Raw genomic sequence first — 137,319 nt, 5'->3', positions numbered from 1 at the left:
CTGCCAAAGAGAGAACTGGGCATCACCTGGCGCTCAGCTCTGTATTGTAAATATACGTTAATAAAAGTAGTTATAAACATGAAACCAGTTGTATACAATTGCATTTCTTCCTACTTGAAAACTTTTCTGAAGTAGTTAGTCTCAAAATTTTTCAACTCCTGAGATATTTTCGCAATGGACAAAGTGGAGAGGAACATCTTTCATGTATTTATACGTCTTATCATAAACACACATACAAAAACTGGACAATACTTGTAGTGTTTATGTCTAAAATAAGGTGTGATATATACGTCTAACAAAAAAGAGTTATATTAAGTGGTGTGCTGATGGTGTATCTGATTACGTATATCTGACCCTCTTGTAAACAATCTGTCTACTAGCAAGAAAGCAATACCAGTAAACCCAAACCGATTAAAACTTGTGTGCGATAATGACAAATTAGATGTAAGTGCACTCACAAGGGAACCTCCCCATCGCACCCCCCTCAGATTTAGTTATAGGTTGGCACAGTGGATAGGCCTTGAAAAACTGAACACAGATCAACTGAGAAAACAGGAAGAAGTTGTGTGGAACTATGAAAAAATAAGCAAAATATACAAACTGAGCAGTCCATGCGCAAGATAGGTAACATAATGGACATTCCGAGATAAGGAGCGCCGTGGTCCCTTGGTTAGCATGAGCAGCTGCGGAACGAGAGGTCCTTGGTTCAAGTCTCCTCTCAAGCGAAAAATTTTTCTTTATTTTAGCAAAGTTATGATCTATCCATTCGTTCATTGACGTCTCTGTTCACTGTAATAAGTTTAGTGTCCGTGTTTTGCGGCCGCACCGCAAAACCGTGCGATTAGTAGACGAAAGGACGTGCCTCTCCAATGGGAACCGAAAACTTTTGATCGCAAGGTCATAGGTCAACCGATTCCTCCACAGGAAAACACGTCTATACGACACTGGTGACGGCATGTGCATCATATGACAGAAATATGTTGTCGACCCACCTAACTTGTACACTTGGCGAATGGGTAAAAAGATTCTTCTACATTGCCCGATTTAGGTTTTCTTGTGGATGTGATAATTACTCCCAAAAAAGTGATGAAAACATAAGAGTTTGTCACATAAACTGCAACAAATAAATCCAAAAGTCTCACACTCACACACTTTTCCCTGTGCTCTGTTTTTTATGTTTTCAAATTTTTCCGTGTGTAGACCGTCAAATCCTGTATATGTCCAAGCAAATCTGGTCCTGGAATTTTGGAGAGCGAAGTTGATTATGTGTGAGTGCTTGAACTTCGATAATTGTCTGAAAATAAAAAATTAAACTTTTTGCTCGAAGGAAGACTTGAACTAGGGACCTCTCGTTCCGCAGCTTCTTATGCTAACCACGGGACCACGGCGCCCCTTTTCTCAGAATGTCCATGATGTTGCCTATCTTGCGCATGGACTACTCAGTTTGGATATTTTGCCTATTTTTTCATAGTTCCACACAACTTCTTCCTGTCTTCTCAATTGATCTGTGTTCAGTTTTTCAAGGCCTATCCACTGTGCCAACTTATAACTAAATCTGAGGGGGGTGCGATGGGGAGGTTCCCTTGTCAGATCTACTCGATCTTGCTACTGCCATGTAAATCTGAATAAGTACAGATGTGGTCCCTGTGCGAAAATCCATAAGCTGTGTGAAATAAATTTCTTACCTCGTATTGATGTCAGCTCGGATAACGCTTTGTTCTGCTCTCAGCACTACTAAACTAACTAAAGTTGCAGGAGCCAAAATTTAAGATTTTTGACTGAGACACATTTAGAATTTGTTTATATAAAAGCGACTTGGAACTGGGAGGCAGAACATGACTGAGCAGAATTACTGTGATATCTTACTTCAAAATCTTACTGTATTGTGAAACTGACTTGCAAATTGTTAAGCCATATCATAAAAATTACATTTACACAATAAATGATCTTTACAAAAAATACAATAAAAAACTTGGGTTTACATATAAAGCTGGTCTTATTCAAATTCATTCTACAGCAAAAACGCATAAATACGTGCATATTGATTACCTTATTGCAGATCGATGTAATAACTGTAGAAAGATTCTTCATCAAAATTTCGTAATAATATTTGTAGCATTTTCTTAATTTTACTTCAAATCTTATTTCTTCCATAAATCATTAATAAACAACAATGAAATTATTACACTGAGTATTTAATACCAAATGACTGCCCACTCCGGAGCATCGCAACATACACTGCCAGTTTCTGACGCATTACTCCTGCTACTCCAGAGCGACGACTGCCCACCACTGCGCGATCTAACATAAGCTCTCTGTTACACATACTCTGCCCCAGCGATAGTTTCCCCACAGCGTTCTTACACACATACATCTTTGTAATCGATATATCGCTTATGCTCTTGTATAATACATTAAAATTTACAATTTTCATTATATATACCTATTTCACACTTAACTCCATTTCTTATATCGGTACGGTAGAATGAGTGATAATATGGCGGAAAATGAATACTGGTTAAATGATAGATGAAACTATCAATAAAAATTCGTTTTGGTGTGTGCTGCCGCCCCCCCCCCCCCCCACTGTAAAATAAAAATGTAGCATTTCTTAAAGTATCTTCTTTTGAATAAAAACATAAACACCTCTCTTACAAGTGGCTATATACAGGCAAAACTAATAAATAGCCACAAGTTGTTACTGCATAACAACCATATTTGAAGAACATTGGTTCCGAGCTTTTAACTCGTTACATTTAATATTTACAAACCACCACACAAGTTCTAGTCTACATTTCCATAACCGTGCAGTATTACATTTCAATTTTTCTATTATATGAGATAGGCATTTTGAATATCTCTATGAACATTAATTACTATTTGGTTCACTTCACACATGCAATATAAAATATTTTATAAGTAATTCTGTAAAAAGTTGTGTGTATGTGTTAACCACCCACAAGGTAACCATTGCTGAATCCTCAGAGATGGAGAAAACATGGAAGACGATTCAGCCTATTATGTAGGAGCATTACGCTTACAGCTGTCCGAGGCGGTGCAGAAGGACCCTGCACTGCTGCAGGCTGTGTTCGAAGGGGGCGGATACCGGGCTGTGCAACGGTAGGTCACCAGGATGAATCATCACTCTCACAGGATAGCAGAGCTACAGAGAGAGCCAAGTCAACATGTACCTCGCATCACATGACAACGGATCTAAAACTTTCTGGCAGATGAAAACAGTGTGCCGAAGTGGGACTGTGATGTGTGACCCTCGCTTTCTGTAGGCACATAGTCTGCTGAGAGAGCTACTCAGGCGCGACCCAAGATTTGCTCACAGTTTTGCTTCTCCCAGGTCCACTCTCCCACTTTTACAACTTCAGTGAAGTTCTCCAGCATACCTTGCTGGACCAGCGTTACTGGAAGAAAGAATGTTGCCGACATGGCTTTGCCCAGCCTAGGAAATTTACATTGTGTAGCAAAGTGTGCGCTGATGTGAAACTTCGTTTCTTCCAGCTGCAAAGCATTCAGGAGAGCTTCTGTGATGTTTGGAAATTAGGAGAGAAGAAGTTTTCCGTTAGGGTAGGTCATGAGTCGCATCTAGATATCTAAGTCTGTAAGAGCTTTCATCACTAAAAGTCAAGGGTTCCGGGTTCGATTCCCTGTCTGACTCGCAGTTTCCCTCTGCCAGTAAGTTTCAGGGGGGCATACACTCCACATACTCGCCAGTTGCCTAGAAATTCCTTCTGCATTACTGTAGCTCTGACAATTAATCTTGATGCATCATTCACATATATTAAAAATGAGTTAATAAAAAGAACTGACGAACAATGGTGTTATAAAACACAATTTTATGGTCTATGTACACAGAAAACTTTATTTAGATAGGAGTAATTTTAGGTGAAGAATAGAGTTTTTTATTGACATGATAATTGGCATATACCTCGTAGCTATAAACCACACATTCCCGCTTTTATGCTACAAATTATTTGTATTAGCTGTCTTTATATATAAATAAGAAAATTAGTTTTCAAAGTATCAGTATTTTGGAAAGAAGAGCTTACTTTTTACTTATACTGTTTCAGTGTTATTAACCTATCCTAGCATACTTCCAGTTTATTGGTGGAAAACACTCATCTATCTGCTCTAAGAATGAAGGGCTGTTTTAAAATACTCTTTGCACAGGTGTTGGGCAAAACATAGGAAAACTCGAGAAATGCATGCTTGAACACAAGTGCAGGTGCTTGCAAAACCTGCACGTTGTTTTGTTGTATTTGGGCACGGCCGACATCTGTGCAATGTCTTCAATACATTTTAAGTGTCAGTCATGTGGACATTCACAATAATAAATGTGATGTGGTGTTATGGCCCTCAACTACGTACCCTCCGACGCAGAGTTGAAATATTAAAAGTTTTGGCTGGTTTCGTTATCTAGGGGCTGGGATACGTAGTTGCCACATTACAAGCCAAATACTGATGAGTCTACAGTATACAGAATGAATATACACATGAATCGAATGGTCGAAGGTTCCTGTTGTTGTTGTTGTGGTCTTCAGTCCTGAGACTGGTTTGATGCAGCTCTCCATGCTACTCTGTCCTGCGCAAGCTTCTTCATCTCCCAGTACCTACTGCAACCTACATCCTTCTGAATCTGCTTAGTGTATTCATCTCTTGGTCTCCCTCTACGATTTTTACCCTCCACGCTGCCCTCCAATGCTAAATTTGTGATCCCTTGATGCCTCAAAACATGTCCTACCAACCGATCCCTTCTTCTAGTCAAGTTGTGCCACAAACTTCTCCCCAATCCTATTCAATACTTCCTCATTAGTTACGTGATCTACCCACCTTATCTTCAGCATTCTTCTGTAGCACCACATTTCGAAAGCTTCTATTCTCTTCTTGTCCACACTATATATCGTCCATGTTTCACTTCCATACATGGCTACACTCCATACAAATATTTTCAGAAACGACTTCCTGACACTTAAATCTATACTTGATGTTAACAAATTTCTCTTCTTCAGAAACGATTTCCTTGCCATTGCCAGTCTACATTTTATATCCTCTCTACTTCGACCATCATCAGTTATTTTACTCCCTAAATAGCAAAATTCCTTTACTACTTTAAGTGTCTCATTTCCTAATCTAATTCCCTCAGCATCACCCGATTTAATTTGACTACATTCCATTATCCTTGTTTTGCTTTTGTTGATGTTCATCTTATATCCTCCTTTCAAGACACTGTCCATTCCATTCAACTGCTCTTCCAAGTCCTTTGCTGTCTGACAGAATTACAATGTAATCGGCGAACCTCAAAGTTTTTACTTGTTCTCCATGAATTTTAATACCTACTCCGAATTTTTCTTTTGTTTCCTTTACTGCTTGCTCAATATACAGATTGAATAACATCGGGGACAGGCTACAACCCTGTCTCACTCCTTTCCCAACCACTGCTTCCCTTTCATGCCCCTCGACTCTTATAACTGCCATCTGGTTTCTGTACAAATTGTAAATAGCCTTTCTCTCCCTGTATTTTACCCCTGCCACCTTCAGAATTTGAAAGAGAGTATTCCAGTTAACATTGTCAAAAGCTTTCTCTAAGTCTACAAATGCTAGAAACGTAGGTTTGCCTTTTCTTAATCTTTCTTCTAAGATAAGTCGTAAGGTTAGTATTGCCTCACGTGTTCCAACATTTCTACGGAATCCAAACTGATCTTCCCCGAGGTCCGCTTCTACCAGTTTTTTCCATTCGTCTGTAAAGAATTCGCGTTAGTATTTTGCAGCTGTGACTTATTAAACTGACAGTTCGGTAATTTTCACATCTGTCAACACCTGCTTTCTTTGGGATTAGAATTATTATATTCTTCTTGAAGTCTGAGGGTATTTCGCCTGTCTCATACATCTTGCTCACCAGATGGTAGAGTTTTGTCAGGACTGGCTCTCCCAAGGCCATCAGTAGTTCTAATGGAATGTTGTCTATTCCCGGGGCCTTGTTTCGACTCAGGTCTTTCAGTGCTCTGTCAAATTCTTCACGCAGTATCTTATCTCCCATTTCGTCTTCATCTACAACCTCTTCCATTTCCATAATATTGTCCTCAAGTACATCGCCCTTGTATAAACCCTCTATATACTCCTTCCACCTTTCTGCCTTCCCTTCTTTGCTTAGAACTGCGTTGCCATCTGAGCTCTTGATATTCATACAAGTGGTTCTCTTCTCTCCAAAGCTCTCTTTAATTTTCCTGTAGGCAGTATCTATCTTACCCCTAGTGAGACAAGCCTCTACATCCTTACATTTGTCCTCTAGCCATCCCTGCTTAGCCATTTTGCACTTCCTGTCGATCTCATTTTTGAGACGTTTGTATTCCTTTTTGCCTGCTTAATTTACTGCATTTTTATATTTTCTCCTTTCATCAATTAAATTCAATATTTCTTCTGTTACCCAAGGATTTCTATTAGCCCTCGTCTTTTTACCTACTTGATCGTCTGCTGCCTTCACTACTTCATCCCTCAGAGCTACCCATTCTTCTTCTACTGTATTTCTTTCCCCCATTCCTGTCAATTGTTCCCTTATGCTCTCCCTCAAACACTGTACAACCTCTGGTTTAGTCAGTTTATCCAGGTCCCATCTCCTTAAAGTCCCACCTTTTTGCAGTTTCTTCAGTTTCAATCTGCAGTTCATAACCAATAGATTGTGGTCAGAAACCACATCTGCCCCTGGAAATGTCTTACAATTTAAAACCTGGTTCCTAAATCTCTGTCTTACCATTATCCTATCACTCGGCAATTGGGAATGTAACGTAGAAATTTATAAATGAAAGATTGATATGAGAAAAATCTTAACGACTTTAAATGATGAGTACGATAGTAGAAGTACTTTTGAGAATGTGGTATATTTCTGCAAAACACATATTGGTGTCGATGGTCCAGAAATTAAATAAAATATAAGTTGAATAACAGGTAAACAATAGATTCCTACTGCACGTAATTAGTTATGTACAGCAACATAGCTTGCAAGACATTCACTTCTAAACGTACACTACGTCTTCACTGTAGAAGCCATGGAAATCTCACAAGAGCACAGGTCGGCGCTCCAAAGTATTCCTGTCTGTCGCGACCACGTGAAAACTGCTCCATACTCAAGTCTTTCCCTCGACCGTGCGTCCGTCGGACCGTTCTGTCGAGAACTCTCCCCGTGCCCTGTGTGACAGTCCATTGCGCTGCACTGTTTTGAACTCTGTGTCCTCTCTCGAAAACGATGTTCCTCCCCAACCTCCATACGTCTCTCTTAGTAACGATCGCTGTGATTGGCTAGAGTGCTCCCTCCATGTCAGTAAGCCAACGTATCCACACAAACATTATGAAACACATTCGACATACTGGATTTACATTTAAATAACTTGAAATTAAATAAATATTCCTGTGGCTGGACCATAAACACGCTCTAACACACATTATTAAATACATAAACAAATCAAATAAACATATATCAAAGGAATAGCAAGCAAAAGTAGGCCAGTAACGTAATGTCTCTGTGTTTCTAAAATACAGTAAATAATTGACCAATTTCTTCATGAATAGCATATATGGGATATAAACAGAGACATAGATGAATAAATATATTTACAAGCATGCTGCTACCGTTTTTTCGTGTAACTGTGGAGTACTTACGGCCTGACGCGATCGATAGTAATCGGCCACTTTGTCCTCCAATAACTTATGTACAATTCAAGTTATATGTCTGTAATTTATACCAATTTAGGTTTACACTAATAGCTTTCTAAAGACATGTTGATCGTCGAAATCGGATGAACAGTTCAGACTTTGGAAATCGTCGTGCAAATAATGGTAATGTGTATGTTTCTTTTTGAGGTATCATGGTTCATCTGGCTAATATTAATTTCTATCATCATCATCATCAGCCAATTCAATCATTAGATGATGTGGCCTCTTCGAGTCGTGGATTCAGGTAGGCTTTCAGAAGTCTTCTCCAAGTGGGACGGTCTTGGGCAGTTCTCTGCCAGGTGTTACCAGCGATCTTCTTGATGCCTTTGTCCCATCTGTCTGGTGGTCTTCCTCTAGGCCTTCGGTGCTCTCTCGGACTCCACTCCAGTACTAGCTTCGTCCATCTGTCGTCTGTTCTTCTTGCAACGTGGCCAGCCCACTGCCATTTCAAGGAACCTACTGTCTCTAAGATGTCATTAACCTTCGTCACAGACCGGATGTCATCTGCCCTTTTCCTGTCCTTTCTTGTATAGCTCAGCATTGATCTCTCCATGGCTCTCTGTGCTGTCCTGAGTTTCCCTTTTGTGAATGAGTTCAGTGTCCATGTCTCGCAGCCATACGTCATCACAGGAAGAATGCATTGATCAAATACTGCTTTCTTCAGATTTACTGGCATTTTTGATCTGAATACTTTTGAATTCTTCCCAAATGCTTGCCAGCCAAGCTTGATGCGTCGATGGATTTCTGGTCTTATGTCTCCCTTCATATTTATAATCTGGCCAAGGTAGACATATTCACTGACCTCTTCTAGTAGACTGTCCTTGACTTTCACATCTCCAGCTGGGACCCATTTGTTGGATATTACTTTTGTTTTGGAAAGGTTAATAACCTTCGAGTTATTAATTTCTATATGAACTGTGAAATGTCTGCCATTAAGATTCCACAAAGTCCGCCATCTTTGGCACTCCCGGCGTGTCTCCTCTCATTGATACAGTGTCACCATGGAATTCCCAGCCCCGCGGCCGATAGACCCCAGCTAACATTCGGCACCACATGGCCGCCAGAATGTTTGCAGGGCGCGACAACTCGCCCGTTACCTCACAGTCGTGGCCAGGACAGTGTTGTGTGCAGTTGTGTGTGCATCATGTCAGAGCCAAGTGACTTCGAACGTCGGCCAATCATCTGTTCTCGTATGGTGGGTACTTCCGTAACCGATGTAGCAGAAGGCTTTCGTATTTCAAGAGGCACCCTGTCAAAGATTAATCGCACACGGGGAAAGGGGTAACACGTGATCCGCTACGTCATAATGCAGACGAAAGTGTGTGTTGAGTGACCGTGACAGAAGGTCACTGAACAGGATTGTGGCGAAAAATAAGAGGACGCCAGCGGCAAGATTCACCGCTGAACTGGATGTCACATTCGTGAACCCTGTCAGTGCCAAAATAACACCATGCCAGCTCCAGAAACAGGGAACTGCAGGGCGACGTGGTATTCCAAAACCACTGACCAGTGATGCAATTTCGCATAACTGGAAAATGTCGTGCCGAAGCCATAAAACCTGGACTGTGATGCAATGGAAGAAAGTCATTTGGTCGCACGAGTCTTCTTTCACACTCGACATAAAAGTTTTCTGGGTTTGGTACCGCGTACGTACTGCTGCTGGAGGAAAACCAACGCTTCGGCCACGATTGCAGCGGCTTTCTTCTGGGTCTAAAGGTGCGTTCTAGCTATGCGGTGTCCTTTATATTTTGTTGTTAGTGTTCACTGCGCATGCCATTACGTCATAATTTTAAAAAGGTAGTTGTTTCATTGGTCACATAAGGAAGAAGGAGAAGGAACTTTATTTTAATCAGGGTGCGATTTGTGCTTCTACCAGTGGGGGGGGATGTCTTAGGGGGTTAGTAGAATTATATATGTTACCAACTTGGGCCGTCGCGTTACACATGGTTAAACAGCTATTTATAAATAGATGTTAATGCCGAAACTCACTATTGACGCGTATGCACTATCAGAAAAGCCATCCCTTGTTATATCTTTAAAAGTATATTACAGGTAAAGCTTATTTACAAAATCATCTACATACGGATACAGATATACGAGGGGAATTCAAAACGTTGAGGCACATTTGTGAAAAGTTGTACTTATTCTGGTGATAGGAAACTGAAACATATTAATAGTGTTAATAGTAAAACTCATTAAAAACTTTCAGTGTTCGGCTCTACAAATTTACATTACATGTAAAGTTTTACTCCAGTGCGTGGGAAATAAACATCCCAGGTTGGGATACATAAACTAAAACCAGAGGAGGGGATGGTCTGATGCAGAGGGGGGGGGGGGGGGGAATCCCCCCTATCCCCCCCTGCAAATCGCACACTGATTTTAATAGGTTATTGCGGTGGAGGGAGAACGTGATCTCTGTTGTCTATTGGCTCTTGTGTTATGTGCCACGATTGGTGGCCACCGTCGAATAAGACGTTTGCTGCTGTTTACCAGCTGCTGGACGTCGGCCGCGCGGCGGCAGTTACTCGCCGGTAATGGTCGCGCCTCGAGTTGACAGTGCGGTCTGTTGGGCTCTGATTGCCGGCAGCCAAGATGGGGCAACCCTGAGTCCATCCTCCCTGTTCATGTTGTTAGGGTGTTTAAATATATGATGGCCTCTCTGATTTTGCGTTTCGTCATAATTGGCTGCTTGGCCAACACACAGGCTTCGCTGAATTTTATTTCTTCTCCGCAGTCTTGGTGATGTTCTGCCACTGCGGATTTGTTGTGTTGCCCTAGACGAATACAACGCTCGTGTTCCCGAATGCGGGTTGCTATTGGCCTACCAGTCTCGCCGATGTATGCCTCTGCACATTCGCATTCCACCTTGTAAACGCCTGCAGTGTGTAATGCATCCACCTTGTCCTTGTTGGAACCTGGCACGTCCTGGATCCTACGACCACTATAGAAGACAGGCTGCACCCCAACGCGGCGAAGGTGTTTGCCTATTCGGTGAGCAACGTTTTTTTACAAAGGGTAAGCGTACTGTTGGCTGCAGTTTGTCTATTTCCTGCTTGTCTTTCATGCTTGTGTTCGTCGACAAGGCTGTGTTTATCGACTTATGGCTGTAGCCATTGGCTAGAAACGTTGTGCGTAACCTTTTAAGCTCAGGTGTGATGTTTTGAGCATCACTTAGGCGCTGGGCACGGATTACCAAAGAGCGGATGACAAAATTCTGCTGTGTTGGCTTGCGATATACTCTGTGCTCCCCAGTTATTTACATTATGACGCGGTACCAAACCCAGAAAACTTTAATGTCGACTGACTCTGGCCGCGGAAGCCTACGCAATTATATTCTTTCACACTGTTCCACAAGCTGGTCGAGTTTACGTCCGAAGAGTGAAACATGGCGGGGGTTCGGTCGTGATTTGAGCAGCCAATGCCAAGAGCGTCACGGTTACTCCAGAGAATTGTATGACCATTTTGGCTGATACGAGCCATCGTATGGTACAGGGTATCCAGAAAAGGACTCCCTGATTTCAAAATTAAATATCTCGAAAACAAAGATCGATAGAGGAATGCAGTAAACGGTATGTTTATTGTGAAAGCTGAAAGAAGTTTATACAGCAGTTTGAAATAATAGTTACAAAAGCTGCTAACAGATGGCGCTGTAATCGCCATACGTAATGCCTAGTATAAATAGTGATCCGAAGCCCAGAGCGATCAATTCCACTATTGAAACGTGAAAGGAGGTTAGCGTACCGAAGGAAGAGTTAAAAACCATGTACTTCATTGAACAACGCGTTTTTCTGGTGCTAGTGTACCACAGGTTAGAAGAGAGTCCTACGGCAACAAGGCGAAGTTTTCAAGTGCGATTTAATGTTCCAAAAGGACCCGATGCGAAAACCATTCGTACGCTCTTCGCAAAATTTCAACGAACAGGCAGCGTAACTGATGATCTAGTGGGGCATGTTGGCCGCAATCAAACCGCAGTTACGCCTGAAAATATCGCCACAGTTTCTGGAATTATTCAGCGAAATCCAATGTCATCCGTCCGTAAAATTGCATCTGAGACTGGTTTGAAGCGTTCCAGCACGCAGAAAATACTGAGAAAGAGCCTACACATGTTTCCATTCAAAATTCAAACGCACCAGGCCATACCCGTACGAGCTGTGCAACAGAGGGTTGCCTTTGCTAATCAGATGCTCACAATGATTGATAGTGAAGGATTTGATGTTGGCTGCATCTGGTTTACAGATGAAGCACACTTCCACCTGCATGGATACGTGAATAAGAAGAACTGGCGATTTTGGGGTTCCGAACAGACATATCGCTGTGAAGCGAAACCCCTGTATTCTCCTAAAGTTACTGTGTGGGCTGCAGTATGCAGCAGAGGCATTATTGGCCCTTTTTTCATTCGAGAAACGGTCACTGGTGCTTGTTACGTTGCAATTTTGGAACAATTTGTCGCCACACAGCAAGCGTTAGAGGATCGACCAGGTACTGAATGGTTTATGCAAGATGGAGCCCGACCACATCGGACCGTACAAGTGTTTCGCTTTCTTGAGGAATACTTCGGGAATCGAGTCATTGCTTTGGAATATCCCAAATTTACTGGTGCAGGCGTGGATTGGCCTCCATATTCGCCGGATTTGACTCCCTGTGACTTTTTTTGTGGGGCACAGTGAAAGACATGGTCTACCCGAAGCATCCCGCCACTCTGGACGAGCTTCAATCGGCGATCTCTGTGGCATGTGAATCCATTTCGGTTGAGACAGTACGACATGTGATGCCGAATTTCATTCTTCGTTTGCACCACCTCTGTGGTGCCAATGGTGAACACTTTGAAAACATTGTGATGTGATTGTTTGCAACGATTGTTTTCATACGATTATTTCACTTATGTATTCTGATATGAGCTGTACAGCGTACAGCGCCATCTGTTAGCAGCTTTAGTAACTATTATTTCAAAGTGCTGTATAAACTTCTTACAGCTTTCACAATAAACGTACCGTTTACTGCATTCCTCTATCGATCTTTATTTTCGAGATATTTAATTTTGAAATCAGGGAGTCCTTTTCTGGACGCCCTGTACAACGTTTGTTCCCCAGTAACGATGCTGCGTTTGCAAGACGACTGGGCACCTAATCACACAGTGCTCATCGTCCAGGACTGGTCCTGTGAGCAAGAGCATGAACTGTCACATGTCCCTGGCCACGACATCACCAGACCTCAGTATTGTTGAGCATTCGTGGTCTACTTTGGAGAGAAGGCTGCGTGATCGCTATGTAGCTCCATCATAATTACCAGAAAAAAAAATGGCTCTGAGCACTATGGGACTTAACTACAGTGGTCATCAGTCCCCTAGAACTTAGAACTACTTAAACCTAACTAACCTAAGGACATCACACACATCCATGCCCGAGGCAGGATTCGACCTGCGACCGTAGCGGTCGCTCGGTTCCAGACTGTAGCGCCTAGAACCGCACGGCCACTCCGGACGGCCAAGCAGTGAGCGATACACAAAAAGAGTTCTAAAAATTTTTGCGGTAATCATCTCTCTACCCTTGAAAACGATATAAGCAATCTAATGCGATGGTATAGTCCAAGACACGTCAAGAAAGGAGAATATACTACATAAATTTATTTATTTTGTGTTCTTCTTTTAATTTGTAACAAGAAAAATTTTATTTTGTTCATAAATAATGACAGCCAAAAGAGGTACATTTTAAATCCTACACCCATGGGAAAAATCCCAAGGCCAAAAAATAATTAATGTAGACTAACGAAATTTCCAGAGTACGGTTTTCAAAAATCAAAACTGTTCAAATGCGTGTGAAATCTTATGGGACTTGACTGCTAAGGTCATCAGTCCCTAAGCTTACACACTACTTAACCTAAATTATCCTAAGGACAAATACACACACCCATGCCCGAGTGAGGACTCTAACCTCCGCCGGGACCAGCCGCACAGTCCATGACTGCAGCGCCTGAGACCGCTCGGCTAATCCCGCGCGGCTGTACAGTTTTCTAGATAAAATATTTAGGTGATTAACGTTGCAACACCACAGGTAAATGTAAGCGCTAGATAAGCCACTGTAAACGTGAAATGTCGGCACATCAACAACAGGTGTAACGAGCAGAATGTTGATTGTAACATGCAAATGTTTATGCATTGTGTACTACAGGTGACGGATGTTAGGCTGCCGCCGGAGATTCGAGTGCTCCCTTGGGCATGGGTGTGTGTGTTGTCATTAGCGTAATTTAGTATAAGTTAGAGGAGAAAGACTAATTGAGTTCTGTAACAAGTTTCTGCTAGTAATAGCGAATACCCTGTTCAAGAATCACAAGAGGAGGAAATATACTTGGAAAAGGCCGGGAGATACGGGAAGATTTCAATTAGATTACATCATGGTCAGACAGAGATTCCGAAATCAGATACTGGATTGTAAGGCGTACCCAGGAGCAGATATAGACTCAGATCACAATATAGTAGTGATGAAGAGTAGGCTAAAGTTCAAGACATTAGTCAGGAAGAATCAATACGCAAAGAATTGGGATACGGAAGTACTAAGGAATGACGAGATACGTTTGAAGTTCTCTAACGCTATAGATACAGCAATAAGGAATAGCGCAGTAGGCAGTACAGTTGAAGAGGAATGGACATCTCTAAAAAGGGCCATCACAGAAGTTGGGAAGGAAAACATAGGTACAAAGAAGGTAGCTGCGAAGAAACCATGGGTAACACAAGAAATACTTCAGTTGATTGATGAAAGGAGGAAGTACAAACGTGTTCCGGGAAAATCAGGAATACAGAAGTACAAGTCGCTGAGGAATGAAATAAATAGGAAGTGCAGGGAAGCTAAAACGAAATGGCTGCAGGAAAAATGTGAAGACATCGAAAAAGATATGATTGTCGGAAGGACAGACTCAGCATACAGGAAAGTCAAAACAACCTGCAGTGACATTAAAAGCAACGGTGGTAACATTAAGAGTGCAATGGGATCCAGTATCAGAATCGGAATTTAAAAGAGCTTTGGAGGACTTATGATCAAATAAGGCTGAAGGGATAGATAACATTCCATCAGAATTTCTAAAATCATTGGGGGAAGTGGCAACAAAACGGCTATTCACGTTGGTGTGTAGAATATATGAGTCTGGCGATATACCATCTGACTTTCGGAAAAGCATCATCCACACAATTCCGAAGACGGCAAGAGCTGACAAGTGCGAGAATTATCGCACAGTCAGCTTAACAGCTCATGCATCGAAGGTGCTTACAAGAATAATATACAGAAGAATGGAAAAGAAAATTGAGAATGCGCTAGGTGGCGATCAGTTTGGCTTTAGGAAAAGTAAAGGGACGAGAGAGGCAATTCTGACGTTACGGCTAATAATGGAAGCAAGGCTAAAGAAAAATCAAGACACTTTCATAGGATTTGTCGACCTGGAAAAAGCGTTCGACAATATTAAATGGTGCAAGCTGTTCGAGATTCTGAAAAAAGTAGGGGTAAGCTATAGGGAGAGACGGGTCATATACAATATGTACAACAACCAAGAGGGAATAATAAGAGTGGACGATCAAGAACGAAGTGCTCGTATTAAGAAGGGTGTAAGACAAGGCTGTAGCCTTTCGCCCCTACTCTTCAATCTGTACATCGAGGAAGCAATGATGGAAATAAAAGAAAGGTTCAGGAGTGGAATTAAAATACAAGGTGAAAGGATATCAATGATACGATTCGCTGATGACATTGCTATCCTGAGTGAAAGTGAAGAAGAATTAAATGATCTGCTGAAGGGAATGAACAGTCTAATGAGTACACAGTATGGTTTGAGAGTAAATCGGAGAAAGACGAAGGTAATGACAAGTAGTAGAAATGAGAGCAGCGAGAAACTTAACATTAGGATTGATGGTCACGAAGTTAAGGAATTCTGCTACCTAGGCAGTAAAATAACCAATGACGGACGGAGCAAGGAGGACATCAAAAGCAGACTCGCTATGGCAAAAAAGGCATTTCTGGCCAAGAGAAGTCTACTAATATCAAATACCGGCCTTAATTTGAGGAAGAAATTTCTGAGGATGTACGTCTGGAGTACAGCATTGTATGGTAGTGAAACATGGACTGTGGGAAAACCGGAACAGAAGAGAATCGAAGCATTTGAGATGTGGTGCTATAGACGAATGTTGAAAATTAGGTGGACTGATAAAGTAAGGAATGAGGAGGTTCAACGCAGAATCGGAGAGGAAAGCAATATGTGGAAAACACTGATAAGGAGAAGGGACAGGATGATAGGACATCTGCTAAGACATGAGGGAATGACTTCCATGGTACTAGAGGGAGCTGTAGAGGGCAAAAACTGTAGAGGAAGACAGGGATTGGAATACGTCAAGCAAATAATTGAGGACGTAGGTTGCAAGTGCTACTCTGAGATGAAGAGGTTAGCACAGGAAAGGAATTCATGGCGGGCCGCATCAAACCAGTCAGTAGACTGATGACCAAAAAAAAAAAAAAAAATGTTGTGTGTAACCTTAGGGACCGATGACGTCAGCAGTTTGGTCCCATAGGATCTTACTACAAATTTCCAAAATTTCCGGATGTCAGTTTGTAGGCTGATTTTCCATGCCTGCTGCACCTGGTCTGTGAATACAGAGACAGTTAATGCTGTTTGTGTGTATGCATTTTGTTGTACAGGTGCCGGGTGTCAATTTGTGGGATGAAGTTCCATGCCTGTTACACGCGATCGGTCCATATAGCTATGGTTACCACCGGTGTGGATCACGCTAGAGTTGTCGTCCAATGAAGTCCCGTACATGCCCGAATGGAGACAGATCTGGTGATCGAGCAGGCCAAGGCAACTTGCCGACACTCTGTAGAGCGTGTTGGGTTACAACAGCGGTATGTGGGCGAGCGTTATCCTATTGGAAAACAAACCCTGCAGTGCTGTTCACACACGCACCATCTAAGGCGTTTTCTAGATCAACAAATCCTATGGTGTGCCTTGATTTTTTTTTCTTCTCTTGCTTCCATTATCAGGTGCAACGTCAAAACTGCCTGGCTAGTGCGTTCACCTTTCGTAAAGCCGAACTTAGCATCTAGTTTTTCATTCATGCTGTTAACTTGATTGTGCGATAGTTCATATCTCCCCTTGCTATCTTCGGGACTGCGTGGACGATATTTTTTCGGAAATTTTCTCGTGATTTGCAGAATTTATTTACATTGGTTGACTGTTCCGTCGATTCTTGGTAGAGTATTTTATATATTACGAATGGAAACACACACAATACTGGTGTAATATTCTACGATATTTATTATTTACTTAACAAATCGGCTTTCGCCTTTTATGCCATCATGAGGTACAAAGATAAGCATGTGGTGCACAGAAATGTTGTTGCATCGAAGATTATAAACCAGTACATCTACAGAATATCTCCATTACCAAAGATTAAAATGTTAATGTTAGGATTAGGAATAAAACAAGAGTGGTTATTTCAGGTATAAATGCGACGTAAGGTTGTTTAACTTATGTAAAATATGTGACACATTACTGGTAACTAATGAACTATACACAAATTACAACATTTGTTCATAGAAGACAATAGATTGAACAATGAACTTTGGTGACATGTTCCAATTGTGTGGCTGAACAAAATAATCTTGTCTTTAGCAAGTCCTAAATAACAAACAGATAACATATACTAGTTAGATTAAGCAGGTAAGTGAAGCAGCTGTGATTATACAAAGCAAAATGTTTAACACAATAAGAGAAATTATTGTAAAGGAAATAAAGGAAAATGGGACACGTGAGTAAGAGGGATGATTTACAACATGGGCTGGATGGTATTATGAGCAGTAATGCTGTTAGAAGTGGCGAGTAAGGGAACAGTTATAAGCTTGGGATGATGGATGTAAAGTACCCTTCTTACTCCCATGCTCCGATTTCCTTTCTTGTCGTTACTATATTTTCTCTTGTTATGTTAAAGATTTCTTTGTAATACTGTTGCTTTACTTACCTGCTTAATCTCACTAGTACATCTTATCTGTTTGTAATTTAAGACCTGTTTAAAAAAGATTATTTTGTTCAGCCACACATTGGAAACATGTCACCGAAGTTCATTGTTTAATTTATTTTCCTTTATGAACAACTGTTGTAATATTTGTATAGTTCATTAGTTACCTGTAATGTGCCACATATTTTATCTTAGATAATTTTACACCGGATTTACACCTGAAATGACCCTAATTTAAAATCTTTGATGTAACAAAATTGCGACGCAAAATCCTGCAACGCCGACGCTTTCGCAATTATGGTCGGCTGTTGAGGCAGCATATCTCGGTATTTCTGCAGGGGACTTAACAACGACTTGTTGAGTCCATGCTGTACTACGCCGGCCAAGAAGAGGTTCGACACGTTATTAGGGGGTATCGCAAGACTTTGGTTCCTCGGTGTATATTGACATGAAACGACTGTTGACATAGCTGCCTTCTGCGTTATGACTACAAAGATATTTTGGGAGCTTGTAAAAATTTAAGAGGCAGTTTATTATAAGCGTGATTACTCAAAAAAATGTAGAATGGCCGTTTTCGTGGGACTCTTTACTTTTAGGTGACGTAATTGTTGCAAGAACGATCGTCTATACCCATCCTGCTTAAAATACACTATTGGCCATTAAAATTGCTACACAAAGAACAAATGCAGATGATAAACGGGTATTCATTGGACAAATATATTATACTAGAACTGACATGTGATTACATTTTCACGCAATTTGAGTGCATAGATCCTGAGAAATCAGTACCGAGAACAACCACCTCTGGCCGTAATAACAGCCTTGATATGCCCGGGCATTGAGTCAAACAGAGCTTGGGATGGCGTGTACAGTTACAGCTGCCCACGCACGATACCACACTTCATCAAGAGTAGTGACTGGCGTAGTGTGACGAGCCAGTTGCTCGGACACCATCCACCAGACGTTTTCAATTTCTGAGAGATCTGGAGAGTGTGCTGTATCGATAAAGGCCCGTACAGAACCTGCAACATGCGGTCGTGCATTATCCTGCTGAAATGTAGGGTTTCGCAGGGATCGAATGAAGCGTAGAGCCACGGGTCGTAACACATCTGAAATGTAACGTCCACTGTTCAAAGTGCCGTCAATGCGAAAAAGAGGTGACCGAGACGTGTAACCAATGGCACCCCATACCATCACGCCGGGTGATACGCCAGTATGGCGATGACGAATACACGCTTCCAATGTGCGTTCACCGCGATGTCGCCAAACACGGATGCGACGATCATGATGCTGTAAATAGAACCTGGATTCATCCGAAAAATGACTTTTTGCCATTCGTGCACCCAGGTTCGTCGCTGAGTACACCATCACAGGCGGTCCTGTCTGTGCTGCAGCGTCAAGGGTAACCGCAGCCACGGTCTCCGAGCTGATAGTCTATGCTGCTGCAAACGTCGAACTTTTCGAGGAGATGGTTGTAGTCTTGCAAACGTCCCCATCTGTTGACTCAGGGATCGAGACGTGTTTGCACGATCCGTTACAGCCATACGGATAAGATGCCTGTCATCTCGACTGCTAGTGATACGAAACCGTTGGGATCCAGCTCGGTGTTCCGTATTACCCTCCTGAACCCACCGATTCCATATTCTGCTAACAGTCATTGGATCTCGACCAACGCGAGCACGCAGCAATGTCGCGATACGATAAACAGCAATCGCGATAGGCTACAATTCGACCTTTATCAAAGTCGGAAACGTGATGGTACGCATTTCTCCTCCTTACACGTGGCATCACAACAACGTTTCACCGGGCAACGCCGGTCAACTGCTGTTTGTGTATGAGAAATCGGTTGGAAAGTTTCGTCCTGTCAGCACGTTGTAGGTGTCGCCACCGGCGCCAACCTTGTGTGAATTCTCTGAAAAGCTAATCATTTACATATCACAGCATCTTCTTCCTGTCGGTTAAATTTCGCGTCTGTAGAATGTCATCTTCGTGGTGTAGCAGTTTTAATGGCCAGTAGTGTATAAGCGCGATTACTAAAAAAAGTAGAATGGCCGCTTTCGTGGGACTCTTTACATTTAGGTGACGTAATTTCCGCAAGAACGATCATCTATACCCATCCTCCTTAAAATAAAAGGGAACGACAGCTGTGCCAGTACAACGAGATAATGCTAGGCGAGAGAGAGAGAAAGAGAGAGAGAAAGATGGAGGGTAGGAGAGGGGGAGGGAGGGAGGGAGAGAGGATTCTGTAGAGTCACGAGAAGTTTGTTTGTGACTGTGAAGAGATATCGGCCCTGGCCTTTTACTTGATAAAGCGTGTAGCGGCTCTCACAGTGTTTACCAGATGGTCCACAGTCTGTTGGCGGACGTGCGCGTGTCAACAGCCGGCGGTAGCGGGGAAGGCTCCTGACAGCTGCCACTGCCTCGCCGCTCACTGCCGGGTCGCGGGTTCGAAGCACACGCGAGTCGCGTAAGTCTGTCTCTTTCATCAGCAGAGCGGACCTGGTTACACAGACAATATTGCGGAGGGTGACCGGGGGTATTTTCTGAGAGTTTCGCATTAGGCCACTCGTGGTCTCCGCTAGCTCGGTACAGTATAACTACGTTCCGTTTGAGTTCTTCGTCCCACTTGTTTTTTGTATTTACACTGATCATGTTGGACGACATTTAGCCCAGAGTTTTGCAGCAACTCTGTGTGGCATGGACTGAAGTCCCTGCAGAAACACTGAACCATGCTGTCTCAACAGCCGTCCATAACTGCTAAAAAGCGTTGCTGGTACAGGATTCTGTGGGCGAACTGACCTCTCTATTACGTCCCATAAATGTTCCATAGGATTCTGGTCAGTCGATCTTGGTGGCCAAATGATTTGCTCTAATTGTCCAGAATGTTCTTCAAATCAATCACGAACAACTGTGACCCAGTGACACACCGCACTGTCACCCATAAAAATTTCATAGTTGTTTGGGAACATGAAGTCCACGAATGGCTGCAAATGGTCTACAAGTAGTCAATGATGGCTTCAGCTAAACAAGATAACCAAGCCCATTCCATGTAAACATAGCCCACACCATTATGGAACCACCACCAGCTTGCACAGTGGCTTGTTGACAACCTGGCTCCGTGGTTCCGTGGGGTCTACGCCACATTCGAACCCTGCCATGAGCTAATACCGGGGCCCATCTGACCAGGCCACCGTTTTCCAGCCGTCTAGGGTTCAACCGAAATGGTCACGAGGCCAGGAGAGGCGCTGCAGGCGATGTTGTGCTGTTAGCAAAGCTACTCGCTTAGCTCGTCTGCTGCCACAGCCCATTAATGTGAAATTTCGCCTCACTAAGTATACGTTCCTCGTACGTCCCACATCGATTTCTGCAGTTATTTCGAGCAGCGTTGCTTGTCTGTCAGCACTGACAACTCTACGCAAGCGTTGCTGCTCTCGGTCGTTAAGTGAAGGCCGACAACAACTGCGTTATGCGCGGTAAAAGCTGACCTCTGAAATGTGCTGTTCTCGACTCACTCTTGACGCTGTGTGTCTCGGATTATTGAATTCCCTGACGATTTCCGAAATGGAATGTCCCACGCATCTAGTTCCAACTACCATTCCGCATTCAAATTCTGTTAATTTTCGTCTTGCGGCCGTAACCACATCGGTGATCTTTTCACGAGAATCACCAGAGTGCAAATGAGACCTCCGCTAATGCACTGCCAACTTATACCTCTACTACCGCCATCTGTGAATGAGAAAATCGCCATTTCGCGACTTCTGTCAATGTATATTGCACTGAAAATGCCTGCAACAGCGGCACACATCTCAATGGTGTGCGTTGTGCGTCTTGTCTCGAAACAATCTTTTCGTATCCGCTCACGGTTCTTGGATGTTGAGAACAGCAAAGCTCACAATACTGTTCGCCCCGCCCTCAGGCTCGCGTCCAGAACTGCTCGGTTCTGTACCAACGTTAATTGTCCGGAAACAGTGACACACAGCAGTGTGGGCAAATTTACTGCTCATCAGCTGGCCGATTTTCACGTCGCTTGTGGGTTCACTGAATGCAGCGCGAGAGCAGCAACAAGCGTCATACTGCTGTCGTGTGTTGTATATTTTGCGGAATTCGTATTATAGAACTTTTGACTGTTGCGAAGGTATTTTCAAAGAACCCAAGGTAATTGGGGCAGCAAAGCGAATGAATCGTAATTACGTTATTACTCTGTAACGAGCCATCTGACAACACGGCTGTCTTATACCAAAATACTCAGAAAATACCACTGTATATATATGTGTATATATATATATATATATATATATATATATATATATATATATATATATATATATATATATATATGCTGTTGTTGTTTCTGCTGTTTTTGTCTTCAGTCAGAAGACTGGTCTGATGCAGCTCTTCATGACACTCTGTCCTCTGCAAGCCTCTTCGTCGTCGAATAATTACTGCAACTTCTGAATCTGCTTACTGTGTTCGTCTCTTGGTCTCCCTTGTAATGGTACTTGAGTGACGTAACCATTACGGCAGCCCACCTGAACCTCTTGATACCAGCAATATTCTACTGTGTTTCTGTAAAGTAGTTAACATGTTTCCGAGACAACATTCAGATTTGATTTAGAGATACTTTGATACATCGATATGTTTATGTTACAATGATATTATTCTTATGTGTATTCTTTCTTTTGTCAGTATGATCTTTGACGTACTTGTAACTCTTGATTTTTGGGCGCGTAAGCAGTTGTTAGAGTCGGACCTTGAGAAGGTCAAGTCTTGGACGTCATGTTGGAAAGACGCATAACGTAGTCAGTTTATAAAATGTGAACTTTAACAGTGAGGAAGATGTTTTCAAGTATGTTTTGTATTTTGAAGTGATGTTTTGTGTGTTACGCGATATTGCAACAAAAGCAATAAAAAAGAAGTGTAACTTAAATTCGGAGTGCTGATTATTTTTTACATCACCATTGTGCTAACTTTCAAAGGTCTAATCTTCAAGAATGGTTTGTGAAACTCATCTATAAAACTTTTGAATACAGCAGAATAAAACCTAGGCCTCCGAGCTTGGAATCATCACCACCTAGATTTTCGACGATTGAGCCATGATTTTTCAACGAGACCAGCGTGGGAAACGCGAAAAGATGAGTGCCTAGTTTATTCATTATTACATGAAATGACTTTATTAACTGTGCTCTAATGACACCTTCCACATAATAACTTTGTTGTTGCCCGAAAATGCAGTATTTAGCAGCGTGAGCAACACCACAATCGTTATTAAATGCTGACCTTTGTTGTGGTACGGTTGTTACACCCTCTACGATCTTTTGTTTCCACATTTTCTGGAGGATGTGGAGGGGGGCATGTCGGTGTGAAAAAGTTTCTTAAATGACTGAAGTTATACGTGAAGTTTGTTGGAAATTGCTAATGCGCTCATTGTCAAATACTGGATGAATCAAGTTCGGGAATATAAGCGCCTTCACTGAGGCTGCCTCAAGACGAACTCACAATGTTTAACTGTAACACGTATATTATTGGGCTAAATTTTTAATATACGATTTTACCTCCTAATGACTAGATTACGACAGCTTCTTAAATTTTTAAAATCTGTCTATAATCAAGCGAAATATTGGAAATATAATTTTTGCTGCCATTCGAAGGTGTTAGGGCAGTGGTTACACCGGTTCCCGTGAGATCACCGAAGTTAAGCGCTGTCGGTCGTGGTCGGCACTTGGATGGCTGACCACCCAGGCCGCCATGTGCTGTTGTCATTTCTCGGGGTGCACTCAGCCTCGTGATGCCAATTGAGGAGCTACTCGACCGAATAGTAGCGTGTGCTGGCCCCACGCCCCTGCTATCCACATCCTCCACTGAGGATGACACGGCGGTCGGATGGTCCCGGTAGGCCACTCGTGGCCTGAAGACGGATTGTTGGAAGGTGTTAAGTAGGCAGCCGGCAACTGGTATCGGGTTCCGGTATAGCAGTTTACTAATACAGATAGCAACACAAATGTTCAATCTGTAGAAGCTGAAATAACTGCCTGGTGCAGCAGCTCGAGCTTGCATGGACTCGAGAAGTCGTTGCAAGCCCCCTGCAGAAATATTCACTCATGCTACCTCTATAGCCGTCCGTAACTGCGATTTTGGCGCTGCAGGATCTTCTGCACGAACTGAGCTCTCGATTATGTGCCATAAATGTTCCATGGGACTCATGTCGGGCCATCTGGGTGGCCAAAACAGTCACTCTAATCGTCCACTTCAGCCGCCCACTTCCCTCCAATACTAAACTGGTGAACTCTTCATGTCTCAGAACGTGTCCTGTCAACCAATCCCCTCTCTAGTCAAGTCGTGCCACAGATTTCTTTTCTCTTCTATTCTCGGGATACCAATTCGATTCTACACAGAGTACGCGAAAGAACTTGCCCACCTTCTAACAGCCGTGTACCGCAAGTCCCATGTACCACAAGTCTCTAGAGGAACGGAAGGTTCCAAATGACTGGAAAAGAGCACAGGTAGTCCCAGTCTTCAAGAAGGGTCGTCGAGCAGATGCGCAAAACTATAGGCCTATATCTCTGACATCGATCTGTTGTAGAATTTTAGAACATGTTTTTTCGCTCGTGTATCATGTCATTTCTGGAAACTCACAATCTACTCTGTAGGAATCAACATGGATTCCGGAAACAGCGATAGTGTGAGACCCAACTCGCTTTATTTGTTCATGAGACCCAGAAAATATTAGATACAGGCTTCCAGGTAGATGCCATTTTCCTTGACTTCCGGAAGGCGTTCGATACAGTTCCGCACTGTCGCCTGATAAACAAAGTAAGAGCGTACGGAATATCAGACCAGCTGTGTGCCTGGATTGAAGAGTTTTTAGCAAACAGAACACAGCATGTTGTTCTCAATGGAGAGACGTCTACAGAGGTTAAAGTAACCTCTGGCGTGCGACAAGGGAGTGTTATGGAACCATTGCTTTTCACAATATACTCGTATATAAATGGCCTAGTAGATAGTGTCGCAAGTTCCGTGCGGCTTTTCGCGGATGATGCTGTAGTACACAGAGAAGTTGCAGCATTAGAAAATGCAGGAAGATCTGCAGCGGATAGGCACTTGGTGCAGGGAGTGGCAACTGACCCTTAACATAAACAAATGTAATGCACTGCGAATACATAGAAAGAAGGATCCTTTATTGTATGATTATATGATAGTGGAACAAACACTGGTAGCAGTTACTTCTGTAATATATCTGGGAGTATGCGTACGGAACGATTTGAAGTGGAATGATCATATAAAATTAATTGTTGCTAAGGCGGGTACCAGGTTGAGATTCATTGGGAGAGTCCTTAGAAAATGTAGTTCATCAACAAAGGAGGTGGCTTACAAAACACTCGTTCGACCTACACTTGAGTATTGCTCATCAGTGTGGGATCCGTACCAGATCGGGTTGACGGAGGAGATAGAAGATCCAAATAAGAGCGGCGCGTTTCGTCACAGGGCTATTTGGTAAGCGTGATAGCGTTACAGAGATGTTTAGCAAACTCAAGTGGCAGACTCTGCAAGAGAGGCGCTCTGCATCGCGGTGTAGCTTGCTGTCCAGGTTTCGAGAGGGTGCGTTTCTGGATGAGGTATCAAATATATTGCTTCCCCCTATTTATACCTCCCGAGGAGATCACGAATGTAAAATTAGAGAGAATCGAGCGCGCACAGAGGCTTTCCGGCAGTCGTTCTTCCCGCGAACCATATGCGACTGGAACAGAAAAGGGAGGTAATAACAGTGGCACGTAAAGTGCCCTCCGCCACACACCGTTGGGTGGCTTGCGGAGTATAAATGTAGATACAGTTGTAGATGTAGATTCTATTTGGTACCTCCTCATTAGTTACATGATCTACCCATCTAATCTTCAGCATTCTTCTGTACCACAACATTTCAAAAGCCTTTATTCTTTTCTTGTCCAAAATGTTTGTCGTCCATGTTTCAATACCATACTTGGCTACATTCCATACAAACAATTTCAGAAAAGATTTCTTGATACTTAAATCTGTATTCGACAGTAACAAATTTCTCTTCTTTAGAAACGCTTTCCTTTTCATTACCAGTCTACAATTTATATCCTCTCTACTTAGGCCGTCAGCAGTTACTTTGCTGCCCCAAATAACAAAACTCATCTACTACTTTGTGTCGTTTCCTAATCTAATTCCCTCAGCATCACCTGACTTAATTCAGCTACATTCCATTATCCTTGTTTCGCTTTTCTTGATGCTCATCCGATATCCTCCTTTCAAGGCACTGTTTATCCCACTGAACTCCTCTTCCAAGTCCTTTGGTGTCTCTGACACAGTAGCAATGACATCGTCAAATCCTCAGAGTTTTTATTTCTCCTCCCTGAACTTTCATACTCCAAATTTTTCTTTGGTATCCTTTCTTGCTTGTTCAATGTACAGATAGAACAACGTCGGGAATAGGCTACAACCCTGTCTCACTCCCTTCTCAACAACTGCTTCTTTTTCATGCCCATCGACTCTTATAAATGCCGTGTCGTTCTGTATAAGTTGTAAGCAGCCTTTCAGTCCCTGCAGTTTATCCCTCCTACCTTGAAACACTGCGAGATCTACCAGTTTCGTGTCGGCCTGCTCCGATGGATCCTGTTTCACGAAGACGGCCATCAAGACTTCGAAATGTGACGCGATTTGATAACCTCGTACTCTGCAAATCGTTCTGCATTACAGCTGCCTTGATGCTCGACCGTCACACTTTGCATTCCCATAAATGAGATGCATGTCAGGTAAATCGGTTAGAGTGTAATCGGCCATCAAGAACTTACAAATATCAGCAGAAACATTCTTGTAAACATAACATAAACAAAAATAATGTAATTGTTTATACAAGGACGTGGTCAAGGCTAACGGTTATGAAAACTTACCTCCACTAGGAATATGATGAAATTGTGTTGCAAATCAGATTCCACCGTCAACGTGTTGCATACGAAGCAGTCGAAACAACCGTGAATGTTAACCTTCAGGAAGTTAAGGATAAAAACCTTTACGGACACCTCATGCGGGAGCGATGTGCCTGTTACATGTAGATCACATACGAACAGTGTATACATACACGGTGTTTTTTTTAACTTGGAACAAATAAACATTTCGAAAAATAAGCATCGCACAAAAAAAAAAAAAATTACAGATGAAAAGCTACTTTCACTGGGACGTCCGGCTGTCCTAAAACTGAGCGCCCCCCCCCCCCCCCTCCTCCCCATGTAGGGATCAACTTTCTATTAGGAACTCTCCATTTTTATTGCAATTTCGGATTCTGCGCCAAAAATACCTAGGTTTTACGAAAGACATTTTTCCATTCGCGGTAATAGCGCTGTAATCGTAAAAATTAATTTTTTTCCGGTTTTTGCAATTACGAATCGACTTAGCTCTTCTAATTTATATTTTCGAAAAAAATGTAAACTTTCATGTTCTGACCAGTTGATATTATCCTAATGAATTTAAATTAGCTTTACAAATTTGTTTTTGTAGGAAAATTTTACGCTCAGACGTTTAAAAGCCTCCCAAATACGCTACATTATCATGCTGTAGTTTCCCGTTCCTTTGTGCGTTGATTTTGGCAAGACTCCAGATCAGGGTGCTTCAGTTCCATGAGTCCCCTCGAATCTCTCCACTGGGCCAACAGGTTCCGGTGTCTTCTTCCGTCTTCTCTCCGTTTCGCGCGGATTAGCGCGCCGTCTACGACGAATGAAAAGAAAATTGTTTCAGATAAAACCTAGGTAATTTTTGGCGTAGAATCCGAATCTGCAACAAAAAAATGGGGATTGGTTCCCACTGGAAAATAAAAATCTGAGGAGAAGAGATATGCGAGGAACATCAGCGACGTATCCGACTAAAGCAACCAAGGAACAGCTGTCACTCGAATATAATCACAAAATGAAGTAGAATGACTTCAGCATCGCGGTGCAAACGCCAAGTTTGGCGGGCCGAGATGCTACAAAAATGTGTGGTAAGTCCCCATGGGACCAGACTGCTGAGGTCACCGGTCCCTAAGCTTACACACTACTTAATGTAACTTAAACTAATTTACGCTAAGGACAATACCGCACTAGACAGCGCGGCTACTCCGCCTGTGTGCAACATGACGCGTCTTCATAACGGTAAGTAGCAGTCTATCTTCCTTTATGGCGATACATGCCGGGGTCTCTGCCGAAAAAAAGCGTTAAAATAACGTTTCAAGACGTTTCAATTTCGAAAAAACACCCCCTGGAAGGTCACAGTAACAGAATCTCTTTTTTTTGAAAAAATCAAGCATATATATATATATATATATATATATATATATATTCTTAGTCCGTCCGAACTTTCAGTAGAGTATCATGAAAAATTTATATATATTTCTGCATGGTGTCTGTTCTAAGTCGCGTCTCCCTATCGCTTTCGCGCAATGACGCTCTGAGCGTGTTTTTTAGGGAATTGACTAGTTTGAACATGGGACCTGTTGCTGGTAAGGAGACGCCAGACCACACATGACATGCAGAGTTCAGAAGAGTTCAGTGAGACAAGCGATAATATAATGAAATACTTAATGATTTCAGCCGCGTGGGATTAGCCGAGCGGTCTAGGGCGCTGCAGTCATGGACTATGCGGCTGGTCCCGGCGGAGGTTCGAGTCCTCCCTTGGGTGTGTGTCCTTAGGATAATTTAGGTTAAATAGTGTGTAAGCTTAGGGATTGATGACTTTAGCAGTTAAGTCCCATAAGATTTCACACACACACACTTAATGATTTCAGCGTCAGCTCCACTGCACTCCCTGTAAGAGAATCTTAATACTAACTAAATTTAGTGGAAGGGGTTCAAAGCTTTCCTATTTTTAGTTAGCTGGTAAAATAAGGTCGAAAAAGGAGTTAAGTTTACCATTGGAAATTTTATTCCACTCACAAAACATTGTTTATAAATTGCACTATTGATAAAAGGAAATATGTTAATACAGGATGATAAAAACCAACTTCGTTCAACAAAAATGTGAACGAATATTCCCTGAATGAGTTTCCAAGTTCTATAATGGATCAAAGGATGACCTATGCCATATCACATCTATAATCTAGGTTTAAATTAAGTATCATAAAAGAGAAAACTATCAAAAATGGTCTACAGTGACCCTCAGTTATCTTTAATTAGTTATTTAACTTGTCGTAAATTACAGTGGCTGATGTGGCGTCTCAATAACTATATAACAGAAAAATAATCGCGTTTCACATTTTAACTTCAAGTAGCAAATGTGAATACCACGAAGTTTAATTGACGATCGACACTGCTATTACGTAAAAAGGGGATGTAACAGATGAGACTTCTGCAGTTCTGACTGAAGCCTTATGCGCTCTTATGCGGCATCTTGTGTGTTCATTACCTTGTCGGTGCTTAGGCAGCATCAGGGGCGGCTGGCAGCGCAGCTCCACACACCTCGCCGTCTCGGTAGCATCTCTCTCGAACTTATCCTTACTACTGTTTACCGAAGTTGGTTTAAGAAAGAGGTATCTGGCTGTGTTTTCAACTGACCAATCAGCGTCTCAATGTTAACCTTAAGCTCTACCTACAAAAATTCTGTCTATCCAATGAGAAACGTTATACTTTTCGTGGTGGGGCAATGTTTTTAATGTTTCCTACGTAACAGAGACGCATATAGTCTCACGCTAAAACTTGCAGCTGGCGTGGCCCTTTTAGTATTATCGTAAGATCTGTACTGTTCTTATGGAGGGCTCTATCTTTTAACATGGGCTGGGGGGTGGTCTTGGCGGTCGGCCGGCGTTGTGGGTGTCCGTCCCTTATCGTAGGGCCTTCTAGCCTACACGGCTCTGCTCTCGGCTTCTGTTCTCGTTTCTCCCTCGGAACTGCGTCTGTTTCACGGTGGGAAGGAATGACACGCATTTAGGCATTCTTGTGTTAGTCTGTGGTATTCCATTTGCTCACTCATTGATTGTATTGATTTGCTTAATTTAATGTCAGGATTTATTCGGAGCTATGTGACCTATTGCCGGATTTGCTATCATGTCAGGGTTTTCATGGAAGGTGTTGGACTTGCCTGACACCTTTATATATATAAAGTCTGTATACATATGAATATTTATTAGAGTATCGTGTAATAATTTAAAGGCTATCGGTCACTAACTTTTGGAAATTTTGGCTAACAATGTTTTCGTACATTGATATTTTTTAATCTATAACCCACAGGCTTTCTTTTAAAACCGATTGTGAGAAAGAAAATGGTGTGCTGTGAAAATGTGCTGGTTCGTATTCTTTCTCACAGTGAGTTTTAACTACAAAAGAAACGAATTTAAACGATTAGACTAACTGTTTCTCCCACTACATTTTTTTCGTTATATATAATTTTACACAAAACTGGTGTAGAAAACAATGTGCTCTTTCGTTTTGCTCCTTGCAGTCTGCTTGAAAAGCAAAGATGAAAGTTGCATTAATGGAGCTTATGATTGGAATATTATTACGGAATCTGAATCGTTCGGAACCTTGTAATCCTATCCACTCGCAGATCAAAACTATGAGGAATACTACCACTGAAACCTCTATCCACACAGATCCAGCAGCTGGAAAGGTCTTTATCGTACTCTTTGTTCCAATGATCCCAACGAATTTACCCATTCATTTTAAGCGACTACAGTACTGAATCAAGGTCTCGTTTGCAATACCAAGGAACAAGACTCAAGGTCGGAGAGAGTGGGTAAGAGGAGATGGACAGAGAGGAGGAGGAGGATATGGGGAGGGAGAGAGAAAGAGAGAGAGGAAGAGGGAGAGAGAGGAGGAGGAGGAGGAGGTAGACGCAGAGAAGAGAAACAGGAGGAGGAGATGATGGATAGAGAGAGGGGGCAGAGCTGAATGGACAGATAGAGGGGGAGAAGGAATTTGGAAGTTCGTCCAGCTAACAACAAGCTTAGGGTCCGCTGCTTGTGTCGCATGAATTGTATGGCGTGCAGAGGCTATTTTGCTTGTATTTAAACGAATTTTTATGTTGTTCACAAACTGCAACAAATAAGCTTTTCACGCTAATTAAGGCAATAGAAGCGCGATCTTTTCGAAATGTACTTCTGACCAAAAAGAGATTCTGGTAGCTAGAGTGCAAAGTTTTTGTTAATCATGTTTTTTACGCTCTTGTGGAGACATTTCCACAACAAGTGAAATACTTCCAAAAGAACTTTTATCCCCGTTTCACTCCCACAGGGATTCAATTTCAAAAAACAGTGAAACACATAATTTTTTTTACTTGTAGTTGTGATGCCAAATTTAAATTTTCATAATTTAGCTTTACAAATGCTTTCATAATAAAATATTTTCATAAAAAATCTCATCCCCTATTTCACCCACGTGGGGGCTCAGTTTCCAAAAACCACTCAAACACGTATTTTTTTGGTTGCAACAGAGAAGTCAAATACCAGCGTTCACAGATGTAGCTTTTAAAACACATTAGTAGTTCTATAATAATGATTTATTAAAAAGAAAGAGCTTTCACCTATCATTTCACTCGCATAACATTAAATTTCCAAAAATGCTGCAACGCGTATTTCTTTATTTCTGACCGAGAAACCAAATACCAATTTTCGTAGGTCTAGCTTTAAAATCGTCTCAGTAGCGAGCTTTTTTTAAAAAACGCTTCATTCCCTGTTTCACGCCCTCAGGATTGAAATTCCGAAAAATCGCTTCTTAAAGCATCTATCCTTAGCGGTCTAGGCTGGGCGATGATAAAAATGTTCAAATGTGTGTGAAATCGTATGGGACTTAACTGCTGTGGTCATCAGTCCCTAAGCTTACACACTACTTAACCTAAATTATCCTAAGGACAAACACACACACCCATGCCCGAGAGAGGACTCGAACCTCCGCCGGGACCAGCCGCACAGCGGCTATGATCAGGCAGTGAGTCAGTCAATCAGGATATTGCCTTTTATGTACGGAAAAGAGGAACATTGCGAAGCCATGTCGGGTTCACTAGCGTCCGTGTAATCTTCATTTTGCACCTTATGTGGCAGAACAAAAGGTAGCTTTCCCCACGCGTTTTACGGCAGATCACAGAGTACGGACCGGGATACAAGGCGGGATCCACCTCGGGTCGCCTGTACACGGACTGGAACCCGGCACTTTGTGAGCACAGAGACAGTAATCTGAGCGGCGGCTCACATCGCCCGTTTTGTCAGTTTGTTATCGCAAAAATACAGCAGCCACGGTCGTGACCCGTCTTGCGTAAGACGGACGGGCAGATAAAAGGCTCGGCCTCTCCCAATGGCGGCGCTTCAGTAGCTGGGCGTGCCGAGTCAGGCAAAGAGAAAAACATACAGAGTCCGAACCCGACACCTCCGCAATACACGCGCGTGATCATAAAAATCCGGGAGGGTGGAACGGTCCCACGGGACTGGAAATGTGCTTCGATGCACGCACTGCTTAGAAAAGGCCGTAAGGCAGACACGAACAAATACACTGAGGCGACAAAAGGCGTGGTATAACGATAAGCACGTTTACAAATGGTGGTGGTATCGCGTACGTAAGGTGTAAAAGGGCAGTGGGTTGGTGGACCTGTCATTTGTACTCGGGTGATTCGTGTGAAAAGGTTTCCGACGCGGTTACGACTGCACGACGCGAATTACGTTACTGGCCATTAAAATTGTTACACCAAGATGAAATGCAGATGATAAACGGGTATTCATTGGACAAATATATTATACTAGAACTGACATGTGATTACATTTTCACGCAATTTGGGTGCATAGATCCTGAGAAATCAGTACCCAGAACAACCACCTCTGGCCGTAATTACGGCTTTGATACGCCCGGGCATCCAGTCAAAGAGAGCTTGGATGGCGTGTACAGATACAGCTGCCCATCCAACTTCAACACGATACCACTGTTCAACAAGAGTAGTGACTGGCGTATTGTGACGAGCCAGTTGCTCGGCCACCATTGACCAGACGTTTTCAATTGGTGAGAGATCTGAAGAATGTGCTGGCCAGGGCAGCAGTCTAACATTTTCTGTATCCAGAAAGGCCCGTACAGGACCCGCAACATGCGGTCATGCATTATCCTGCTGAAATCTTGGGTTTCGCAGGGATCGAATGAAGAGTAGAGCGACGGGTCGTAACACATCTGAATTGTAACGTCCAGTGTTCAAACTGCCGTCTACGCGAACAAGAGGTGACCGAGACGTGTAACCAATGGCACCCCATACCGTCACACCGGGTGATACGCCAGTATGGCGATGACTAATACATGCTTCCAATGTGCGTTCACTGCGATGTCGCGAAACACGGATGCGACCATCATGATGCTGTAAACAGAACCTGGATTCATCCGAAAAATGGCGTTTTGCCATTCGTGCACCCAGGTTCGTCGTTGAGTACACCATCGCAGGCGTTCCTGTCTGTGATGCAGGTCAAGGGTAACCGCAGCCACGGTATCCGAGCTGATGGTCCATGCTGCTGCAAACGTCGTCGAACTGTTCGTGCAGGTGGTTGTCGTCTTGCAAACGTCCCCATCTGTTGACTCGGGGATCGAGACGTGGCCGCACGATTCTTTACAGCCATGCGGATAAGATGCCTGTCATCTCGACTGCTAGTGATACGAAGCCGTCGGGATCCAGCACGGCGTTCCGTATTACCCTCCTGAACCCACCGATTCCATATTCTGCTAACAGTCATTGGATCTCGACCAACGTGAGCAGCAATGTCGCGATACGATAAACCGCAATCGCGATAGGCTACAATCCGACCTTTATCAAAGTCGGAAACGTGATGGTACGCATTTCTCCTCCTTACACGAGGCATCACAACAACGTTTCACCAGGCAACGCCAGTCAACTGCTGTTTGTGTATGAGAAATCGGTTGGAAACTTTCCTCATGTCAGCACGTTGTAGGTGTCACCACCGGCGCCAACCTTGTGTAAATGCTCTCAAAAGCTAATCATTTGCATATCACAGCATCTTCTTCCTGTCGGTTAAATTTCGCGTCTGTAGCACGTCATCTTCGTGGTGCTGCAATTTTAATGGCCAGTAGTGTAACAGATTTTGCACGGGGAACGGTAGTTGCAGCTGGACGCACGGGACATACCATTCGGAAATCGTTTGGGGATTCAGTACCTGAGATCCAGAGCGTCAAGAATCTGCCGAGAATACCAAATTTCAAGTGTTATCTCTCACCACGGACAACGCAGTGTCGACGGCCTTCACTTAACGACCGAGAGCAGCGTCGTTCGCGTAGAGTTGTCAGTGCTAACAGACGGCGAAGCTGCCCGAAATAATCGCAGGAGCCAATGTGAGGCGACGACGAACGTATCCTTTAGGACAGTGCGGCAAAATATGGAGTTAATGGGCTGTGGCAACAGACGACAAATGCGAGTGCCTTCGCTCACAGTACGGCATCGCCTACGGCCAACACGGACTCAGACGAAGGCCTCGGCGCTTTTTGCTGACGTCACGTCAGCTAGGCACGGCGAACGCCAGGTCTGTTGCAGGCAGAAACGCCTGGGCGTGCTTGTCACTATAAGTCTCTTATTTTTGAACAAACTGTTTGGTATTGTTTTGGATTCTGCAGTTTTATTTAGAAGAAAGATTTTCTTACTATCGTAAAACTACAAATGAAGGTCATAGTTCTGTATTACTGAATCCTGTCGAAACAAACCTAGATCAATATGAGCAGAAGCTTAGCCCCATAGCAAGCTTCGAAAATTTTACATTCAAGTAACTATATTTACTTGATCTATTTTGTTATCGAAACTTACCCCAACCCCCTTATAATTAACTCGTTTCTTTTATTTATTTATTTATTTTCGTTTGACATCGTCACTGGAAATGTGAATTAATTTAGATGTCTAAATGTCCATCTGTTGCCAGTCATAAGATTACAGTCGTTTTCAACGAAAGGAATTATAAACAGGAAACAAAATCGCTTCATACATGGAAAATACTGCTGAGCTTAAACTTTTTTTAAACATGCACGTTAGAAAAGATAAATATTCCCCTCTTGCAACTGAAAGGAGCAACTTTATAAGATAAAAAATTTTATTTGATAAAACAAGTATCTCTCTTTTGCCTCTTCTTATGTCCCCCACCCGCTCCCCCAACGTGTACAATCGCAAGATATTTCATTAACATCCAGTGCTCCTCACCCCATAGTCAACCAAGATACCTAAAGAAGAGCACCAATATGTTCATAGTTTCTTGTAAAAGCAACCCAGTACAAACCTAACATCCTCAGATTTACAAATAAGGTTAAGAAGCACGAGTTCTGTTGCTGCTGGACCATGAAGATGTTTTTGTATGTCAATCCTTAAAACAGGAAGTTCAGGGGTACACTATTTGTTAAGAAGTGTAATGAATTGCACAATTAATTGATTGTAGAAATCTCTCAGAACAATGTGTATTGGTCAACTACCGCCAATAGTTTCATATTTTCCTGTGTCAGAGAGGGAGACACCACCATTACGAGTATGCCTGCAACAGACCTGGCGTTCGCCGTGCCTAGCTGACGTGACGTCACGAACAAGCGCCGAGGCCTTCCTTTGAGTCGGTGTTGCTACGGCGCCTCTCCTCTACTCGTGACCATGTCAGTTGGATCCTAAACTACTGGAAAACCATGCGCTGGTCAGATGAGTCCCAGTTTCCGTCGGCAAGAGCTGCTGGTAAGGTTCGAGTGTGGGGCAGACCCCACGAAGCCATGGACCCAACTCGTCAACAAGGCACTGTGTAAGCTGGTGGTGGCTCCATAATGGTGTGGGATGTGCTTAAATGGACTGGACTGGATCCGATGGTCCAACTGAGCTGATCATTAACTGAAAATGATTATATTCGGATAAGGTTCAACTGTGGGGCAGACCCCACAAAGCCATGGACCCAACTCGTCAACAAGGCACTGTGTAAGCTGCTGGTGGCTCCATAATGGTGTGGGATGCGCTTAAATGGACTGGACTGGATCCGATAGTCCAACTGAGCTGATCATTGACTGGAAATGATTATATTCGGATAAGGTTCGACTGTGGGGCAGACCCCACAAAGCCAAGGACCCGTCAACAAGGCACTGTGTAAGCTGGTGGTGGCTCCATAATGGTGTGGGATGTGCTTAAATGGATTGGACTGGATCCGCTGGTCCAACTGAGCTGATCATTAACTGAAAATGATTATATTCGGATAAGGTTCAACTGTGGGGCAGACCCCACAAAGCCATGGACCCAACTCGTCAACAAGGCACTGTGTAAGCTGGTGGTGGCTCCATAATGGTGTGGCATGTGCTGAAATGGACTGGACTGGATCCGCTGGTCCAACTGAGCTGATCATTGACTGGATATGATTATATTCGGATACTTGGTAACCATTATCAGCCGTTCATGGACTTCATGTGCCCAAACAACGACGAGACTTTTATGGACGACAATGCGCCATGTCACCGGGCCACAGGTCTTTGTGATTGATTTGAAGAACATTCTGGACAGTCATTTGACAACCCAGATCTCCCGACCAGAATCCCGTCGAACATATGTATGGACGTAATCGAGAGGTCAGTTCGTGAAAAACATCCAGTGCTGGCAACAATTCCGCAATTATGGACTCCTACAGAGGCAGCATGGCTCAATATTTCCGCAGGGGACTTTCAACGACTTGTTGAGTCCATTCCACATCCAGTTGCTCCACTACGCCGGGCAAGAGGGGGTCGGACACGATATTAGGAGGTGTCCCAAAATGATTTTCACCACCTCATTGCACAGGTGCTTATGCCTTATGCTGCTCATATACAAAGCTGAAAGACGATTCCATTTCTACCTTTGCTGTATTATGATAATAGTAATATATTTTGATATTGTTGTTGTTGTGGTCTTCAGTCCAGAGACTGGTTTGATGCAGCTCTCCATGCTACTCTATCCTGTGCAAGCTTCTTCATCTCCCAGTACCTACTGCAACCTACATCCTTCTGAATCTGCTTAGTATATTCATCTGTTGGTCTCCCTCTGCGATTTTTACCCTCCACGCTGACCTCCAATACTAAATTGGTGATCCCTTGATGCCTCAGAACATGTCCTACCAACTGATCCCTTCTTCTAGTCAAGTTGTGCCACAAATTTCTCTTCTCTCCAATTCTATTCAATACCTCCTCATTAGTTATGCGATCTACACACCTAATCTTCAGCATTCTTCTGTAGCACCACATTTCGAAAGCTTCTATTCTCTTCTTGTCCAAACTATTTTTCGTCCATGTTTCGCTTCCATACATGGCTACACTCCATACAAATACTTTCAGAAACAACTTCCTGACACTTAAATCTATACTCGATGCTAACAAATTCTCCTCTTCAGAAACGCTTTCCTTGCCATTGCCAATCTACATTTTATATCCTCTCTACTTCGACCATCATCAGTTATTTTGCTCCCCAAATATCAAAACTCATTTACTACTTTCAGCGTCTCATTTCCTAATCTAATTCCCGCAGCACCACCCGATTTAATTCGACTACATTCCTTTACCCTCGTTTTGCTTTTGTTGATGTTCATCTTATATCCTCCTTTCAAGACACTGTCCATTCCGTTCAGCTGCTCTTCCAGGTCCTTTGCTGTCTCTGACAGAATTACAATGTCATCGACGAACCTCAAAGTTTTTATTTCTTCTCCATGTATTTTAATTACTACTCCGAATTTATCTTTTGTAGCCTTTACTGCTTGCTGAATATACAGACTGAATAACATTCGAGATAGGCTACAACCCTGTCTCACTCCCTCCCCAACCACTGCTTCCCTTTCATGCCCATCGACTCTTATAACTGCCATCTGGTCCCTGTACAAATTGTAAATAGCCTTTCGCTTCCTGTATTTTACGCCTGCCACCTTCAGTATTTGAAAGAGAGTATTCCAGTCAACATTGTCAAAGGCTTTCTCTAAGTCTACAATTTCTAGAAACGTAGGTTTGCCTTTCCTTAATCTTTCTTTTAAGATAAGTCGTAGGGTCAGTACTGCCTCACGTGTTCCAATAGTTCTACGGAATCCAAACTGATCTTCCCCGAGGTCGGCTTCTACCAGTTTTTCCATTCGTCTGTAAAGAATTCGCGTTAGTGTTTTGCAGCTGTGACTTATTAAGCTGATAGTTCGGTAATTTTCACATCTGTCAACACCTGCTTTCTTTGGGATTGGAATTATTATATTCTTCTTGAAGTCTGAGGGTATTTCGCCTGTCTCGTACATGTTGCTCACTAGATGGTGGAGTTTTGTCAGGACTGGCTCTCCCAAGGCTGTCAGTAGTTCTAGTGGAATGTTATCTACTCCCGGGGCCTTGTTTCGACTCAGGTCTTTCAGTGCTCTGTCAAGCTCTTCACGCAGTATCATATCTCCCATTTCATCTTCATCTACATTGTCTTCCATTTCTATAATATTGTCCTTTAGAACATCGCCCTTGTATAGACCCTCTACATATTCCTTCCACTTTTTTGCTTTTCCTTCTTTGCTTAGAACTGGGTTTCCATCTGAACTCTTGATATTCATGTAAGTGGTTTTCTCCAAAGGTCTCTTTAATTTTCCTGTTGGCAGTATCTATCTTACCCCTAGTGAGATAAGCCTCTACATCCTTACATTTGTCCTCTAGCCATCCCTGCTTAGCCATTTTCCACTTCCTGTCGATCTCATTTTTGAGACGTTTGTATTCTTTTTTGCCTGCTTCATTTACTGCGTTTTTATATTTTCTCCTTTCATCAATTAAATTGAATATCTCTTCTGTTACCCAAGGATTTCTATTAGCCCTCGTCTTTTTATCTACTTGATCCTCTGCTACCTTCACTATTTCGTCTCTCAAAGCTACCCATTCTTCTTCTGCTGTATTTCTTTCCCCCATTCTTGTCAGTCGTTCCCTAATGCCTTCCCTGAAGGTCTCTACAACGTCTGGTTCTTCCAATTTATCTAGGTTGCGTCTCCTCAAATTCCCACTTTTCGCAGTATCTTCAGTTTTAATCTGCTGTTCATAACCAATAGATTGTGGTCTGCCCCTGGAAACGTCTTGCAATTTAAAACCTGGTTCCTAAATCTCTGTCTGACCATTATATAATCTATCTGATACCTTCTAGTATCTCCAGGCTTCTTCCATGTCTGATATTGTCAGCTGATTTTGGTTCTCTATCTCTACGATATGTTTAGCATACCTTCGTAATTTTACACAGCCACTCTGTTGCCTGCGTATATACAGTGTACATCTTCACACATATTACATCAAAAATTATGAGGGACCTGTAGCTTTTCGGTGAAATAGCAGTTAAAACACGTTATTTCACGGAAAAGTATTTACATCTGTGTCCACATGGCTGCTCTGCAAATCGAATTTAGCTGCCTAATTCCAGACTAATTTCAGACTCTTGAAGAGCGGTCGGGAAAAATCAGTACGAAATCTTTTCGTCCAAGCTCTGACTTCTCTTATTTTACAACGATGATCATTTCTCCGTTGGGGTTGCCGTCAACAAAATATTTTCGCATCCAGAGGGGAAAGCTGGCGATTTAAATTTCAGGAAACATCTCGCCGCAACGAAAAATGCCTTTGTTCTACTGACTGGCACCACAAGTCTCGTATCACATATCAGCCCTGTTTCACGACAATGCAATACGAGCTGCTCTTCTCTGATGTTTTTCGACGCTCGTCGTCAACTCTGCCTGATACAGATCCCACACTGTGCAGCACTACTGCAGAAGAGGACGGATAAGCGTAGTATAGGCAGTCCTTATAGTAGTCTCATTGCATCTTCTTAGTGATGTAGCAGTAAAATGGAGTTTTTGGTTTACTTTGTTCATTCCAATTTAAGTTATCGGTAATTGCATTACTTTGTTCATTCCAATTTAAGTTATCGGTAATTGCAATTCCTTGGTGTTTTTATTATTATTATTTTATTATTATTTATTTTATGGCCTTCATTGGACCACTGTAGTCAAAAATACAAAGTTCTAAACAAGTTGTTACACATGGATACAATTTGGTTCGACAATAACTTAATATATTTAGGTAATATAATTATTAGAGGCTATTCTTATATGAAAGGTGTTTTGCTCTTCTGTCTGCCCAATATTTCTTCATTCTTTCAGATATTTTCTTTCTTTCTTCATCTGAGACAACTCTTCCTGTACTCCTTTTATTGATTTTCTTTTGTAGTCTGGTTTGCGGGTCTTGCAGTATTCTGGTTTTCTCTGTCTTGTTTTTTAGGTCATCTACTGTAATTTGAAGTTCTTTTATATCTTCCTTAATTTCTGTGATCCATTTAATGTCGCTCTTGCTATTCCACAATTTTTGTATTATTTTTTTACTAATTCTGTTTTCTGGAGTTCTCATCAGATGTCCAAAGAATGAGATGCGTTTCTTCCTGATTGTGCTCATGACTGGTTCTATTTTCTTATATACTGTTTCATTTGATGCTATTCTCCAATGTCCATTTATTTTATTCTGTTTATTTATGCATGTCCTAATTATTCTTCTTTCTATTTTTAGTATTCTGTCAATTTCTGCTGTATTAGTTGTTTTGAAGATAGTTTCAGCTGCATACGTTATTTCTGGTTGTGTAACTGTTTTATAGTGTTTTAATTTTGCATCTATAGATAGGCTTTTTTCTGTTGTATGTAGTTTTGGTAATGTAATTTGCATAGTTCAGTTTTTTTATTCTATTTTGCCATGATGGCTTCTCATTTAGATTGTATGTTATTATTTCGCCTAAATATTTAAATTTATCAACAATTTTGATTTCCTGTTCTCCTATTGTAATTTTGTTTACTTGAAATAACGCTAAATATCGCCTCACTATCAAAACTGATACGTTCCTCGTACGTGTCACGTTGGTTTCTGCGGTTATTTCACACAGGGTTGCTTGTCTGTTAGCACAGACAACTCTATGCAAACGCCGCTGCTCTCTTTCTTTAAGCGAAGCCTGTCGGCCACTGCATTGTCCATAGTGAGAGATAATGCGTGAAATTTTGTATTATCGGCACAGTCTTGACACTGTGGATCTCGCAGTATTCAATTCTCTAACGATTTCCGAAATGAAATGTGCCATGTATCTAGCTCCAACAACCATTCCTTCCTCAAAGTGTGTTAATTGCCGTCGTCTGGTCATAATCAAGCTGGATACCTATTCACATGAATCATCTGTGTACAAGTGACTGCTCCACCAGTGAAGTGTCATTTCATACCTTGTCTACGAGATATTACCGCCATCTGTGTATGTCTGTATAGCTATCTCATGACTTCCGTCACCACAGTGTCTCTACATTTTTGTGTTTGTAGATTAAAAGTAGTATTTCTGTAAATACACACATCAAAAACAGTTTTGCATCGGCTCAGTTCCCAGAACTCCTGAAGACAAACGTTGATTTCGGATACTGAATCACAGACACAGTCCCTTTGACCAGAGATGTCACTAAACCCGCCCAGAGATGTAAACAACCATGCATGAGCAGCGCCTATTAGACGGAGCGGGTCCGACAGCCGATCAGTTCCAGGTATTCCACCAGGAAGGAGGTACCCGGCTCGTGTTGTCTGTAGTTCAACCATGCCTAGACGGTCAATACCGCGGTTCGATCGTGACTGCATTGTTACTTTGTGCCAGGAAGAGCTCTCAACAAGGAAGCGTCAAGATGTCTCGGAGTGAACCAAAGCGATGTTGTTCGGACATGGAGGAGATACAGAGAGACAGGAAGTGTCGATGACATGCCTCGCTCAGGCCACCCAAGGGCTACTGCTGCAGTGGATGACCGCTACCTACGGATTATGGCTCGGAGGAACCCTGACAGCGATGCCACCATGTTGAATAATGCTTTTCGTGCAGCCACAGGACGTCGTGTTATGACTCAAACTGTGCGCAAAAAAGTGGTCCAACTAAAACATTCATATTTCTTTACGTAGTAGGCGAATGTGTAATAAAAAATGGGGGTTGCTATTTAAAAAAAAAACGCAGCTGATATCCGTTTGACCTATGGCAGCGCCATCTAGCGGGCCAACCATAGCACCATCTGGTTTCCCCCTTCAAGATAGACAAGTTTCGTTCTTTGTAGTTTTGTGTTTGACGCTTATGTACTGAGCTATTTGGCCCGAGCGCGATCAATGGACCACCCTGTATAGCCTTTAAAAAATAATTCCGGTTTTTTTCTGGTAACGTGCGTAGTGGTCAAGTGCTAGAGAACCTAATGTTACGAAATACTGATCAGCGGGTAACAGCGAAGCACCAAAACACTCCGGAGAAGATAGCAACAGCGCACGTGCCGCAAATAATGCAAGGGTAATCTCTATGGAGATAAAAAGCCAGATACGCGAGCAATTAAAATGCACCAGCCGAGAAACAACACACAGAGATAACGCGAGCCGCTCAGATGGCTGCAACTAGACAGCTCGAAGGGTAAATTGAAGTTGCGGCACGTTCGTCGGCCGCCTCTTGATCGGCGTGGCCACACCTGATCATTGCCGCCGCCGAGTAACGCACACCGCCAGATGGGGTCGTGGCCGCTCAACACGGCCTCGGCTGGGGTCTTCCTCAACTCTGCGCACTCCATAGTCAGCTGGTTCCCCTCACGGGACGCACGCTGGCTCTACAGTGCAATGCTGGCCAGCGTGGTGGATGTCTCTGGCCTGGTTCTGTGAGGCTGTCTCCCCACTAGGCCAGCCTTCCTGGGTTGGGGGGGGGGGGGGAGGGGAGGGGGGAGCAGCGGGTAATAAAGGGGGGCACCAGCTTTCATTGAAAGAGTTCTGTTTCGTATTATATAAGAAAAAGACTTCTGAGAAACAAATTGCTAGCGTCTGATTCTCATTTCCATTAAAAGTCGCCAGTAATACACTGAAGCGCCAAAGAAACTTGTATAGGCATGCGTACTCAAATACAAGGATATGTAAACAGGTAGAACGGCGCTGCGGTCGGCAACTCCTATATAAGACAACAAGTGTCTTGTGCAGGGTTAGTGCTGCTATAGTGGCAGGTTATCAAGATTTAAATGAGACTGAATGAGGTTTTATAGTCGGCGTACGAGCGATGGGACACAGCATCTCCGAGGTAGCGATGAAGTGGGGATTTTCCCGTACGACCATTTCCTGTGTGTACCGTGAATATCAGGAATCCGGTAAAACACCAGATCTCTGACATAGCTGTGGGCAAAAAGATCCTCCAGAAACGGGACCAACGACGACTGAAGAGAATCATTCAGACAGAAGTGCAACCCTTCTACAGATTGCTGCAGATTTCTATGCTGGGCCATTAACAAGTGTCAGCGTGCGAACTTTTCAACGAAACTCATCGGTATGTGCTTTCAGAGCCGAAGGCCCACTCGTGTACCCTTGACGACTGCACGACACAAAGTTTTCGACTGACTGGAAACATGTTGCCTGGTCGGACGAGTATAGTTTCAAATTGTATTGAGCGGATGGACGTGTACGGGTGTGGAGCCAACCTCAAGAATCCCTGGGCCCTGCATGTCAGCAGGGGAATGTAGAAGCTGTTGGAGGCTCTGTAATGGGGCGGGATATGTGCTGTTGGAGTGATATGGGACCCCTGGTACTTCTAGATACGACTCTGACAGGTGACACGTGCTTAAGCATCCTGTCTGTTCACCTGCATCCATTCATGTCCATTGTGCATTCCGACGGACTTGGTCAATTCCAGCAGGGTAATGTGAACCCCACACGTCAAGAATTTGTACAGAGTGGCTCCAGGAACATTCTTCTAAATACCTCCTATGGCCGCCAAACTCCCCAGACTTGAACATTATTGAGCATATCTAGAATGCCTTGCAACGTGCTGTTCAGAAGAGATATCCACCCCCTCGGACTCTTACGGATTTATGGAGAGTCCTGTAGGATGCATGGTATCAGTTTCCTCCAGCACTAATTCAGACATTAGTCGTGTTGTGGCGTTTCTGCGTGCTCCGAGGCCCCTACGCGATGTTACGCAGGTGTACCAGTGTCTTTGGCTCTTCAGCGTATTTCATCATCCAGTTACAGTCATCGATCGCCTGCAGTATTAGTTACTTACTGAACATTTAACAACCCTTAATGACATTAAATGAACACTTTGCACAGAGGCATTAATGAAGACGAAAGATCAGTCTTGATTGCTGCTGGAAAGGGATCTTTTAAAGATCCAACCAAGACTGGATTTGCTTTCTTTTCAACATCAAACACACACATCACACAAATTGTGCAAATTTCAGAACATTTCCGACTTTTGAATCGTATGAATTCTACTCTTTTTAGTTTCTTCTCGGATGTTCAGTTTCAACGCAACAGCTTTTAAATTCACATTTAAATATTGACTATCGTTCTATTCTCAATTGTATGTCGTGATCTTTCACACCTTAAAACATTAAGAAGGAATTAGAACCAATATAGATGGAAGTAATTTGTGAACTAATTTGTAAAAAAAAAAGTCTAGTGAAATACACATCTTTGCTGTGTTACAATAACTGCGTATACAGCTGTCGTTATTTATAAACTAGTTGTAATTGTTAACTTTCACCACTTTTAACTAATGGAAATGTATGATTCGTCTAATAATTTTTGCCCTGATTTGATCGGAGACCCTCTTTAATTGATGCTATTGTTGTAACTGATCGTTGCAGTAATTAGAGAGAAATATACGGATTTCCGGGCTCATTTTCGTGCCAAGTATGAGAAAGGAAAGGATATTGGGGGGGGGGGGGCGCTTGGAGGGGAGGAGGGGGAGGAAAACAACTTATGTTTCAGAAGGGGGACGCGATGGAAAAAAATTGAGAATCCCTGCAATAAGCTACAGCACCCTATGACTTCTCTTACCAGCATGGGCGCCGCAGAAATTTCTCCAAGAGGTTACCAAATTCTGGTACTGTAATATCTTATGTGGCCAATTCGGTGAGTTTTGAAATCATGTCATGCTCCAGGAACTAAATTTATCAATAATTACACAAAACTTACTGTACCTCAAACAGTTGATAGTTATACAGTTAATATTTTTAAAATCGATAACTTCCATAACCAAACAGTAAGCATGTTCATTTGTACATGCAAAGTACATTTTTTTGTGTTTTCAATATGATTGTAACAGCACCATCTTGATTCAACGATTTAAAATTTCATCCTCATGCTATTAAATCTAGTGTATCCAATGGGCTGTGAAATAATGCTAGAAGACATTTATAAAAATATTATTTGCGGCCTCATAGTGCGACCTCAAACTAAAATTAAAAATCTGAAACTGTTAAAAGTGAGAACAATTTAGAAAACGCTGTTAGGTAAAACAAAAATAAGCGACGTTAATACTCCTCGAAGTGGAGGAACACATTGTAAACTTTCAGACAGGGGCTTATTAGAGTTAACGTATCTACAGAACTTTCTTTGCTTACAAAAGACATCTGACGAAGTTAATGGATTTATTTCATCACTTCCACACTTCCTATTTTTTGATGTTGTCTAGCATAACTCAAATTAAAGAAAATGTGTTTTGAAAATTGGCTGGAATACGTTGAGTGTATCCTAGGGTCTGTGAGCAATAAAAATGTCTTTTGATAAAGACACAAGGGTGAACTTTTGAATCTGATTGAAAAGTCCCGAAGGGGAAAGCTATTCCTACCTGTGAGCTTCCATGTAACATTTACCTCAGTTAAAGTGTTTGCGAAATGATGTAGTTCTATTGAAGGAACAGCAAACAACTGTTGAACTCATGAAAAGGCAAAGTCTTGGAAAAATTAATATCTGTAACCCATTGATATACGTTTCTTTTGCAAAACGTCAATTCTCTAAGTTCTCTTGTTTCAATTAAACAATTCAAGTAAATTCTAGCCATTTATATTAAGCTGGATGTGATGCGTTTGGTGTTGCAATGATCGAGCACCAAATGTGCTTATCCTTAGTTATTTTACTATTCATAAAAATCTAGCTTACATCTCAATGCAAAATGGGGTTAACTTTTTACAAATTAGTTTCTTTTATATGGACATTAACTACATACAGGGTCATTCGTCACCAAAAGCGTCATTAGCCAACAACGAATTTTTCGCCTGAAGCTCATTTTTACTCATTGTACTAAAATAAATGAATACCACTTCGTTTAAAGTAAAAATAATCAGCAGTTACAACAGTTTCAGTTACAAATGAGAATAATTGCACTTTCCCTATTTTTATCACCTTTGGAGTGGATCATTTTGTATCAGACTTTATGATACTTATAATCTGGAAAATTAATCAGTTTATACAGAAGAAACCAATTCACCAGCCAGAGGAACATGAGAAATCTTCTAAGATCACTCTCAAATGAGCCGGTAGGATCCACTTTTAACATCCCCAGGACTGAACCAAGTCAATCCTTATCTTCCCACTTGACGACGTTATTCAGCAACCATGCCAACTCGACTGCCCAATTCGCAGATCTACGACTGCAAGTGGTGCTGTGATACATTTCATCTGCTGGAGAGGACACACCTTTGTGACCTTGAAATTCCACACTTCTTCCCGGCCATTGTAGGCATAAAATGATATTTTCTATTTCGACCGAAGAATTTGGACTCACAGATAACGTAGAGATGGCCGTGTTCATTAGAGTCTACAGCAATAGTCCTGCAGTGTAAAACTGAAAGTAGAATTTGTAAGCCACTAAGGGTCTTCTCCTCTACAGACAATCGGTCGACTGCTGTTGAGATTCCATTCTGCAGCAAGACGGGGGGGGGGGGGGGGGGGTGTGGCGTCCCTAAGGACACGTGAATGGCACGGGTATACTGCCATCACGTCAGCATGCTGGACCGGTTCCTTCTGGCAGCTGCCAGAGGGCTGTGTGGAGATGGGACAGAGAAAAGATTGAGGACCCAATTTTAGCGATGTTCTATAAAGGTCCACATGCTCTTAGCGCCGTAACAGCGAGCACGTCAAAGAATCAGCATAATTCCTCGTTAACGGCTTGAATACGAAAAAAAAAACCACAAGACCCGTAGCCATTGCTAAAGTCACAGTATTTTCCATCATGCACGGCAATGTTAATCTACAGTTTAGCAGCTTCACCGACAATAATTGCAATAAATTCGAGAGAAGCCTGTAATAAATAAAAAGTCCGTACCCCAGACTATATTAAGAGACATATGCTCCTCTTGCTGCCCCCTCTACGCTTACAAGATAGAGTGAAGAAAAGCAAACCTACATTTCCAGCACTTGTCAGATCTAGGGACAGCTTTCGAAAATGTTGACTGGAAATATGAAGGCAGCTGTTGTAAAATACGAGGAACAAAGGTTATTTACAACTTTTACAGCAACCAGAATGCAGTTATACTCTGAAGAGCCAAAGACACTGGTACACCCGCCTAAGATCGTGCAGGGCCCCCAAGAGCATGGCATGGCGTGGACTCGACTAATGTCTGAAGTAGTGCTGGAGGGAATGGACAGCATGAACCCGGCAGGTCTCTCCGTAAATCCGTACGAGTACGACGGGGTGGAGGTCTCTTCTGAACAGTACATTGTAAGGCATCACAGATATGCTCAATAATGTTCAAGTCTGGGGAGTTTGGTGACCAGAGGAAGTGTTTAAACTCAGAAGAGTCTTCCACTCTGTAGAAATTCTGGAAGTCTGGAGTGTCGCACTGCCCTACTGGTATTGCCCAAGTTCGTCGGAATGCACAATGGACACGAATGGACGCAGGTGATCAGACAGGATGCTTACGTACGTGTTACCTGTCAGAGTCGTATCTAGGCGTATCACGGGTCCCATATCACTCCAACTGCACACACCCCATACCATTATAGAGCCTACACCGGCTTGAATAGTCCTCTGATGACATGCAGGGTCCATCGATTCGTGAGGTTGTCTCCATACCCGTACACGTCCATCCGCTCGATGCAAATTGAAACGAGACTCGTCCAACCAGGCAATGTGTTTTCAGTCATCGACAGTCCAATGTCGGTGTTGACCCGGCTCTGAAAGCTTCGTTGAATGGTTTGCACGCTGGCACTTGTTGGTGGCCCAGCATTGAAATCTGCAACAATTTGGGGGAGGGTTGCACTTTTGTCACGTTGAACGATTCTCTTCCGTCGTCATTGGTTCTGTTCTTGCAGGATCTTTTTGCTGCCGCAGCGATGTCGGAGGTTTGATGTTTTACCGGATTCCTGGTATTCACGGTACACTCGTGAAATAGTCGTACAGGAAAATCCCCACTTCATCGCTACCTCAGAGATGCTATGTCCCATGGCTCGTGCGCCAACTATAGCACCACGTTCTAACTCACTTAAATCTTGATAACCTGCCATTGTAGCAGCAGTAACCGATCTAACAACTGCGCCAGATACTTTTTGTTTTATATAGGCGTTACCGACCGCAGTGCCGTTCTGCCTGTTCACATGTCTTTGTATTTGAATACGCACAATTTCTCTCTCTCTCTCTCTCTCTCTCTCTCTTTTTTTTACTATGAGACTTAACATATGTGGTCATCAGTCCCCTAGAACTTAGAACTACTTAAACCTAATTAACCTAAGGACATCACACACAGCCATGCCCGAGGCAGGATTCGAACCTGCGACCGTAGCGGTCCAGCGGTTCCAGACTGAAGCGCCTAGAACCGCATGGCCACACCGGCCGGCAATACGCATTACTATACCAGTTTCTTTGGCGCTTCAGTGTACAAGTTGTGGGATATTAAAGCGAAGCCAAAGTTGAGAGGGGAGTGAGTTAGGGTTGTTGCCTACACCCGGTGTTATTCAATCTCTACAATGAGCAAGCAGTAAAGAAACTCAAGGAGAAATTTGGTTAGCGTATTGAAGTTTCAAGTTTACCAGTGACATTATAATTTTATCAGCTACAGTCAGGGACTTAGATGGAACCCCTCGAGTGTGAGATCGCAAATTGCCAATGATGTTTACAGCGTTCGATGCCCAAAAATTGTCTACCACGCAACCAAAATATTGGCTGCTAACGGCAACATGAGGCGAGACTGGAGGTATCCAATGGTGTTCAGAGCACGAGGCTAGAGAGCACTGTGGAACTGCGTAGTCGACGAGCAGCTCACGGCAGTGCTAGTGGTGCTGGTACGAAGCAGAGCAAACGGCAACGATGAACAAAGCAGACTTCACGTTATAGCTTCAGCAGCAGTTGCCGAAGTTGACATTTCATCAGAACGGAATTCAAGGAATTTCGCAGAGTGAGAAAGAAGTGGCAGATGAAATATTAGCGTTTCTGCTAGATGAGTCAGTGGAATATACACTACTGGCCATTAAAATTGCTACACCAAGAAGAAATACAGATGATAAACGGGTATTCATTGGACAAATATATTATACTGGAACTGAAATGTGATAACATTGTCAAGCAATTTGGGTGCATAAATCCTGAGAAATCGGTACCCAGAACAACCACCTCTGGCCGTAATAACGGCCTCGATACGCCTGGGCATTGAGTCAAATAGAGCTTGGATGGCGTGTACAGGTACAGCTGCCCATGCAGCTTCAACACGACGCCACAGTTTATCAAGAATAGTGACTAGCGTATTGTGACGAGCCACTTGCTCGGCGACCATTGACCAGACATTTTCAATTGCTGAGAGATCTCGAGAACGTGGTGGCCAGGGCAACAGTCGAATATTTTCGAATGAAGGGTAGAGCCACGGGTCGTAACACGTCTGAAATGTAACGTCCACTGTTCAAAGTGCCGTCAATGCGAACAAGAGGTGACCGAGACGTGTAACCAATGACACCTCATACCATCACGCCGGGTGATACGCCAGTATGGGGATACGAATACACGTTTCCAATGTGCGTTCACCGCGATGTCACCACACACGGATGCGACCATCATGATGATGTAAACAGAACCTGGATTAATCCGAAAAGATGACGTTTTGCCATTCGTGCACCCAGGTTCGTCGTTGAGTACACCATCGCAGGCACTCCTGTCTGTGACGCAGCGTCAAGGGTAACCGCAGCCATGGTCTCCGAGCTGATAGTCCATGCTGCTGCAAACGTCGTCGAAATGTTCGTGCAGATGGTTGTTGTCTTGCAAACGTCCCCATCTGTTGACTCAGGGATCGAGACGTGGCTGCACGATCCGTTACAGCCATACGGATAAGATGCCTGTCATCTCGACTGCCAGTGATACGAGGCCTTTGGGATCTACATCTACATACATACTCCGCAATCAACCATACGGTGCGTGGCGGAGGGTACCTTGTACCATAACTAGCATCTTCTCTCCCTGTTCCACTCCCAAACAGAACGAGGGAAAAATGACTGCCCATATGCCTCTGTACGATCCCTAATCTCTCTTATCTTATCTTTGTGGTCTTTCCGCGAAACGTAAGTTGACGGCAGTAAAATTGTACTGCAGTCAACCTCAAGTGCTGGTTCTCTAAATTTCCTGTGCGATTCACGAAAAAAACGCCTCCTTTCCTCTAGAGACTCCCACCCGAGTTCCTGAAGCATTTCCGTAACATTCGCGTGATGATCAAACCTACCAGTAACAAATCTAGCAGCCCGCCTCTGAATTGCTTCTATGTCCTCCCTCAATCCGACCTGATAGGGATCCCAAACGCTCGAGCAGTACTCAAGAATAGGTCGTATTAGTGTTTTATAAGAGGTCTCCTTTACAGATGAACCATATCTTCCCAAAATTCTACCAATGAACCGAAGACGACTATCCGCCTTCCCCACAACTGCCATTACATGCTTGTCCCACTTCATATCGCTCTGCAATGTTACACCCAAATATTTAATCAACGTGACTGTGTCAAGCGCTACATTACTAATGGAGTATTCAAACATTACGGGATTCTTTTTCCTATTCATCTGCATTAATTTACATTTATCTATATTTAGAGTTAGCTGCCATTCTTTACACCAATCACAAATCCTGTCCAAGTCATCTTGTATCCTCCTACAGTCACTCAACGACGACACCTTCCCGTACACCACAGCATCATCAGCAAACAGCCGCACATTGCTATCCACCCTATCCAAAAGATCATTTATGTAGATAGAAAACAACAGCGGACCTACCACACTTCCCTGGGGCACTCCAGATGATACCCTCACCTCCGATGAACACTCACTATCGAGGACAACGTACTGGGTTCTATTACTTAAGAAGTCTTCGAGCTACTCACATACTTGGGAACCAATCCCATATGCTCGTACCTTAGTTAGGAGTCTGCAGTGGGGCACCGAGTCAAACGCTTTCCGGAAGTTAAGGAAAAGGCATCCGTGTGATACCCTTCATCCATGTTCGCAAGATATCATGTGAAAAAAGGGCGAGTTGCGTTTCGCAGGAGCGATGCTTTCTAAAGCCGTGCTGATGCATGGACAGCAACTTCTCTGTCTCAAGGAAATTCATTATATTCGAACTGAGAATATGTTTGAGAATCCTGCAACAAACCGATGTTAAGGATATTGGCCTGTAATTTTGAGGATCCGTCGTTCTACCCTTCTTTTATACAGGCGTCACCTGCGCTTTTTTCCAGTCGCTCGGGACTTTACGTTGGGCAAGAGATTCGCGATAAATGCAAGATAAGTAAGGAGCCAATGTGGTAGAGTATACTCTCTGTTAAACCGAACTGGAATCCCATCAGGACCTGGCGATTTATTTATTTTCAACACATTCAGCTGCTTCACAACCCCAGGGATGTTTATCACTGTGTCCTCCATACGGGAATCTGTACGAGACTCAAACGGCAGTATGTTTGTACGATCCTCCTGCGTGAAAGATTTCTCAAATGCTAAATTTAAAATTTCAGCTTTCGTTTTGCTGTCTTCCGTTGCCAGGCCAGACTGATCAGTGAGTGACTGGATGGAAGCCTTCGAACCGCTTACCGATTTTACGTAAGACCAGAATTTCCTTGGGTCCTCAGCAAGATCTTTTGCTAAGGTATGACGGTGGTAGTGGTTGAATGCTTCGCGCATCGCTCTTTTTACAGCAGCACGAAGCTCTACTAACTTTTGCCTGTCTTCATTCTCCCGATCTTTCTTGTACCGCGAGTGCAACTGCCTTTGCTTCCTGAGCACTCTCCGAATTGCACTGTTAAACCACGGTGGGTCTTTTCCGTCCGTAACCCACTTTTTCGGCATATACTTGTCCATTGCGTGATTTACAATGTGTCTAAAATTTGCCCATTGTTCTTCCACGTCCATTGTACCGGAAGCGAATGAAGTCGGATGCTAACACCTGCTTATCTGCTCTTTATAGTAAGAATACTCTCATAGCCTTCTTGGCCGACTTTTAACTTTCATAACCATAGTCATAATGACAACATCATGATCACTAATCCCTGTCTCAACACTGACACCGTCGATGAGGTCTGGTCTGTTCGTGGCTACCAGATCTAAAATACACTCCTGGAAATGGAAAAAAGAACACATTGACACCGGTGTGTCAGACCCACCATACTTGCTCCGGACACTGCGGGAGGGCTGTACAAGCAATGATCACACGCACGGCACAGCGGACACACCAGGAACCGCGGTGTTGGCCGTCGAATGGCGCTTGCTGCGCAGCATTTGTGCACCGCCGCCGTCAGTGTCAGCCAGTTTGCCGTGGCATACGGAGCTCCATCGCAGTCTTTAACACTGGTAGCATGCCGCGACAGCGTGGACGTGAACCGTATGTGCAGTTGACGGACTTTGAGCGAGGGCGTATAGTGGGCATGCGGGAAGCCGGGTGGACGTACCGCCGAATTGCTCAACACGTGGGGCGTGAGGTCTCCACAGTACATCGATGTTGTCGCCAGTGGTCGGCGGAAGGTGCACGTGCCCGTCGACCTGGGACCGGACCGCAGCGACGCACGGATGTACGCCAAGACCGTAGGATCCTACGCAGTGCCGTAGGGGACCGCACCGCCACTTCCCAGCAAATTAGGGACACTGTTGCTCCTGGGGTATCGGCGAGGACCATTCGCAACCGTCTCCATGAAGCTGGGCTACGGTCCCGCACACCGTTAGGCCGTCTTCCGCTCACGCCCCAACATCGTGCAGCCCGCCTCCAGTGGTGTCGCGACAGGCGTGAATGGAGGGACGAATGGAGACGTGTCGTCTTCAGCGATGAGAGTCGCTTCTGCCTTGGTGCCAATGATGGTCGTATGCGTGTTTGGCGCCGTGCAGGTGAGCGCCACAATCAGGACTGCATACGACCGAGGCACACAGGGCCAACACCCGGCATCATGGTGTGGGGAGCGATCTCCTACACTGGCCGTACACCATTGGTGATCGTCGAGGGGACACTGAATAGTGCACGGTACATCCAAACCGTCATCGAACCCATCGTTCTACCATTCCTAGACCGGCAAGGGAACTTGCTGTTCCAACAGGACAATGCACGTCCGCATATATCCCGTGCCACCCAACGTGCTCTAGAAGGTGTAAGTCAACTACCCTGGCCAGCAAGAACTCCGGATCTGTCCCCCATTGAGCATGTTTGGGACTGGATGAAGCGTCGTCTCACGCGGTCTGCACGTCCAGCACGAACGCTGGTCCAACTGAGGCGCCAGGTGGAAATGGCATGGCAAGCAATTCCACAGGACTACATCCAGCATCTCTACGATCGTCTCCATGGGAGAATAGCAGCCTGCATTGCTGCGAAAGGTGGATATACACTGTACTAGTGCCGACATTGTGCATGCTCTGTTGCCTGTGTCTATGTGCCTGTGGTTCTGTCAGTGTGATCATGTGATGTATCTGGCCCCAGGAATGTGTCAATAAAGTTTCCCCTTCCTGGGACAATGAATTCACGGTGTTCTTATTTCAATTTCCAGGAGTGTATTTCCATTACGCGTTGGCTGTCGATTTAGCTGCTCAAGACAGTTTTCGGATACTATGTTCAAAAGTAATTCACACGACGGCTTGTCTGTACCACCTGTAATGAATTCATAAACATCTCGCTCTATATTAGGTAGGTTGAAGTCGCCTCCGACTAATATAGCATGATCCGGGTACTTCTGCGATACATAATGTAGACTCCCTTTGAATGAATCTAGAACTGTCACGGTGGAACCTGGTGGCCGGTAACAACACCCCACAATTAACTTTATTTCCCCTAAGCCTGTTAAACGTGTGCAGATGACTTCACAATCACACTCTGCTTCGACCTCAGTAGACACAATATTTCTGTCAACTGCAATGAAGACACCACCTCCTACGATGTCTAATCTGTCTTTCCGATACACGTTACAACCCTCACTAAATATTTGAGAACTTCCTATCTCAGGGTTCAGCCAGGAACCAGCGTGGTGTTCCGTATTACCCTCCTGAACCCACCGATTTCATATTCTGCTAACAGTCATTGGATCTCGACCAACGCGAGCAGCAATGTCGCGATACGATAAACCGCAATCGCGACAGGCTTCAGCCCGACCTTTATCAAAGTCGGAAACGTGACGCTACGCATTACTCCTCCTTACACGAGGCGTCACAACAACGTTTCACCAGGCAACGCCGGTCAACTGCAGTTTGTCTAAGAGATATCGGTTGGAAACTTTCCTCATGTCAGCACGTTGTAGGTGTCGCCACCGACGCCAACCTTGTGTGAATTCTCTGAAAAGCTAATCATTTGCATATCGCAGCATCTTCTTCCTGTCTGTTAAATTTCGCGTCTGTAGAATTTCATCTTCATGGTGTAGCAATTTTAATGGCCAGATGTGTATGGTGTCGTATACGCTCGACTGTGAGCACAATATGCATGAGGAGTACAGTGATGACGACAGGTGCTTAAAAGTGGAAGTGACATTGAAACACGTGTCTAGACATGTAGTTCATCATCCTTGGCGGACAGGGGGTCACAAATCCCGTCTCCAGTGAAACGCAGTAAAGGGCAATAGTTGTCCAAGGAACTAAACGTAATTACGTACAAGAAGATCGTCCGTGGCATACTAAAAAAAAAATTGTGAACTGATTTAGAACAAGAATTCATCACTATGAGCGTATAGTGTATAAGAAAAACTGTGGATACGCAAGGGAGGACAAAGCTCACTTGCTACAAAAACTGGTGTTTGCGAGTTTGAAACAGCTCGGTTTAATTTACAGGATGTGTATGGTACAGGCCAGCGGCCTTGCGGCAATGGTAACACCGGTTCCCGTCAGATCATCGAAGTCAAGCGCTGTCGGGATGGGCTAGCGCTAGGATGGGTGACCATCCGGTCTGCCGAGAGCTGTTGGCAAGCGGGGTGCACTCAGCCCTTGTGAGGCAATCTGAGGAGCTACTTGACTGAGAAGTAGCGGCTCCGGCCTCGGGAAATGACATGCGGCCGGGAGAGCGGTGTGCTGACCACGTGACCCTCCATGTCCGCATCTGGTGACGCCTGTGGGCTAAGGATGACACGGCGGCCGGTCGGTACCGTTGGGTCTTCATGGCCTGATCGGGACTTCGACCAATCGGGATTTGAATAGTAAATGCACATGAAAGCAACCCTGAAAATTAGAAGTACTTAGAGAGTTGCGTCAAGGTGAATTAACATCAATGCCTTAACGCATTCGTATTCAACTATGCCAACTATTAATCTGTTTGATAAATTGAATGGACAGTTATTTATTGTGCTGCGAGAAGTTGGACGTGCTTTGCCCCCTACGATTGTTTCTCGTGTGCGTGATCTTGCGAGGGCAGTGGAGAATATTTATGTCCAAGCAAGCAATAGTGGGAAACGGGGTGCAGTAGAACCACAACTATGGTATGTGCACCGCTTTTGGCCACTATTTGGTCAAAATAACTTGCTTTTGCTTGATTCCTGGTCTGCGTATAAAAGTCATACTCCTTTAGGTCAAACTATCCCTCCTGAAAAGGTGTGACATTGCAGTTGATACCATCTGTAACCAATGAACCAACTTAGTTTCTGGATGTTTGTTTTTTCTGTGCCTATAAAACATATCATCTCACTACCTGTAGTTGCGCCTTAAAGGACAGCCAGTCTCACAGTAATGTCCGCGACAGACTGTTGGGCATTCGCTTGCATGCCATCACATTCTATCAGATCTCCTGGCCCCGTTACATCAATACGATTCTGTAAGGATTCTTTAAGAGCGGGTACCTAGCTGAACGCCCTGCACGGTTTGTTGCTCGCAAGGAGTTCGTCTTCGATTTCGATGGTGCGAGCCTTTGTGATCATTGTGGCCTGCCTATTTTCATTCGGTGTTCACGGTGCAAGTTAATGGTTTGTTTTCAACATTTCTTGAATGTCGACGGTGTCCATTTTAGAAGTGTAATACGTACATCTCATAAAAGGTTGATCTCTGCACCTCCAGGAGACTCATTTTCTGTCGCCCTCCTGATGCACATAGTGAGTCATTAGCAGCTGATATTTTTCCTGACGCAATTGTTAACACAATACTAATGAGCCTTACTTAGGATAGAATTTACGACACCGCACTCAAGGAGTTCCTTGTTAGAAGAGCAGTTAAACGGAACTGATAGTGTCTTGAAAAGGTGTTATAAGTTGAACGTCAACGAAACCAAAACAAGAGGGTACTGGAATACAGCCGAATTAAATCAGGCTATGCTGTGGAAATTAAATTATGAAATGAGACGCTGAATGCAGTACCCAACCGGCCTTTCTGCGACTGTATCATGGCACGTATTACGAATCAAAACTTGGAGGGGTGGTCTGTCCACTGATACGTTTAATTTTCAGTGTGTCTCGTAGTATTCGTGCAGTGGTCTTCGGAAACCCTGCAGGTACTTACGAATAATCGTGTAGCCTATACATAAACATGGATAATTAGGTTTGTCACCCCGATTACGTTTACTTCTGTGAAAATATTTCCGGAACAGTGAAAGAGCCTGTGATATTCATTTCTCGGCAGCACATCTTGTTGTAACTGTCGGAGGACATTTTGAAAGTTTTGCAGACAGCCCTGTTCGATTTATTGAGAAGAACGCAAGGACAATCACGTAATCACTTACAGTACCGCTCCTGATAATCACAGCAAAGTTGTACTGATAGGATCGACACACCACTGCATGTTGGTTTTCTCATCCCAGAAACATCCATTCCCTCTGTCCATCAAGCACTCCCTTTAAAAATAGTCTCGTCTGTAAAAAAAACACGAAAGCAGCGAAAAATCAGCCTCCTGCACATTTGCAATCTCGAATACGCATGAGAAGTACACTGCCAGCAGAGAATTAACTCTCTATGTGTGATAAGCGTATAACTTTTGTCCCTGCAAAATGCCCAAAACACTTGTTTGGTCTGGTTCAGAGATAATGCGACACACCAAGTACCAGTGATACAATTGTCACCAATAGTGCGTAACACGGTCTCTTCTGTATCAGGAGTCATGCCTTACCTCACACACCAAGTACCTTCCATTCTATCACGGGAGCTCGTCGCTCTGAGACACCAGTGAAATCATTACGTCTCGTCTGCAGGTCGTTTAGAAGGCGCAGTGAGTGCTACGTACAGAGAAATGGGCACTCGGTTGGACACCTCACGTAAACGAATGCTGTGCCGCCAAAATATGCACCGGAATACAGCGAATTATGTACACCATGATGCATCCACCTCTGAAACTTCTAATGTTTCTAGCCCGCTAATCACAACTGACAGAAATTCGATTTAAATTGATTTCAACATATCTGGATAAATACTTCTGCTACATTGTAGAAAACTGTACAATTCTGGATGTGACTCTTCAGGCTTTACCGGCGGATATGTTGTAAATAGTCTTCGCGGGTATGCCGCCGGATGACTTTGTGCAAATCCCACAATATTTCCTCGGAGCAACTGTCCGACATCATTAGGTGGTTGAACCTCGCTGGTGGCTAGGTACGACTGACAAGATCCGCATGTTGACGGCGCTGTATATAGAGCACGCGCGTGAAGATTGCGCAGGCGCGGGAACCACGCATGCGCAAGAATTTGCAGATAGATTGCGTCAAATTCAAACGCCCTCTGCCGGGAAACGCAGGGCGGCCGTTCTGCGCGTGCGCTGACGCTGTGTTTACTAACATGCTGCCAAAGTTGTGACGGGTCCATTATAGAAAGCTCTTTTCTTTCTCGTCGTGATTTGACACCAGCCAATGCAGGGTTCCAGGCTGTACTCAAGTGAAATCCCGCATCCCTGTTAATAAGGTTATCAGATGTACGGATATGTATTGCTTCCTTAATGACGCAATCCCAGAAAAGGGATGCTGGGAATAAAACTTCCATCTTTTCATAAATCATGTGATGTCCTGTGTTCAGACAGTGTTCTGCAATTGCCGACTTCTCCGGTTGGCGTAGGCGTGTATGACGCTGATGTTCATCGCAACGTTCTCGTACTGTGCGACATGTCTGACCTGTATATGCCGCCCCACACTGACAAGGAATCTTGTACACACCGCGTTTCCTCAGACCGAGATCATCATTAACCGAACCTAACAGGTTCCTCAGTTTTGCAGATGGTCGGAAAACACACGTGATGTCATATCTTTCGAGGACTCTTACGATTCTTGACGACATGGCACCAAAGTACGGCAAGAAGGCCAAGATGGTGGGTGTCTTCGTATCTTCATTCTGCTCCATAGATTGAACTCGCTTGGGCCTGAATGCATTACGTATCTGTCTCTCAGAATAACCGTTTTGACGGAAGACTGTCTTCAAATGTTGCATCTCACTCGGCAGGCTTTTCAGAGTCAGATACCACACGCGCTCTATGAACTAGCGTACGTAATGCACTACGGCATTGTGCTGGATGATGGCAGCTTGTGGATTGCAAATATATTTCTATCTGCTTTCCTTCGTACCAAAACATCAAGAAAAGGTAAAGTGCCATCTTTTTCCACTTCCATTGTGAAGTTAATATTTGGATGGAGCGAAATTAAATGTTGAAGAAACATAGGTAGAGTATCCAGTCCGTGTGGCCACCCCACAAACTGCAGAAAACAAGAGGGTTTGAGAGTGGCTGACTGTAGTGCTTTATCTTCAAAGTCCTCCATAAAATAATTGACCACCCCAGGAGAAACAGGGCTCCCCATGGCGACACCGTCCACAGTTCTGTTACAAAATTATAACTCGTTGCTGTAACGCTATGGCAAGTAAAGTATGGTCATAGCTCCACAGAAAGAGTAACGTTTCTTACTTCCAGCTATCTAAATAAATTTTCCTTTCACTAATTATTTTCAGATTACAGTGAAAACCCTTATCTGAAACACCCCGTACAACTTGGTTCGATCCGTGTCCCTAGAGGCACTCCATTGTGATGAGATTTACGGAGATCGATGTATGAGTGACTGAATGACACGGGTGAATGAGTGACTGAGTTAGTGACCAGAGTCGTGTCTCGCTGCAGGACATGTCGGCCGCCATGCTGGCCCGTGGATTGTGCCGCTTTCTGGGGTACACCCCACCTGTGAGGACGAGGGCGACGCCCGCGGCTGCCCTCTCGGTCTCCAGAAGCCTGGCTACCCCCACCACCACCGCCGCCGCCGCCCCCGGGGTGCTGAGGTCGCCCTACCCAGACGTCGACATCCCCGACGTGCCGTTCTACGAGTACGCCTGGATGCACCTCGACCGATATCCTGACAGGGTTGCCATGGTAAGACGACCTCTGCTCGGTGCTGGCTGGCACAATACCTGTATTACCAGACAGGCTGTGGCAGAAAATAACTCAGGCACATCTCTGCACACTGTTAGAGCACGTGCCAAGTAATTCTCGTTCTGAGCACTGGGCGAGTCTATTGCTTTGTTGTTACCTGCCGACCTGTTTACGCTGTCTCTGTACTATATGGCATGTCACTGCACCTTAGGTACAAGGAAATTACACAACCAGATATGTGAGATTATTCGCAATGCCTTTACATTTATGCCAGAAGGGGTAAATCATGAAGCAATAATCTACTTAAAAAAGATTAAGAGAATAAGGGAAGGGAGTGAGACAGGGTTGTAGCCTATCCCCGATCTTATTCAATCTGTATATTGAGAAAGCAGTGAAGGAAACAAAAGAAAAATTCGGAGTAGGTATTAAAATTCATGGAGAAGTAATAAAAACTTTGAGGTTTGCCGATGACATTGTAATTCTGTCAGAGACAGCAAAGGACTTGGAAGAGCAGTTGAACGGAATTGATAGTGTCTTGAAAGGAGGATATAAGATGAACATCAACAAAAGCAAAACGAGGATAATGGAATGTAGTCGAATTAAGTCGGGTTATGCTGAGGGAATTAGGAAATGAGACACTTAAAGTAGTAAAGGAGTTTTGCTATTTGGGGAGCAAAATAACTGATGATGGTCGAAGTAGAGAGGATATAAAATGTAGACTGGCAATGGCAAGGAAAGCGTTTCTGAAGAAGAGAAATTTGTTGACATCGAGTATAGATTTAAGTGTCAGAAAGTCGTTTCTGAAAGTATTTGTATGGAGTGTAGCCATGTATGGAAGTGAAACATGGACGATAAATAGTTTGGACAAGAAGAGAATAGAAGCTTTCGAAATGTGGTGCTACAGAAGAATGCTGAGGATTAGATGGGTAGATCACATAACTAATGAGGAGGTATTGTATAGGATTGGGGAGAAGAGAAGTTTGTGGCACAACTTGACTAGAAGGAGGGATCGGTTGATAGGACATGTTCTGAGGCATCAAGGGATCACCGATTTAGTATTGGAGGGCAGCGTGGAGGGTAAAAATCGTAGAGGGAGACCAAGAGATGAATACACTAAGCAGATTCAAAAGGATGTAGGCTGCAGTAGGTACTGGGAGATGAAGAAGCTTGCACAGGATACAGTAGCATGGAGAGCTGCACCAAACCAGTCTCAGGACTGAAGACCAGAACAACAACAACAAGAGAATAAAGTAGAGGCATTTTTAGAGGTACTTCTCAAGATTTCTGTGCTTCACGAGAGAAGCAGACAAGCGAGGAGAAAACTCTATATTTGGGTAAATTGGCAAATAGGTTGTTATGGGATGCACACATAATGTCCATGTGATGGATAATTTTTGATTTACCCTGCCCAATACGGTAAATTTCTAGCCCTATCTTGCTGTACGAAATTTCCTTGTGGCAGCCTGTGGTCGAACTCGTTTGCTTTTGTCGATGCTGTGTGTACACAGGAGTGCGCAGTGACGGGCCGCCGCTACACGTACTCCCAGCTGAGAACGGCCTCCCGGAGGTTCGCGGCAGCCCTCCAGAAGGCCGGTCTGGGTCCGGGCCACGTGCTTTTCGTGCTGCTCCCCAACTGCCCCGAATTCCTGGCCATCATCCTCGGTGCCAACGAGGCGGGCGTGTCCATCGCCACCTGCAACCCTGCCTACACCACTGGTAAGGACTCCAGTCTCCATCACTTTGTGTAATGAGCCCACACTACCACTAAAGGCTCTACTGCCTGCTACCCAGTCTACATGACCAGTAAGTAAGATATGCAACTAACCCTACACAACAGGTATGGGCTCTATGTCGTTACCTGTAACCCTACCTGTACTACTTATATGAGGTCTAGTCTCCATTGCCACCTACGACTTCACAACTTCTTCCCCCTGTAAGGGCCCAACCCTCCATCACAACATGCAATCAAGCCTACTTCCTCAAGAAGTACTGCACTCTCCATCATCACATAAAGCTCTATCCATACCCTAGCAAGGGCTCCACTCTTCATCACCACCTGCACCACCAGTAAGGACTCTGCTGCTCGAGCCTCAAAAACAGTAAGGGCTCTACTCTCCACCACCACCTGCAACTCCATCTGCATTTCCAATAAAGCCTCTACTCTTCATCACCATCGGTCAGGCAGCAGCAGCCGGCTGAGGCAAGCAGCAACAGGGAAGTAACCGATTTTGTGATATATTACGAGTTCCCAACCAGCAGCGAATTATACAGGGCGTTACAAAAAGGTACGGCCAAACTTTCAGGAAACATTCCTCACACACAAAGAAAGAAAATATGTTATGTGGACATGTGTCCGGAAACGCTTACTTTCCATGTTAGAACTCATTTTGTTACTTCTCTTCAAATCACATTAATCATGGAATGGAAACACACAGCAACAGAACGTACCAGCGTGACTTCAAACACTTTGGTACAGGAAATGTTCAAAATGTCCTCCGTTAGCGAGGATACATGCATCCGCCCTCCGTCGCATGGAACCCCTGATGCGCTGATGCAGCCCTGGAGAATGGCGTATTGTATCACAGCCGTCCACAATACGAGCACGAAGAGTCTCTACATTTGGTACCGGGGTTGCGTAGACGAGAGCTTTCAAATGCCCCCATAAATGAAAGTCAAGAGGGTTGAGGACAGGAGAGCGTGGAGGCCATGGAATTGGTCCGCCTCTACCAATCCATCGGTCACCGAATCTGTTGTTGAGAAGCGTACGAACACTTCGACTGAAATGTGCAGGAGCTCCATCGTGCATTAACCACATGTTGTATCGCACTTGTAAAGGCACATGTTCTAGCAGCACAGGTAGAGTATCCCGTATGAAATCACGGCGGTGAATCGAGGAAGTACAGTACATACTGACGAAACTAAAATGAGCTCTAACATGGAAATTAAGCGTTTCCGGACCTTTTTGTTTTACCTTTTTGTAACACCCTGTATAGTTTCATCTGTGTGCACTGATAGTTTAGTTTTTGAATTTCTGTGTGTTAATTTAATATTTTATAGACACAGTTCTCAGTTTATACCAAATAAATTAACAAACGACGGAGCTGACCCCTTTGCTGCACAAAACATGTCAGAACACTGTTGCAGAAACAACAAAAATAGATGCTAAATTTAAATAAACGCAAAATACCCAAGATTGGCGATCTTTTACAGAAGCTCGGAATTCAGCGTGGACTTCCATGCTTATAATAGTTTCCACAATGAAAGTTTGGCTCGAAACGTCGCAGAAAATCCAAAGATATTCTGGTCGTATGTAAAGTACGCTAGCGGCGACACGTAATCCTCCGGCTGGAGTGGCCGTGCGGTTCTAGGCGCTGCAGTCTGGAACCGAGCGACCGCTACGGTCACAGGTTCGAATCCTGCCTCGGCCATGGATGTGTGTGATGTCCTTAGGTTAGTTAGGTTTAATTAGTTCTAAGTTCTAGGGGACTGATGACCTCAGAAGTTAAGTCCCATAGTGCTCAGAACCATTTTGAACCAGACGTAATCAGTGCCTTCTCTGTACGACTGCAATGGAAATACTATCGATGGCAGTGCTGCTGCAGTAGAGTTAATAAACACAACCTTCCGATTCCAGAATTTGAATCGAGAACTGAATTAGAAGTGAATATCCTCGGAGAAGTGAAGCAACTTAAATCACTTAATAGATGCAAGTCTTCCGGTCCAGGCTGTATACCACTTAGGTTCCTTTCAGAGTGTGCTGACGCAATAGCTCCGTAATTAAAAATCATATACTATCGCTCTCCTGGACAAAAGTCTGAAAAGTTGCACAGGTCACACTAATATTCAAGAAAGGTAGTAGCAGTAATCTACTAAATTACAGGCCCAAAAAAATGGTTCAAATGACTCTGAGCACTATGGGACTTAACTTCTAAGGTCATCAGTCCCCTAGAACGTAGAACTACTTAAACCTAACTAACCTAAGGACATCACACACATCCATGCCCGAGGCAGGATTCGAACCTGCGACCGTAGCGGTCGCGCGGTTCCAGACTGTAGCTTACAGGCCCATATCATTAACATCGATATGCAACAGGGTTTTGGAACATATATTGTGTGAATCACCTCAAAGAGAACGGTCTATTGACACACAGTCAACACGGATATAGGAAACATCGTGCTCGTGAAAACTGTATACTCACACGAAGTGCTGAGTGCTATTGACAAGGTATTTCAAATCGATTCCGTATTTTTAGATTTCCAGGAGGCTTTCGACAGTACCTCACAAGCTACTTCTAATCAAATTGTGTGCTTATGGAATATCGTCACAGTTACGCGATTGGATTGGCGATTCGTTGTCAGAGAGGTCACAGTTCGCAGTCACCAACGGAAAATTGAGTAAAACGGAAGTCATTTCAGCCGTTCTCCAAGGTAGTGTTATAAGGATCTGCTCTTCCTTATCTATATAAACGATTTAGGAGACAATCTGAGCAGCCGTCTTAGACTGTTTGCAAATATGGCTGTCGTTTATCGTCTGGTAAAGTCATCAGAAGATCAAAACAAACTGCAAAATGATTTTGAAAAGATATCCATATGGTGCGAAAATTGGCAATTGACACTCAATAAGTGTGAGGTCATCCACATGAGTGCTAAAAGGAATCCGTTAAACTTCAGTTGCACTATAAATCAATCGAATCTAAACGCCGTAAATTCAAGGAAATACGTGTTGTTGTTGTGGTCTTCAGTCCTGAGACTGGTTTGATGCAGCTCTCCATGCTAATCTATCCTGTGCAAGCCTCTTCATCTCCCAGTACCTACTGCAACCTACATCCTTCTGAATCTGCTTAGTGTATTCATCTCTTGGTCTCCCTCTACGATTTTTACGCTCCACGCTGCCCTCCAATTCTAAATTGGTGATCCCTCGATGCCTCAGAACATGTCCTACCAACCGATCCCTTCTTCTGGTCAAGTTGTGCCACAAATTTCTCTTCTCTCCAATTCTATTCAGTACCTCCTCATTAGTTATGTGATCTACCCATCTAATCTTCAGCATTCTTCTGTAGCACCACATTTCGAAAGCTTCTATTCTCTTCTTGTCCAAACTATTTATCGTCCATGTTTCACTTCCATACATGGCTACACTCCATACGAATACTTTCAGAAACGACTTCCTGATACTTAAATCTATACTCGTTGTTAACAAATTTCTCTTCTTCAGAAACGCTTTCCTTGCCATTGCCAGTCTACATTTTATATCCTCTCTACTTCGACCATCATCAGTTATTTTGCTCCCCAAATAGCAAAACTCCTTTACTACTTTAAGTGTCTCTTTTCCTAATGTAATTCCCTCAGCATCAGCCGACTTAATTCGACTACATTGCATTATCCTCGTTTTGCTTTTGTTGATGTTCATCTTATATCCTCCTTTCAAGACACTGTCCATTCCATTCAACTGCTCTTCCAAGTCCTTTGCTGTCTCTGACAGAATCACAATTTCATCGGCGAACCTCAAAGTTTTTATTTCTTCTCCATGGATCTTAATACCTACTCCGAATTTTTCTTTTGTTTCCTTTTCTGCTTGCTCAATATACAGATTGAATAACGTCGGGGAGAGGCTACAACCCTGTCTCACTCCTTTCCCAACCACTGCTTCCATTTCATGCCCCTCGACTCTTACAACTGCCATCTGCTTTCTGTACAAATTGTAAATAGCCTTTCGCTCCCTGTATTTTACCCCTGCCACCTTTAGAGTTTGAAAGAGAGTATTCCAGTCAACATTGTCAAAAGCTTTCTCTAAGTCTACAAATGCTAGAAACGTAGGTTTGCCTTTCCTTATTCTTTCTTCTAAGATAAGTCGTAAGGTCAGTATTGCCTCACGTGTTCCAGTGATTCTACGGAATCCAAACTGATCTTCCCCGAGGTCGGCCTCTACTAGTTTTTCCATTCGTCTGTAAAGAATTCGTGTTAGTATTTTGCAGCTGTGGCTTATTAAACTGATTGTTCGGTAATTTTCACATCTGTCAACACCTGCTTTCTTTGGGATTGGAATTATTATATTCTTCTTGAAGTCTGAGGGTATTTCGCCTGATTCATACATCTTGCTCACCAGATGGTAGAGTTTTGTCAGGACTGGCTCTCCCAAGGCCGTCAGTAGTTCCAATGGAATGTTGTCTACTCTCGGGGCCTTGTTTCGACTCATGTCTTTCAGAGCTCTGTCAAACTCTTCACGCAGTATCGTATCTCCCATTTCATCTTCATCTACATCCTCTTCCATTTCCATAATATTGTCCTCAAGTACATCGCCCTTGTATAGACCCTCTATATACTCCTTCCACCTTTCTGCTTTCCCTTCTTTGCTTAGAACTGGGTTTCCATCTGAGCTCTTGATATTCATATGTTATCTCCAAAGGTCTCTTTAATTTTCCTGTAGGCAGTATCTATCTTACCCCCTAGTGAGATAAGCCTCTACATCCTTACATTTGTCCTCTAGCCATCCCTGCTTAGCCATTTTGCACTTCCTGTCGATCTCATTTTTGAGACGTTTGTATTCCTTTTTGCCTGCTTCATTTACTGCATTTTTATATTTTCTCCTTTCATCAATTAAATTCAATATTTCTTTTGTTACCCAAGGATTTCTACTAGTCCTCGTCTTTTTACCTACTTGATCCTCTGCTGCCTTCACTACTTCATCCCTCAAAGCTACCCATTCTTCTTCTACTGTATTTCTTTCCCCCATTCCTGTCAATTGTTCCCTTATGCTCTCCCTGAAACTCTGTACAACCTCTGGTTCTTTCAGTTTATCCAGGTCCCATCTCCTTATTCCCACCTTTTTGCAGTTTCTTCAGTTTTACAGGTCATAACCAATAGATTGTGGTCAGAGTCCACATCTGCCCCTGGAAATGTCTTAAAATTTAAAACCTGGTTCCTAAATCTCTGTCTTACCATTATATAATCTATCTGATACCTTTTAGTATCTCCAGGCTTCTTCCATGTATACAACCTTCTTTCATGGTTCTTAAACCAAGTGTTAGCTATGATTATGTTGTGCTCTGTGCAAAATTCTACCAGGCGGCTTCCTCTTTCATTTCTTAGCCCCAATCCATATTCACCTACTACGTTTCCTTCTCTCCCTTTTCTTACACTCGAATTCTCGTCACCCATGACTATTAAATTTTCGTCTCCCTTCACTACCTGAATAATTTCTTTTATTTCATCATACATTTCTTCAATTTCTTCATCATCTGCAGCGCTAGTTGGCATATAAACTTGTACTACTGTAGTAGGTGTGGGCTTCGTATCTATCTTGGCCACAATAATGCGTTCACTATGCTGTTTGTAGTAGCTTACCCGCATTCCTATTGTCCTATTCATTATTAAACCTACTCCTGCATTACCCCTATTTGATTTTGTGTTTATAACCCTGTAGTCACCTGACCAGAAGTCTTGTTCCTCCTGCCACCGAACTTCACTAATTCCCACTATATCTAACTTTAACCTATCCATTTCCCTGTTTAAATTTTCTAACCTACCTGCCCAATTAAGGGATCTGACATTCCACGCTCCGATCCGTAGAACGCCAGTTTTCTTTCTCCTGATAATGAGATCCTCTTGAGTAGTCCCCGCCCGGAGATCCGAATGGGGGACTATTTTACCTCCGGAATATTTTACCCAAGAGGACGCCATCATCATTTAATCATACAGTAAAGCTGCATGCCCTCGGGAAAAATTACGGCTGTAGTTTCCCCTTGCTTTCAGCCGTTCGCAGTACCAGCACAGCAAGGCCGTTTTGGTTATTGTTACAAGGCCAGATCAGTCAATCATCCAGACTGTTGCCCTTGCAACTACTGAAAAGGCTGCTGCCCCTCTTCAGGAACCACACGTTTGTCTGGCCTCTCAACAGATACCCCTCCGTTGTGGTTGCACCTACGGTACGGCTATCTGTATCGCTGAGGCACGCAAGCCTCCCCACCAACGGCAAGGTCCATGGTTCATGGGGGGAGGGCGAAATACCTAAAAATTACAATTCTGAACAACTTCAGTTGGAAAGAACACATAAAAAATGTTGTGAGGAAGTCGAACCAAAGACTGAGTCTTATTGTCTGAACACTTAGAAGATGCAACAGATCTACATTTCGCATGTCCGTTCTGTTTTGGAGTATTGCTGCGCGATGTGGGACCCTTACCAGATAGGATTAACAGAGTACATCGAGAAAGTTCAAAGATGAGCGGCATGTTTTGCATTATCGAGCAATACGGCAGAGAACATCACATAAATGATACAGGACTTGGTGTGGTCATCATTAAAACAAAGGTGTTTCTCGTTGAAGGGGGATCTTCTCACAAAATTTCTATCACCAACTTCGAATGCGATAATATTTTGTTGACGCCGATATACGTAACAAGAAACGATCATCATAATGAAATAATGGAATCAGAGCTCGCACAGAAAGATATAGCTGTTCGTTTTCTCTGGACGCTGTTCGGGATTGGAATAATAGAGAATTATTGTGAGGGTGGTTCAATGAACGAAATGTAGATGTAGAACTGTGCCTGCCGCGCGGGATTAGCCGAGCGGTCTAGGGCGCTGCAGTCATGGACTGTGCGGCTGGTCCTGGCGGAGGTTCGAGTCCTCCCTCGGGCATGGGTGTGTGTGTTTGTCCCTAGGGTAATTTAGGTTAAGTAGTGTGTAAGCTTAGGGACTGATGAGCTTAGCAGTTAAGTCCCATAAGATTTGACACACATTTGAACATGTTTTGAACTGTGCCTACAGCACCCATGGGGGCTCTACTGGCCACACCATCTGCAACTCCACCTACAGCGCCAGTATGGCTTCTACTCCCCATCACCACTAGCAATCATGCCTAAACCACCCTCATGAGCTCTACTCTCGTTTATCCCCTGCTGCTTCACTTACACCATCAGCATGTGCTCAAGTCTGCCTCACCACCTGCAACTCCACCTTCATCTCCAGCAAGACCTCCACTCTCCATCACCACTTGCAACTGTACCTTACATTCCCAGAAATGTCTATAGCCTCCATCACCACCTGGAACCCCATCTACCCCACTGTTTTTAGCTATCCATATCCACTGATGTAAATAAATTGTTGCTATCATATTAGAAACATTTTACATGTTTTATGTTACTGTTAAAGTCATAGGCATCTGGGCGACGTTAAAAGTGGGAATGATGTAAAGTAATACATGGACCAGGGGAGAGATGGCAACAAACTGTGACCCCCCTCAAACCCAAACCCGGGACCCACATCTGAGTAAGGCCTCATACAGGGTGTCCAGAAAAGGACTCCCTGATTTCAAAATTAAATATCTCGAGAACAAAGATCGACAGAGGAATGCAGTAAACGGTATGTTTATTGTGAAAGCTAAAAGAAGTTTATACAGCAGTTTGAAATAATAGTTACAAAAGCTGCTAACAGATGGCGCTGTAATCGTCATACGTAATGCATAGTATAAATAGAGAATCGAAGCCCAGAGCCATTGAAACGTGAAAGGAGGTTAGCGTACCGAAGGAAGAGTTAAAAACCATGTACTCCATTGAACAACGCGTTTTTCTGGTGCTAGTGTACCACAGATTAGAAGAGAGTCCCACGGCAACAAGGCGAAGTTTTCAAGCACGATTTAATGTTCCAAAAGGACCCGATGGGAAAACCATTCGTACGCTCTTCGCAAAATTTCAACGAACAAGCAGCGTAACTGATGATCTAGTCGGGCATGTTGGCCGCAAGCAAACCGCAGTTACGCCTGAAAATATCGCCACAGTTTCTGGAATTATTCAGCGAAGTCCACTGTCATCCGTCCATAGAATTGCATCTGAGACTGGTTTGAAGCGTTCCAGCACGCAGAAAATACTGAGAAAGAGCCTACACATGTTTCCATTCAAAATTCAAACGCACCAGGCCATACCCGTACGAGCTGTGCAACAAAGGGTTGCCTTTGCTAATGAGATGCTCACAATGATTGATAGTGAAGGATTTGATGTTGGGTGCATCTGGTTTACAGATGAAGCACACTTCCACCTGAATGGATACGTGAATAAGCAGAACTGGCGATTTTGGGGTTCCGAAAAGCCATATTGGTGCGAAGCGAAACCCCTGTATTCTCCTAAAGTTACTGTGTGGGTTGCAGTATGCAGCAGAGGCATTATTGGCCCTTTTTTCATTCGAGAAACGGTCACTGGTGCACGTTACGTTGCAATTTTGGAACAATTTGCCGCCACACAGCAAGCGTTAGAGGATCGACCAGGTACTGAATGGTTCATGCAAGATGGAGCCCGACCACATCGGACCGAACAAGTGTTTCGCTTTCTTGAGGAATACTTCGGGAATCGAGTCATTGCTTTGGAATATCCCAAATTTACTGGTGCAGGCGTGGATTGGCCTCAATATTCGCCGGATTTGACTCCCCGTGACTTTTTTTTTGTGGGGCACAGTGAAAGACATGGTCTACCCGAAGCATCCCGCCACGCTGGACGAGCTCGAATCGGCGATCTCTGTGGCATGTGAATCCATTTCGGTTGAGACAGTACGACATGCGATGGCGAATTTCATTCTTCGTTTGCGCCACCCCTGTAGTGCCAATGGTGAACATTTTGAAAACATTGTGATGTGATTGTTTGCAACGATAGTTTTCATACGATTATTTCACTTATGTATGCTGATATGAGCTGTACAGCGTACAGCGCCATCTGTTAGCAGCTTTTGTAACTATTATCTCAAACTGCTGTATAAACTTCTTACAGCTTTCACAATAAACATACCGTTTACTGCATTCCTCTGTCGATCTTTGTTTTCGAGATGTTTAGTTTTGAAATCAGGGAGCTCTTTTCTGGACAGCCTGTATGAAGGCAATTGTGTGGGGTCATAGCCGTTCACACAGCTTCAGCACTAGATGCAGTGCTCGCTCTCCGAAATCACACGAGCTGTTTTCACGTTATTGCTGCCAGTTGTACATGTCTGAGCATGCATGCTGACCTAATGCCGGTGCTCCACAGGGGAGATGAGCCGCCAACTGCGAGACTGCCGGCCCTCTGCGGCTGTGACGACCCCAGAGCTCGCCCCGTCGCTGTCCAGCGCCTTCCAGGAGGCGCGCCTGGAACCGCCACAGCTGCTGGTCACCGTGGGGGTGGCCTACTCCAGCACCCAGCCTACCTCAGGAGCCACTCCAGAGGGGGCGGCGGACTTCGTCCAGCTGGTGGGGGACGCCAGCCTGGACGGAGCCCTGAGGCCACAGCGCACGGGCCGCGACCACCTCTTCCTGCTGCCCTACTCCAGCGGCACCACGGGGCTGCCCAAGGGCGTCATGCTGTCCAACCGCAACCTGGTCGCCAACGTCCAGCAGACGGCATACCCCCGCGTGCAGGTGCTCGACGTCGACGCCAGTGAGTCCACCTTCAGTCTGCATCAAATTTTTCATAACAGTGTTTACATTCCGCTCATTACAATACACGGTGAGGCTTAATATCGAGCGAGTTTATAAAGCGCACGAATCAAGCTGCGTCGCAGAGATTTGGAGGGGATAGCTTCAGTTATCAGAGACAGCAAAGGACTTGGAAGAGCAGCTGAACGGAATGGACAGTGTCTTGAAAGGAGGATACAAGATGAACATCAACAAAAGCAAAACGAGGATAGTGGAATGTAGTCGAATTAAATCGGGTGATGCTGAGGGAATTAGATTAGGAAATGAGACACTTAAAGTAGTAAAGGAGTTTTGCTATTTGGGGAGCAAAATAACTGATGATGGTCGAAGTAGAGAGGATATAAAATGTAGACTGGCAATGGCAAGGAAAGCGTTTCTGAAGAAGAGAAATTTGTTAACATCGAGTATAGATTTAAGTGTCAGGAAGTCGTTTCTCAAAGTATTTGTATGGAGTGTAGCCATGTATGGAAGTGAAACATGGACGATAAATAGTTTAGACAAGAAGAGAATAGAAGCTTTCGAAATGTGGTGCTACAGAAGAATGCTGAACTCGTTCGACCTATACTTGAGTATTGCTCATCAGTGTGGGATCCGTACCAGATCGGGTTGACGGAGGAGATAGAGAAGATCCAAAAGAGCGGCGCGTTTCGTCACAGGGTTATTTGGTAACCGTGATGGCGTTACGGAGATGTTTAGCAAACTCAAGTGGCAGACTCTGCAAGAGAGGCGCTCTGCATCGCGGTGTAGCTTGCTGTCCAGGTTTCGAGAGGGTGCGTTTCTGGATGAGGTATCGAATATATTGCTTCCCTCTACTTATACCTCCAGAGGAGATCACGAATGTAAAATTAGAGACATTCGAGCGCGCACGTAGGCTTTCAGACAGTCGTTCTTCCCGCGAACCATACGTGACTGGAACAGAAAAGGGAGGTAATGACTTTGGCACGTAAAGTGCCCTCCGCCACACACCGTTGGGTGGCTTGCGGAGTATAAATGTAGATGTAGAAGATTAGATGGGTAGATCACGTAACTAACGAGGAGGTATTGAACAGAATTGGGGACGAGTTTGTGGCACAACTTTGCAACAAGCAGCGACCAGTTGGTAGGACATGTTCTGAGGCATCAAGGGATCACCAATTTAGTATTGGAGGGCAGCGTGGAAGATAAAAATCGTAGACCAAGAGATGAATTCACTGAGCAGATTCAGAAGGATGTAGGTTGCAGTAAGTACTGGGAGATGAAGAAGCTCGCACAGGATAGAGTAGCATGGAGAGCTGCATGAAACCAATCTTACGACCGAAGACCACAACAACAGCGTCAGTTACGTTTGGCGCTAAATAGCATTTAGCCATAATGGAGCGTTGGACCCCACGGCATCGTACGTACACTGTCAGAGCATTTTATCAGAACGTTAGTTCATACCTGTTAGCACGTCATGCATTCTGCGACCAGTTCAACATTAATCGGAATCGGCCGGTGCCACGTGCCTGTGTTATTAAAAAGTGGGTTGAGAACTTTGAGAAGGTGGCGTCAACAAGAAAGAGGAAAACTGGGAGACCAAAAACTGTGGGCACACCTGAAAACATCAAACGTGTAAGAGTTGCCACTGAGGGAAGCGCTACGCTTGGGATTTCAAAAAGATTGGTAAAAAGAATTTTACACAAAGATTTGCACTTTCACCCCTACAAAATCCAAATGGTTCAGGCCCTTAAGGAAACAGATTATGTGAGCCGAACCCAGTCCTGCTTAGAATTTTTGGACATGATTAATCATGATGAGGACATTGTAAACCGTTTCTGGATGAGTAATGAAGCCTACTTCCATCCCTCCAGTTGCGTCAACGAGCAGAACTTTCGATTTTGGAGTGGCGTTAATCCTAGAGAATTGCATCAGCAACCATTGCACTCCGGAAAAGTTACTGTGTGGTGCGCCATGTCTTCATTACGGATCATAGGACCATATTTTTTTTTGAAGATGGCCTTGGCAATACTGTAACAGTGACTTCGCAGAGCTACACAGACATGTTAGAAAACTTTTCTCTCCACAACTTGCACACTGCGAAGTGAACGATGAGACGTTTTTCCAGCAGGTGGAGCACCCTTCCACACTGCTCGAGTAATTATGAATATTGTCAATCGTTTGTTTCAAAATCATGTGATCTCCAGAAACGGCGATATTGCATGACCCTCCCGTTCACTGGACCTCACAACATGTGACTTTTTCTTGTGGGATTATCCGAAAAGCAATGTTTACCAAGGTAACCCTCCTTGAATATTTGAAGCCCTAAAAGAGCGGATCGGACAGGAAGTTGTTCAAATCCCACTGTCAATCCTGCACAGTGCCACGAGTCACTTCAAGATCCGCCTGGAGGAAAGTGTGCGTCGAAACGGACGCCATCTTACCGGAGTTATCTTCAAAAAATAATCGAAGTTTTACTATTTCAGGAAATGCCTTTCACGTACTTTAAGATTATGAAATAAGAAAATTTAACGAAGTGTTTTTACTTGGCAGCCTTTTAAAATCGCTCTTTATTATGCCTCATCCTGTATTTGCAAACGTTTATTCAGTCATGACCGCAAAGTAACTTACTGCCTAACGACACTGGTACGCAAAAAGTAAGGATGAGAGTAACTTTCGCGTGATGTGTCGTGCCAAGTAACAGAGCTCCATGTCGACCATGAATACAAAAAAACTGCTGCAGTAAAGAAGATAACTGAAAAAAAAATACACGATGAGACGAACATAAATGACACTTGTATTCAAAGACAACAATTACAGTGACATCATCGTGTTTTACGGTGGTCACCTGGACATTACGGGCCGGCCGGAGTGGCCGTGCGGTTCTAGGCGCTACAGTCTGGAACTGCGAGACCGCTACGGTCGCAGGTTCGAATCCTGCCGCGGGCATGGATGTGTGTCATGTCCTTAGGTTAGTTAGGTTTAAGTAGTTCTAAGTTCTAGGGGACTGATGACCTCAGAAGTTGAGTCCCATGGTGCTCAGAGCCAATTGAACCATTTTTGGACATTACGGAAGGCAGTGTACAGTTCTCAATACTGCGCGTGATAAGCATGGATGGTACTGTGTGCTCTGAAATACGCTCCCATGTTGACCACAAGGTTGGTAAGGAGCTGTTGTGCTAGGGCGTTCCATTCCTTCAGCAGTGCAGCTAAATGTTCGCTGGTTGTTGGTGTAGTGTCTTGTACCTTAAGGAAGGAAGGGACGGGATGTTGTTATGGGTGGCTGGTGTCCTTTCTCTGCAACACAAATCCTCACGTGGATGAACATGGTTCTTTATTTACGCGAACAGATAGCTACTGCTTAACTTTAATAATATGTTGTCGTACAAGGTCATCCTTGCAGACAATACCAATCTTGCTACACTCGAATGCTGAGTACTGTCATAGCCTGAGATGTGGACAGTAACTGTACTGCAATTAATGACGGACGCCAAACTGGAGAATGTGCTGGTGGCTGACCCTCCGGTCAGCAGCGGCGGCCTAAATACTGTCGGTGGAGAGGGCGTTGGCGGCATGTTGCTTGCAAGTGTATCTTTGGCCTCTCTCCTGATAGGTGCACTTGATCCAGCGCCTACTATAGATCTTTGCCGACCAGCGTGTTGGCGACGGCTTATGCCAGTAGAGCTGGTGCATGTGTGTGTGCTGCAATATGTGTCCCCACCACATTCCACACAAGCTCGATGGAATGTAAATCAGGGCCACGGGCAAGGCAGTTCATTCATCGAATACACTCCCGATCCGAGAGGTCCTCCATCTGTACTGTCATGCATGGTGGCACAGCTGCGCAGAGTGCCCACACAGTTTGAGGCGCCACGTCACGGACTGCGCGGCCCCTTCTGCTGGAGGGTTGAGTTCTCCCTCGGGCAAGTGTGTGTGTGTGGTGTGTGTGTGTGTGTGTGTGTGTGTGTGTGTGTGTGTGTGTGTGTTTGTTCTTAGCATTAAATTAGTGTAAGTAGTGTGTAAGTCCAGGGACTGATGACCTCAGCAGTTTGGTCCCACAGGAATTCACACACATTTGAACATTTGGCACACTGTCATCCACAAAACGTGTGAGGCGATTGCAACCCTGAAAAGACGCAGAGTGTCACAATAATATTGATCAGTGAGTGTACCGTGGTCAAAGATTTGCGATAGTGTCAACAGCATAAGGGACTGGGCAGAGAGGCGTGGGGTCGCATGCTCTTCTCAGCTAACAGCAGATTCAGATTAGGCGAGAGGTAGGAGCACATAATGCAGCCAGAAAAATTGACGATCGTGATCGATTCGGTGGTCCAGGTGTTATGATGTGCAGAGATATAATGTTGAATGTAAGATACTGAACACGGTTCACGGACTGGACAACGTCACTGGACACTGTACTGCCTCCCCAAGTGCGCGTTTTCAGCAGTGCATATGGCCCTGACTTCATTTTCATGCATAAAAATTCGTGACCGCACCGAACAGCGCATGTGGAAGAGCTTCCAGAAGGAGAAGATATTTGGTGAATGGACTGGGCTGCCCATTACACCGACTTAAACCCTATCGAGCACGTGTGGCATATGCTGGAGAGACGTATTGTAGCAACGACCACAATAATTTGGTCTCGGAACTCTTCCATTTGGTCCGTGTTTGCATAGAAAAACAACAATATCAGAAATGGAATCCGCCTTGAGGCAAAACACCTTGTTATTCGTTTATTTCTTTATGCACCAACGTCCATCCAGCATTTTTCAACCCCGCTGGTGGAGCAATGGAACGGCCTATCACAAGAAGTCCTTACCAACCCTCGTGGCCAGCATGGGAGCAAGAGCACGCGCTACCGTCTGCGGTGGTCACACACACTACTAACAACCATATCGTGCCTTTTCTAATGTCGAGTGGACAATCACGAATCGCGGTGGCTTCAGTGCCATTGTCTTTGAATAAAAGCGTCATTTCTCTTCCTCTCATTGCGTATCTGTTTCAGTTACCGTCTGTACTATACTGTAGCAGTTCTTTCTGTGTACATTCGAACTTTCATCAGGCTGTGTTACACTACTCGTCATTAAAATTGCTAAACCAAGAAGGAATGCAGATGATAAACGGGTATTCATTGGACAAATATATTATACTAGAACTGACATGTCATTATATTTTCACGCAATTTGGGTGCATAGATCCTGAGAAATCAGTGTCCAGAACAACCACATCTGGCTGTAATAACGGCCTTGATACGCCTGGGCATTGAGTCAGAGCTTGGATGACGTGTACAGGTACAGATGCCCATGCAGCTTCAACACGATACCACAGTTCATCAAGAGTAGTGACTGGCGTATTGTGACGAGCCAGTTGCTCAGCCAACATTGACCAGACGTTTTCAATTGGTGAGAGATCTGGAGAATGTGCTGGCCAGGGCAGCAGTCGAACGTTTTCTGTATCCAGAAAGCCCCGTACAGGACCTGCAACGTGCGGTCGTGCGTTATCCTGTTGAAATGTAGGGTTTCGCAGGGATCGAATGAAGGGTAGAGCCACGCGTTGTAACACATCTGAAATGCAACGTCCACTGTTCAGAATGCCGTCATTGTGAACAAGAGGTGACGGAGACGTGTAACCAATGGCACCCCATACCATCACGCCGGGTGAAATGCCAGTATGGCGATGACGAATACATGCTTCCAATGTGCGTTCTCCGCGATGTCGCCAAACACGGATGCGACCATCATGTTGCTGTAAAGAGAACCTGGATTCATCCGAAAAAATGTCGTTTTGCCATTCGTGCACCCAGGTTCGTCGTTGAGAACACCATCGCGGGTGCTCCTGTCTGTGATGCAGCGACAAGGGTAACCGCAGCCACGGTCTCCGAGCTGATAGTCCATGCTGCTGCAAACGTCCTCGAACTGTTCGTGCAGATAGTTTTTGTCTTGCAAACGTCCCCATCTGTAGACTCAGGGATCGAGACGTGGCTGCACGATCCGTTACAGCCATGCGGGTAAGATGCCTATCATTTCAACTCCTAGTGATACGAGGCCGTTGGGATCCAGCGCGGCGTTCCATATTGCCCTCCTGAACCCACCGATTCCATATTTTTCTAACAGTCATTGGATCTGGACCGACGCGAGCAGCAATGTCAACTGGTTCAAATGGCTCTAAGCACTATGGGACTCAACATCTTAGGTCATAAGTCCCCTAGAACTTAGAACTAATTAAACCTAACTAACCTAAGGACATCACACACACCCATGCCCGAGGCAGCATTCGAACCTGCGACCGTAGCAGTCCCGCGGTTCCGGACTGCAGCGCCAGAACCGCACGGCCACCACGGCCGGCGCAGCAATGGAGCGATACGATAAACCGCAATCGCGATAGGCTACAATCCGACCTTTATCAAAGTCGGAAACGTGATGGTACGCATTTCTCCTCCTTACACGAGGCATCACAACAACGTTTCACCAGGCAACGCCAGTCAGCTGCTGTTTGTGTATGAGAAATCGGTTGGAAACTTACCTCATGACAGCACGTTGTAGGTGTCGCCACCGGCACCAACCTTGTGTGAATGCTCTGAAAAGCTAATGATTTGCATATCACAGCATCTTCTTGCTGTCGGTTAAATTTCGCGTCTGTAGCACATCTTCGTGGTGTAGCAATTTTAATGCCCAACAGTGTACTTCGCAGTAACAAATCATGCGAAGGTCACTTACATCCTTATAATAAATTAACCTGTAACGGCCTATCAAAACGAAGAAGTAGATTCTCTTTGTGTGTAATCTTTACTGACATGTTTACATCAATTCTCCATATAGTCAGACGCTTTTTGTGCTGTGGCAACAGCTTCTTTGTGCCTTCTAATATGACTGTTGAGTCTAGAATATTTCTGTTTGCTGGTGACACTAGCTCAGCAGTGAAGGATGTTGAAATAAACATAGGGAATCTATAAAACAGTGCAGTTCTGGAGATGCAATCACGATTTGTAGAAAATAAAGTGATGCTAAATCACAATAAGAGTCAATTTCCGCAGTTTCTAAGATACAGTTCAACTAAACCGTCATCTTGATTACACAGAATGGGCATACGATTAGTGACTGTGAACAATTAAAATTCCTACGCGATAATGTAGGTGGTAAGATGTCATGTAAAGCCCATATTCGGGATGCTGTACAAGAACTGAATGGTGCAGTATTTACCGTTAGAAAAGTATTTGCTATAAGTAATAGCACTCCGTCTTTAGGCCACAAGTGGCCGACCGCCGTGTCATCCTCAGCTGAGGATGAGGACAGGAGGGGCGTGTGGACAGCACACCGCTCTCCCGGTCGTTATGATGGGTTTCTTTGACCGGAACCGCTATTATTCAGTCGAGTAGCTCCTCTATTGGCATCACGAGGCTGAGTGCATCCCTAAAAATGGCAACAGCGCATGGCAGCCCGAACGGTCACCCATCCAAGTGCCGGCCACGCCCGACTGCGCTTAACCTCGTTGATCTGACGGGAACCAGCGTTTCCACTGCGGCAAGGCCGTTGCCCTGTAAGTAATAGGTTAGGACGAAAATAAATCTTCTTTGCTTAATTTCACTCGCTTATGACATATGACATTACGCTCTGGCCTAAGTCTTCCCTGTCACAAAGGGAATTACTGGCTGCGAAACAGGCAGCTCGAACAAAATGTGTTGTACATTCGAGAACCTCTTGTCGAACCGCATTCAGGTATCTGGGAGTTTTGACATTAGCCTCTCAATATATATCTCCTTTAACGTCGTTTGTTGTTAACAACACGAGCTTATTCCTAAGAATTAGGAGCTTTTACTGACTTAACACTAGGCACAAATCCAATCTGCATGTGAATCCCATGTGCTTGACTCTGGCGCAGGAGTGCGTGCTGCATTCTGCTGAATCCGTTTTAAATAAGCTACCATTACTAAAGAAAAGTTTTAGCAGCGTTCCTCGCACTTTTAACGTCTACAGCAGGCCTGGCCAACATTTGCGCTCCGTGAGCACAATCGCTCTTCCCCCACCAGTGGCTGCGTGAGTGAGACGGCTACACGTGCTGGAAAGTTATGAAGATGTGTTTGGAGCACAGTACAGCTACTTCTAAGAGACGGATGTTGCTGCATACTTCTATATGCAGGCCTTTATCACCGAGTATATGCTCAATTTTTTATTTTTCTGCCAAAGCAGTTACTTGATTAAATAAATACATTATATAGTGCTCATATGGCGAGCAGAACTACGAAAAAATATTACATACAGGCATTAAGCATTACGGCGTGATGTTTATGAACTTATACGATTTTCGATTTTTGAATATGTAATAATTCTTGAACAATGGTTCGTCATACAGTCAAACACACTGAGTTACATAGACTATAATCTGCCAAACCTGAACGTTAGCGGGAAACTGAAATAACGTTAGCGGCTTGTTTGTGTAGTAGAGAATATTGCTATTGGGTGGTACGTTTTACAAAAGTCTTGTAAATACCTGGATTGGACAAAGAGGTCGTTGAGCTGGGTGCTCCACCTCAACTTGGAAGTACTGACATACACTACTGGCCATTAAAATTGCTACACCACGAAGATGACGTGCTACAGACGCGAAATTTAACCAACAAGAAGAAGATGCTGTGATATGCAAATGGTTAGGTTTTCAGAACATTCACACAAGGTTGGCGCCGGTGCCGACACCTACAACGTGCTGACATGAGGAACGTTTCCAACCGATTTCTCATACACAAACAGCAGTTGACCGGCGTTGCCTGGTGAAACGCTGTTGTGATGCCTCGTGTAAGTAGGAGAAATGCGTACCATCACGTTTCCGACTTTGATAAAGGTCGGATTGTAGCCTGTCGCGATTGCGATTGCTTCCCCGTCCTTCCCCAATCCGATGAAACCAATGACCTCGCTGTCTGGTCTCCTCCCCCAAACAACAAAACCCCAACCCAACTGCATTGAAATTTAACAAATCTTGCAACACGAAGAGAGTTTAAAAAGTAGTCCGATTTGTACTACTTTTTTATCACTGTCTTTGTAAATATGTCTCAAAAATATGTGTGCAATGTTATGCGTATTGGGTATTTACTCTGTTGTCAGCTGTCAAAAAGGTTACATGTGGTAGCATCAACGAATATTTGTTTTGTATAAAAACAGATTAGAGAACCTGCATTAAATTTTGTTATAAGAATGCAATAAAGTGTATGAATTTTTTAGAAATGTTAAATATTGCTTTTGGTGAACCTGTTATGAGTAAACCAAGGGCATACAAGTGGTACAAAAATTTCAAAGCAGGCCTTAAAGGACAGCGGTTTTACAAGCATGGATGAGATTAAAAATACACAGTTAAGAGACCTATAAACTGTCCCGAAGAAAGAGTTCGTAAAGTGTTTCGGGAATTGGAAAAAGCACTGGCATAAGTGTACAGTATGTAATGAGGAATATTTTGAAGAGGATAACATTGCTGTAGATTAACAAATAAAGTTGTTACCAAAAAATAGAAATTAATATGTGAACGCACCTCGTAGGACAAGCTTTTTGCTTAGAAATCCAGAATCGGTGTACATGTTTCGAAGAAAACTTCAGCAGTCTTTGGAATAGCTATTGGGCACATGTTTTAAGCAATTTGTCTTAGAATCAGGTGAATAGTGACCGAGATAGAAATTTAGGGTTCCATAAGCATCAAATGTTTTATATGATTGGGTTTTCTACCAAAATTATTAGTTTTCCTTCGTGGTGATTCCAGTAAACCATGCGACTTATTTTCACGTTCCTTCATTATGCGTTCTATTGCGCGAGGCTGACGTTAGCATAAATTGCCGCCCTTTGGTTCGGACTGGTAATGTTATTATAGTTATAGTTCTTTTTGGGTCGCCTCTTCAATACACGCTGCAATAACATTAGAGACGATTGAACGCTCGTTACTCCGCAAATACCTCCTCTTCTTCGTATTCTACACATTTTCTTGCAATGCTAGACGATTATCCATAACCTCCGGATATCGAGCATATCAGTAAGTATACAAAGTTAACTGACTGACACTGGCAACTAAGATCCCACGAACAGAAACGACGTATATCACCGTACGCCGATCTACGCCACCAGACAGGTAAGGGGCAACAGATTTTGGGTGCCCCTGAGGGCCCGTGGCAGCGGTCTTCCGGTAAAGGCCACTTCCCCCACCAAAAGCGTTGCTCGCTCTTCAGTTTACAGACAGGCTATACCTCTCCTCCGAAGAAAAAACTCAAAGCCACACCCTCAGACGACAACGGAAGGCCTCACACCAGGCTGAACACTCGAGAGAAGTTCACAAAACTTCACTGGACTGTTCTTCCTCGTCCACCAAACAGCCCGGGTCTCGCGCCCTCCGACATCCATCTGTTTGGCCCAATAAAGGATACACTCTGAGGGAAGCACTACGTGGATGGTGGGGAGGTTACTGATGCAGCGAGATACTGTCTCCGACGTCGACCACTAGACTGATACCGTGCGAGCTTACAGGTCCTGCCAGTAAGGTGAGGTCGCATTGAACGGAGATTACTTTGAAAAACAGGATTTTGTAGCCAGAAGAGTGGGCAATAATATGGCGTGTTGGAATCCCGAACAAAAACCAAACTGCTTTCAGAAAAAAAATGTGTTGCATTACTTATCGAATGCCCTCCGTAAAATTTTGTGCTCTGTCTGCAGGTGATTTCGCAGATGGCAGTTGTAACCAGATTTGTTCATATGGGCTTTATGTTGCGTACAAGCCGTTTACTTAGTTTGTTAGAGGTACTCAACTTACTTGTACGTTTGTGTTTTTGAGCAGCCCAGCTAATTTGCCAGACATCTCACCTCGATATGACGTTTTTAGATACTTAACTGCTAAGAAACTATGAGGTGTTGGACAATAGGTCGCCTTTGTTTGTGTAGCCTAAATCCTAAATAGCGTGAGTCACCTAAGCTACTCATCTCTGATATTTCCTGAACGGTTTAACATCATAATTTTATTTTCGTCCAAATACAGGGTTATTACAAATGATTGAAGCGATTTCACAGCTCTACAATAACTTTATTATTTGAGATATTTTCACAATGCTTTGCACACACATACAAAGACTCAAAAAGTTTTTTTAGGCATTCAAAAATGTTCGATATGTGCCCCTTTAGTGATTCGGCAGACATCAAGCCGATAATCAAGTTCCTCCCACACTCGGCGCAGCATGTCCCCATCAATGAGTTCGAAAGCATCGTTGATGCGAGCTCGCAGTTCTGGCACGTTTCTTGGTAGAGGAGGTTTAAACACTGAATCTTTCACATAACCCCACAGAAAGAAATCGCATGGGGTTAAATCGGGAGAGCGTGGAGGCCATGACATGAATTGCTGATCATGATCTCCACCACGACCGATCCATCGGTTTTCCAGTCTCCTGTTTAAGAAATGCCGAACATCATGATGGAAGTGTGGTGGAGCACCATCCTGTTGAAAGATGAAGTCGGCGCTGTCGGTCTCCAGTTGTGGCATGAGCTAATTTTCCAGCATGTCCAGATACACGTGTCCTGTAACGTTTTTTTCACAGAAGAAAAAGGGGCCGTAAACTTTAAACCGTGAGATTGCACAAAACACATTAACTTTTGGTGAATTGCGAATTTGCTGCACGAATGCGTGAGGATTCTCTACCGCCCAGATTCGCACATTGTGTCTGTTCACTTCAGCATTAAGAAAAAATGTTGCTTCATCACTGAAAACAAGTTTCGAACGCATCTTCTTCCATGAGCTGTTGCAACCGCGCCGAAAATTCAAAGCGTTTGACTTTGTCATCGGGTGTCAGGGCTTGTAGCAATTGTAAACGGTAAGGCTTCTGCTTTAGCCTTTTCCGTAAGATTTTCCAAATCGTCGGCTGCGGTACGTTTAGCTCCCTGCTTGCTTTATTCGTCGACTTTCGCGGGCTACGCGTGAAACTTGCCCGCACGCGTTCAACCGTTTCTTCGCTCACTGCAGGCCGACCCGTTGATTTCCCCTTACAGAGGCATCCAGAAGCTTTAAACTGCGCATACCATCGCCGAATGGAGTTAGCAGTTGGTGGATCTTTGTTGAACTTCGTCCTGAAGTGTCGTTGCACTGTTATGACTGACTGATGTGAGTGCATTTCAAGCACGACATACGCTTTCTCGGCTCCTGTCGCCATTTTGTCTCACTGCGCTCTCGAGCGCTCTGGCGGCAGAAACCTGAAGTGCGGCTTCAGCCGAACAAAACTTTATGAGTTTTTCTACGTATCTGTAGTGTGTCGTGACCATATGTCAATGAATGGAGCTACAGTGAATTTATGAAATCGCTTCAATCATTTGTAATAGCCCTGTAATTTTCGAAAAGGCTTCAGGAAGCGACATATAGCCTCTTTTAATAGCTGTGTTAATTACAGAAACGTGATTACCAAATAGAACTATAGCGACGTAGCTCCAAACAGCGGGGGAGGGGGGCTGTGGGTAAAGAGGAATGCCTTGTGGGGCCAGAAATTCCATGGCAGAACTGTCTGTGTGACATGGGGCATTGTCTAGATGCAATCGTCGTGTCTCACTGGAGTCAGCGTTTTCCTGAGCCTTGTGAAACACTTGACTGACAGTTTGCCCTGGGGGAACAACCTCAACAACAGCACGCTCACGTTAGACATTGTCGTCGGTTTTTGAAGTTGAAGGTTTCCCTGAGCAAGGTTCATCGTTAACGCATTCTCCGCCTTCCAAAAGTGACTTGTCCCAGCAAAAAACTTGTGCTCTTGATATCGGGCAATACTGCCTAAAACTAACTGCAGCAGCATTTCAGCTGCCTTGAAGCACAGACGACTCTGCTGGCTGGGTCACGTCTACCGTATGGGTCCTGAGAGATTACCACGTGGGGTGGTGCTTGGAGAGATTTCTACAGCCAAAAGACTCTTGGAATGTCCTGTATTGAAGTCCAAGGACTCCTGTAAATGAGTTATGGAGAGCTTTGGCATCAACACCGACAGGTGGGAGGCTCGGGCTAGCCTGAGATCAGAGTAACGTAATGATATACCATCTGCAAAGTCGAAGTATGATGGACGCTTGTTAGATACATTAAGGCAGAAAAGTTTCGCAGTGCTACCGCTGCTCCAGCCTCAGCAGCTAGATGTACTTGCGACAAATGCAGCAAGAGGTGCCATGCTGCCAAGGCTTCATAAGCCATGTGAAAAAATGTAACTCATAACCAAACAGATGCTGCATGTACCAAGACGTTGTGGCCAATATACACTGAAGAGTCAAAGAAGCTGGTACCGTATAGGGCCCGCGCGAGCACGCACAACTGCAGCAACCCGACGTGGCGTGGAGTCGACTAATGTCTGAAGTAGTGCTGGAGGGAACTGAGCCATGAATCCTGCAGGGCTGGCCATAAATCCGTAAAAGCACGAGAGGTTACAGATCTCTTCTGAGCAGCACGTTGAAAGGCATCCCTGACATGCTCAATAATGTTCATGTCTGGGCAGTTTTGTGGCCAGCGGACTAAGAAGAGCGTATCTCGAGCCACTCTGTAGCAATTCTGGACGTATGGGGTGTTACATTGTCCTGCTGGAATTGCCCAAGCCCGTCGGAATGCACAATGGAAATGAATCAATGCAGGTGATCAGATAGGGTGCTTACGTATGTTTCACCTGTCAGAGTCGTATCTACATGTATCAGGGGTCCCATATCACTCCAACTGCACACGCCCCACACCATCACAGAGCCTCCGCCAGCTTGAACAGTCCCTGCTGACATGCAGGGTCCATGAATTCCGTCCATCCACTCGATGCAATTTGAAACGAGACTCGTCCGACTAAGCAACATGTTTCCAGTCATCAACAGTCCGATGTCGGTGTTGACGGGCCCAGGCGAGGCGTAAAGCTTTCTGTCATGCAGTCATCAAGGGACACGCGTGGACGTTCGGCTCCGAAAGCCCATATCGCTGATGTTTCGTTGAATAGTTCGCACGCTCACACTTGTTAATGGCCCAGCATTGAAATCTGCAGCAATTTGCGGAAGGGTTGCACTTCTGTCACGGTTTCAGAAAATATCGTTCTTATGAAACACAACTAGCTCTTTATACTCATGAAGTAATAAGTGCTATTGACAGGGGACGTCAAATTGATTCCATATTTTTAGATTTCCAGAAGGCTTTCGACACCGTTCCTCACAAGCGTCTTCTAACCAAACTGCGTGCCTACGGAGTAACGCCTCAGTTGTGCGACTGGATTCGTGATTTCCTGTCAGAAAGGTCACAGTTCGTAGTAAGAGACGGAAAGTCATCGAGTAAAACAGAAGTAATATCAGGCGTTCCCCAAGGAAGTGTTATAGGCCCTCTATTGTTCCTGATCTATATTAACGACATAGGAGACAATCTGAGTAGCCATCTTAGATTGTTTGCAGATGATGCTGTCATTTACCGTCTTGTAAACTCATATGATCAAAACGACTTGCAAAATGATTTAGATAAGATATCTGTATGGTGCGAAAAGTGGCAATTTACCCTGAATAAGGAAAAGTGTGAAGTTATTCACATGAGTACTAAAAGAAATCAGCTAAATTTAGTTTACGCGATAAGTCACACAAATCTGAAGGCTTACTTGGGGATTGAAATTACGAATAACCTAATTTGGAACGATTACATAGATAATGTTGTGGGTAGAGCAAACAAAAGACTGCGATTTATTGGCAGAACACTTAGAAGGTGCAACAGGTCTACTAAAAGAGACTGCTTACACCACGTTTGTCCGCCCTATTCTGGAGTACTGCTGTGCGGTGTGGGATCCGCATCAGGTGGGACTGACGGATGACTTGAAAAAAGTTCGTAGAAGGGCAGCTCGTTTCGTATTTTAGCGAAGTAGGGGAGATAGTGTCACAGACATGATACGTGAACTGGGGTGGCAATCACTAAAAAAAAAGGCGTTTTTCGTTGCGACGGGATCTTCTCATGAAATTTCAATCACCAGTTTTCTCCTCCGATTGCGAAAACATTCTGTTGGCACCCGCCTACATAGGGAGAAATGATCACCACGATAAAATGAGAGAAATAAGGTTCGCACAGAAAAATTTAAGTGCTCGTTTTTCCCGCGTGCCGTTCGAGAGTGGAACGGTAGAGAGACAGCTTGAAGGTGGTTCATTGAACCCTCTACCAGGCACTTTATTGTGAATAGCAGAATAATCACGTAGATGTAGATCTGGATGTGAACGATCTCTTCAGTTTTCGTTGGTCCCGTTCTGGCAGGAGCTTTTTCCGGCAACAACGATGTCGGAGATTTGATGTTTCACCAGATTCCTGATATTCACTGTACACCTGTGAAATGGTGGTATGGGAAAATCCCTGCTTCATCGCTGCCTCGGAGATGTTGTGTCTCATCGCTCGTGTGCCAGTTATTACACCACGTTCAGACTCACCTAAATCTTGGTAATCTGCCATTCTAGCAGCAGTAACCGATCTAACAGCAGCGCCAGACCCTTGTTATCTTATATACGCGTTTCTGACCGCAGCGCCGCATTCTGCCTGTTTACATAGCTCTGTACTTGAATATGCACGCCTATTCCAGTTTCTCTGGCGTGTCAGTGTTTATCATAAACAATGTTCCCCATAGGCCTGTTTCAACTTTTCAAAGGTCACACTCGAGGATTCCCCAAGTTTAACACAGACCTTCATGGCACGAAGTCGCTCTAAATTCCGTTGTTTCAGTTTCATACCTCACAACAACAAAAAATTTCACTGATGGCGCTCTCAAAAATCACATGATGGCTGTACGGATCTGAAACTTGGACTGAGCAGCTGCAAGAGATGAACACCCCAGTCTACACAGGTAGAACAACACACCGTTGCCAGATCGCTCAGAGTGCTGTCATCTCATTACTTTTCCCACACACCTCGTAATGTTCTCAAACAGGAAGGAAGCTGAGTCTCACCGGCTACAGCATGCCAAGCAAAATACACTACTGGCCATTAAAATTGCTACACCACAAAGATGACGTGCTACAGACGCGAAATTTAACCGACAGGAAGAAGATGCTGTGATATGCAAATGATTAGCTTTTCACAGCATTCACACAAGGTTGGCGCCGGTGGCGACACCTACAACGTGCTGACGTGAGGAAAGTTTCCAACCGATTTCTCATACACAAACAGCAGTGGACCGACGTTGCCTGGTGAAACGTTGTTGTGGTGCCTCGTGTAAGGAGGAGAAATGAGTACCATCACGTTTCAGACTTTGATAAAAGTCGGATTGTAGTCTGTCGCGATTGCGGTTTATCGTATCGCGACTTTGCTGCTCGCGTCTGTCGAGATCCAACAACTGTTTGCAGAATCGGTGGGTTCAGGGGGGTAACGCAGAACGCCGCGCCGGATCCCAACGGCCTCGTATCACTAGCAGTCGAGATGACAGGCATCTTATCCGCATGGCTGTAACGAATCGTGCAGCCACGTCTCGATCCCTGAGTCAACAGCTGGGAACGTTTGCAAGACAACAACCATATGCACGAACAGTTCGACGACGTTTGCAGCAGCATGGACTATCATCTCGGAGACCATGGCTGCGGTTACCCTTGACGCTGCATCACAGACATGAGCGCCTGCGATGGTGTATTCAACGAGGAATCTGGGTGCACGAAAGGCAAAAGTCATTTTTTCGGATGAATCCAGGTTCTGTTTACAGCATCGTGATGGTCGCATCCGTGTTTCGCGACATCGCGGTGAACGCAGATTGAAAGCGTGTATTCGTCATCGGCATACTGGCGTATCACTCGGCGTGATGGTATGGGGTGCCATTGGTTACACGTCCCGGTCACCTCTTGTTCGCATTGACGGCACTTTGAACAGTGGACGTTACATTTCAGATGTGTTACGACCCGTGGGTCTACCCCTCATTCGATCCCTGCGAAACCCTACATTTCAGCAGGATAATGCACGACCGCATGTTGCAGGTCCTGTACGGGCCTTTTTGCATACAGAAAATGTACGACTGCTGCCCTGGCCAGCACATTCTCCAGATCTCTCACCAACTGGAAACGTCTGGTAAATGGTGGCCGAGCAATTGGCTCGTCACAATATGCCAGTCACTACTCTTGATGAACTGTGGTACCGTGTTGAAGCTGCATGGGCAGCTGTACCTGCACACGCCATCCAATCTCTGTATGACTCAATGGCCAGGCGTATCAAGGCCGTTATTACGGCCAGATGTGGTTGTTCTGGGTACGGATTTCTCAGGATCTATGCACCCAAATTGCGTGAAAATGTAATCACATGTCAGTTCTAGTATAATATATTTGTCCAATGAATACCCGTTTATCATCTCTATTTCTTATTGGTGTAGCAATTTTAATGGCCAGTAGTGTAGTTCGAATATCAGAGAAAGTGCGCTCTTTAGAGCCTGCAGTAGTTGTGGCTTTCCCACCAGTGACTCACCACCACTTTGCAGGCGGGGTGTGCGAGCCGGGAAACGTGGTGCCGGTGGTGCTGCCGATGTACCACCTGTACGCCCTGGCGCTCATCATGCTGCAGAAGGTGTGCGCCGGAGCCACCATGGTGTGCATGCCCAAGTTCGAACCCGCTCTCTTCCTCGACGTTTTGGCCAAGCACAAGGTGAGTCGTGTCGTTCTGACACCAACAGCATCTGTTTAGCGATTAGAGAAGTCTCAGAATCCTATTTCTTAGAAATGCCTGCACGGTTCAGTCCATAGCCCAGTGATTCTCATAATTTACATAATTTTCTTTGCGTTGCAATGTTTTTATGCGATTTATGTGCTGAAAATACCTACCAGTGTCTAAGTGGCCCAAAGAACATGAAGATGAGCTTTATTTAGTGCCTTGATAGATACAAAACCTGAGTCGTAAACTAAACCCTAAGGAATCACTTTGAACATCAAAGAGCGAAAAAACTGGCCTGGTTCCCTCGTTCATAGTCACTAATGCCTTACACTGAAGTGACTAATGTCACAGGACATCTCCTGTTTACAGCATCATGATGGTCGCATCCATGTTTGGCGACATCGCGGCGAACGCACGTTGGAAACTTGTATTCGTCATCGCCATACTGGTGTATCACCTGGCGTGATGGTATGGGGTGCCATTGGTTACGTGTTGCCTGGCTTAGTGCCGCAGCCGAACATGGCATGGACTCATGGGCCATACTGCCTCTCTAACCGTTCGTAACTGTGAAACTGTTTCCGGTGCAGGATTTTGTGCACGAACTGACCTCTCGATGATGTCCCATGAAAGTTCAAAATGTGTGTGAAATCTTATGGGACTTAACTGCTAAGGTCATCAGTCCCTAAGCTTACACACTACTTAACCTAAATTATCCTAAGGACAAACACACACGCCGATGCCCGAGGGAGGACTCGAACCTCCGCCGGGACCAGCCACATGAGAGTTCAATAGGATTGATGTTGGGAGGTCTGGGTGGCCAAATCAATCCCTCGAATAGTTGAGAAGTTCTTCAAACCAACCACAAACAGTTCTGGCCCAGTGACATGGTGCGTTGTTATCCATAAAATTCCGTAGTTGTTTGGGAACAGGAAGTCCACGAATGTTTGCAAATGGTATCCAAGTAGCCGGACATAATCAGGGACGAGTCCATTCCATGTGAACACCGACGGCACCATTATGGAGCCGCCAACACCTTGCACCGTGCCTGGTTGACATCTTGGGCCCATGTGCCACACTCGAACCCTACCATCAGCTCTTACCAACTGAAAGCGGGGCTCATATGACGAGGCCACTGTTTTCCAGTCGTCTAGGATTCAACCTAGACGGTCACGAGCCCAAGAGGGGCGCTGCAGGCGATGTCGTGCTTTTAGCAAAGACACTCGCGCCGGTCGTCTGCTATCACACCCCGTTAACGCCAAATTTCGCCGCACTGTCTTAAGCGATACGTTCGCCGTACGTCCCACATTGATTTCTGTTGTTATTTAACGTAGTGTTGCTTGTCTGTCAGCACTGACAACTCTACGCAAAAGCCGCTGCTCTCGGTCGTCAAATGCATTGTCCGTGGTGATAGGAAATGCCTGAAATTTGAAATTTGGGCGCACTGTTGACACTGTGGATCTCGGAATGTCGGATGCCCTAACTATTTCCGAAATTGACCATGCTTGTAGATGCAACTACCAATTCGTGTTCAAAGTCTGTTAATTCGCGTTAATGACAGTGCCACCAGTGCAGTGCCCTTCTATACTTTGTGTATGCGATCGCACCGCCATCTATATATATACTTATCCCTATCCCATAACTTTTGTCACGTCAGTGTGTAATCAGAGATCAGGGCCGTTTTTTTTGACAAAATTTTCTAAAGGAGAGTATAGCTTTATCAGCCTGGCAGTTAGGTGTTTCATAGGCCACAGCTGCATGGGAGAAAATTATTCATGTACTTATGACATCCATAATACGTAAATGGGAATTCAGTTTTTAAAAACGTCATAGCGCAGCAAATGCATTATTAAACTCAGTGACGACTTGATATATATTTGATGGACAGTTGTGGATACATCATTTTCAGATTGCTTAATTTCAATAACGATTCTGTTGATTTCGGAATACTAATTAAAAAATGAAACAGCTGAATTTTTTCAAACAGCGCTATACTGTACTTTGACAGTTACCTCAAAAATAGACGTAAACGAGCTGTTTATTGATTAAAGAACTCATCATGGAAATGCTTTATCTCAGAACTACCCCCAGGGTTCAATCCTTGCTCCATTGCTTTTCTTCCTCTATATCAATAACAGTTACTTTGTGTATAGAGATGGCTATAATATCATGTACGCATGACATAAAAGGTCAGTGCATTGGCAGAGATGCCATTTGCACTCAGATGATGCATGCGAAAAGGTTTCTGACGTGACTACGGCTGCGCGATTGGAATCAACAGATTTTGAATGCGGAATGGTAGTTGGAGCTAGACCCGTAGGATATTCCATTTCGAAAGTCGTTAGGGAATTCGATATTCCCAGATCCACAGTGTCAAGAATGTACCGAGTGTTCCAAATTTCAGGCCTCACCCCTCACCACGGACAACGCAGTGGCCGACGGCTTTCACTTAACGACCGAGAGCAGCGGCGTTTGCGTAGAGTTTCCAGTGCTAAGAGACAAGCAATTCTGCTTAAAATAACCGCGGAGATCAATGTGGGGCGTACGTCGAACGTATCCATTAGCACAGCGCGGCGAAACTTGGCGTCAGTGGGCTATGGCAGCAGAAGATCGAGGCGAGTGCCTCTGCTAACATGGCCACATCGCCTGCAGCCTCCTCTCCTAGGCTCGTTATCATATCGGTTGGACTCTGGAAAATGGTGGCCTCGTCAGACGAGTCCCGATTTCAGTTGGTAAGAGCTGATGGTGGGGACACCACGAAGGGATGGAGACAAGTCGTCAACAAGGCACTGTGCAAGATGATGGTGGTTCCATAATGGTGTGGGATGTGTTTACATACTCACGTCCAACTGAACCGCTCATTGGCAGGAAGTGGTTATGTGCAGCCACTTGGAGACCATTTGCAGCCATTGATGACAATGAGCCATGTGACAGGGCCACAAAGGAATGGGGTAGAACGGTGGAGCAGTTGCTCTTGAGCCACATATTTCTGTGGTCGGTACTAACCGACGCTTGAGGTGATGTAGAGAGCAGCACTGCTGGACAGTGGATGGCGGGGAACGAGTGATTTGGAGCGATGAAACGCGTTATGCCCTGCGGCAAACCAATGGAAGGGTTTGGGTTTGGCGAATGCCTAGGGAACTTCACCTGCCATCATGTGTATTGCCAACAGTGAAGCACAGAGGAGGAGGCGTTATAATTTTGGGCGGCGTTTTTCGTGGTTAGAGTGTGATCTTCTTACTGCGCTTAAGGAAACCCCAAACGCGGAAGGACACGAACACATGTTACGGCGTTAGGTACTGCATAAAGAAGAGGAACATCCTGGAGATGATGAATGTTTGTATCAGTACGACAATGAAACCTATCATAGAGAAGCGTCTCTGAGGCAATTTTCTGTGGACAATAACACCTCTGAAATAGACTGGCCTGCCCAGAGTCCCAACCTGAATCCAAGGGAACATCTCTGAGATGAGTCAGAACGTCGACTTGGCTCCAGACCCCAGTGCCCAGCTTCACTACATCCTCTGGTTTCTGATCTTCACGAAAAATGGGCCGCCATCCCTCCACAGACATTTAGACACCTCGCCGAAAGTGTCCCCAGCAGAGATCAAGCCTTCATAAAGGCGAAGCGTGTGAACACCTCACATTAATGTCCACTAATAGGTGTTCCCCCGTTCTGATACATTTGTTCAGATATTATAAGTGCTACTCACATTAATTTGTAGAAGAGACAGAAAGACAAAACAGGTAGCGCGTGAAAGTCGTGTAAATCGGTCAAGACGTCGCCATTATAGTGTGTGATTGGATTGAAGAGTTCCTAGGTAACAGAACGCAGCATGTCATTCTCAATGGAGAGAAGTCTTCCGAAGTAAGAGTGATTTCAGGTGTGCTGCAGGGGAGTGTCGTAGGACCGTTCCTATTCATAATATACACTACTGGCCATGAAAATTGCTACACCACGAAGATGACGTGCTACAGATGCGAAATTTAACCGACAAGAAGAAGCTGTGTACGCAAATGATTAGCTTTTCAGAGCATTCACACAAGGTTGGCGCCGGTGGCGACGCCTACAACGTGCTGACATGAGGAAACTTTCCAACCATCTCTCATACACAAACAGCAGTTGACCGGCGTTGCCTGGTGAAACGTTGTTGTGATGCCTCGTGTAAGGAGAAGAAATGCGTACCATCACGTTTCCGACTTTGATAAAGGTCGGATTGTAGCCTATCGCGATTGCGGTTTATCGTACCGCAACATTGGTGCACGCGTTGGTCGAGATCCAATGACTGTTAGCAGAATATGGAATCGCTGGGTTCAGGAGGGTAATACGGAACGCCGTGCTGGATCCCAACGGCCTCTTATCACTAGCAGTCGAGATGACAGGCATCTTATCCGCATGGCTGTAACGGATCGTGCAGCCACGTCTCGATCCCCGAATCAAGATATGAGGACGTTTGCAAGACAACAACCACCTGCACGAACAGTTCGACGACGTTTGCAGCAGCATGGACTATCAGCTCGGAGACCGTGGCTGCGGTTACCCTTGACGCTGCGTCACAGACAGGAGTGCCTGCGATGGTGTACTCAACGACGAACCTGGGTGCACGAATGGCAAAACGTCACTTTTTCGGATGAATCCAGGTTCTGTTTACAGCATCATGATGGTCGCATCCGTGTTTGGCGACATCGCGGTGAACGCACATTTGGAAGCGTGTATTCATCATCGCCATACTGGCGTATCACCCGGCGTGATGCTATTGGGTGCCATTGGTAGCACGTCTTGGTCACCTCTTGTTCGTATTGACGGCAGTTTGAACAGTGGACGTTACATTTCAGATGTGTTACGATCCGTGGCTGTACCCTTCATTCGATCCCTGCGAAACCCTACATTTCAGCAGGATAATGCACGACCGCATGTTGCAGGTCCCGTACGGGCCCTTCTGGATACAGAAAATGTTCGACTGCTGGCCAGGGCAGCACATTCTCCAGATCTCTCACCAATTGAAAACGTCTGGTCAATGGTGGGCGAGCAACTGGCTAGTCACAATACGTCAGTCATTACTCTTGATGAACTGCGGTATCGTGTTGAAGCTGCAAGGGCAGCTGTACCGGTACACGCCATCCAAGCTCTGTTTGACTCAATGCCCAGGCGTATCAAGGCCGTTATTACGGTCAGATGTGGTTGTCCTGGACACTGATTTCTCAGGATCTATGCACCCAAATTGCGTGAAAATGTAATCACATGTCAGTTCTAGTATAACATATTGGTCCAATGAATACCCGTTTTTCATCTGCATTTCTTCTTGATGTAGGAATTTTAATGGCTAGTAGTGTAGCAGGGATGTCAGAAACGGTCTGTAAAGCTTGTATGAGTGTTGCAGGGCAGCTGCGCTAAGGAATAACTGTTAAGACAAAAACTGGAAACCTCAGGCAGTTTCCGAGTTAATTAGCATTAAACTTAACCAATGAGGTCGTTGCGCGAAAAAATCCCACCGTAGTGGTTGCCACTTTTAGTTGCTGCCAAAGGCGTTATTGTGGGAACTGCTGCTTTCCGGTCGCTGTGACTCGTGTCAGGTAGTCAGGTGACGCCGGCCACTGTCTGGGTGTGTTCTGCAGGCGACGCTGCTCTACCTGGTGCCTCCCATGGTGCTGTTCCTGGCCGGCAACCCGTCTGTAAAGAAGAGCCACCTGGAGACGGTACGGCGCGCCATCTCGTCCGCCGCCCCAGTGGGGGAGAAGGACATCGCCCGGTTCTTCGAGAGGGCGCCCGCCGGCCTCAAGTTCTTCCAAAGTGAGCCACAAGCTACTATAGGATATCACTAGCGTGGAAGCACTGAGGCTTTGGTAGGTCACTGGACGGATCTGGCACCACATCCGCATACAAAAGTCACCTAATCCCCGTAAATTCCTGGTAGGGGATCAGTGAGCTCTGATGCCACGTCCAATCACATCCCAGACGTGCTCGATCGGGTTCAGATATAGCTACTTGTGGGAGCAGCACCTCAATTGGAACTCGCCACTGTGTTTGTCGAATCACCCCATCACATTCCTGGTCTTGTTACACGGTGCATTATCTTGTTGAAAATTTCCACTGCCGTCTGCATACATGACCGTCGTGAAGGGGTGTACGTGGCCAACCAACCGATACCCCTTGACCGTCATAGTGCCTCGCACGAACTCCACTGTGTAATGTCTCTTGCAGCGGTCTCTCCGCGATATTTTCAGAAATTTTATAAAGTATATAACTCAGAACATATCTCGAAATATCTCTTCTTATCTTACCGATTCCTAAACTTAAATATACGATGATTATCAATGCAAAGTAGTTTCAAGCCCTATTATTCCTTGGAGCGTCCATTTACTCCATGGAATAGCTTCTCTGCTATCTGTTTTCTCTTATGAAAAGAATGAAGGAATTTCTTGCCGATTTGCCGTGAAAGAAGGAGGATGTATACGTATGTATTGTTGAGCTAGTCGCCGTCTTGATGAGATTCTGTATGAGAAGGAATTTAATACATGAACTACATTAAAGTAAGTGTGTTCGCGTATTATTTAACTGATTATTATTGACAGTGTCTGCTTACTACGCTGTGTTGCACGGGATCAGTGGGGAACGTCTGATTTACACTGGACGAACCTGCCGTTTTGTATGCTCAAGATATCCAGTTACTTCAAATAAATAGACTAACACGGTCTTACCAGCAGATCTCCGGTCTTCCCCATGTGATCACCGAAAGTTAATAATTATTACAAATGTTTTCAGGAGATCGACTGACAATATTCGTCGCACCGAGACTTCGAAATTGCTTCACTGCCTTATGGAATTTAAGTTAAGCTCAATTTAATCAGGATAGAACAGTACTGAACTGTGTGAATGTGATAAGCCTGCTTTGTGAATGAAAATTCCCTTAACATACGCATATTTTTACTATCCTGATCAGTGAAGCTAAATCAGGCCGGTGTGAGAGAGGTTTTTAAATATTTTGAATACCACAAAAAAAATTATTAGAACTGGACCCATTGATGCCCACGTGAATGTTCCCCAGAACAAAATGGATCCGCCGCCAGCTTTTGTCCGTCCCGCAGTACAGGTGTTAACGGGCTGTTCTTCTTTAAAACGAAGAATTCGCGCCCTCCCATTGGCATGTTGAAGAAGGTATGGGAACTCATCAGACCATGCAACACTCTGCCACTGCGCCAACGTGCAGCGCCGATGGTCGCGTGCCTATTTCAGTCGTAGTTGACGATGTCGTGGTGTTAACACTGGCACATGCATGGGTCGTCGGCTGCGGGGGCCCATCATTAGGAGTGTTCGGTGCACCCCGTGTCCAGACACACTTGTATTCCACCCAGCATTAATGTCTGATGTCAGTACCGCCACAGTTCGCCGCCTATCCTGTTTTACCAATCTGCCCAGCCTACGATGTCTGACATCCTTCACGGTGGGTGACCACCCAACGCTACAGCGTCTGGATGTGATTTCCTCTCGGTTTCGCCACGTGTTGAAGACACACAACACAGCACTTCTCGAACACCCGGCAGGTCGTGCAGTTTCAGAAATTCTCGTGACAAACACCCAGGCCATCACAATCTGCCCTCGGTAAAACTCACATGTATCACACGCCTTGCCCTTTCTACATGCGGGCAGCACCCTCAGTGCTACTACATTAACAGAGCGTGTGTCTGATTAGCAATGATTCCTCGCCGGGTGACGCTGCCATTGCCTGGACGGGTTTATATCGATGGTAGGTCGGCGGGCGTAGCGCTCTAGCTGATCAGTGTAATTCTACTGAACTCGCCGTTCCCTCTATACATCCAATATCGATTTCGACCTCTCCTATCCAGTAACAAATACTTCAGACGAAAACTACTACGCAAGGTCATGAAATCTGGTTCTGATGTAACGTAACAGAAACTTACGACCACTACATGAAATTGCTAGAAATTATCCGTCTCTTTCATTATTGATCTTTTTCTAACAAAACACGCAGACAACCTGAAGCGTAGGCTTCCGCGGTCGTTCTCATTCTCAATAAAAGTTTTCAGTGTACGTGACCGCAATGTCAATATACAGGCTATCCATAAACACCGTACAAAGAGAAACACTGCTTAGAATGACGTCAAATTTGAACAGTATGTTATTGACCCAGGGGAAACGTCATGGAACAAACAAAAAAAATTAACGAAAATTTTATCAATAGACGGCGCTGTAAGTGTCTTAACGTAAATGGCGTCGGCTATGAATGGCAGATGAATGGCAGTACAATGGCTATGTACAACACCCTCAGTGGCATTGTACCGAGAAGGAAGTATTCCTCTGGGCGGTATCACTAACCTGGTGTCTTGCTGCTTCGGTAAGTTCAAAAATGGTTCAAATGGCTCTGAGCAGTATGGGGCTTAACAGCCGAGGTCATCAGTCCCATAGAACCTAACTAACTTAAGGACATCACACACATCCATGCCCGAGGCAGGATTCGAACCTGCGACCATAGCGATCGCGCGGTTCCAGACTGAAGCACCTAGAACCGGTCGGCCACACCGGCCGGCGCCTTCGGTAAGTCCCTCGTCGCACAGTAGTAGCGCTCAGTCGCCAGATTCCATGTAGGTGGTGATCCTACTGGAGTGGATGTTTAAGCACGCCAGTTGTTAATTGTCAACAACGTTTGTACTATACTTCGTTTTATACAGAAACTGCTTTGTCACACACGTCACAGAATCAGCATTTGCAATAAGGCGACCCTTTACACAGTTTAACACCGATTTCTGACTTTACATCAAGATAGACGCTGCCCACGACACGTGGCGTTCTGATAACTAATAGCTGCCCGCAGCTCGTGGTCGTGCGGTAGCGTTCTCGCTTCCCACGCCCGGGTTCCCGGGTTCGATTTCCGGCGGGGTCAGGGATTTTCTCCGCCTCGTGATGGCTGGGTGTTGTGTGATGTCCTTAGGTTAGTTAGGTTTAAGTAGTTCTAAGTTCTAGGGGACTGATGACCTTAGATGTTAAGTCCCATAGTGCTCAGAGCCATTTGATGCAACTAATAGCTTCGCTTTCTAGCTTGTTTAACTGGTGAAATATGTACTCGCGACCGTTTTTTTTAGAGTGGTCCCGGTTACTCGACCGTGCGTATTCAGTGGCTCCTCGCGACTAACCCGCCCTGTCTTCCCGATGAACAAGAGAGACCCCCCCCTTTCTCCATCAGCCAATAAGGAATAAGGACACTTCTCTCGTTTCAGCCAATCGGCGTTGGGCGTTCAGATCGCTGTTGCTAGACGGATCTCACGTCAAGTTTGCGGACATTGTGACGGAAGTTTGTCTCGGAACACTGTCTCAGATTGTAAGATCCTACTCCCGAATTGTCGGATCTTGTCCCTACTAAGGTTGCACAACACTGCCGGCCGGTGTGGCCGAGCGGTTCTAGGCGCTTCAGTCTGGAACCCTGTGACCGCTACGGTCGCAGGTTCGAATCTTGCCTCGGGTATGGATGTGCGTGATGTCCTTAGGTTAGTTAGGTTTAAGTAGTTCTAAGTTCTAGGGGACTGATGACCTCAGATGTTAAGTCCCATAGTGCTCAGAGCCATTTGCACAACACTGCCTCCTATGATTTCATCTGTTATGCTCCTTGCTGACGCTTAGTTGATAAACATTCATGTAGCCTGGCTGCTACTGAGCATTACTCATCGCATAAATGTGCCTAATACTTGGCTTAAACACGTGAAGGGAAAGTACGTATGCATTACATACGGTTTAAGTTACCTTATTACGAAATTCGTACAGTTTGATGTCCATGACTGCTGAAGTTCGCCAGTCAACAGTTGTGGCGATGTTAGTTAGGTAAGCCAATCCACCAGGGCTAGGTGGTACCACATTGGTTCGGAAAGATCGGTTTTTAATGGTCCTCAACTCAAAAACCGCATAAAGAGCAAACTGACTTCGCTTTCTAATAGTCCTGTAGTCAAAAACTACATAAAAAGCAAAGTGACAGCGGTTTCCAACTGTCATGAGACTGGAGCAAGACATGCTCAACATGCTGTCCAGTGTTTTCTGCCACAAGTTGAAATCGAGGTACAGCATGTTCCACAACAGATCGGAGTGTCTCTGAGGTCACGGTCGGGACGCGCTGCACAAAGCGTGCCTTCGATTCGGCTGCGTTCGTAATTAGAGCACTGAACACAACATCTTTCATATAACGCCGCAGCCAAAAGTTCCACGGATGAAGATCAGAAGATCTGGACGGCCAAGCTGTAGGGAAATGACGGCTGATAGTTCCAGCATTACCGAACTGCCTCTGCAGCAGCCGCGTCAATGGCTATGCAGGAGGGGCGCCATCTTGCATAAAAATAATCATACATATGCAAGATGTTGAAGGTTTGGAACGACGTTGGTGCACTGAAGACTCTCATAGCTGTTATCAGTGCCTGCTATAAATGATGGCGTCAACCCGTATCACCTTTGCAGAATGAAAGTGGTACCTGTCGATTGATGTGCGTGCGGATTTTCCGTTGCCCGTACTTCGCAATTCCGCATAATGACATGTCCTTGGACGTGGAAATGGGCTTCTTCTGTCCACACAATGTGCCATTGTCATTAATTGCCCACTTCCATGTGAACAGGAAGTTCCACAACGAACGTTTGTCTTGCTAGGAAGTAAGCAGGAACCAACTGCTGAACATGGGTGATTTCGTATGGACAGCAATGCCGGATGTTTCATAGGATTGTGTGCACAGTGCTCATAGGCATCTCCAACGTTCGGACAATTTCCTGTGCACTGCTCGTTTGCACACCTCCGCTCGACCCCTCCTGTAATTCAGTGCCCACATCTTCGATAGACGTCGAACGGAACTGCTTTCCTCCCTCCGTCATACGGCATTTGACAAGAGCCTGTCTCTTTCGAATTTTGTAATCATGTTCTCCAAACCCTTAGCAAATGTCGGACAATGCCTTTTTTCGTACACCTGAGTGTCCGGAACTTCTGCAGAGCTACTGGCGCACTGTGATCGTTCTCGTAAAAGAGCTTTACCAGCAGCAAGCTATCCTGCATGGTGACAGACATGCAGGGCGTCTCGAACACAAACTGGGGAATAGCCGTGTGCTCCGCTTACAGCGCCATCCACTGGTCATATTTTAGTTTCTCTTTTTTTTGTTCCATGACGTTTCCCCAACAGTCAATAATATGCTGTTCTAATTTGACATTATTCGGACCAGTGTTTCTCTTCCTACGCTGTCTTGAAACTGGAACTTTAATTATGAACACCCTGTATAAAATTCTCTGACGTCGTTTTTTCTTTGCGTCGATTTCCACAAACACGTGACAAACCTTCCGACGTGACGTTTTCTGCATGGTCGTGACTGCACCTCTAAGTGGACTACGCCTGTCAGTATAGGCTAACCGTTGTGCGGCCACGCATCTACACTTCGACACCTGACCCGCAGCTCGGGGCAACACCTGACCTGTTGCCCAGGTAAAAATAAGCATTAATGAACGTACTAACCAAGCCAAAAAACGCACAACTTGTAACAATCATAATTATGAGTCTGTAATTGACGTAAATACTGGTGTAATGTTGTTCAGTACACTGTCCTCAGTCGTTAGTAGAAATATCTGCACTTATTATCCATTACACTCTATACCGAAAATGCCGTCACATATACTGAAAAAATTTACTGACATAAACGGTCAGTCTAGATCGCAACCAATCGTAATTTTTCTGGTAATTAGTTTCTGTTATACGAGGGTGAGTCAAATGAAAACCTTAAACATTTTTTAAATATTATTTATTGTGCAGAAATGATACAAAACCGTATAACTTTTCAACATAATCTTCCCCACAATCAATGCAAGTCCTCCAGCGCTTACAAAGTGCATAAATTGCTTTAGAAAAAAATTCTTTTGGTAGTCCGCGCAACCACTCATGCACCGCATGGCGTACCTCTTCATCAGAACGGAACTTCTTTCCTTACATAGCGTCTTTGAGTGGTCCCAACATTTGGAAATCACTTGGGGCAAGGTCTGGTGAGTATGGTGGATGAGGAAGACACTCAAAATGCAGGTCTGCGATTGTTGAAACTGTTGTACGGGCAGTGTGGGGCCTTGCATTGTCATATTGCAAAAGGACACCTGCTGACAGCAATCCACGTCGCTTTGATTTGATTGCAGGCCGCAGATGATTTTTTAGGAAATCTGTGTATGATGCACTGGTGACAGTGGTCCCTGGTCTCTCTAGGCATGTAATGCTCCAAAATGACGCCTTTTTCGTCCCAAAAGAGAGTCAGCATAACCTTCCCTGCTGATGGTTCAGTTCGAAACTTCTTTGGTTTTGGTGATGAGGAATGGCGCCATTCCTTGCTCGCTCTCTTCGTTTCCGGTTGGTGGAGGTGAACCCAGGTTTCGTCCCCAGTAACGATTTTTGCAAGGAAGCCATCACCTTCTCGTTCAAAGAGCCGATGAAGTTCTTTACAGGCATCAACACGTCATTCTCTCACTTCAGGAGTCAGCTGCCGTAGCACCCATCTACTTCGTGAAACTGGAGCACATCATGCACATGACTAATCTGCCGACATGCTGCAATGTCATTCAGTGTCACTCGGCGGTTTTCCTTCACTACGGCTTCAACTGCTGCAATGTTCTGTGAAGTCACAACTCGTTGTGCCTGACCTGGACGAGGAGCATCTTCCACTGAAGTCACACCATTTGCGAAATTCCTACTCCATTCGTAGACTTGCTGCTGTGACAAACATGCATCACCATACTGAACCTTCATTCGTCGATTTCACTACGCAAAAACCGAATAACAGAAGGCTGTTCTTCCATGGTGCAAGTCGCAAGTGGGGCAGTCATCTTTATACTGATGCTGCGACGGTATGTGTACATCTGCACTATGCTGCCACCTACAGGCAATTCTGCACGCTGTTTGTAGCACGCTTACCAACTTACAGGATAACGGCGCGAAATTTCGATTTGTTATTACAAATGTAAGGTTTTAATTTGACTCACCCTCGTAGAAACACCATCTTCATACCGATATGGAACTCCCATGGTTATGTGTACAGATGGTACACGAAGTTGCTGTATGTACTTTGGGTCCCCATACACGAGCGGCGGATTGCAGCGATCCGTTGCATGCGTTATTGATGCAATCGGTCACTCGTTTGCCAAGCAGCTCCAACCAGTATTGCGCCGCTGCGTCGAGAAGTTCTATTACGGAAAATGAATTGCTTTGTTTAGCAGCAATCGCAGTTTATCTCCGTACCCTCAAAAACACTTGCAAAAAAATAAGTTCATAAAACGGAAATTTTAGTTTATTAAACTCGTTTCGAAAAACTCTTCTTAGGAACTCTAGGTTATTTTACAGAACATGCTGAGTGAAGAAAAAATACCGCACTTGGCGGTCGGCATGCGATCCCTCATCCCAATTCGAGACAAAAGTGTATCTAGCAAAACCTAGTGTCGTCAGTAGGTTTAATAGAAATATGATTTAAAAAACGAAGCTCTGCCAATGCTGTAACTGCTCTTCAGCTACGAACAGGTAGCATGAATTATGCGATGCCTCGGAGTTGCCCCATTATCTCCGTGAGACGAGACAGTACCTGGGGTAACGGACATGGAGGCTCGCAGATATTCGAGTAACATTCACGCCAAACTTTTTTTTCAGTTAAAGCATCAAATTGTAACCAATTTAGTCCTGCAAAATGCGGCGTCTTGTGTATTTATTTCTGATACTATTACCTTCATTTAAACATTAAAACAGTACATAAATTTCTTACAAACGTAAACGGTTAGTTTTCTTCCCTCCATGACACAAACGAAGCCAATAGAAAATAGTGGTGGATACAGTAAAATCGTCTGTATCCAGTGAGGTACAAGAAACATAATATGTCGGCTACACTAGAGTGAACATTATGCTATGCACAGTAATTGTGTACAATTGACGTCCACGCTTATCTTCGCAGAGCTGATACATGCACGTACGAGCAACTTTCATATTAGAGAAGATGTTCAAAGCGACCACCTTACAATTCCAAACACTTCGCCACTCGCTCTCAAGACTTCTCGAGAAAATTGACTTTGAAGTTTCCCGACCACTTTTATAGCCCAATATAAGTCCGATTTTTTTTTTTTAAAAATAGACACCTCACGTATTCTGTTAACAGTTATTCTTTCTGTTTCCTAATTTCAGGATCTATATCTACATAATTAGGGTTTATTCAATGTTTACCTGCACGTGTATGTTTGTGTGTGTGTGTGTGTGTGTGTGTGTGTGTGTGTGTGTGTGTGTGTTATCATTAGAGTTGTGAAGTTACAATAGTATTTCACGAAATGGTTTTACTGTGTAAGTGAGGCTCACGCAATCCCTCATTTTTAACAGCTTACGGTATGACGGAAACTTCACCGACCACGATTCTGCCGGACAGAGACGTCGAGAGCTATACCACAGTAGGCAAACCAGTACCAAACACTTTGATCAAAGTCGTAAGTACTGACACCTCCGAAGTTCTCGGACCCAACCAACCTGGAGAAATTGTTGTGAAAGGGCCACAGGTATGTTACAGACATGAAACGCAATACCCTATAAAATGATTAGAGTCAACGTCTCTGAGCTAAGTTGTCAATAACAATGTAGAGTTTTTAAAACAGGCGTGAAACGTATGTTTATGAAGTAAAAGAGTAATACAAGGCAATTCAAAATGAATATGGTGATTACAAACGGCTAGAAATATGCGTAGCGAAACATCGATAAGAATTACAGAGAATCTAAAAAATGTTCAAAATAAAGATCATTGCGCAAGCGCAGTGAATCCGAAGCTCGCGCATACGTGGTGATGCGTAAATAGAAAGTTGCATTTCATATAGAAAAAAGGTGGCTCCCATACAAATGGCATTCTGCGTGATAGAATTTAACAATTGTCGTTCTGTCATCATAATGAACAGAAGATTTCGTCTACGGTGTAGTCGACCACCTCCAAATGCTAACAACATTCGCAGATGGCATCAGCAGTCTGAAGAAACAGGATGCTTGTGGGAAGCCCACGTGTACCTGCACAAAAGTTGAAAGAACTGGCCTTCCTTTGAAAATAATCCATGGAAATCGACCTACAAAGCCAGTATGGAGCTAAAGATGCCACAAACAGCGGTTTGGCGTGTTCTCAAAATGAAACCCAAAGTTAAACTCTGCGTAACTCAAATTTGATAGCAATTGAAACAAGAAGGTTACAGCGAATGTATGAATTTCTACATCTACGCCTATACTATTTAAATCACTGTGGAGTACACGGTGGAGGGGACATCATTTAACCCTTTCCTACCCGAACTGTGAAAAATGGTACTAAAAGATGTAATATTTGAGAGAATAATACCATAGCAACAAAAAATAGAGTAATTCACTGTAATACATTTAATTGTTTTAATTTATGTACAAAACGAAAGTGGCAATGCTGAGTCCAGTCACGGTGCAATAATCGTATCTAACCGTGTTATTTACTTACTGCATTAGAAATATCATTTTACCTTAACTGAAACGATACGAAACCATATTACGAACTTCAAAACTGACAACACTCACGTTTAGCAGGTTCTGTATGTGTGTAAACTCTTATGACGAAATGAACACCACAAAGTAGAAATATCCCTGGAGTGAGCAATGCGTTCTGCGCACGTTATCGACATTAAGCAGGACTTGTCACGTGATCTCAGGACGATGTTGTTGATGACCAATTCACATTGGCTGTCACGTCACGTTAATTCATGTCACGTAGAAATATTTCACAATGCATTTCAAATGGCGGCATTCACAAAGGCCATCACGGACAATCACACCACATCTCGAGTAGAAAGTTTTGACGGTATCGTCGTCTTCCAACAACGTAAGTTAACCTATTTTCGCCACTCTCTCATGTTATAGTACTAGATTTTGTGCTTTTGAGTCGTCTTAATCTTCAATTTATTTATTTATCTTCAATTTATTATTATGCAAGATCAGGTATCTGAAAGCGAAAATTACTTAGGTTTTACAATAACAAAATGGAGCTGACTCCCACAAAGCATATAATAATTGAGAACATAACTAACAAAGCAATTTCCTTTTAATAGCATTTAAGTCAAAAGGTCAGCTATAACGAAGGAGAAATATACAGTTGTTTATGACGCTATTACTTATGTAAGAAAAACAGGTAATGGAAAAGATAAACAGGCTCTATTTATTTCTTTGTAGCTATTGTTTGAGATTTTTGTATGTATATCGTTTTTCCAGTAAATAAATGTCGATATTATGAAACGTTGTTTCACTTCTCAGCACTTTCATATGTTACGAAGTTTGGTTTGGCCATTATGAAACGTTCTCGTTGTTACTTTCTCAATTCTACTATACTCCGACTTTTTGTGCCACAGATGGTGATTTATAACCCTATTTTCAACGTACGGTACTGGGCTAAGTGAAATGACGTGACATGACGGACAGTGTAAATGCATGCAAACCTGACGGTGCTGTTACGTGATGCCCATTCATTTTGTTCTTCAAAGATAAGAGCCCACTTTATTTCAGCTATTAAGTGCAAATTATTATAGTGTCTGCAGGACGCTTATACCAAATCCACAGCACTTACGAAGGGAATCTGTCTGTACTAGCGATATGATGACATTCAAAATTTACAGGATGCTTTACACATAAACCTACACTATCGACGGTGGCAATGTATGTAGACAACACAAAATCAATTCTGCGCATCTGAATGCTCACTCCAGAGATATGTCTACTCTATGGAGCAACCTTCGACCATAGATACTAGTAGACTGGCCTTGCTGTGCAGAAGCTATAGGGCTGGTGTGGCACCAACATAAACCACGTGACTGTTGGCAAAACGTGGCGGGATTTCAAACCAGCGGTCTGCCATCCTATGTTTGTATCGTATTTTACCCACATTTCTCAGTTGACTGCCAAACGCTTCCAACAAAAATTAATTTTTTATTTGCGAAAAATTATGTCAGAACTACATTTGACTTGGATTTGTTCACAGTACCATTTATAAAATCTAACAAATACATCGAACGCCGCTCTGGTGGGCAGTGGGGCGAAATTACTATAAACTATCAATTAAAGTAAAATGTCGTTAAAATTCTTTTAAACAGTAAGAGTGGGCTCGTGTCAAAACTTTAAACATTGGATTCGCCGCGTTTTGAGCTCTAGTCACTTATAAAAGAAAATGGGATATGGGAATTATTTCAACTATAGGTGCCAAAATTAGGAGCAGGTCCATTTTAGAGTATCAATTTTAAGTGCACTTCAAAGGTTCAGTTCCTACTATTTTTACAAAAGTTTAAACTATCAGTTTAAAAAAAATGATATTTTAGATGAAAGGTGAGACATTGAAGTTTCAGAAAATTATTTTGGAGCCTACATTTATTTAATAGTATTAGAAGGTACAAAAAAATTCTCTTCATGTGTTGACTATAGGTGCTCTTACCTTCTTATAATTTCACTTGTATATACAAAAAGGCGCGTATGTGCAGATGGCTTAAAGTTTATGCGTTTCAGGGCCTGTATCCACCAAAGCTGCCTTCGGTTTTCATCCTTAGGGAACCTATGAGTAGGAACGAGAAACAGCTATACTTACTTCTGTAACCGAAGTATCACAGAAACTTTCCAAAATGTAATATGAGTCTGACTTTACAGGCATCACTTTCAACACTTTAATTTACGTGATAGTCTATTTCAAGTGTAAAAAACATATAAAAGTCACGTCAGCAGATTTCAATAAACGCATCTGCACTGTCATAGGAACACTTACACGTGAAATGTAATGCCATTTCCCCCGACAAAACGCTGAGTACAGCCATAAGCGCAACACGAAACAACCATGTTTTGCCAACATTCACGTGACTTTAGCCCAGAGATGTTGGAGCCACGAAAATGACGTCACGGCCAGTCTATTATATTTATGGTCGAAGGGAGCAACGCAACAATACGACAGACTGTCGAATTTTTTCCTTCTTACGTGGCAGAGATACTGGACTACCATAACCAAGGAATTTCCTGTTCTACAGCAGAGGTACATAGACGTTCCAAAAGGATGACAGTGCATGAATTCATCAAATTCCTACAAGGCAGGAATGGGATAAAGCCGAATCTTGAAACTTTATAAGTTTTATTGGGCTAGTTTACGTCTATTACGCTATGAAAATGTTGGAAATTGTGAAGGAAATAGCATTTGCTGCATGTCTCATTTTTAGTGCTGAGACATCCTTCCATAGAAGTGACAACATTCGAGTAGGGGGCACAGAAAAGTCTTCGTGTGTAACTAAACGTCAGGGTGACTCACAGAAACTTAATGTGCTCTGTGCGATGTCCTCATAAAAATTGTACAGTCCCTCTTGTTTAGTCAGTCATGTACTTCAGTAACATACTTGAGCAATGGCTGATCCAACATATTGGTGCGGATTTCACGGATTACATCTTTCAGCAAGATAGAGCACTCTCCACTTTGAAGTAGACAGGTTCGCAAATTTTTAAAACAACGGCTTTAAACTGTTGGATCGGTGTTTGTGGATACGACGATGCTGTATTCTGCTGTTGGTCACCTACATATCCGTACCTGAAACCTATGGATTTCTTTTTATCAATTTATGTGAAAAACCATGTGTATGTGCCTCCTTCACCAAAAACAATTCTAAAACTGCATACACATTTCTGATGTCTTCGATTCGATGACTCCACATATGTTTCAGAAATTAAGGTGTAAAACGGATTATCGCTTAGTTGTCATAGGGTCATATACATCACGTTTAAAGAAAGTACTTTTTTTAACATTCCCTTACGTTCTCTCTCTCTAAAGAAAAATCAGTTGGTGTCAGGTGTCGAGAACAGAACACAGTATCATCATATTTGGTATAACCGATCTAGTGGTTTCGAAGATGTTGGTTGAAAATGTGCAAACCTCCATAGCCCCACTTAGTGGTGCTCCATCTTACTGAAGAATTACGTCCTTGAATTCTTTACCAGGCTGTGGCGTTGGCCATTAATCAAACATTTCCAGCAAATTTTTGTTGAAACACTTAGCTTAGTGAAGAAAAACGGACAGTATAAGTCTTATGCTGACATCGGAAGAGAAATCATTACTTTTCGGTGAGACAAGGTAATATTCAATTAAATTTTGAACTTGCTTTCACATTCTCTGCAATTCTTACCGATGGATCGCTATGCATTAAATAGCCATAGCCGTATTTCATCGCTATATTCATTTTGAAATGTCCTGTACTTGCAATGTTGCGTATCTTTTGGTTTCAGTACTGATTAAATTGATAACATTTGCACTTTGTTGCTAATTCAGTGCTGTTTATCTTGTATGTGAGAATAAGTGTTACTCATGTTTTGCGCCAGATTTTTATTTTTAATTTTTAATCAAAGACTTTACATTTCATTGTTTAAGACATAGAGAAATGTTATAATAATAAGTACTTATTTTACTACAAATATTTTGTTTTCAGTCATTTTGATTTTATAATAGCACTTTTGGGGTGACTCTTTATTGACATTAGTTGTTAGTGTAGTCTGTAGATTGAGGACTTTAGTTTCATTATCAAGCACCACATACCTTTATCCAAAGAACTCAACACAATAACAGTTATTCTTTTCTACAAGCAACTTTAGTACAAACTACTTAAAAACAAAAAAGATGTTTAATATTTGGCTATTATTATTCTTTTTAATATGTACTAGGAAGCTTCAACAGTGCACAACTTTCTTTTTTATTTTAATTCTTGATCTACAGATTTCTAGAGCATACACTTTCTAGACAATGTATGGAACTTGGAATTGGGTGGAAAGAGATCCACTCATATAGGAACATAAAAGAGAAAAACATATTTACATTAGCTAATGAATTGCTGAGAATCACACCAGTAAAGTAAGTCTTTCTCACAAAATAACAGCTTCTGTAAATTCTACAAGGTTAACAAAATCGCTACAATGCTAAACCACCCATCTAAAGTGTTAATGTTTACTTAAAAAGAACTAGTTTTTACGTCTAGTTGCATGAGGGCATGAGTAGGACCAAAAAATGACCTGTTCATTAATGTTAACACTAATCATGTACACACATCCTGCAAACTTGCAAGATCCTCTGGTGGTACTAAACCTCCACAAATATTTCTTGGTGTAGCTACGAGTTTGCATTAGGTGATATAGACATCTTGCAGTATGACTGGTCGATATTATTCACTGGAAACTGCAAGTTTTAAGATAACTCTCGGTTACCTCAATGGATCAGCGCGTAAAACTTCCTCCCACATATTTTGTGCAATGTTCTCACAGATGTAGTCCCTTGTAGCAAATCTCATAGCATATTGGAATCGTTTAGAGATGCAAACGGTCCAACTGTGTGGCTGTGATCTGTTTTATGGGAGCTAATCCACTTTAAATAACATTTCGGGATACGATTACCATTCATTTATTGACATATGCTGTGAAATAAATAACAGTCACCCAGTTTGATACAAAAAACATACCAAAAAAAAATGCGGAAGATGCGAGAGCGTGTTCGACACTGGGATCAGATCTGGAGTGCATCCTAATGCCGACTGAAGAGCCAGGAGTGCGACAGAAATTTCTGGAACCCTTGGACAGCAAGTGCGATGTGGAAGCTTAATGTCGAATATATTCGTTAACTAAATTAGGAAATGTGAACATACATACCTACATCATTGGACATTATTGCCGGCAAATTGTTATAGTTTGGAAAAAAGTAGTAAGTTTACAAAGTTAGCTCTTCCATAAAACTCTCACAAAATTTAATTGTTTAAATAAAATTTATATGCAGCACTTGAAAATGAAAAGAGGTAAAGAGTGATGTGTTCCTTACCTGGAGCCATGTATTTACTAGATAATGAAACAAAGGCACCTTAAAAGTCAAACAATGCGAATTACGAAAATTTATAAACCAAAACTGAAAATGTTCCCTAAATGCGATGTCCCATTTTCTGCAAAGCTAGCTCATATGGAAAATTACATTTTTAAACATCCTCAAAATTACAGTGACAGAATTCCTAAATTAGACCTCCCTACCAGGTCACACATCTGCTTCCAAGTACGCCTGACAGCGTAGTGCCCCTGTTTCCTGTGGACTGACTACTTAACAACTGCATAATCTTTGGAATCCAGAGAATCTCCTTCATACATGCGCTCAGAAAAAGTGTTATCTGTGGTTAATATCTCAGACAAAACTGCCACTTCTCACACAACAACCTTTCAACCTTTCGCTCCCTGTATTTTACTCCATCTACCTTCGTGATTCGAAAGAGTGTAGTCCAGTCAACAGTGGCAAAAGCTTTCTCCAAATCTACAAATACTACAAATATAGATTTGCAGTCGCTCAGTCCGTCTTCTGAGGCAAGTACTGCCTCGCGTGTTCTCACATTTTGCCTATGGCCAGACAGATCTTCCGTGATGTCAGCTTCTGCTATTTTTTCCACTCTTGTGTTAATAATTCGTATGCTCATTTTGCAACCATAACTTATGCTAATTCTTTGGAATCCGAATGATTATGTGCCTACAAATGCGACAGGTGATGCTGGGGTACTACAATAACCCCAAAGCGACAGCGGAGACCATCAGAGGTGATGGCTGGATACACACAGGAGACATCGGCTACTACGACGCAGACTCCAACTTCTACATTGTGGACAGGCTGAAGGAGCTCATCAAAGTCAAGGGCTTTTCGGTACGTATTGTTCTCTCGAATGTGACACTACCAGTGTACTAAAACAGTGACGGCAGTGGCAAGTGTTACACCATGAAGCACCAGTCCGATATCTGTCAAACTTTGTCGAGATATCCCTATCGTAACGGATATGAAATGATTATGTCCATTTTTAGCACCAGTATAAGGTATGAAGCCTAGAGGTACGAATATACTCATGGACTGACTTCATTTGATTTGATTTGAACATCATCATTATCATCATCATCAACAGTGTTCTGCCTAAAGGCAGGTTTTCACAAGGTAGTTCTCCAGGCTGTCCGGTCTTCTGCCATCCTCTTCAGGTCTGCATAATTTCATCTTCCCTTTATGTCGTCTATCATCTTGTATCTCCTTCTTCCTCTTAGTCTTCTTCCACAAATGAAGTACAATAACTGAAGACTTGAGATGTCACCAGGAGGTGAAAAGTCGAATTGCCACAGCGAAGGAGGCATTCAACAGAAAGAGGAGACTCTTATGTGGCAAATTAGATAAAGGACTAAGGAAAAGGCTTGGCAAATGTTTTGTCTGTAGCGTGGCACTGTACGGGGCAGAAACATGGACACTGAGACGAGAGGATGAAAAAAGGTTAGAAGCATTTGAGAAGTGGATGTGGAGGAGAGTGGAGAGAATTAGCTGGATGGAAAGAGTGAGTAATGAAAGAGTATTGGAAATGTTTGGTGAGAGACGATGTCTGCTGAAGGTTGTAAGAAAAAGGAAGAAGAACTGGTTGGGACATTCATTGAGAAGGGAGTGCTTGCTAGTAGATGCTTTGGAAGGATTGGTTTCGATTTGAACAGGGAAACAAAAACAACAGTGGTCATAGATCACTACTGATCGCAACAAAACACGGTTTATTGCGCTGTTTAACTCCCTGCGATTCTATCTTTGCGAACCAATACGCTTAAAAAGTAGTAGGAGGTCCTTTACTAGTTCTTTATTAGACAAAATTTTTTCAGAACTTGATGATCATCGAATACTCTGTCTTTTAATCTCCGACACTTTCTATTGGAACGTTAGGTGTGGTGTGGCTTCATCACCCTCACCACACAGCCCACACTTAGGGGCTTTGTCCCTATACCCACCGTTTGCAGGTGTTTCTTAAAGTCACTCGTCCTACTATAAGTTTATTCTGCCACCTTTCCACGCATAGGGTTACCGAACTTATATTAAAATATGACTTCACAGCATTAGCTTCGAATGTTTTTGTTTTGGGATCATAGTTCAGTATTGTATGTGCTGCCTTCGGAACCAGCTTTGATTTAACCATCGCTTTAGTAATGGTTAGGACGTGTTCCAATCTAATAAATGGAGTCATGGCACCTGTCCTGGCGAGCCTATCAGTTTGATCATTGCCACTAATTCCTGAGTGACCAAGCACCAACAGCACGTTTACCCGCCGGCCAGGGTGGCCGAGCGGTTCTAGGCGCTACAGTCTAGAACCACGCGACCACTACGGTCGCAGGTTCGAATCCTGCCTCGGGCATGGATGTGTGTGATGTCCTTAGATTAGTTAGGTTTAAGTAGTTCTAAGTTCTAGGGGTCTGATGACCTTAGAAGTTATGTCCCATAGTGCTCAGAACCATTTGAACCATCTGAATCACGTTTACCCTGTTACCCTGTTACGGCTTTGTTGCAGCCTGCAAGGATCCTTGATCTTGTTTTGGGGTTGATAAAGAGTTCAGAGCTGCTTGGATCTCTGAATAAATGGAGATGCTACGATCCATGTTCCACCTACGTAGATTCTCCTCCTTGCACATCCTGATAGCGGATATTTCCTCATCGAATATCGTGGCCAGCTTCTTTAGAGAGACCTAGTGTAGGCTGTACCTCGTATATTCCGGCCCCAGCGCCTTCGTCTGTTTCCAGGTCATGTCCTAGCATGGCGTCGTTGTTCGTCCAATTGTTACCACCAATTCTTTTTATAGAAGTAGCGGGAAGTTATTGTATAGTCACTCAGCATTTCCCCCGACAACTACCGTATTTGCCTCATTTCCTATATTGTGTGGGATTCTGGATAATCAATGGGTATCCAATTGTTTCCAGTTTTTAGCCTGTATGGTCCCACGGTTGCCTCCATTTTAGCCCAATGTGTAATGGGGGCATGCTGGTTGGTTGGTTGATTTGGGCAAGGGGATCAAACACCAGGGTCGTCAGTCCCATCAGATTAGGGAAGGATGGAGAAGGAAGTCGGCCGTACTCTTTTAAAGGAACCATCCTGGCATTTGCCTGAAGCAAATTAGGGAAATGACAGAAAATCTAAATCAGGATGGCCAGATGCAAGTTTGTTCTGCTGTTCTTCTGAATGAGAGTCCACTGTGCTAACCACTGCATGACCAGCATGGTTTCCATCCCAGCAGTGTCCTACTTTGTTCCACCACACTGAGGCCTCATAAATTATCATAGTTTTTATTGTAGTGGTATATACCCTACTTATGTGTTTATTAACGCTTGCAAGAGATCGTCCTCAAAACGTATGTAGAAATTTCTTGGAATTCTCAAAATATATGCCGCATCACTTAACGAAGATTGCTGGATGAGGATTGGTATGAAAGTATACAGCTTCCCATCACATCTTAAACATGCTCTACGGGTGAGATATTTGGGGACTGGGCAAACCAGTCAACGATTCGAGCATTCCTAAGGAGTCCATGGTGTAAACTGCCTTGAGAGGTCTCAGGGAACCCTGTTCGGAATGCCATTTGGTACGTTTGTTATGTAGGAAATGATAACAAGATTTTCCATTCTTGCCACATACTGGCGAGCACTCAGCCTCCAATTAACAATTACCGAATCACACATATTGTCTTATTCAATAGATCCCCACACCACGATTCCAGGAGTTGCAGAGGTGTGGGACTCGAGGATCACTGCTTCTTATTACCTTTTGGCAAGTGGTCTGCGACACGTTGGAGTGGATCTGACTGCGACAGAGGGAAACGAAACTCATTGCTGAACACCAAAGAATTCCACTCGATGTCCCAGTTGACTCGGTCTCCACACCACGCAGTTGTCTGAGGTGTGATGTCAGCAGTGATCGATTCATGGCAGCTCCACAACTCAACCACTAATGTGTTGCCTACAGTTCGTGGTGACAACCTGCCTGTATTTCAGCTGCTGCCTCTGCCTATTCGGCAGAGCGAGCCGAACAGCTCTAGGCCCTTCTCCTGGCACAGCACTTCTGGAAAAACCCGCGCCCACTCTGTTTCGGCACATTGTTGGCTTGAGTCAACCCCATTACCACTCATTCCGCAGTTGTTGCCCAGCAACCGACTGCCCGCGCGATCTGTCAGAATGATGCTCTTATCTCTGTCACTGCAATGGCTGGACCTCTCTCATAATACGAAAGATGGCCATGATCTCTTGCGATCATCGCCTGAGAAAGATTCGGTAGCGTTAGGTACACCTGCTATTCGTCGTGTACTCACACCATTCTTCACCTGTAGGAATGGCTTTTTCTGTACTGAAAATAAGTTTGTATAAGAATGAAATTTTAATCAAGATGTCGCTACCTGTTTGGTAGCGTTCAGTCAAAGTGTAACATTTTGAATGCAACAACAAGTTTTCTGTTTCCAATTACCCCTTTACTCAGTTGTGTTTCTTGGTGTTATATTGCTATTGAATGTGTACGTTTCTTTAAGAATTTTGAGACCTTTCTGTTTATTATGAATGTTGGGCTGACTTGGAGGAAGTCCAAAGTTTTCCCTATGTATATTACTTTGAATGTATTTGCAGTTTCGAATTTTGTGTGTGTGTGTGTGTGTGTGTGTGTGTGTGTGTGTGTGTGTGTGTGTGTGTGTTTGTGGTGGTTGATCTTTCAGACAAGGCTAAAAGAACTTACACCACGTATCCAGAATGAGATTTTCACTCTGCAGCGGAGTGTGCGCTGATATGAAACTTTCTGGCACATTAAAACTGTGTGCCGGACCGAGACTCGAACTCGGGACCTTTGCCTTTCGCGGGCAAAGTTTGGAAGGTAGGAGACGAGGTACTGGCGGAAGTAAAACTGTGGGTACCGGGCGTGAGTCGTGCTTGGGTAGCTCAGTTGGTAGAGCACTTGCCCGCGAAAGGCAAAGGTCCCGAGTTCGAGTCTCGGTCTGGCACACAGTTTTAATCTGCCAGGAAGTTTCATACACCACGTATGTACAATTCAGGAGAAGATGGTCAATGATTTCTTCACAGCAGATGCACACCAGGCTCGGGAATTGGCGAAATGCCGCGAGTAATGAGGATAATGGGCAAGAGGCACTACGTTAATAGTGCGTGGTCTAAGTTGAGAATTTGGGTCTGACAGGAGGCGTGCTAGGGTAGTGCGTGCAACTGCAGTGACCACTGTGTCCAGATGGGGCAGTGGTCAGCGCATCTGCCTCGTAAGCAGGAGAGCCATGTTGAAATCCCGGTGCAGCATAAATTTTGACCTTTCCCCACTGATTTAAATCAATCGCCGTTCACAGTCAATATCTGTAATTCGCTTGTGTCTTAATGCTATAGTTGTAAGAACTGACATTCAAACTCAGCAAAAAGCTCTTCAAAAGTCATAAAGAGACACACACATTCAATAGTAATAGAACACTCAGAAACATAGCAGAATTTACACAACACGTCAAAAACATAAAAAGTTCCTGATGAAGTCACATTTGCCTAATTTGACATTATTCCTCTATACCAACAGATCCAAAATCGCGGATATTTATGCCAACCTACACAAACACAAAAAAATTCCTTCCACTCGCATTGGAATCCTCACTCTCACACAACTATTTCACATTCAACAATAAACTCTACAAACAGATAGTCTAGCAACGGTATCAAACCTTTCTGGATTGTTAACTCAAATATTTATAAACAATTTACAAAACAAAGATCTGAAACTAACCATCACCTCTCCAAAATGTCATCTACTCCTATTTATATGTAGATGATACTGTCACTTTAATCAATGGCACAAAAGAGAAAACATTGAGAGATATTTTAATTAGCGTCCAATGCTTCACTAACCTCAGAAACAGCTGAGGGCTGTTGTGATTCGCCCTGCCGCTGCATTGCCACGCCATAAGCCGCCTCAGTAAGAACCATTAATGCAATGCTCTATGGCGGTAATTCTGGTATTAGTTGAAGCTCAAGATGAACTAAAGCAACAAGCAAATGAGATGTCATTTATCAGAAGCTCACCACAGCACACTACCATTCACAGCTCCTCCTGTGACCCCACAGGCTACAAGATGGCAACATTCAACTGTATGATCAGCAGGGCAATCCAGCCACCACTCTCTGAAGATAAATTAACAAGAAATTCGAACAATAAAACAGCCATTCAAAATGACTATAACAACTCCATATGTAAAACACTCAATAACTGCAAAATAATCACAGCACAAAAAACAAATAGAAAATAAGATCTTCCATACAGTCCCACTTCTCGGTAATATTTCATATCAGACTGTCAGTGCCTTCAAACGAAAAGGCATAAACATATATTTTACCACCGACAACGAGATTGAGCAACAGTTACTTAATAACACCAACCCAAGAAATCCGCTTCACCATACGCGTACAAAATTTAATATTTGGCCCAGACAGGTAGAAGATTTGACATTAGCTTCAAAGAGCACGTGGCACCACTGAAAAACAAAAAGTACCACACAACAGCAATAGCCACTCAGCTGCATGAAACAAAACACCTGCTAACAACACAAGTATCAACATCCTACATAACCAACCTAAAGCGAAAAAACTAGACATCCTCGAAACACACCGAATATACAAACACCATAGAAAACAACCTGGATCCATCTTAAAGGACAAAAATGACAGCCGGCCGCGGTGGTCTCGCGGTTCTAGGCGCGCAGTCCGGCACCGTGTGACTGCTACGGTCGCAGGTTCGAATCCTGCCTCGGGCATGGATGTGTGTAATGTCCTTAGGTTAGTTATGTTTAAGTAGTTCTAAGTTCTAGCGGACTGATGACCACAGCTGTTAAGTCCCATAGTGCTCAGAGCCATTTGAACCATTTTTGAACAAAAATGACAACAGTTACAGTAGCATTATCTCTGCTTTTAACAGCGGCGTACATTATTAAGCTTTCGTTGCACACACACACACACACACACACACACACACACACACATGTCACATTCATATTTACCATGAAATTAGTTCTGTTACTGTGACATTTTCTAAATTCATTCAGCCAGGCCTCATTCACAAATATACCAACACACCAACAGCTTGTATCATCTGTCAGCTTGAGAACAAATAGTGCACTCTAACACAAAAAATGACGCACAACGAAGAATTTATCCGAATGGGACGGGATGATTTATTCAAGTGAAAAGAGCTTCACAAATTAAGCGAGTCAGTAACGTGTTGGTCCCCCTCTGGCCCATATGGAAGCAGTTAATCGGCGTGGCATTGATTGACAGAGTTGTTGGATGTCGCCCTGAGGGATGTCGTGCCACATTCTGTCCAATTGGCGCGTTAGATCGTCAAAATCCCGATCTGGTTGGAGGGCCTTCCCATAAAGTTCGAAACGCTCGCAACTGGAGAGCGATCCGGCCATCTTGCTGGCCAAGCTACCGTCTGGCAAGCACGAAGGCAAACAGCAGAAACTCTCGCCGTGGGCGGGCCGGCATTATCTTGCTGATATGTAAGCCCAGGATGGCTTTCCATGAAGGGCAACAAAATGGGACATGGAATATCGTCGACGTACTGCTGCGCTGTAAGGCTGCCACTCTATGAGGTGGAACGGCACCAGAGAGCATCACTCCTGTTTGTCAGGCTGTACAGAGTGTGGTTGTCGAATTGGCAACCGACTGATGTCTGGGACGCCTCCAGTCATGTCTTCCCTGGTCATCGGGGCTCAGTTCCAAGTAGGACCCATCACTGAGGACAATTCTACTTCAGCGAACGAGGTTCCAGCCGAAGCTCTCTCACTTGAATAAGTCATCCAATTTTTCTGAAATGGTAATCATTTATTTGCTCATGTACATGACATCTACCGATTTACGTCCCTTTGGTGCGTCGTTTTTTGTGTCAGAGTGTATCTTAAAGCATAATCACTGTTTTACTCCTACCTTTACTTAGTTATAACATGCACCAAATATAACGGTAACAACCTACAGCTCTGGAAACCTTTACTCTCATTCAGTCAGTCCTTTCACCGTTTGTATCTCTCTCTCTGTCTGTCTGTCTCTCTCTCTCTCTCTCTCTCATATTTACCATGAACCAATTTAGTTATTTGCATGTTTTCTTTGATATTTTCCAGATGAACAGCAGTCCTGCCTAACTTACAAAACTCAATAGATTCACGCAAATAAAACCAACAGATTGAACACCATGTCAGCCTGATATTACATGACCTGTTAATATTATGTAGTACTATTATTAAGAGTATATCTTTTATACCTCCTTAATTCGGTAACGGAGTATTACTCCAACATTTACATAGTTATAACACATAACAAAGCAAATATAAGTTTAACAAACCCACAGCTCTAGCACATCGAAAACTTTTCACTCCTTTTGTCACTCCTTCCACCCTTTATCTCTGAGTCCCAGCCAAAACTGTTATTTGTCTGTAATTTTGCTGCTGTTGGCAACATACTTATTGCACTTAAGACTTTCAATATGTGATATGATTACATAAATGAGTACGAAATTTAATATATATATATATATATATATATATATATATATATATATATATATATATATATATATATATGTTACTCCAACGTATATTTTTATCAACTCAACCAAACATATCCACAACGCTTTAAGATATACTCTGAACTAATGGTGCTGTTTTGCTAGAAGTTATCTGTATTTTGAAATAGTATTTCTGTTTTGCTATATGTTCTTTGCACCTAGCAGTTTCCAGACACCATCTTTGTTTACAAAATGTGACAGTTTGTAATGTGATGTGCCGTATTACGCAGAGAAAGGAGCCTGTGACCATTGAAGGTAATACATTTTTGTTGTTTTATTTGCACATCTACATTTACTTTTAGCTTTTAGTCAAAGACCGCCACAGAGCCACGTTGTGAAATAGTGTTTTGTTTCTCCACTAGACAGTGCCACAGGTTACGCTTAAGCCATATCACAAAACACTTCTTCTTCTCACAACATTACAACCCTTTGAGGGTTTTAGCCTCAGCAACAAGTTTCCTCCACTCTGTCCTGTCCAGCGCGGTTCTCCGCCATCCTCAGACTCTCAGAGATTTTATATCTTCTTGCACATCATCTGTCCACCGCTTTCGTGGCCTTCATCTCTGTCTTCTACCGGATGGCCTCCATTCAAAGATATTTTTACTTTTTCTTCCAGTATCCATCCTGAGCCCATGTCCAAGTCTTATTCTTACGATGTCAGCTCCTTGTAAGAGGGGGGTTCAGCTCAGCATTCGTCCTAGATCTCCAGAAACCATTATTATCCTCATCTGCCCCATATATCTTGTGCAGCACTCTATGTTCAAACATCCTGAACTTCTGCTCATCAACACTCGTTAGCGTCCATGTTTCGCATCCGTAGGTTAGAAACTGGCCTGATCATGACCCTCTATAGTTGCAGCCTCAGCTGCCTACTTAATTATCTAGAGGCCAACAATTACTTAAACGTGTGGAAGCATCTGTTATCACTTAGGATGCGCCGTTTTATTTCGGTTGACATGGAATTTGTGCTGTTAATACTAGAGCCCAAATAGCCAAAGTTCTGCATATGTTCAAAATTGAAACCGTCTTCTGATGGTCTATCCAATTTATTGTTTTCCTTCCTGGTGGAATTCATGTGCTTTGTCTTCGTTTCATTTATAGAAAGGCCTCTAGGTTCTGTGGCTTCTTTCAGCTCGCATATTGTCCTCTCTAGTGACACCCTTCTTCTATTAATAACTGCCACACCACCAGCATATGCGCCTATCTGAGTCGACCTTGTGCCTATGTAACCAGATATCTGAAGCCTCCACATGGCAGCTTCAAGAGTCTGATTGAAAAGCACTGTAGAGAGTGTGTCCGCTTGTGTGACTCCTTTACTAATGCTAAACCAATTGCTGAGTTCTCCTTCCACGCGGGCTGCAGCCTTGGAACCAGCCTATGTTGCTTGAATACGTGAGTCATACTTCGATGGTATACCATACAGCAGCAAATCAATTAGCATTTGTGCTCTGTCAAAGGCCTGCATGAGGTGTACATAGAGGTTTTGAAGCTCAGTGCTGTACCCATATGCCGTTTCGTGTATTTACCTCAACACAAATATCTGGTCTGTCGTTGACCTATTAGACCGAAATCCACATTAATACTCTCCCAGAATCTCCTCTGCATATGGTGCTAACTTGTTGTAGGTAATACTGAAGAAGACATATTACAACACACACACGTCGTATTGCCGATGGTATAACCATTGTAATAAATAGCAAATCAAGTGTAGTTAATCACTGGTTCCTAGCCAATTCTTTGTCACTAAACTTTGAAAAAACACACTACATGCAGTTCAGAACTTGTAAGGGGTGTCCCACGAGTATATGCCTAACATACGATGACAAGCAGATAGAAGACGTGGACAGTGTTAAATTCTTGGGATTACAGCTTGATAATAAATTCAACTGGGAGGAGCACACCACAGAACTGCTGAAGCATCTTAACAAATCTCTATTTGCAATGCGAATTGTGTCAGACATAGGGGATAAAAAAATGAAAAAGCTTGCATACTATGCTTACTATCATTCCATAATGTCATATGGGATTATTTTTTGGGGCAATTCGTCAAGCCAAGCTAAAGTTTTCCGGGCACAAAAATGTGCAGTAAGAGTTATATGTGGTGTGAACTCAAGAACATCCTGCAGAAGCCTGTTTAGGGAACTAGGGATACTAACTACTGCTTCCCAATATATTTATTCCTTAATGAAATTTGTCATTAAAAATATATCACTTTTTCAAACCAACAGCTCAATTCATTGATTAAATACTAAAAATAAGAATAATCTTGACAAGGATTTAAAGTCACTTAGTCTTGTACGAAAAGGTGTGCATTGTTCAGGAACACACATTTTCAATAACTTGCCAGCAGCCATAAAAAGCTTAACAACCAATGAAATTCAGTTTAAGACAAGCCTAAAGGATTTATTGGTGGCCCTACTCCACTCATGAATTTCTCAGTAGAACCAACTGATTTGTGTGTGTAAATATATAAGTACAATATAACTTCTGCACAATTTGAGTGCAGTAACGTGTTCATTGTAAATAAGTATTATAGTAGTTGTATTACACGTTTATTACCTTATAAATAAATAAATAAACTTTTTTAAGTTCAGTGCATTAGTATTTGTAAAATGACTCTTTCATATAGCGTTCATTAAAAAATGACGATCATTCCACTTGGGACCTGTGGAATGGTACATTAGCTTATTTGTTTGAGTTGTAAATATTTGTCTTGTATTGTTGTTTTTCTGACATGTTCTACATTGTGGAGGACCTCCTCACTACGGATCCATTGGAATGAAAGTAAATCTAATCTAATCTAATCTAATCTAATCCACCTGATGATGGAGGTTTACACATTTGAAACGCCTAGTGGATATAAATAAACAGTGATCGTGTACAGAAAACTTGTTGTTTCATGTGATATCGATAACAGTGACGGTAAAGCCTAACCTAAAATGTTCGCATTTAAATGTAGTACTTTGCATTACTGGCAGCGCTTACCTGCAGGTTGCCCCGGCGGAACTGGAGGAGATCCTGCGAAGCCACCCCTCCATAGAGGAGGCGGCGGTGGTCGGCGTCCGGCACGACAGGTTGGGAGAGGCGCCCAAGGCGTTCGTGGTGCCCAAGAAGGGCGCGCAGGGCAGCCTCAGGCCGGAGGACGTCCTGCAGTTCGTCGAGGGCAAGGTAGGCACCTGCCGGTCTCTCTCAGTGTGAGTACCTCCAGGGTTTCAGAGAGGGAAATCTAACAGACGTGCAGGAAACAGACGCAAACCAATGCACGTAGCAACTCTCCAAGTTTCGATTTGTAATACGCACCACGCAGGGGGTAGGCGTGACACAACGTGGCAGATAGTGGAGTGACGTATGCGCGAGTTGTGATGGTTCAGCCACGATTTCGTACCAAATACCAGGCGGAAGTTCCAAAGGCAGAACACTCCATGGATGATACAACACATTCCGCGAGACTGGCTGCTGAAGTGGAGCAAAGAAAAGGAGCCAGGTGGGACGGTCAGCATGGATGACGGAGCTTGTCCAGGAAACATTAGTCGGGATCCTTGAAGAATTCGACGACACGTGCGAGCAGAGAACTGCTGATACTCCGGACAGCAGTGGGTTACCAACCCGACCGTCACCTGCCGTACAACCTGACAACCAGGAGAGAAGGTCTGTGGCACCATTTCATTTCATAGTACGATCCCCTCTCGCTTGGCACATTCTAGTCTGTGTGTAGAACCGTACCGGCTGCTGCTGTGTAAGACGTCGTGGTCTCCTGACCTTCATTGCTTACATATTCCGCCCTCACAATCATATTCCACACATCAAGACGCTTCATTCGAACCCAAACTCGCTAAGATAAAGTCCATGTTGAATGAATTCATGTAAACGATATGCAGTTGACAAGTGAGCGCACCGTAGTTGAAATACTTGAGGCTGGCATGCACACACACATTCCAGACATGATGGTCACAGGGGCTTTTAGTTCGAGAGAGGCAAACCGCACGCCAGGAGGCCGGTCCCAACCCATCTACGTTGGCTGGCGGCCGTCCGCTACATTGTGTGGGAGCGCCCAACCTACGCATTCTTTACAAATATAGCACACAGTTTCAGAGATTTTCACAGGGAGACAGCAAACGCCAAACGCCGATGCTACAGATTTCCGGATTGGTCGCCTTAAACAAAACGTCATTCTCCCGTTTTAGAAGAGCAATGCTGATTGGCAATCGATATTTCTGACGCCTTGAGCTGAAGGAGTAATGGAAGAGACCGAAAGATATACCTCTTCACCTCTGGTGTGGAGAGGGGCTGTTCCGTTGTCGCTCTTGGAGAGAGAACATGTAACAAGAGCGTGCGCGATCGTACGTGTACTCAAAGAGCGAGGAACAAGTCTCTCCTCAGTACTTCACTGGGAGAGCACCTTTGTCGAGAGCGAATCAGAGTGCGACTCTATATTGAGTCCTTGCGATTAAGCATTGTTCACTGTGTTGGCCGACACACTTATTGTGTGGTGTGAACGGACAGAGTTATAGTTAAACGCCTGTGAGCGAATTTTGAGTGGCATCGCAGTGGACTGGTTATCTGACCGGTGTACCACGCCAGCAGTTAGACTAGGGGCGAATAGGAGTCCTTGACTTCAACAAGGCGTAGGGGGAGTTTGATTGGCGAAGGTCAATCCAGATAGAACGAGAGTTATCTTATTTGTCAGCAGCGAGCGGCGCAGACAGCAGTCATCGCAGCTTACGGTATTGTGCGCTACAGCTCTTGCAAGCTCCATATTTCCTCCACAACAGTATACTTCACTGCATTTCACACACGACAGCCTCGACCATACCTAGCAAAGTTCTAACGGATAATTATTCAAGTTGAGTAGGCGCGGCTCTCAGCCATTCTGCCAAGTCAATAACAGTCTTAAACTGCGTATAGAAATTTCATTAGCGAATCCTATCCTTAAGAGGTAACTTCACATTCCGAAAAGAACCCGGAAATAACTTGTTCAGTTCATAACTAAAGGTGCCATTGTGATTTCTCAGAATTTTAGCAAAATAAATAATAATTTTCGTTAGTTTCATGTTTTTCTTACACTAACTAGCACTACTCGAGTACAGAAGTATCCCACTAGTTAAGTAAGAAATTTTGTGAATTTTTGTGTCATTTCCTTACAGCGGACGACTCCAGAAGATATTTATTGCTGAAAGTTTTTCAGGCATTTCTCTTTAGAACGTTAGGAGCGTCTGTTTGACTTCTGTAGTAGTGTGGGGGTGGTTCAAATGGTTCAAATGGCTCTGAGCACTATGGGACTCAACTGCTGAGGTCATTAGTCCCCTAGAACTTAGAACTAGTTAAACCTAACTAACCTAAGGACATCACAAACATCCATGCCCGAGGCAGGATTCGAACCTGCGACCGTAGCGGTAGTGTGGGGGTGGAAATTGCATCTTGCAGGAGCCACAGGGTAAACGGTACATCTCAGATTAATCCGTTGCACAGAATGACAGAGTAGCACCCACACGCTCACAGTTGTTACAGGCACTGACTATTCAGAAGAATAAGCTTCAGTGTTACTTTCGCAATGAATTGCAGCAGCTGCTGGAAGAAAACGAGTTTTCACTGACGTTGGTTTTCAGAGACAAAGCCACGACCCATATGTTTGGAAAAGGCGAATCCCGACAACATGTCTTTGGGGAACAGAATATTCGCACGAGACTGTGGAACACAATCGTGAATCACCTGTAGTCAACATATTTTGTGCCACCTTCTCTGCAAATATTAATGGACCAGTTTTCTTTGCGGAGGAAACTGTGACTGCTTTTGTGTACCTGGGCACGCTATGGCAATGTCTTATGTCTACAATTACATAAAAACAGTGGAGACTTCGTTTTGCTGCAAGACAGTCCTCCACCAGATTTTGTACGATGCGTTCGTGTCTTGTTCAGCGGCTCCCACAGTCGCCTGACTTAAGTCTGCATAATATCTCCTTGTGGGGTTATATCAAAGATCGTCTGTTGATGTGGGCACTGTTATTGACCATCACTTGATGGGACGAGTGTAGCGTTAGTCTGACTATCGTATTGAGGTTTGCCGCATCAAAAATGGTACCCGTTTGAGTACCTATAATGTGAGTTAAAACCTTGGAGAGATGCACATGTCCACCAATATGTGTCTATTTTCCGTATGTCTAGTAGTGTTCGCTCGGCTGCCTTCTGAAACTGTGGAGTTACTTGTGAATAACGCTGTAGATATAGCCTTTATTCCAGGCACTAACGTTATGACTGCTGTGTATTGCTGCACGCATCATTCAGCTTGGATGAAGCAACGCCTTGAAAGGGCCTGATTACAAAATTCTCTCTAAAAACTACTGTTACCGACACAAAGTCTTTATTGGGGGTACTGCGTCGGTATTGTTCTTTCCATATTGGCCACGACAGGACCCTACTATTTCAACTGAACTTTTCCTTTCCCCTGCGCCTAGACTTTTAACTTTAGCCCTGTATTCCCACATTCGTTCTCTCTGCTGTTCTTTCGTCTCCTCAGTCACCTGCTGATTACACACTCTCAAATGCAACAGAGAAATGAGTGATGCAACATGACCTTAAATGTCTCTTCAAACTGTGCATTGGCCATGAAGCTACAGGCGTTTGTTTACTTTTAACAGTGTTCCGGCGTAACCTATCACCAGCACACCATTCAGCAAATACACTATTGGCCATTAAAATTGCTACACCAAAAAGAAATGCAGATGATAAGCGGGTATTCATTGGACAAATATATTATACTAGAACTGACATTTTCACGCAATTTGGGTGCAGAGATCCTGAGAAATCAGTACCCAAAACAACCACCTCTGGCCGTAATAACGGCCTTGATAGGCCTGGGCATTGAGTCAAACAGAGCTTGGATGGCGTGTACAGGTACAGCTGCCCATGTAGCTTCAACACGATGCCACAGTTCATCAAGAGTAGTGACTGGCGTATTGTGACGAGCCAGTTGCTCAGCCACCATTGACCAGACGTTTCCGATTGGTGAGAGATCTGGAGAATGTGCTGGCCAGGACATCAGTCGAACATTTTCTGTATCCAGACAGGCCCGTACAGGACCCGCAACATGCGGTCGTGCATTATCCTGCTGAAATACAGGGTTTCACAGGGATCGAATGAAGGGTAGAACCACGGGTCGTAACACACCTGAAATTTAATGTCCACTATTCAAAGTGCCGTCAGCGCGAACAAGAGGTGACCGAGACATGTCACGAATGGCACCCCATACCATCACGCTGGGTGATACGCCAGTATGGGGATGTCTGTGATGCAGCGTCGAGGGTAACCGCAGCCATGGTATCCGAGCTGAAAGTCCATGCTGCTGCAAACGTCGTCGAACTGTTCATGCAGGCGATTGTTGTTTTGCAAACGTCTCCATCTGTTGACTCAGGGATTGAGATGTGGCTGTACAATCCATTACAGCCATGCGGATAAGATGCCTGTCATCTCAACTGCTAGTGATACGAGGCCGTTGGGATCCAGCATGGCGTTCCGTATTACCCTCCTGAACCCACCGATTGCATATTATGCCAACAGTCATTGGATCTCGACCAATGCGAGCAGCAATGTCGCTGTACGATAAACCGCAATCACGATAGGCTACAAGCCGACCTTTATCAAAGTCGGAAACGTGATGGTACCCATTTCTCCTCCTTACACGAGTCGTCACAACAACGTTTCACCTGGCAACGCCAGTCAACTGCTGTTTGCGTATGAGAAATCGGTTGGAAACTTTCTTTATGTCAGCACGTTGTAGGTGTCGCCACCGGCGCCAACCCTGTGTGAATGCTCTGAAAAGCTAATCATTGCATATCACAGCATCTTCTTCCTGTCGGTTAAATTTCTCATCTGTAGCACGTCATCTTCGTGGTGTAGCAATTTTAATGCCAGTAGTGTAGGTTGCATGAAGGTCGATAGTAAGTGCTGAATCAATTGTGCCTGTTAGGAGAAAGGCCAAAGACAGACTCGCAAGCAATGCGCCGCCAACGCCCCCTCAACGCCAGTGGACCAGAGGGCCCAGTCACTCACAGACAGCCACCCAGTGAGTCGCAGTCAGAGTCGCAGTCGCAATCAGTCAGAGTCACAGCCTCTAGCTCAGAGTCGGTCGGTACCTAGCAACCAGAGTAGTGTACATAGCGGGAATTGTACTTCACCAGCAGGGAGGCTAACGTGGACTGTTGCGGAAGAGATTGTACCATGACAACTTGCTTAAAGATAAGTAGTTTCTTCTTCTTATGAACGAAGAACCCTGTTAATACAAGTGTGCAGTTATGTAGTAGCAAGAGGATACTGATTTTCGTGAGTGCTACCATAAATTAACCTCTGATTATCTATTAATGTAAACAAGTGCTTGTAGCTTCATGCCTATAGCATAGTCTGAAGAGGAGACCTAGAAGGTCGTGTTGCATCACAGCTCTCTGCTGCATTCGTCAGCATGTAAGCAGAAACCGATCATGTATACGATTGGTGTTGACTCCCTCAACATGGGTTAGGTTGCTATATACTAAATAATATCAAAAGGACTGCTTCATGTATTTCATTTTATTACATTCGTAGTTTGCCTCGTGCTGTTGTGCCGCATCATAGACAATTCACTTAGTCCGAGGATCACATTACGGATTTCATTTATGGTGAGGCGACAGGAAATGAGCACGCAGCTTTATACACCTACAGCCACAGATATCTAAGTAAATATCAGCCACACCATTCTACGTTTGCCACTGTTCATCAGCGTCTGGATGAAATAGGTGGTTTCAAATGACATCCAAATGGTGAAGGTCGTATAGAAAACGTACGCACGTTACGATTTGAAGAGAATGTATTAGAGAGATTCAACACCTACCTGTCCACAAGCACTTGCGCTGTGGCACACACACTGCAAAGCAAACACATAGCAGTTTGGAGTGTGATGTATGAGGAGAGAAGGCATCCATTCCATTTTCAGAATGCACAGGCGCTGACGGCCCAGGATTTTGCAGTGGTGTTTGCAGCATCGGCCTACAAAGCCGTATTACACTGCGCATGTTTCGTTCATAGATGAAGCGTCCCTCAACCATGATGGTGTGTTAAACGTATTTGGGCGGAAGAGAACCTCCACGCCACCCAAGAATGAGGTCGTGGAGAAAAGTATTGGGCTAGCATGATACATGATTACGTGTTTGGACCATACATGCTCCATCCTCGGCTTACAGGCGATAGCTGCGTAATGACAAGTGCTGCCGGATTTACTGGAAGAGGTGGTACTTGCAGTCCATCGAATATGTGGTTCCAGCCAAATGGGCCACTAACACCAATCTATCTTCCAGAATCGGACGGATGATTGGGGATAGTTGTATTGGTTGACGTAGCCCTTATTTGACCACCTCGGTCGCCCAACCTCAACCCACGGGACGCTTTCATGTGGGATAATCTGAAGAATGTAGCCCTTATTTGACCACCTCGGTCGCCCAACCTCAACCCACTGGATGCTTTCATGTGGGATAATCTGAAGAATGTAGCGCTTATTTGACCACCTCAGTCGCCCAACCTCAACCCACTGCACGCTTTAATGTGGGATAATCTGAAGAATGTAGCGTATGAAGCCCCAGCGATCGACAAGCTATATGACGCTGGAGTTTACGAAATCGGCTGCGAGTATGGACTAGTGTACGCAGGCGACCCATCAGCACATGGGCATCTGAACATGAAAAATACAGGGCTATTACAAATGATTGAAGCAATTTCATAAATTCACTGTAGCTCCGTTCATTGACATATGGTCACGACACACTACAGATACGTAGAAAAACTCATAAAGTTTTGTTCGGCTGAAGCCGCACTTCAGGTTTCTGCCGCCAGAGCGCTAGAAGAGCGCAGTGAGACAAAATGGCGACAGGAGCCGAGAAAGCGTATGTCGTGCTTCAAGTGCACTCACATCAGTCAGTCATAACAGTGCAACGACACTTCAGGACGAAGTTCAACAAAGATCCACCAAAACTACAAGCCCTGACACTTGGTGACAAAGTCAAACGCTTTGAATTTTCGGCGCGGTTGCAACAGCTCATGGAAGAAGATGCGTTCAGTGCGAAACTTGTTTTCAGTGATGAAGCAACATTTTTTCTTAATGGTGAAGTGAACAGACACAATGTGCGAATCTGGGCGGTAGAGAATCCTCACGCATTCGTGCAGCAAATTCGCAATTCACCAAAAGTTAACGTGTTTTGTGCAATCTCACGGTTTAAAGTTTACGGCCCCTTTTTCTTCTGCGAAAGAAACGTTACAGGACACGTGTATCTGGACATGCTGGAAAATTGGCTCATGCCACAACTGGAGACCGACAGCGCCGACTTCATCTTTCAACAGGATGGTGCTCCACCGCACTTCCATCATGATGTTCGGCATTTCTTAAACAGGAGATTGGAAAACCGATGTATCGGTCGTGGTGGAGATCAAGATCAGCAATTCATGTCGTGGCCTCCACGCTCTCCCAACTTAACCCCATGCGATTTCTTTCTGTGGGGTTATGTGAAAGATTCAGTGTTTAAACCTCCTCTACCAAGAAACGTGCCAGAACTGCGAGCTCGCATCACCGATGCTTTCAAACTCATTGATGGGGACATGCTGCGCCGAGTGTGGGAGGAACTTGATTATCGGCTTGATGTCTGCCGAATCACTAAAGGGGCACATATCGAACATTTGTGAATGCCTAAAAAACTTTTTGAGTTTTTGTATGTGTGTGCAAAGCATTGTGAAAATATCTCAAATAATAAAGTTATTGTAGAGCTGTGAAATCGCTTCAATCATTTGTAATAACCCTGTACATCCGACTAGGAGAACACAGCTTGTCAGCAGTGGCTCAATACCAGCATATGACAAACAGATAGCATTTCGAGGAGCCCGCGCACTGACGAAACAGCTTCTTACCTTGAGGAGGAAGATTATAGAGGCGATAGAAACAGCTAAGCGACCTGCCAACGTCAATAAAGAGGACGGGTACAGACTTCTGGCGTCTTGGCTGCCAGCAGGAAGAGCGCTACGGAACGGCAGCTCAGAGGACGTCGACATCGAGATCATTAGAGACGGAGCACAGATTCAAGTTGTGTCAAGGGCGGGGAAGGAAATCTACTGTGCCCTTTCAAGGGAACCAACGCTGCATATGGCAGTTCATACGAAGCAACCCACACAGTCGCGCGGGAGACATTAGGGGCCTTTGGTACCCAGACGGTTCTGGGCAGCAAGTAAACAGCGCTACGTCACAACTTCCACCCGTTTCCCGTTCGCCCATTTCTACCAGTGGCATGCAATAAAGCAAACACCAATCACGAACGTCAGTTTCCACCACTGAATGAAAACGACGAAAACGCCAATAAAGGGCGTCCAACACCTGTCCTTCTCGCCCTCAATAATCAGAGTTCAACATCAGTCTCTTTCGCAAGTAAATAACAACCAAACTTTTCTCGTTCAGTAGTTAGCAGTAAGACAACCCGGGGAAGGTCACTTGCAATAGGTGCCGAAACTTCGGAAACACACTGAAAATGCGGCCAGAGACCCAGAAGAATTTTATTGAATGAAGATGACAGTCGTTCCCCACCGACTTCCCCACCGACCGTGCTGATGACACTTAACTCCATGTAACTTTTTCATCTTCCCCAAGGTGAATGAGGAAATATTTCACGCAGTGAAGGACACTCAACAGAAACCGCAGAAATCACTAAACACCGAGACGAAGAAAGGCTTCCTAAATGCATTTCAGAAATGGCAGGAACGTTGAGGTCTGTGTACGCGCCCCCAAAGGGACTATTGTGAACGTCATGGTGCAAAATAACATCTAGGTAATATGTAATAGTTTTAATTAATATATTTAGGGAGCTTTTGGATCTTGTGCAGAAACTGAATGGTACTATGAGAATAATAGTCTCCACCGCGTATGACATCGCAACTTAAGACTTTTTCACTTTGCTTAATTCCATTCCACCATCTTTTGAGTCAATTCTGTGCTCTCACAAAGAAAATTCTTATCCCAGAGTCATCACCGCTGTCAATTCACGAACTTCGCGTAGATCTCTGGTCAGGTGTCTCGGAATTCCATCTCTGCCTTCCCTGTACACATACCCCATCCCGCGATTTGTTATTGACGATACTGACTCGCTCAGAAGAAACTCCGACTTTACTCAGTGAACACCAGACAGAAAGAAACGATTTGCACTTGCATAACACTTCCTTAAGCATTGTGCACCACAAAAATGCAAACAAACTTCTTCTCCATGACAATGCGAAGCCTCACACAAGTCTGCGGGCCCCAGAGGAGCTCACAAAACTTCGTTGGACTGTTCTCCCTCGTCCACCCTACAGCCCGGATCTCGCAAATTCCATCTGTTTGGTCCAATCGAGGATGCACTCCTCGGAAAGAGGTACCTGTATGACGGGGAGGCTACTGATGCAGCGACACGTGGGCCCCGACATCGACCAGTGGAGTGGTACCAGGCCATCCCAGTCAGGTGGCGTAAGGCCGTCACACTGAGCGGAGACAATGTTGGAAATTGTGGTGTTGTGGGCTAAAGACTATGGAATAACGTGGTGCACTGGAATCTTGATTAAAGCCAACCTGCTTTCGGATAAAACGTGCTGCATTACTTGCTGGACGCCCTACGTAGGTATCACTAACCAAACTCTGAAATACGTCGGCGTGTATGATTTTCATAGCTCCCGTGTGATGTTGCAGGTTGTGGAGTACAAGAGGCTGGCGGGTGGCGTGGAGTTTGTGGACGCCATTCCCAAGAATCCCTCCGGGAAGCTGCTGCGGCGAGTTCTGAGGCAGCAGGCGCAGTGAACTGCGAGACGGGCAGACGATGGCAGCCACACCACACCACGAAACGACCGCTATGGCGGCAGAAAAGGACGCAGGGAAGCTCTCTCCATTGGTCACGCAGGGTTTCATAAATCGGACTTGTGTATTTGTACGTGATTGTTCACTTTCCAGCCAACGGGAATAGTAAATAACTTTCCGTCTGTACGAGCACACAGAAAATAAACGCCAAACGCTTTCTTGCCTATATTAATGAATTCTTTTATTGTTCCTCTAACCTTTGGTGCCGCCTCAACAGGTTAATGACTGGACATGGTTGCTGTAGCTACTTCAGGTACAAATGGGGCTGGATCAGTTCACCAGTGTGTGAATGTAATCAAGAGGAGCAGACAATTGAACATTTAGTCCGACGCTGTGCACTTCATTCATACCCTGGAATTCCCGATGGCGTGTTCACTCTCACACCCAGCTTAATTAACTGGTTGAAAAACACGGACTTTAAGGTTTAATCTTGTCTAATATCATATGTATATTGTATAAAATCATCTGCATTATATCAACTGTTTATTGTATAAAATCACCATACGATTAAATAAATAAATCGTTTCTCTGTAAAATAATTGCACATTTAACGGTAAGCGACAAAGAAGTTGTGTTTCTATTCTTCCACTAGTATCATATGTTATCAAGCAGTTTTCGTCTTACTAACCCATCACCAGGCAACAACAGATGAGCGGTAGCATCCGTCTGGTTTGGGACTGGGATTGCGATGTTCTATTTTGAGGGGGGCGGAGGGGGGAGGAGGGAAGCGGAATTTATACCTTGATTTGCTCCATATCCCTGATGTTCTTTTGCCTGATGCAATCTACCGAACACGAAAAAAGAAAGGAGAACCGTAAACACGGCCACTTCGACCGATCTTAAGATTCAAATGTCACTAACGTGACTGTTGTTTAACTTCTGTTCTCCTTATGTTAGTGAACGTAGGGAATTGCGAGAGAGAATTACACACTACTTACTGCAATGCAGTTTCTAAAATGCAGAGGAAGTAATGGAAAAATGTAGGTGGTCAAAGTTAGCATATTGGGGATACATATTTTCTACTACATTTTGAAATGATTGTTAAACATATCTGCTACCCGCGTCTTATCATTTTATAGCTCTTCCATTTACATTAATATTGATGTTACCCTGTTCTGTAGCTCGTTGTTCTGTCTCGCGTTCTACTACGTAACCAGACGTTCAATGAATCCCCAGCTCCGGGTACTTGGGACAGCGACCCACAGAAATCAAAACACCAGGTGGTCCGATCTGCTAAGACTAGAAAACGGTGCCAGTACACCAGCCTTCGCAACAAGAACTAGTTCAGATCCTTAACATATATATACTCGTTCATGTTATGATAGTATATAGCCAGCAATTATCCGAAATGTCACCAGTCACCCTCATCTCAATACCAAGCCAGCAAGAGTGATCGCAAAACAATACAAACAACATAGACACTATGGACCTCATATCCGCCAGTGTACAAAATTTCGGTAGAGAACCATAAAAATTAGATATAAGTGCAATGGACAACCACGCACATAGGACAGACTTAGCATAAGTCTCAGTCATTAACTTGTAACCATTCATGCCCATCTCACCCACCAAGACGTTGAACATGGACACCACAGTCCGACTGCGTCTGAGTAGAAGGAAGAGCTCTCAGTCCCATCATTGTATGCTTGTGCCTAAAGTGCCTACTATACAAGTTAAGTAAGTAAAAGTAGATCTACAGGAAACCACGACACTCGTAGCAATGAATGGCTCGAAACGAGTGATGGATGGCGCGGTACGCTGATCACAGTCCGATGGAAGGCGTGGGTTTGGGGAATTCCCGGAGAACTTGTACCTCTGATCATATGCAGTGCCAACAGTGGGGTAAGAAAGTAGTCTTATAATGGTACATCTACATCTACATGGATATTCTGCAAATCACATTTAAGGGCCTGGCAGAGGGTCCATCGAAGCACCTTCACAATTCTCTATTATTCCAATCTCGTATAGCGCGCGGAAAGAACGAACACCTATATCTTTCCGTACGAGCTCTGATTAACCATATTTTATCGATGTTTCTCCCTATGTAGGTCAGCGTCAACAATATATTTCCGCATTCCGAGGGGAAAGTTGGTGATTGGAATTTCGTGAGAAGATTCCCCCGCAACAAAAAACGCCTTTGTTTTAACGATGCCTACCCCAGATCCTGTATCATTTCAGTGGCACACTGCCGGCAGCGGTGCCCAAGCGGTTCTAGGCGCTTCAGTCCGGAAGCGCGCGACCGCTACGGTCGCAGGTTCGAATCCTGCCTCGGGCATGGATCTGTGTGACGTCTTTAGGTTAGTTAAGTTTAAGTAGTTCTAAGTTCTAGGGGACTGATGACCTCAGATGTTAAGTCCCATAGTGCTCAGAGCCATTTTTTTTAATTTTTTTTTTACATTTTCTAAGTGTCCCGCCAATAAACCGCAGTCTCTGGTTAGCCCTCCCCAATACATTTCCTATGTGTCCGTTCCAATTTAAGTTGTTCGTAACTGTAATTCCTGGGTATTTAGTTGACTTTACGGCTTTTAGATTAGACTGATTTATAGTGTAACCGAAGTTTAACGAGTTTCTTTTAGCACTCATGTGGATGACCTCACACTTTTCGTTATTTAGGGCAAATTGCCAATTTTAGCACCATTCAGATATCTTTTCTAAATCGTTTTGGAATTTCTTTTGATCTTATGATGACTTTATTAGTCGATAAACGACAGCGTCATCTGCAAACAACGGAAGACGGCTGCTGCGATTGTCTCCCAAATAGTTTATATAGATAAGGAACAGCAAATGGCCTATAGCACTTCCTTGGGGAACGCCAGAAATCACTTCCGTTTTACTCGATGACTTTCCGTCACTTACTACGAACTGTGACCTCTCTGACAGGAAATCGCAAATCCAGTCACATAGCTGAGACGATATTCCATAACCACGCAACTTCACTACAAGCCACTTACGTGGTAGTCAAAAGCCTTCCGCAAATCCAGAAATACGGAATCAATATGAAATGCTTTGTCAATAGCACTCAACACTTCATGTGAGTAAAGAACTAGTTGGATTTCACAAAAACGATGTTTCTAAACCCACGCTGACTGTGTGTCAATAGACCGTTTTCTTCGAGGTGATTCATAATGTTCGAACACAATACATGTTCGAAAATTCTGCTGCATATCGACGTTAACGATGTGTTGTTGTTGTTGTGGTCTTCAGTCCTGAGACTGGTTTGATGCAGCTCTCCATGCTACTCTATCCTGTGCAAGCTTCTTCATCTCCCAGTAACTACTGCAACCTACATCCTTCTGAATCTGCTTGGCGTATTCATCTCTTGGTCTCCCTCTACAATTTTTACCCTCCACGCTGCCCTCCAATACTAAATTGGTGATCCCTTGATGCCTCCGAACATGTCCTACCAACCGATCCCTTCTTCTAGTCAAGTTGTGCCACAAACTCCTCTTCTCCCCAAACCTATTCAACACCTCCTCATTAGTTACGTGATCTACCCATCTAATCTTCAGCATTCTTCTGTAGCACCACATTTCGAAAGTTTCTATTCTCTTCTTGTCTAAGCTATTTATCGTCCATGTTTCACTTCCATACATGGCTACACTCCATACAAATACTTTCAGAAACGACTTCCTGACACTTAAATATATACTCGATGTTAACAAATTTCTCTTCTTCAGAAACGCTTTCCTTCTCATTGCCAGTCTACATTTTATATCCTGTCTACTTCGACCATCATCAGTTATTTTGCTCCCCAAATAGCAAAACCCCTTTACTACTTTAAGTGTCTCATTTCCTAATCTAATTCCCTCAGCATCATCCGACTTAATTCGACTACATTCCATTATCCTCGTTTTGCTTTTGTTGAAGTTCATTTTATACCCTCCTTTCAAGACACTATCCATTCCGTTCAACTGCTCTTCCAAGTCCTTTGCTGTCTCTGACAGAATTACAATGTCATCGGCGAACCTCAAAGTTTTTTATTTCTTCCCCATGGATTTTAATACCTACTCCGAATTTTTCTTTTGTTTCCTTTACTACTTGCTCAATATACAAATTGAATAACATTGGGGAGAGTCCGTTAACGATATGGGCCTGTAATTAAGTAGATACTTCCTATTACCTTTCTTGAGTATTGGTGTGACCTGTGGAACTTTGCAGTCTTTGGGTACGGATCTTTCTTCGAGCAAACTGTTGTATATGATTGTTAAGTATGCAGCTAATGCATCAACATACTCTGAAGGGTGCTTTCTGTGTCTGGGTGTGGTCTCTTTGGAATGCTTAAGGGAAGGCTAAATGCAGGATAGGTATGGACGCGTTCTACGGCACTGTGTAGTGTGTACAGTAGAGGAGCCGTTCAGAGGCGATGACTGATCGGATCAGCGTGACAGTCCACCCTGTCATAAAGGGGCACCTGTGACTTGTGGACAATAACATCCTTGAAATGGACTTGGCTGCGCAAGCTCCCTACCTAAACCCAATGAAATTCCTTTCAGACAAGTCGGACCGCCGAATTTGCTCCAGACGACGGCGTCAGACGTTACTACCTCCCGCGGTGTCGGCTGTTGAGGAAGAATGGATTGCCTTTCCTCCACAGACAATCAGACGTCTCACTGAAAATATCTGCAGCAGAGATCAAACCGTCATAAAGGCGAAGAGTGGACACACCCCCTATTAATCTCCACTAAGAGGTGTCAGGATGCCGTTGATCATATTCGTTTTGTTACAACAGCTAGTGGTGTACCGTGGTACAGCTGCATAGGGAAAGCAATTGACAGTGTATTGAAAGTGACAATCATTGAACTATTTGAAGAAAACATAAATTAGTTACAAACTACGTCGTGCACACACTTTGTCAACATCTAAACGTAACTATAGATGTTCGGATTTAGGTTATGAGATGTTCGATGTTCAAGTCAATTTATTGTTCGATTCAATTTAGTGTGACGTTTTAATAAAGTCATATTTGCATTAGTGGTGCACTGTGATACGTTTCGGCGCACTTTTTGACGAGAGGAAGTGGGTTACCGAATAAAAAATACAGGGTGCTCTCTAAGAAAGACGTACTGCTCTTCATATATTCGTAACGAAAAAATAACAACTGAACTACGTGTAAGACAGCAGTATAGGCAATAACAGAATAGAAGCTTCGGAAACGTGGGTAGGTAATGTAGTTAATGACGAGGTACTGCTTCGAATTGGGCGGAAAAGAAATTTATGGCACAAAATGACTGAACGAAGGAACCGGTTTTACAGGGTACATACTGAGTCATTAAGATATGATCAGAAATTGTTGGCGGGTAAAAACACTTGGGAACAGTAATCAGGTTCAGATGAATGTAGATTGCAGCTGTAATACAGAGACGAAGACACTCGCACAGGATAGAGCGGTGTAGAGAGCTGTATCAGACCAGTCTTCGGACGCGAGACGACAACAACAACAAAAACTACACTCAGTCTGCGCCTAGTTTTTGTTTACGAGACGATGGCGATATTTTTTTGATACAGTCCAGTAATTTACATTCTCCGTCTGCATTTCGTGCCCCTACTAATTATTCCCTCGCTACAAATGCCAGCTTCTACAACTGCGAAAGGGGACTCGGTTGGGCGGGGTGTTCCGTTAGGAGGCGACGGGCAATTGTTTTTGCCTCGTCGTCTACTGTGTCGGGACAACGCCGCTCACCTGCTGAACGTCTGTCCATTTCCTGCGATTACGCGGGACAAGAGGAGAGGATCGCGCAAGAAATCTCTCCAGCACTATACACACTGAGGTGAGAAAAGTCGTGCGACAGCGATATCCACACGTACAGATGACGGTAGTACGGCGTACACGAGGTATAAAAGGGGGGTGGCCGAGCTGTCACTTGTCCTCAAGTGATTCTGTGAAAATTTGTCCTACGTGCCTTTGGACTCAGGGCGGGAATTGACAGAGTTTGTACGGAGAATAGCAGTCGGAGCTAGGCGCATGTCACATTCCATTTCGGAAATCGTTAGGGAAATGCAATATTCCGAGATCGACAGTGTCAAGGGTATGCCGAGAATACGGAATGTCAGGCGTTACTTCTCACCACGGACAACGCAGGGGCCGACTGCCTTCACTTAACGATGGAGAGCAGCGGCGTTTGCGTAGAGTTGTCAGTGCTACTAGACAAGCAACACGGTGAAATCAATTTGGGACGTACGACGAACGTATCTGCTACGACGGTGGGGCGAAATCTGGCGTTGATGGGCTGTGGCAGCAGACGACCTACGCGAGTGCCTGCAGCCCCTCTCCTGGGCTCAGGACCGTATCAATTGGATCCCAGACTACTGGAAAACTTTGGCCTGGTTACAGGAGTCCCAGTTTCAACCGGTAAGGGCTGATGGTGGGGTCCAAGTGTGGCGCAGACCTTTACGAAGCCATGGACCCAAAAAAAAAAACAAAAAAAACGGAGAGGATAAAGAAGATGAGGTCAGCCTTCTGCATGACGAGAGAGATACACAATAAAAAGAATATATCCATAGAGGCAAAGATAAGCCACTACAAGGCAACGGTGAGGAATGCAGTATTATATGCTGCTGAGACGATGACACTGGGGAGAAATGGGGCAGAAAAAAAAGAGAAAGAAGAGAGAAAAATACTGAGAAAAATACTAGGTCCCAAAAGAGGTGGAGAGTGGTGGATGCGAAGATCTAGGGAAGAATTGTACCGGAACATGAGAACAATATCCGGGGAAATCAGACTCAGAAGGGCAAGGTTTGCTGGGCATGTAGTTAGGATGAGCATGGACAGAATGACGAAGAGAGTGTGGGAAACAACAGGGAGGACAAGGGGAAAGACAGGACCCAAGTGGTTTGTTGAACTTCGGAAGGACTGGTTGGAACTGGGGATC

The 137,319-nt window shown here is 44.1% G+C and overlaps 1 protein-coding gene across 1 annotated transcript; it reads left to right on the top strand.

The window, feature by feature from the left end:
* The first annotated feature begins 20,046 nt into the window (after positions 1-20,046).
* Positions 20,047-130,622, top strand: LOC124717082 (4-coumarate--CoA ligase-like). The gene is made up of 10 exons (XM_047243779.1): positions 20,047-20,174; positions 58,918-59,163; positions 60,672-60,879; positions 70,171-70,557; positions 87,973-88,136; positions 93,756-93,930; positions 102,504-102,676; positions 109,690-109,845; positions 120,560-120,736; positions 130,286-130,622. The coding sequence occupies exons 2-10, from the start codon at positions 58,921-58,923 to the stop codon at positions 130,391-130,393; spliced, it is 1,791 nt and encodes a 596-aa protein (XP_047099735.1). The 5' UTR covers positions 20,047-20,174; positions 58,918-58,920; the 3' UTR covers positions 130,394-130,622.
* Positions 130,623-137,319: the final 6,697 nt, after the last annotated feature.

This window comes from Schistocerca piceifrons, chromosome 9 (assembly GCF_021461385.2).
Source record: "Schistocerca piceifrons isolate TAMUIC-IGC-003096 chromosome 9, iqSchPice1.1, whole genome shotgun sequence".
Lineage (NCBI taxonomy): Eukaryota > Metazoa > Arthropoda > Insecta > Orthoptera > Acrididae > Schistocerca > Schistocerca piceifrons.
The sequence above is the reverse complement of the archived record's forward strand: the minus strand, read 5'-3'. Positions and strand labels throughout refer to the sequence as shown.

Bases quoted from the DNA above. Each gene is read 5' to 3' on its own strand.
- LOC124717082 (XM_047243779.1), top strand. From the start codon at position 58,921: ATGTCGGCCGCCATGCTGGCCCGTGGATTGTGCCGCTTTCTGGGGTAC. The intron at 60,880-70,170 runs GTAAGGACTCCA...GGTGCTCCACAG, and splicing joins CAACCCTGCCTACACCACTG to GGGAGATGAGCCGCCAACTG. The intron at 70,558-87,972 runs GTGAGTCCACCT...ACCACTTTGCAG, and splicing joins GGTGCTCGACGTCGACGCCA to GCGGGGTGTGCGAGCCGGGA.